The sequence below is a fragment of the Rattus rattus genome, chromosome 14, assembly GCF_011064425.1.
Source record: "Rattus rattus isolate New Zealand chromosome 14, Rrattus_CSIRO_v1, whole genome shotgun sequence".
Lineage (NCBI taxonomy): Eukaryota > Metazoa > Chordata > Mammalia > Rodentia > Muridae > Rattus > Rattus rattus.
Genome location: NC_046167.1, coordinates 17,731,437 through 17,873,552, shown reverse-complemented (window position 1 = coordinate 17,873,552; position 142,116 = coordinate 17,731,437). Strand labels below are relative to the sequence as shown.

The 142,116-nt window shown below is 46.4% G+C and overlaps 3 protein-coding genes across 9 annotated transcripts; 1 reads left to right on the top strand and 2 right to left on the bottom strand.

Annotated features, from left to right (window-relative positions):
• Window positions 1-42,990: 42,990 nt before the first annotated feature.
• On the bottom strand, window positions 42,991-55,184 carry Ankrd16 (ankyrin repeat domain 16). Of its 2 annotated transcripts, XM_032884894.1 has the most exons (7): window positions 54,096-55,184; window positions 52,784-53,004; window positions 50,889-50,931; window positions 48,379-48,487; window positions 47,683-47,844; window positions 45,511-45,589; window positions 42,991-43,209 (listed from the first exon to the last, which is right to left on the bottom strand). In XM_032884894.1, the coding sequence occupies exons 1-7, from the start codon at window positions 54,434-54,436 to the stop codon at window positions 43,052-43,054; spliced, it is 1,113 nt and encodes a 370-aa protein (XP_032740785.1). In that variant the 5' UTR covers window positions 54,437-55,184; the 3' UTR covers window positions 42,991-43,051. The 2 variants fall into 2 exon arrangements, with proteins under 2 accessions (XP_032740785.1, XP_032740786.1); XM_032884895.1 differs by lacking the exon at window positions 54,096-55,184 and having other exon boundaries at window positions 52,858-52,948.
• Window positions 55,185-55,490: 306 nt separating this feature from the next.
• Fbh1 (F-box DNA helicase 1) lies at window positions 55,491-94,625 on the top strand. 4 transcript variants are annotated; one of them, XM_032919621.1, is made up of 22 exons: window positions 55,491-55,620; window positions 65,620-65,660; window positions 66,558-66,713; window positions 68,802-69,391; window positions 72,241-72,371; window positions 72,477-72,612; window positions 73,437-73,627; window positions 75,910-76,002; window positions 77,809-77,903; window positions 79,511-79,679; window positions 80,296-80,518; window positions 81,192-81,279; window positions 81,377-81,463; window positions 82,089-82,225; window positions 84,368-84,467; window positions 84,558-84,679; window positions 86,093-86,168; window positions 86,556-86,753; window positions 87,236-87,361; window positions 88,540-88,646; window positions 93,455-93,586; window positions 94,170-94,625. In XM_032919621.1, exons 4-22 carry the CDS (start codon window positions 68,867-68,869, stop codon window positions 94,338-94,340), a joined length of 2,907 nt encoding a protein of 968 aa, XP_032775512.1. In that variant the 5' UTR covers window positions 55,491-55,620; window positions 65,620-65,660; window positions 66,558-66,713; window positions 68,802-68,866; the 3' UTR covers window positions 94,341-94,625. The 4 variants fall into 4 exon arrangements, with proteins under 4 accessions (XP_032775512.1, XP_032775511.1, XP_032775514.1 ...); XM_032919620.1 differs by lacking the exon at window positions 65,620-65,660; XM_032919623.1 differs by lacking the exons at window positions 55,491-55,620; window positions 65,620-65,660 and adding an exon at window positions 60,257-60,330.
• A 13,858-nt stretch (window positions 94,626-108,483) lies between these two features.
• On the bottom strand, window positions 108,484-138,920 carry Il15ra (interleukin 15 receptor subunit alpha). Of its 3 annotated transcripts, XM_032884848.1 has the most exons (7): window positions 138,569-138,920; window positions 125,190-125,384; window positions 122,976-123,068; window positions 119,747-119,944; window positions 119,244-119,276; window positions 111,442-111,517; window positions 108,484-109,334 (listed from the first exon to the last, which is right to left on the bottom strand). In XM_032884848.1, the coding sequence occupies exons 1-7, from the start codon at window positions 138,669-138,671 to the stop codon at window positions 109,199-109,201; spliced, it is 834 nt and encodes a 277-aa protein (XP_032740739.1). In that variant the 5' UTR covers window positions 138,672-138,920; the 3' UTR covers window positions 108,484-109,198. The 3 variants fall into 3 exon arrangements, with proteins under 3 accessions (XP_032740739.1, XP_032740740.1, XP_032740741.1); XM_032884849.1 differs by lacking the exon at window positions 111,442-111,517; XM_032884850.1 differs by lacking the exon at window positions 119,747-119,944.
• Window positions 138,921-142,116: the final 3,196 nt, after the last annotated feature.

Here is a 142,116-nt window from a genome sequence, read left to right as displayed (position 1 = left end):
CCTGGCTGAGACTGGGTTTCTGGAAGGCCCTCTCCACGCAGTAAGAGACTAACTGTAATAAGCATGAATTGATGAGGGAGTTCTGGGAAGGTGGCAGTTTGGATCATAACCAGGACAGTAGTTGTAGTTGTCGGGGCACAGGAAAGTCAATCGGATTCACATTCACAAGGAAGGGATGGTGGATCTGTAAGTTTGAGGTTAAATGTAAAATCCATAATTTGTCAAAATGACTGACATCCCCCTCCCCATCTAAACCATTAGATGGCTGGCCTCTCAGAGGAGCTCTCTAAGGGGGCACGGACTCCACCATTTAGGAGGTGTGGAAGTGCAGATTACTTCCTGCTAGGACAGGCTGGAAAAGGAGGCCGCTAAGCTGGCTGTGCTTCGAAGGATGTAAATTAGGGTCAGGAGAACCCTTCCTTTTTTTCAGTCCTGTCACTTCAAAGAAGCTATTTACCTGAAAAGCTGCCCTTCACTTTATCTGCGTGAGGGTGGCTAGGCTGACAGGTATGGCCTGACTGGCTGGTGCGCTTTCCTGATTATCTTATTGGCTGGCACAGTCAGAAAGCAGCCAAGACAGAAGCTAAATGTGTAGGTTAAAAATGGAAATAGAAGCTCCACCTTTAAAACCAAAAGCCGGGTGTGGTGGTGCATACCTATAATCCTAGCATGGGAAGCTTAGGCAGGAGGATGACCATGAATGCTTGGCCAGACTGGACTACCTAGGGTATGGAGACTGTCTTAAAAAGCAGAAAAAGAATGTCCTTTGACAAAACAGCTTCTGTTTCGTTGGTTTTAATATTGGGGTTCAGGCCTAGGGCCTCAAGGATGCTCTGCAAGAGCCCCTTGGCTAAACATCACGCCCCCAGAATTCTCTCATTTCAGCCCATGCTTCACTTCTAACATGAGTGTTTAAGCAGCAGTAACTAGAGGAGAAATGGCCAGTGGGTCACTGTCTTTTTTTTTTTTTTTTTTAAACTTAAAGCGATCGAAATTGCATATGTTTTAGTTCCCTTTTCAAAATCTCTTTTCATATATGCATTTGCAAATGGTACAGTAATTATTATTTTTTCTTTTTTCTTTTTTTTTCGGAGCTGGGGACCAAACCCAGGGCCTTGAGCTTGCTAGGCAAGCGCTCTGCTCTACCACTGAGCTAAATCCCTATAGTAATTATTTTAAGTTTTCTGTTTGTTTGCTTGTTTGTTTGTCTCACTGTGTAGTCCTGGCTATCTTAGGATTCTCTATGTAGACCAGGCTGGGCTCGAACTCACAGAGATCAACCTGCCTCTCCCTGCTGAGTGCTGAGTGTAAAGGCTTGCGTCACCGTGCCAACTTGGTGCGGTGCAGTGAAAAGACATTTTCATACATACCTGTGTCCTCTCCCCTTCTCATCTCTCCAGTTTCTCTCCATTTTATTTGTCCCCTTTGTTTCACTAGAAAGTTTTGGTTTTACTTTTCATTAGTTTCAGAAATAAATTTCATTTTAAGCTTTATTATTAAAAACACATTGCAAAATTTAAAACCACGTTACTTGTGCTTTCACACATGCATGAAATCTAGGATCCTCGTAAGAGAAAACACAATATTCATCTTTTTTTTTTTTGAGGTGGCTTTGTTCGTGGCACCTGGTTCATGGCACACAGTTCACCCATTTCTTTTTTTTTTTTTTTTTTTTTCCTTTTCTTTTTTTTTTTTTTTTTTTTTTTCAGAGCTGGGGACCTTCTGGTTCTAAATCCCAACCCCAGTTCACCCATTTCTTGAAGATGGCCCTGGATTGTGAAGGTAACCTCACCTATTTCTCTCACTCCTTATTCTCATCTCTCCTATTTATCGTGTCCTTTTGCTCCCCCTTTCCCTTAGGTCTTCCTCCAATAGAGCCTGCCAACCATACTCTCTCTCCTGCTTCCTAACCCCGCTGTCACGAGAAGCTATTTCTTTGGAAAGATGTTGCAGCCTACCTTCCACTTGCCTGATGTGGTCTAAGGCGCCCCACCCTCCAGTTGATACAACTGCATGTTCCACCCCAGTTCATCAAGTGTCGGGCTTTTCATGGCTCTAAGGACAATTGTATTGCACGTTCCAGTACTAACAGATCTGACTGGAGTGTAGAGTCAAAGGGTCCCACATGGGCTTTGCCTGGTTTGCCTCTCTGTATAGAAGTCAGGCCTCTATTTAACTGGGTATCCAAGTGCTTCCTGGGAACACTGCAGTAAAGATTAGAATCTGGCTGGCCAGCTCTATTTGCTGTTCAGTAGGAAGATCGCACGCTGTAGGAGGACTTTCTCCCCTGGTTGTGATACCAGGAAACGCCCTGAGTAACTCTGGAACTTAGCTTAATTGACAGGAGAGGGCTCCGCCTACTTACACCCTAGCATTGCCACAGCGTCAAACAGTTTACCTTGCGAATTTAGCCTTAAGATGTCAATATTATATGCATCTATTACTTTGATGGGGGCAGGGGGAGGCTAGAGGACAACCTCAGATATTATCCTCGGAAACCCCACCTTCCTCCTTTCTGACTGGCCTTGGGTTTGGTTCTGTTGGCAGGCCGGGAAGGGAGGCCCAGGATCCTCCTGTCTCTGCCTCCCCCCCTGCCTCCCCTGCTGGGCTTCCAAGCAGATGCCATGACCCTGGGCATCCCCCACCCCCAACCCCTACCCCACCCCCAACCCCACCCCCGAGTTGAGGGTATACAGCTCATCTCCTCCTGCTTGCAAGGCAAGTTCTTTACTGACTGAGCTATTTCTCTGGCCCTCTTTTGCTTTGCTTTTGGCTTAAAAATTATATACAGTATTTTGAAAATCAAACAATGCTTAAGACAACATGCTGGTTAATTTTCCCGTTGCCCTGACAAAACATCTAACAGAAATGAGAGGATGGATTTAGTCTGACTCCGAGTTCAGGAGATAAAGTACATCAGGCAGGAAGGCACAGTGTCAAGAGCAGTTCATGTCTGTGGCAGAGGAAACATGAGGGCGATAGTTAGTGAGGCCACCTGAGCAGTCCGGAAGAGCTATAACTCACCCTGGCCCTACAAATGCTAGCTAGGCCTCGGGGCCCAAAGGTTTCACAATCCTCCCAAACATAACTACCTGAAGACCAGGTGTTAAACCATAGAGGAGTCTGGGGTGTGTGTGTGTGGGGGGCGTCACTTATGTTTAAATTATAGCAGGCACAAAGAGAAAAGCAGGGTGTGTTTGTTACTTATAGCAAGACCTCTAGTATCTTTGCTATTATTTTCATAGTTTCCTTGTACCATTTCGTGTGTGTGTGTGTGTGTGTGTGTGTGTGTGTGTGTGAACATTATTAACATAATGGGCAGAATACCTTTTTTATTCACTTAATATGTTTGACAGATCATTTCATTTATCCTCACGCAGAGCTCACTCTATATACTTTTGGTTGTGAATTTAGCCTTTGAGATTTTTTTTTTAAAGATTTATTTATTTATTATATATTAGTCCACCGTAGCTGTCTTCAGACACACCAGAAGAGGACGTCAGATCTCATTACGGCTGGTTGTAAGCCACCATGTGGTTGCTGGGATTTGGACTCAGGACCTCAGGAAGAGCAGTTGGTGCTCTTAACCACTGAGCCATCTCTCCAGCCCGAGATCTTATATTCTTTAACAGCTGTACGACAACTATGGCTATAGTACATATAAAAAACACATATAATGACGCTAAGGTGGCAAGACTGCTCAGTAGTTAAGAACACTGGCTACTCTTCCAGAAGACCAACGTCCAATTCCTAGCATCCATATACTGACCCAACTTCAGGGGATAAGATATCCTGGTCTGAACTCTGCTGGTTCTGCACGCATCTTGTGTATATGCATACATGCAGGCAAAACGCTTGTATACATTAAAATAAACAAATAACATCAAAAAGACATAGGGTGGCAAGCCACTTGGAACTGCCCTGAAAACACCCACTTTCTGTAACTGTAACTTGCACTTTCTTGGCAAAGCACCGCATTTATGGCAGGACAGGGTGAGGTTTTCCTCAGGGAACATGTGTTAAATGGTAGCCCCTAGGGAGTCCTGTCTCTGACCTTTGACACCTGCAATGTAACAACATTTGCAAAACTGCCCACAGATTTGGGGAGGACCTAAATTACTATAAACCATTATAACATAAACCTGAGGGAGATTTTTAAAAGAGACACACAGCAGGAGCCACTGTGGCAATAGAAACAGGGGTGGTGTCACTCTATCCAGAGAAGGCTTGGGACCACCAAAGCCAGAAGTGGCAAGGAGTGACCCGGATCTACAGATTCCAAAGGGGGTGTGGCCTCGTCAACACCTGGACTCCAGATCTCTCATCCTTAGAGCTATGAGGGTGCACACTTCTCATAGTGCATGGTGAAAACCACGTAGTGCTGTATTCGTTACCACAGCCCTAGAAAACCAATTCAGGTTACCCAGTCACGTACCAGGAGGCATTAATATCTGTGGCCCAAGCCAAGTTATCCAACTCATTCAAGACTTAGTTTTCTTTCTCTTAAAAGATGAGAGAGGGAGCAAAATAATCTTTATGTGCCTTTCCTTTCCAAATGTACCCTTAGGAACTTGAAGAGTAACTAATGTTAACCATTGGGATTTTACACCATGGGCTGAGGGTGATAGATCCACGAACAGAACTCCTATATGAGTCCAGACAAGAGGACATTCTCTTTAGACGTGGTGTTTAGTGAATGCTCACAGAAAGCAGGTTGGGAGAGAGGGAGAAGAGACCCTTGTTGGGTGCTGAGAAATGAAGAAGTATGAAAAGTATGGGCCATGGTCTAGAGAGGACTAGAATCAGAAGAACACGAGCTGAATTGAGAATTCATCACAAAGGAAGTAACTGTCTCCCTTCGGGGCTTTTGTTTTCTGTCTGTCTGTCTGACAGGGTCTTACTGCATAGCCCTTGCTGATGATAGATCTTAAGCAGAATTCCATCGTGAGGCGATGCGCTCTGACTTTAGTGGGAACACAGAGCTCTTGTCAAGGAGGATGGAAAACTACGGGGAGAGTAAATGTTTGGTTTGCAAACTAGTAGTAACTAGCTGTGATAGACACAGGGATGAGGGCACCTTCAAAATCATACACAGAGGTTCACACCTTTCATCCCAGAACACGGGAGGCAGAGGCAGGTGGATCTCTGTGAGTTTGGAGGCTAGCCTGGTCTACATAGTGAGTTCCAGGACAACCAGGACTATATAGTGAGAACCTGTCTCCATAAAAAAAAAATACATAATATAAATCACACCCATATCTTGATTATTGGGAACAAGGCAAGCGGACCCTGGGAGATGGCTCTTGTGATGTCTCTTCCTGGTTGTCAGCGTGACACTGTCCAGAATGAACTACAATCCAGAAACGGAGGACACACCTGGGATCCAGATCTTGAGGCTGGAAGACACGGGCTTCTGACTAGGGTCTTGACCCGGAAATCTTGAGGTATTGTGGCCATGAAAAGTTTAGGCTCAGGCAAGGTAGTACATATCTTTAATCCCAGGAGATTTAAGGCAAGCAGATCTCTAAATTCAAGACCAGTCTGGGACAAAGCAAGTTCCAGATCCAGGCATGGTGGTACACACCTTTAATCTGGGCAATACCTTCTGCCAGAGGCCTATATAAGGACACTGGAAGGAGGAGGGCTCACTCACGCTTCTTTGCCGGCTTGCACTTACTCGCAAGCACATCTGTTGGGACCTCCTCCTTCAGATTGCAGCTTACACAGAAGACTACCTGAAACTACTAGCCTGTGGGACTGAGAAACTACTAGACACTTGGATTTCCCATTCACAGCTGCCCATTGTTGGGTTAATGGACTACAGACTGTAAATCATTACAATAAATGTCCCTTAATATATAGAGACATTCCATAAGTTCTGTGACTTTAGAGAACCCTGATTAATACACTGGGTGGATGCACTTGCTTCTACAAGTCTAGCAACCTGAATTCAATCCCCAGAACCCACGTGAAGGTTGAAGGAGAGAAGAACTCCATAGAGTTGTCCTCTAACCTTTACAAGTGCACAGTGGCATGCACACCTCACACACGATGTGCACACACTCACAATGAGAGAGAGAGAGAGAGAGAGAGAGAGAGAGAGAGAGAGAGAGAGAGAGAGAGAGAGGATGTACCTCTAGCAGAGTACTTGCACAAGGCCCCAAGCTCCACCAGAGATGGGGTGGGGAGGGTCTAATAATGAGCCATTGAGTTGAGAAAATTAATCTTTTCAAAATGGAGAACTAAATTAACTCTGGCTACAGGCTTTTCAGTGGTATGAAAAGCACTAGGACCCTTTGTGACCACTGTGTCAAACAGAATAGCTTAGGAAAGGGGAAGGTATGTTGGACACACAGCCCAGACCTCCATCTGTTAGTGAGAAACTTTTTACCTAAATGCTTACGGATGCACAGCTAAAGAGAGGCATTTGCCCGAGGCCAGGTCCTTCCCTGGGGCTGTGTCCAGTGACTGATAGCCACAGAGTCAGATTTCTTATCCCCAGGACTCAGAACTCTTGCATACTCATAAAGCTCCCACTAGACTGGCTAACCCTGGTCTTAGGGTTATTAACACTGTGATAAAACGCCAGGCACCAAAGCGACTTGAGGAGGAGAGGGTTTATTTGGCTTACGTATCCTGAGTCACTGAGGGAAGCTAAGGCAGGGAACCTGGTGGCAGGAGCTGATCAGAGGCCAAGAGGAGAGCTGGCTACCCAAGACCACCGACCCAGCAGAGGTGGCATTGCCCATGATGGGCTGAACATCAACCACTAATTAAAAAAATGCCCTACAGGCTTGCCTTATAACTTGATCTTATAGAGGTGATTTCCCAATTGAGGTTTCCTCATTCAGATGACTCCAGCTTCTGTCAAATTGACATAGAAACTTGCCAGCAGTAGTGGTGCACGCCTTTATTCCCAGCACTCAGGAGGCGAAAGCAGGCTGATCTCTATGCGTTCGGGGCCAGCCTGGTCTAAGAGCTGGTTTCAGGACAACCAAGGCTACAGGAAGAAACCTTTTCTTGGAGAAAACAACACCAAGAACAACCACAGAAACTAGCCTGCATACTCTCTCGAACCTGTTAAACCCATCCTGTTCTCACCCTGGGGCAAGCCCCATTGGCTTCTGTAACCAAGCACAAGGGTCTAGCAAAGGCAGCCTCGGGAGTCAGAGTGCCTACCCTGAACTGTCTGGTGCTGCAGGCCTTGGCTTCCACCACCAGACAAACCAGACTTCATTCTGTCTCTGTGCCCAGGTCATTATGCTAAGAAGGTCTCTCTGATTGGTCTAGTTTGGGTCTGGAGAGCCTAGCCTGGTCTAGTTTGGGTCTGGAGAGCCTAGCCTGGTCTAGTTTGGGTCTGGAGAGCCTAGCCTGGTCTAGTTTGGGTCTGGAGAGCCTAGCCTGGTCTAGTTTGGGTCTGGAGAGCCTAGCCTGGTCTAGTTTGGGTCTGGAGAGCCTAGCCTGGTCTAGTTTGGGTCTGGAGAGCCTAACCTGGTCTAGTTTGGGTCTGGAGAGCCTAGCCTGGTCTAGTTTGGGTCTGGAGAGTCTAGCCTAAGGCCACTACGGATAAACTGATGAATGTGAGCATCTTAATGTTAGGGTTCGACTCTGATGAGGCCACTGAACCATTTTCTGCAAGGCAGTACTGACACCAGCCTCCTCAAATGGATGAAGCTCCTTGAGGTCAGCATCTGTGCAGTGTAAACTGCATTCCACACTGGGTTGAAGGAAGTGCATTTAGTCAGCGCTGGCTGATGAACTAGTGGATGAAGGGACTCCCGGAGGACTTCCACATGGACAGGGCAGATGCCTTTTGAGCTCCTGATCACCTTCACTCCCCTCCTTGTCCCATTATCCCCACATCAGGAGTCAAGACCAAGAACTTCAGCCACTGCAAACCAGTGAATTTGGAATCAAGTGTCAAAGGGTGGTCTACCAGGTGCTTAGCTGGGTGAGTAGTGGTGTATGGCTGGGTGTGACTGTGAAGTCCAGGGGCCAAGAGCACAAGGTACAGAAAGAGAAGGCTAGCAAGGTGGCAGGGGCCTCTGGGACTGATGTCAGTAAACCTAGGGTATGTGGAGCCTCATTTTCCTGAGCGATTGGTCCTGGCATCTTGGTCCTGAGTTAAAAGCACCCTCCAGCCAGGATCCAATCCTTTAATCTTTGAATATGCATGGCTGACAGGTAAAGCATTTCCTTGGGCATCAGCATTTTGATAGAGATCAGTGTCTTAAATCAAAAAATTAAATTCTAAGGAAAGAATTCCAGACTTCTGCTGGGCCGATACTTTGCAAATACTATAGAAACCCGAATGGACCTGCCATTATCCTAAGGGGCAGCCTCCACGGAAGACTAAGAGGTGTGAATCTGCTTCAAGTATCCGTAAAACGTAGAGCTGGGCTTCCAGGTCACTTATGTCTGCAGACATTTATATTAGAATATCCCCTCCCACACCCCACCCATGCTGACCTCAGAGTGGGCACTTAGCATGGGTGCTAGCATGGGCCGGCAACCCTTGAGACCTCTCTAAGGACAAATTCCTGCCCTCCCCAACTCCAAGATGTTCAAGAGGGAGAAACTTAGAGATTATGCAAATCTACAATGAGATTTACATTTTTGCTTTTTGTTCTTCCAGGAAAAAAAATTGGGGGACATCAAGACTATTCTGGGACTAGTAGCTGGTAGATTTTCATTGGACAGAATGCAGGAAAAACAGACCTACTGTATGTAAGACACTTTAAGATACCCCTTATGTAAGGGTCCATGATTCGAGGAAGAATGACATCTTGTACTCAAATAGTATGTAAACGCAAAGAGTGTTTTATTCTGAAGAAGTCAGCATGCTGGGGCCTCCCATTACAAGACAGAGAGACAATCAAGTGAGTTCACAGGCTGGATTTAAAGCACACTGGAGTTCTAGGGTAGATGAACTTTATCTTACTCTATCTCTAGGCATTCAGGAACCATGGAAGCTGGAGCCTGGGGTTTTTTCTATTGGTAGTTGACTGGCCTGGACTTGCCCACTTCTTAGGTCTAGTCTCCTGAACTGCCAATTTGAAGCCTGTCATGGAGTCAGCCTGGCCTTCTCACTTATAGGCAGATGGGGGTCACCAGAGGATTAGATTCAAGTGGGAGAAAGTAATTTGGTATGTTCATCCAATCAAGTAGAGACAAAGTCAGCCATTCGGCAGATACAACAAGGCAACAAGCATAGCAGATGCTGTGATGAGGACGGGCACAAAGGAGGGAATGCTACAGTTGTACTTCCTGTTCTTCCGAGGGTCTAGCATTAAGGGGTCGAGTTGCTCCTCTGAGCAGAAAAAACAAACAAACAAACAAAACAAAACAAAACAAAACCCCGGTGTTTCACAGGACAGGAGTGGGGTGCGGCAAAGCCTTAGAGGAAAAGTATAGAGATGGGAGAGGAGGGAAAAGGAACCGGGAGCAGGGGAGGAAGGGGAAGAGACTGGGAGGAGGAGATGGGAGGGAAAGCGAAAGGAGAGGAATGGAATGTTAATCCCACTGGAGGAGAATAAAATCATGACCACAATTTGAGACAATTCAAAGCAAGCTTGATTTTATTGGGGTGCATCCAAAAGCTGGCCAACCACTGTCCGCGGAGTTGAGAAAAGAGAGCAGCCCAGAATCTATTTCTTGGGCCCCCTTTAAGGAGGATAAGTATAAGTACTTGCAAAGCGGGTTTACAGAAGACAGCGAGGCAATAAGGAAATACTGAAAAAATCTCAAAAACTGTACTTGCCAGGTAATTAGGGAGGGCTTTAGGGAGGGGTCACAGTGGGTCGGGGAGCATAAGGGTATCCTCAAAAACAAGTCAAGGTCATGGATTAGGGCAGGTCAAGCTCCAGGAAACAGACTAAAAAGCAGTCAGTCACTCGGAAACATATCTTTAATAAGACAGCATAATGGCTCCTGTCTTCAAAAATGGAGTTAGGTTAGTTCCTCAGGAGGAGGGGAGGGGATAGAAGAGAGGAGAGAGGAGTCACGCTAATGGCTTCAGTGGATAGTTTGGTTCTCTGTGATTCTCTGATGGAGACTTCATCTCCACTCCACAGATAAGGAAACTGGAGTCTTGTGATCTTAGACACCTCACCCCCGGGCCATACCACCAACAAATGGCAAAAGTGGGATGCAAGACTCTGTCTCAAAGTCAACGTTTTCTTTACAGAAATCCAACTCAAACCATCTTAACAGGAAGAGAAGTTCAAAGGCCTCAGAGCTTCAAGTGCTTACTTAGTCTCTGTTCCTGGCTGAATCCAACACCTGAAATAACGGGGCTGGGGCTCGGTTCTCTTCAAATACTGTTCAGCTGAGGGCTTTCATTATTCTCATTCAGAATTATATTGCTCTGACATCAATGGGTCTTCCCACTGATAAGTCACTGCACAGAATTAAGAGATTAATAAAGGAAAAAGCTCTTTAATAGAGCACAGATACGGCTCTGGCTAATACCCATAGAGGGGCTAGCCTCTAACAGAAGATTTTACTAATTTACAAACAGCTTAGATCTATGCATTCCTCAGACACTGGCATCCTTAAATCTCTTCCAGGTCCAGGCCCAAGGTTATATGTTGAACAATTTAAACAGAGACAGAACACTACAGGCCTGGCTCCTTGGGCGTATGGAAAATTTACACAGCAAAGGTATTATCAGGGGCTGGAGAGATGGCTCAGTGGTTAAGAGCACTGACTGCTCTTCCAGGAGTCCTGAGTTCAAATCCCAGCAACCACATGGTAGCTCACAACCACCTGTCATGTGATCTGATGCCCTCTTCTGGTGTGTCTGAAGACAGCTACAATGTACTTATAATAAATACATAAATCTTTAAAACAAAGTATTGTCAGAATTTTTTTTTCTCTTTTTTCTTTTTTTCAGAGCTGGGGACCAAACCCAGGGCCTTGCGCTTGCTAGGCAAGCACTCTACCACTGAGCTAAATCCCCAACCCCGTCAGAATTTTTTTTTAAAGGTTCTGCTTTTATTTTACAGACATGTGTTCTCTCTAGTCCTATTGACTATAGAAGTTTGATCATGAAGTCACATTGATTTTATTTTATTTTTTTCTTTCTTTTTTTGGAGCTGGGGACCGAACCCAGGGCCTTGTGCTTGCTAGGCAAGCACTCTACCACTGAGCTAAATCCCCAACCCCCACATTGATTTTATTACAGAGTATATTTGTGTGTGTGTTTTTTTTAAACTTCAAACATATTTTATATTGTTTATTTATTTTATGAGTACACTGTCACTGTCTTCAACACACAAGGAGAGGATTCCATTACAGATGGTTGTGAGCCACCATGTGGTTGCTGGGATTTGAACTCAGGATCTCTGGAAGAGCAGTCAGTGCTCTTAACCACTGAGCTATCTCTCCAGCCCCAGAATTTCTTAACTATACCGGGTCGTTCTTTTTAACAATCCTGTTACCCAGGATCATTTTACCCACCTGGCAGGATTATGTTTTTCCTGATAAGAACACAGAAGACTTAATGACAGATCAGGACTTAATGACCGTTGTCACTCTGCAAGGCCAGTTGTAACAGGCTTATCTCCTTCTGTTATGGGAATGGAGCTTCTGGAGGTCAATCTTGGGTGAATAAATATTAACAGGAGCTTTCTCAGTGACCCTGAACTAGTACAAAAATCTCCCATCATGCACTTAATAACAAGCCTGGTTAGTAGTCTACGTATCTTCAAGGACTGGAGGCAGTGCTCTCTTGTGTAAATTCTGCATGGTGTAACTTAGTATTTCCTAAGCAGGTGCTAGTCAGTAAATCCTTTGTAGTACCAACTTTACTACTTCAGGTTTCTCCTTGAGTGACGTGCCCGTCGTTTATCAATGCAGAACATGGTTCTTACTCCAGAAGAGTGAGAGACAGTTCATCTGAATTAAATATGAGTGACTTGGCTGGGAAGATTAATTCATGAATGAAATATTCTACCATGGAAGAGGTTAAGTGGATTTTTTTTTATATTTGCAGAATAGAAAGAAGCCATAAAATGACAGAGGAAAAAAAAAAACCCATGTTGGTGAGACATCAGGTAGGCGGCTAGACATCAGCAGAGTTAGGAATATCCTCTATAGGTTTCAGATGTTATTTTGTCTTTTTTTTTTTTTTTTTTTCCGGAGCTGAGGACTGAACCCAGGGCCTTGTGCTTGCTAGGCAAGCGCTCTACCACTGAGCTAAATCCCCAACCCCTAGGTTTCAGATGTTATAACATCCTTAGCTATAGGTTTAGTGGTCTGCTAAGATGAACAATGAATTCCAAGAGTCTTACCTAGCAGTCATGAGTCTCAGACTTAGAGGTTGGTAGTAAATGGTTATCACAGAGACTAAGGATAGCGTGACATAATATGGGGGTCTTGATCTGCAATATTCCCTCGACACACAGTCACGGAGTTCTTTCTAGTCAGTCAATCAGGAGGCAAGATCTCTGACACAGATACATCTTTGGAAACTTCAGTTCACACAGGTCTAACCTGTGACTGGTGGGCAGCATGAGTATCCCCAGCTATATGGAAGAGAAATAGGTCTTCTCAAGAAAGAGGGATCCTGTCTCCAGAAGGGGAAGGGAAGTGAGCAGTCAAGGGAACAGACCCAGAACGGCTGGGAGCCATCATACAGAGCACCACACTGCCTTTCCAGTATATTTAGGCTGCATTCTTTTCTAGAATTCAAAGTGTCCAGTGCCTTATGTGTGCAGGAGGGAATGCTGTGTGATGGTTTGTACATGCTCGATCTGGGTAGCAGCACAATTAGAAGGTGTGGCTTTGTCGGAGTGGGTGTGGCCTCATTGGAGTGGGTGTGGCCTCGTTGGAGTGGGTGTGGCCTCGTTGGAGTGGGTGTGGCCTTGTGGGTGTGAGTGGGTGTGTCACTGGGTGTGGGCTTTAAGGCCCTCATCCTAGCTGCCTGGAAGCCAGTGTTCTGCTAGCAGCCTTCTGATGAAGATGTAGAACTCTCAGCTCCTGCTGCACCATGCCTGTCTGGATGCTGCCATGTTCCCACCTTGATGATAATGGACTGAACCTCTGAACCTGTAACAACCCCAATGAAATGTTGTCCTTATAAGAGTTGGCTTGGGGAGTTGGGGATTTAGCTCAGTGGTAGAGCGCTTGCCTAGCAAGCACAAGGCCCTGGGTTTGGTCCCCAGCTCCAAAAAAAAAAGAACCAAAAAAAAAAAAAAAAAAAGAGTTGGCTTGGTCATGGTGTCTGTGCACAGCAGTAAAACCCTAACTAAAGACACGGTGGGTTCTAAGGATGAGTTCCATTCTTCATAAGCTCATCTAGCATTTTATTCATTTACTTTACATTTTTCGTGCACATAACCCCCCCCCCTTGGGACTTTCATGCCTGGGAGATTAAAGATCATTTATTACCACCCCTTCAGACACACCAGAAGAGGGCATCGGATCTCTTTACAGATGGTCCACCATGGGACTATTCCAGGACCTGGGACAGTGCTCTAAAGTTTGCCCGAAAGTTTTGTTTTTAATGCATAGCTTCTGCTCATGAGGAGCTGTGTATCGAACAGAGAAGAGGGAGAATGTAAGAAATTGGAATACGGGGCGGGTGAGCCTAGGGGGTGAAGAGCATTTGCTGCACAAGCGTGAAGATCTGTGTCCTAGAACTCCAGCACCTATGTAAAAAGCATGTGCAGCTGCCTCTGCCTATAACTCCAGCAATGTGTGGGCAGAGATGGAAGGATTGCTGGGACTTGCTGGCATCGGCCTATGAGAGACCCTGTTTCTAAGGAAAAGAGAGAGTGATAGCACAGGACACCTACCATCTTTCTTTGGCCGCCGTGCATTAGCAAGGTACCTACACTACGCATATTCTCTCTCCCTCCTGCCCCATTTTTAGCATAGAAGGAATTGACCCTTTTTTCCCTAAGATTTATTATGTGTAGAATTCCTCCTGTGTGTACACTTGCACACCAGAAGAGGGCATCGGATCCCATTACAGATGGTTGTGAGCCACCACGTGGTTACTGGGAATTGAACTCAGGACCTTTGGAGGAGCAGCCAGTGCTCATAATCTCTGAGCCATCTCTCCAGCCCCAGGAATTGACTCTTGATAAGGCCACAACGGGTAATATCAACAAGTGAATGAAGACAGGACAAAGGTCACACACTCACACACCACGTGACATGATAAGAAGGAAATATTTAGAATAAGGAAATCCATGAAAAGGAGACTGGCTGTTGTGAGAGCTGACGGGGAAAGAGGGTGGCAAAGGACAGCTGAGAGATACAGGATTCTATCCTGGGATAAGGAACCTACTGTGTGACTGTTTCTTGGAAAGACATGGACAAAATGTTTATTCCTCTCTGAGGTGGCATCAAGCTCGGAGCAGAGAACCATTCCTCCCAAGTCTAGCTTAGTGAACTGACGACTTTATTGTGTCTCTTAACAGGAGTGTCAGTGCATGCTTACTTACAGGGGGCAAGGGTGACCCCACCCCCACCCCCAGACAGTGACATCAGTGAACACTCACCCCTGCATGGTGATTTCCTCCATCCCCCTTCAGTCAGCTTTCCACAGTGACACCAAATGATTCGTGTGGATGATTATTTTTGTTACGTGAATTGCACCAGGGAAGACATGCTTATCTGCCTCTACTGGAGTTGTGAAAAACCTTCTGCCCAGTCCAGATTTCCCCCACCAATAGATGTCTGTCCGAGCTCCTGGGGCAAGTACGGTTATTTATAAGATTCAAAGCGTCTATTTCTTGCGAATGCACCAAGATGGCTGGTGCTTCTGCCCGGGAGGTGGGTCTTCGTTTCAGGGTCAGACCTCAAAGCACGGGTTGTATTTGCCGGAGTCGTTGTCAGCGTGTTTGTTACTTTGATTGAGATGCTGGCATAAAGAGCCACTATCAAAGGACTGCGTGTTCTCTGCCTGGTCACTGCAGGCCTGCTCCGCATCCCTGGAGGGAGGTTGCTGGTGGGGAACAAAGGTACCATTGTTGTGTGTACCAAGCAGTTAGAAAGTAGATTCTTCTTTGCTGGCCCCGTGAGGCAGGACGGTCTATTCCCATTCTCTGGTGCATTTAAATCAAGCCTTGGGGGTCTGTAGGCAACAGTGTCCACTCAAGCCCACCGCTGTTTGCTACAGAAAGCAGGAAAAGGGGGGGATGCTCAAAGGCTCCTGTGTAGGCATATAGGCTTATCTAAGGAATACAAGGCTGCTCTCCTGGAAACCCTGTGGTGACTGCAAGAGGCAATCAGGCAAAGCCCGACAGGACCTGCAATGTATTCATAAAAAGATAAAGGGAGGATATCTCACGGGTTTCAGCACCAATACTGTTAATAAAAGGTTAAGGAGAAGCGGGATGTGTTCTATGGAGGTCTGGGGAAAGGGGCCATGCTGAGACATCCCTTCCCCCTAAGGGACCAGCCCTATGCGATAATATAGTATAGAACCGAGTTCATTCAGGGCATGGGGAGGGGAGTTAAGAGGGTAGTTAGTAGGGCAGAGAAAGAGAGAGAAAGAGAATAGAGAAATAGAAGAGAAGAGGAGAGGAGAGGAGAGGAGTAGAGGCCGGCCATAAGCACGTGGACAGAAGGGGGTAGGGAAATGGGGAGAGAGGGTACAAAGGGGGAAGAAGTTAGGAGGGATCCAGAGCAAGAGAGACTGAGGAGAGGACAAGCAGCTCCCTTTTACAGTATCAGACATGCCTGTCTGTTGCCAGGTAACTGTGGGGTGGAGCATATCTGGCTGTTGCTAGGTAACTGTGGGGGTGGAGCCTAAACAGAATGCTAACAATGTGGCCTTCCCAGAGGCAGTGCGGTGAGGTCTCAGAAAATCTTGTCCACTGCGGTTGACTTAGAAATACCTTAGCATAGCATAGCGAGCCGTCAGCTCAGGGCTGTCCATAATTGGGAGCCACTTAGGCTTAGAAAGTCAGGCTCATTTCTCTTTGGCCCTTAAACTTTCTCCACCCCTTTATTTCTGGCATTTACTTCCTTTTGGGGAGCTCCACCCCTCCTCCCCATTCTGAAGTCCTTTAATAAACACCAGCTCTCTCCAAGCGTCCTGCGTTCTTGCAGACACATGGTCCACTGCTTTTTGTTTGTGAGCATGCTGTTGCTGACACACCAGAAGAGGGCATCCAATCATAAATGGTTGTGAGCTACTATGTGGTTGCTGGGAATTGAACTCATGGCTCCACATTCTCTAAAATGGCTAGACTCCCAAGTCAGATAAGGGTGGAGAGGCTGTGGAGAAACTGGAACCCTTGCACACTGTTGGTGTTGGCGGAAGTGAAAAATGGTGTAATTGGGTTTGGTTTTTTTTTGGGGGGGGGTAGGGGGACAGGCCGGCAGATTCTCAAATGATTCAACAAGCACTCAAAGAATGTTTAACAATAGAAACAATACCGGAGTAGGGGAATGCTAGGGCGGGGAGGCTGGAAGGAGTGGGTGGGTAGGGGAGCACCCTCATAGAAGCAGGGGGAGGGAGGATGGGATAGGGATTTCTGGAGAGGAAATCAGGAACGAGGATAACATTTGAAATATAAATGAAGAAAAAATCCAATAAAAGAAAAGAAAAGAAAAGAAAAAAAAAGGAACAATAGCCCTAAGCTAAGGCTGAAGTAGCAGTGCACCCCTACAATTCAGTCTCAGAATTTAGGAGGCTAAGGCAGGAGGAGTGTGAGTGTGACCTTGGGCTAATTACCAAGACCAGAGACAGCTCAGTGGTTAAGAGCATGGGCCGTTCTTCCAGAGGATCTGAATTCAAGCCCCAACACCACAGGATGGCTTACAATAGCTTGGAACTCCAGGCCCAGGCAGAACCTCTACAGGCACTGCGTATCCACGGGGCATAGACGTGTGCAGGCCAGACACCCACATGCATAACATAAAGATGAAAATGTTAAATAATCTAACAATAGAAACAACCCACTGTCAAACACTTACGCGTCTGGAATCTCAGTGCCTAGAAGCAGCGGCAGAGAAGTTACTGCTAACACTCAAGCCAGTTTGGGCTACATAGTAGTAACTTCAAGACAGCCAGGGCTACTTAGTAAGACCACCATCTCAAAACAAAACAAATGAACCTACATCCAGTCAGCTGATAGATAAACAAGGCACAATGAACCGGTAACATTGATTGCCATTTATCTGTCTATAAAAAGGGTGAAGCAAGGACTGGCTGAAGTATGGATCTCAAAAATTAGCTCAAATAAAACAGGCTCACAAGATTGTATTTTGAATCTGCTAATATGAAATGCTCAGAATATGCAAATCTAGGTAGAAAACAAAAATTGTAGCTAGGTAAAGAGGCAGGCCTAGAAGGGGAAGTAACTACAAGAATAGGAGGGGTCGGGGACTAGAGAGATGGCTCAGCGGTTAAGAGCACTGGCTGCTCTTCCAGAGGTCCTGAGTTCAATTCCCAGCAACCACATGGAGGCTCACAACCATCTGTAAAGGGATCAGAGGCCTCTTCTGGTTTACATAAAATAAATAATTAGATATTAAATAAATAAATAAATAAATCTTATTTAAAAAGAATTTAAAGGGCTGGAGAGATGGCTCAGCGGTTGGGAGCACTGGCTGCTCTTCCAGAGGTCCTGAGTTCAATTCCCAGCAACCACATGGTGGCTCACAACTATCTGTAATGGGATCTGATGCCCTCTTCTGGTGAGTCTGAAGACAGTGATGATAGTATACACACACACACACACACACACACACGCACGCACACACACACACATGCATGTATATATAATTAAAACAAAAGAATCGGAGGGGTCTTTGAAGTAGAGAAAAATTCTAAAGTTGATTTGATGAAGGTTGTGTTGATCTCTGAATACAGTAAAAAAAAACCCAAAACTCCCTGACTTGTATCTCTTACAGATCGTCCTCACTAGGTAGGCCATGCAGGCCTGGGATTTTTGCATAGCCTAGACTGGCCTCGGACTCACTCTCCCTGCCCCACCTCCCCTGTGCCAGAATTACAAGCACGAACCAGCTTACCCCGCTCAGTTTCATTCTGTAAACAGACGAACTCTGTGATAGTGGACTATATCTCAATCAAGCTGATATTAAACAGAGGTTTGGGGTTGGCAGGACTTGCTTCACAAGTCTGACAGGCCAAGTTCCACCCCCAGGACATGTGTAAAGGTGGGCGAAAGCAACACCTCCTTCACAGAGGCGCTTTTGGCTCCAGGTGCACTCCGCGGCACGCACGCACGCACGCACGCACGCACGCACGCACGCACGCACGCACGCACGCACGCACAGACTCGTACAGAAATAATGAATAAAACATTTGAGCTGGTGAAACAGCTCGGTAGATAGAGGTGCTAGCCACACAGACTGATGATCTGAGTTCAAGCCCCGGAGCCCACATGATAGAAGAAGAGAACCGACTTCCCAAAGGCTATCCTCTGACTTCCACATGCCTGCTGTGACCATGCTATGACCACACTTGTACCCCGCCCCCCCAGTAAAAGTAAAATGTATGAGCACATGAAAGGTTAAGGTAGTAATAGGGGTGGTAGGATTGCTCAGTGAGTATAGGGAGGTGCCTGTTGCTAAGCCTCAGGACCCGAGTTCCGTTCCCAGAATGCACATGGTGGAAGGAGAAAAAACAGACCCCATGCATGCCCAGTCATTCACATCATTTGCACCACACACCACACATACTAAATAAATAAGAAATAAAAATAATAGCAAGAAATACTTTTAAAAGTTTCACAACCCTGTACCCCTTGCTCTAATTCCTCTTCGTTCATATTAAATTTAATTACTTGAATTTTGGCTGATATAAAACGTTTTCATACTTTATGAACATTTTAATGAATACTAACATTATGTTTAATGTCTCTTGATTTCCTTTTTTAAAGATTTATCTATTTTTATTTATATGAGTACACTGCATTTTTAAAGATTTATTTACTTATTATGTAAGTACACTGTCGCTGTCCTCAGACACACCAGAAAAGGGTATCAGATCCCATTACAGATGGTTGTGAGCCACCATGTGGTTGCTGGGAATTGAACTCAGGACCTCTGGAAGAGCAGTCAGTGCTCTTAACCACTGAGCCATCTCTCTTGAGTTTCACGAGTATGGTTTATGTACCTGAAATAGAAACCATCGGGGTTGGGGATTTAGCTCAGTGGTAGAGCGCTTGCCTAGCAAGTGCAAGGCCCTGGGTTCGGTTCCCAGCTCTGGAAAAAAAAAAAAAAGAAAAAAAAAGAAACCATCTAATATCAACATCGGACACATTGCTTTTTTTCCCCATGAAAGAATAAGAGTCTTAGCGCTCACAAGGAATTAACACCTCATTCCCCTAGTAGCCCAGGGCTCTGTTTCTGTCTCTAACTTTAGTGTCAGAGAGGAGTGATGTGCTCATAGCATCCATCCTTGCTCTATCTCCAGAATAGAAATGGTCCCCAAACCAGTCTACCTCCTGCCATGCCCGGAAGGAATTGAGCATCAGTGAAGAGGATGACCATGGAGACCAAAGCAGAAACTCATCAAGGGATGCTGAAGGGAGCCTAGGCAGGAAGAGTGGGAATGGACGTCCTCTGGGGCCCTGGCTGAGCTACAAGACACCAGCTTCCTCTGAGACAGATGGCATGACTGAAGTCAAGAGCAGCCCAGTAGATGAGGGATGTAAAGACTTTAAAAAAGGAGACAAATTTCAAGCTCACAAGGGAGTGATCTCCATCTCCTTCTAACTCATTTTCAAGAGCTCGCCTTCCTAGGCCTGATTAAATATCAGCCAGCGCTGGCCTTCTGGTGAGGGATGAAGATCCTTGGGCTGTTTGTTAACTAATGGCAAGGTTAAAGATGAACCAGCTTTAGCTGATCACTGAGGACAGACTCAGGCCAGTAAATGAAGCAGCAAGCTTTTCCTTCCTGGCTCCAGCTAGCTCATCTAGAAGAAGGCAAACCAAGGACAAGAAATACTTAGGAGTTCTTCCTCCCTTACGCACACCCTGAGTTCTGTGTCACTTTGTTCCCTGACCACGGGGCTAAAGCAAATAAGAAGGACACTAAGTATGTGGGGGGTGGGACGGGGGTTGCCACAAAGAATAGAGCCCTGCTTTCATGCTAAAGGCACATGTCTTCCCAAGGGAAGCCCGTTAGTTTCGCAATACTTCAAGCAAAACTACAGGGAGTGATGCTCAGTGGTTAAAAACACACTGCCTGCTCTTTCATAGGACCAGGGTTCAATTCACAGCACTCACGTGGCAGCTCAACGCCATCTGTAACTCCATTTCCAGGGGATCTGGGACTCCCTCTTCTGGTCTCCTGAGGGACCAGGTACACGGACATACGTGCACAAATATCCACACACGTAAACTTGACTGTTTTCAGCTGCAGAAGGAACAGTTGTTCTTCCTACCAGTCCACCTTCTTTCTCATTCTCTCTTTTTTAATTTCTTCTGTGAGAGTGGGAAGCATCTGTGTTCTCTCCTATTTGCTGTAGTCTGAAAGAAAAGTGACTTCAGAATAGAGAATGCAAGAGTAGGTGCATGTGGCTTAGTTTCACATCTTTGCTAGAAGCTACTTCCCGTTGGGTGGGTCACCAAGATGGCTCCTCGAGTAAAGCACTTGAAGGCCTGAGGACCTGAGTTTGGCTTCTCGGAACCCATAGAGAACAGCCAGACACAGGAGCACATATCTGCAATCCCAGCACCCATAGGGTGAGGTGGGAGACAAGAGACCTGCAGGAAGTTTCCGGGGTAGGTAGCCTGCAGTTCAGAGCACAACAGTGATAGGGACAGGAAGAGAAATCTTGCCTCCAACAAGGTGGAAAGTGGGAAATGCCTTCTGACAACTGTCCCCTGACGTCTACAATCAGGCTGCAACAACACACACACACACACACACACACACACACACACACACACACACACACACAGAGAGAGAGAGAGAGAGAGAGAGAGAGAGAGAGAGAGAGAGAGAGAGTTACCTATGAGGTTTTGTTTGTTTTGGTTTGTTTTTTGGTTTGCTTTTGTTTGTTTGCTTGTTTTGTTTTGTTTTTAAGACAGAATTTTTCTGTGGAACTTTGGCTATCCTGGAACTCACTCTGTAGACCAGGCTGGCCTCAAACTCAGAGATCTGCCTACTTCTTCCTCTGAGTGCTGGGGCATGCACCACCATTGGCCAGCTGAGAAATTCTTAAAACATAAAAAATAGTCAAATGCGATCTTTTGATTTTGAAGCCTGGAAAGTGACTTCGTGAGTCCCTTGATTTTCTCATCTAGGGCATCGCTTAACTCAAGAGAAGCCATATCATAGGATATGTATTTTTTCTCTTTGGAGACAGAGCAAACGAAAGGTAACCGTGGCATCTTTTTCTTGGAGAGAACACCCTTTCAAATTATTAACTTTAAATGCAACTACAACCAGATGTGTCCAACGTTTTGATATCGAAACAAAACTGCGGTCCACAAAGTTCATGCCTCAGAACCAAACAATTGAATACAAAAACAAACAGTGCTACCCGATCTCATAATATTTTAAGTAAACTTAAAGTTTTGTATTGGGTAGTGTTCATAATGGATCTAACCCTACAGGCTATGGGTTGCACATGCTTGCTAATAAACCATAAACTTCATCGTAACTCATTCAAAGATATATTTGAGCCTCCGTATAAAATGCACTTTTTCATTTTCAAGATAGAAATAGTGAAAATATTTACTTGCCAATCTCCCCAGGAGTACAATCTCTGCTAACCTGACCTGTGTAAATGCAGGAATTGTGATGGTTAATCTTTGTGGTCAACTTGATTTGGGATCACCTAGGAGACACACTTCTGAGTGTGCCTTTGAGAGAATTACCAGAGAGGTTTAACAGAGGGAGGAAGGCCCACCCTGAATATGGGTGGCATTGACCGATAAAAAAGGAAGCCAACCAAAGCCCAGCATTCATCTTCCTGTGTTTCCTGACTGGGAGCACGATGCGACCCGCACTCTTGCCATGTATCTTCCTTAAATCATGAGCTAAAAAACACCCTTCTTTCCTTCAGCTTCTGTCAAGTCTCTTGTCACAGCGTTAAGAAAAACAACCCCTGTAGAGAGCTTGGGATCTGCAGATGGAAATGACAGGAAAACCAAGGGTTATTTAAAGTTGGGGCCTCACCCCTGCTAGGCAAGCATTCTACCACTGCCCCCCAAGCCCCAGCCCCAAATGGGACTTTGCTGCTTGCTGAAAAACATTTTGAGGAGGGCCGGTTGCAGATGTATGTGATTGGTCGTTTCCAAGGAGATCTCACCGCTAAGCTGTCTGCCCATCAAATATCCCACCGCATCCGCATCCGGGTTCAAAGGAAAGCAGGAACTGCCATCTGCCTTCAAGATCTTGGATACATTTTCCCCTTAAATGTATCTGCTTGTTTGGATGCTGGCAATGGGGTAGGCCGACAGCTGTTACAACAGGACACAACGCTAAGAAGGTCTGGTAAATTCATGTTGTGGTCAACTGATTCACTCTCCCTGACTCTACTTTTTCACTGAACTTGTGAAAAAGAGACAGCGACTGTAAATCCTTGCCAGCAGTACAGATGATCAGCCTCCTGAGGAAGGTCTGCTGGCGTGGCAAAGTGAAACTAGGTTGAAAACCAAGCAACAAAGCAGAAAGAAGATGTGGTCGAAGCTGTCTTGTCTGTTGCCATTAGCAACTCACTGTTGACCCTGATTGACAGCAGTACAGTGAAGAAGAGTTTGGTATTATAGGTGGTACTCTGTCTGCTGTAAGACTCGTCACAGGGAAACTCAGACCCTCAAGGACAAGCTCACGGCTCAAACCAATGAGAGAAAGTAGGCTTGTCGTGTTTTCTTTTACTGAGTGGTGGTCAGGCAACTGGATGAAGGAACCAGAATTTACAGCTTGGGCCAAACTGTCATTTATACGAGAAATAAAAATTTTCTGAAGTGTTTGAAGAATGGGGCAAATATAGCTGTCTATATTTATGTAGCAAGTCTGGGTGTGGACATTTGGCAAAAATTACATCATTTACTCTGAGGTCAGCGAGCCAGATGTATTTTGAGATCCTTAACTATGAGATCTCATCCAAGCTGAGGAACTGAACTCAGCTGAACCTTGACTAGAATGGGTGAAGAGTATTCGTATATTTATATATGTATATAATCGACACTGTCGGTCTGAGTTACGATCGGATAAACCAACCCCAGGCAGCAAGTCACAAATACTTTTAATAGTGGCTGCAGAGATGGCTCAGCAGTTAAGGCTTCTCTTGCAGACAACCCAGGATTGGTTCCCAGCACCCAGGCAGTGGCTTCTATAACTTCAGGTCCAGGAGATCTGAGCCCTTTCTCTGGTCTCCACAGGCGTTGCACATACATACATGCAGACACCCAAACACAGAATGCCACTAAATATTTCTTTTAAAAAAAATGCTTTTTAAAGGGCAGCCAATAAATATATACTCACCTGTTTATTAAATGCTTTCCGTGTGTCAGCACTGTGCTCTCCCAGCAATACTGCAGGGCGAGCACTGGGATATATTCACAAATGGGTCAACAGTAGCTCACTAAATAAACTGACTTTATCCGGAATCTCATGGTAGCGAAAAGTTAGGCTATGGTGTAAATTTAGAACTCTGGTACCAGAGCCTAGGTCCGTCTACTAATCTGTCCTCAACAGCAAAGAACTCTGGGGTTCATGGTGAGATGCCATTTCTAGTTCTTTCTGGTGTGTAGGTGGAGACACATGTCTATTGTTGTTCATGGCATGTGGCTGGAGTGGACTTAGCCCATACAAGGGTCACGTGACCTCTCACCCTGTCTTTTTTACGGCAGGAACCAAGGATTCTGAGGTGGCGGCACCACAGGTGTCCTGTAGTTTACTGCTTTAGCAAACTTTCCAGGAGAGCTACCAACCCAACACCCTACCAACTGCTTCACCAATGAGAAGCAGGCCTAGGGCCTCCTAAGCTCCTGAGACTTTGACCCTGAGGATTCTAGCAGCTGTTGAGATAATGGAGTCCACATTCAGTTAAGTTTTCTTTTCATACTTTGTTAAGAAATCAAGTTCATATCTGCCATTTTGAAAAGAATCTCACAGGAATGGAGAGATGGCTCGGAGATTAAGTGTATGTCTCTCCCAGAGGAGCTGCGTCCAGCTGCCAGCACCCACATGGGGCAGCTTGCAATTGCTTGGATTCCGGTTCAGTGAGATCTGATGCTCCAACCCTCTGCCTCTGAGGACCCCTGCACACACACATCGCATACATACAAGCACGTACCACAAACGTGCAAACAGAAAAACATTTTCAAAAGAACCCAAGTTGCCATGTGAGTCAACATTTCATAAAAAGTCATCAAATTCGGTGAATAAAAATAAGAGATTACTACTTGAATTTGAATTTGTTTAATAAACACAGTAAACATGTTTTCTGTAAAATGTTTGGGACAGTCTTATACCAAAAATCATTACTGTAAGCCAGGCGGTGGTGGTGCACACCTTTAATCCCAGCACTCAGGAGGCAGAGGCCAATGGATCTCTGAGTTCTATGCCAGCCTGGTCGACAGGGTGAGGGAGTTCTGAGACAGCCAGGGCTACACAGAAAAACCCTGTCTTAAAAAACAAAACAAAAATCATTAACAGTAAAAAAAAAAAAAAAAAAAAATCAATCGTTTATTTCAAGTTCTAATTAAATGACTCAAGTGCAAACTGGATGGCCTGCTTCCATTGCTTTGAAACGGTTTTATTGGAGTATGACAGATGCACCGAAACTGTACAGGTTCAGTGTCCACAACTGGGTGAACTGGGGGCTAATTCACAACATCACCCCTTTAATCTACGTGGTAAACATGTCCAGCACTCCAAACACTTCTATATCCTCTTATTATTTTCATAGCTGTTATGCTGCTCCGGTTGAAATGTCTATAAACTGTCCCCAAGGGGATGGCACTGAGAGCTGGGGCCTTTGGGAGGTGGCTGGGTCGTGAGAGTGGAGCCTTTGAGAACTGGGATTGCTGTGCACATAGAGCCTCTCATGAGATCCCCACTTGTGAGCCAGAAAGTGGCCCTCAGCACAGGCTGGACCGGGGCCAGCGCCTTGTTCTTGCACATCTTATGCTCCAGTACTGAGAAAGATTTGCTGTTTAAAAGCTGCTCTGTTTCCTGTGTTTCCCCAAAGCAATCCAAGCGAGCTAACACATAACACTTAACAGCAGATTCAACACTTAGCCCAGAGTTAGGCTTATGTTCCTGGTGGTAATTGCAGGCACCATGCTGTGCCGTACTTTCTGGCCAGCATCCTCCCTTTCTCTGAATCCTCCCTCAGCCTCCCTAAGTAAACATTTACCCTCTGCCACTATGACCTTTAAAAATCCCATAAGCAAGAGCTGGGAGAGAGGTCAGTGGTTAAGAGCACTGACTGCTCTTCCAGAAGTCCTGAGTTCAATTCCCAGCAAACACATGGTAGCTACAACCGTCCGTAATGGGATCTGACGCCCTCTTCTGGTGTGTATTAAGACAGCTGCAGTGTACTTAAATAAATAAATAAATCTTAAAAAAATAGAGATGTAATGAACCCTTAAAAAAAGTTAGAACAGTTGGGGATTTAGCTCAGTGGTAGAGCAAAGGCCCTGGGTTCGGTCCCCAGCTCCAGAAAAAAAGAAAAAAAAAAAAGTTAGAACATCTTCTTGGCTTGCTCACCTTGTTGCAAATGACAGGATTTAAGGACGGGCTTTTAAAGGGATTAGGGACAATGGCCCTTGAGGAGTGGTGTTTATTAGGCTAGGAACAGAAGGCAACAGAAAGCACATGGTGTGTCAAGAGAAGACATTTCCCAGAAGATACTGAGGGGAAGAAGATTCAGTGTGTTCCGTTTGAGGAAGTGAAAAACCTGTGCTTTGTTAATGAGGTTTGAGGAGGGGGATTTTCTTTCCTTTTCTCTCTGTCTCTCTCTCCCTCCCTCCCTTTCTCTCTCCTTCTTTTGTTCTTTCTTTTTCTGGTGTTTTGAGACAAGATTTCTCTGTGCAGCCCTGGCCATCCTGGAACTTGCTCTGTAGACCAGGCTGGTCTCAAACTCAAAGAGATCGACCTGCCTCTGCCTACACAGTGCTGGGATTAAAGGTGTGCACCACCATCACCACTGCCTTGTCAGATTGGGGGATTTTCTGCAGGAGCACATTTTCCCAAGTGAAAGAGTCTGTGTAAGGGAAGGACATTCATGACCTGTTGTTAGACGCTTCCCTAGGGCCGAGGAGATGTCTCAGTGGGCAAAAATGTTTGCCACACAAATGCAGGGATCTGAGTTTGGGTCCACAGAACCCTTGTAACAGTGTGGTAGAACGCATGCGTCTGTCATCCCAGCGTGCCTACAGTGGGATAGAAAGGGAAACAGAGCACATCTCCAGGCTCGAGAGCCAGACAGACTCAAGCACTCAGACAAGAGACCTTGTCTCCAACAAGATGGAGGGCAAGGACCAACACCCAGGGCTGTTCGCTCATCTCTGTATGAATGCCAGCATTCACAGATGAAGATGAGTTTGCCCAGAGAGAGAGAGAGAGAGAGAGAGAGAGAGAGAGAGAGAGAGAGAGAACTTAAAAACCAATGAAATAAAATTTCCCAGGCTGCCTGAAGGGAAGCTCGAAAGCAGAAGTAGCTAGACCACTCTGGAAGTCGCCGCTTGGGCCAGAACAACACCTCTTCTCATCAAGAGGTGGAGTCTTTCCCACCCCTTGAACTTGGGTGAAGTTCTCAATGGCTTTTACGATTGAGATTTGAGGAAGTGACACTGCGTTGCTGTCAAAGCTAGGTTATGAAAGACAATGTGGCTTTCGTCTGGCTTCTTCTGCACCTTGCACCGGGGAGAGGCTCTGGAAACACCATCACTTGAAAAGGAACTGAGGTTGCCCGGACAACTGCTAATGTTGCTTGCCAGATTGCCTGTGTGAAGTCAGCTTTCGGATCCAGCTGAGGCCCCAGTCACTGGGGAGCAGAGGCAAATATCCCTGTTGTCTGAGTTCCCTACCCCATAATATCCAAGATGGTGACAAACAGCTGTCAGATTCGAACAAGGAATTGGCATAGCAGACAGACACTTGGACCTATCAGAGAAGTTGCTGGTGTGGACAAGATGTCCTGGCAGGGACCTAGAATATCTTGATTATAATGATGCCAGGGAAGGAAAGGATAGAGTGTTTTAATTTAATATATTTTTAAATTTATGTGTATGCCTGGTTGTTTATATGTGCATCGTGTGTGCAATACCTATGCAGGCCAGAAGAGGGCATCAGATCTCCCGAGACAGGAGTGGCAGGTAAGTTGGTGCTGCCCTGTGTGAGCACTGGAAATAGCACTCTGGTTCTCTGTAAGGACAGCAAGTGCTCTCAACCACTGAGCCATCTCTCCAGCCCTAGAATACATTTTTCTTCTATTTTTAATTAATTTGCTTTTTTCTTTTGAGAGATTCATTCATTTAAAAAAAAAAAAGAAGCAATTGATCTTTTCTTCACTCATTTTCTTTTTGTGCCTTAACACCCTAGAGTGGATTTTAAAATGAAATCAGAATTTTTCTTCTCAAGGGAGTTCAACGACAGAGAGTTTGTCTAACAAGTATGAGTTCCCAGCTGGAGAGAAAGCTCGACTGCTGATTTCTTATGACCCTCGGCATAAAAACCCTTCAATGGGGCGCCTAGAGAGAAAGCTCAGCGGTGATGAGTTCTGTCGCTCTTCCAGAGGACTGGGGTTTGATTCCCAGGACCCACGTGGCAGCTCACAACTGTTTGTAACTCCCGCCTCAAGGGATCTGACACCCTCACACAGACATACAGGTAAAACACCAATACTCATGAAATGAAAAAAAGTACAAGTTCCCATATTTGATCCTCTCTCCCCCCAAAGACAGAAGGAAAGAAGAAAGCTAATGGCATATCCTCCAAAAGAGAAAGGCAAATTAGAACACGAAGTACAAATGGTGTCGTCCTAGCCACTTCCTGTAGTTGAGCACTTGCTCCTGATTTGGAGCTACTGTTAACCACAATGGTTTTGTTGAGAACGTACGTTATCCACTGAGCCTCTACTGTTGCTGTTGGGATCCACCATGGGCAACAGGCATGCACGTTGGGCGCTTGCTACACGCCAGCGTCACACATGTCAGCTCAGCTAATCTTTGTAACGAATCGAGGAAGGAAGCCCCATTGTCACTCTGTTCTTAAGCAGGAAACAGCGGCAGGAAGTGTAACTTGCATAAGGTCCCCAGCTGGACAGTAGTAGTGCGGAGATCAACATGACCTTATGCAAGTAGTGTGGGGTTCATGAAATCTTTCTCAGTCCCTGATACTGTCTTCAGAGGACGATTCTGATATTCCTTACACGTCTATAAACAAATGGATTGCTTTCTGCTCTCCTAGACTTTAAAAGTGCTACAAGGGAAGAGAGGAAAGGGGGCAAAGGTAATCTCACCCAAATAATCCTTCTTTAAGGCAGCACGGATAAAGGCTTGTTCTCAGAGAGTCCTATTATGGCCTGAATTCCAGTTCTCTTCCCGTGATCACCTGATACGGCTACCACCACTAGAAAGTGCCGTTTGGAAGTTACAGATGTGCAAAGGTACAGATGTGTACGTGACCTCTCTTTTGCTCATGCTCCCATTCCTGGCTTACCACAGAAGCAGGCAGCCTCAGTACTCAGACCCACCCCAGAAAGAAAAGAATGCAGAACCCCCACAGGAATTCTCTTTTCCCTTTTCTGTTCAGTCTGAGCCAGGCCCTGAGATGCTGTCATCCACATTCAGGGCGGGTCTCCCATTTCCCCAGTTAATCTTCTCAGAGACACGCGAGAAGACTGTCTCACCCTTCTCCTGGGTGATTCGAAAGCCAATCAAACCAGCAATGAGGATTAACCAACACAGGGAAGGAGACCCACAAGTGGAAACTGTTCCTATGACTGTTGTGTTCATTTACATCCTGGTTAGTACGTCTTCCACAAAACTACCCAAAATTAGGACCAGGCATCCCACCGGCTTAACACCGATGGCTGTATTTGGTGCCATTCACTGTAACCAGAAGAGAGACGTTGCCTAAGAAATGTGTTACCCAAGAAATCTGTGCACTTCATCCAAGTAACCCAAGCGCCTTAGTTAGCTTCTGTGTATGTCTGCTATCTATTTGAGCTGCTGCTTTGTTTTTAAGATTTTTTTTACATGGATGAGTGCTTTGCCCGCATGTCTGTGTGTCTGGTGCCCAAGGAGGTCAGAAGAGGATTTGGATCTCCTGGACCTGAAGCTATAGACAGTGGTCAAGTACCACGGAGGTGTTGGGAACCAAGCATCTTAACTATCTTAACTATCTCCCCACTGTTTGCTTTGTTTTGCTTGAGATAGGGTCTGACTCTACAACATAGGCTAGCCTCAGACTCATGGTAATTCTCCTGCTTCTGCCTCCCAAATGCTGCTGAGGTTATAGGTGGTGTGTGTGTGTATGTGTGTGTGTGTGTCTGTCTGCCTGTCTGTCTGCCTGTCCATCCATCCATCCATCCATCCATCCATCCATCCATCCATCCATCCATCCATCCATCCATCTATCTATCTATCTATCTATCTATCTATCTATCTATCTATCTATCTATCTATCTATCGATATATATGCCAGATGAGGGTTTTGTTGTTGGCCTGGAAGAAGTATCTGAGTCTCTCCTTTATGTGTTCAGTCTCTATGTCTGGAACCCTGACAGAGGAGTCCCCTATGAGCAGAGTCAAGTATGACCAGGCAACACCATCCTACAACCTTAGCTGACTGAAGACGCCCCTGGCTCAGCCTATCTGAGATCATCCACATGACTTATAAAAATCATGTTATAATCTGCTGCATTGTTTTTTTTTTTTGTAACTTTAATCTTTTTTCAATGTCTACTTTTAATGATGGCGAAGATCAGAGAAGACTCGAGACTAACAAGCGCTGCACAGCTAGCTCTATAAGCAAGCTGAGCTCAGCCCCAGCCACTATCTCTCTGTATCTTTCAAATACCATGTGTCCTCCATGGGTCTTGCCTCAGCTGACATTACTCTGCCAATGAGCCTGAGTCTGAGGAAGTGGCAGGAGGCTGCAGCAGACCACCATTTTTTTTAAATGCATTTCTCTCTATTGAGTCCCAACAAATGGAGCTCAACTACACAATGTAAGGTGGACCAGTACATTCGTGTCATTAGCAAAGAATCCTTCATCACTCGTCCTTTCACCTGCTTGCTTTAGCAGAACACCTTTTCTCCTATGTCTGCTTCAGAGGAAAGCTCCTTCATGAGTCTTACAGTCTTTCATCTGTGTCCCCTTCAGGTAAACATTCCTTGACGCGTTTGTCCCAACAAAACGACATCCAACCAACTTTCCAAAGACCCTTTAAGTTTCCAATTCGTTTTTTTTTTTTTTTTTAATTTGTTGATTTTTGTTTTTGTTTTCTTTCGTTCAGAGAAGCCCTGTCTGTCCTGCACTTGCTCTGTAGACCAGGCTGGCTTCAAACTCACATAGCTCTGCCTGTCTCTGACTCAAAAGTGCTGGGATCAATGGTGTGTACGATCACTGCCCCACAATGGGTTGAGTTTTGAGGCAGTCTGTCACTTAGGAATTCCAGTACAGATAGAAAAAAAGAAAGAAAGAAAGAAAGAAAGAAAGAGAAGAAAATGAAATAAGACCAAGCCAAGCAAAAATCTTCAGTCTGATTCAGAATCTAAAAAAATCCCCACAAAACTCTTCTCCTGCCAGACGAGAAGGTGTTACTCTTGGCAGTGGTGCAGAGGAATCAAACACTCTGACACACTGTGCGAAGTTTAGCAGGGGGCACTGGCGCATTCCAGCGTGGTGGATCCTGAGGTATGCTGTTCCAAACTCCTCTCTGTATGACTTATACTGCAGATGTCAGAGCACCAGGATGAGCATCCGTCAGGCTCCCACAGAGCTCAACTCCTAGACCTGAGTTGGATTTTGCTAACCAACCCAGTTTTAGAAGACAGAAGAGGAAGCCATATTTCTGAGTTTCGGCCAGCAGAGGCTGTCTTGTAAGCGACTGGTTTTTTTCCCCATGGAGCATTCCTGATGATTGCCTTTTTCTGACTGAAGCAGAGACAGCGGACTTGTGGAGCTGAGAGTTCAAGGCAGTGAGCTCCCTGGCTTGGGAAGGGTTTTCCTGATCGAAAGAGGCAACTTCCCGAGAATTGCAATCTGATTTTTGAAGTCTCCCCTTAAAAGTTCAACCTAGATCTGTTCTTGAGCCCTCTGGGTGACTATGAATGCATTCCATCTAGGACCTGCTGAGATCGACTGGAACATCCGCTGTTTCTGCCAACTGAACTGTAACAGATGCAGATCCAGTGACTGACACTTAAAACAACAGTGAGACGATGGCGGCAGTGGCAGCGGTGGTGGCGGCGGCGGCCGACAAAAGCATACATACCTTCCGCTTCCGGGAATTTTACCTTCCAGTTGTTCAGAGCACACGGAGATGTGTTCACTCCAGCTTACAACGATATCTTGAAGAACCCCACACACATTCTCAGTGTTCACAGAGGCTAACACTTCAGGTAAAACTGTGGTGCACCTGAGTCATGGAACCCTACAGACTAGAGTTAAAAATGGGGGGCTGACTCAGTGGATGAAGTACTTGCCAGGCAAGTATGAAGACCAGAATCGGCATCTCCAAACTCTGCCAGGTAACCAAAATAATTGCAGGTAGGTGTGGGAGCCTCGTGTAATCGAGGTATTTGGAAGGCAAAGGTAGGGGACCCTGTGGGGGAGAATGCAGGCCAGTGGACTTCAGCTAATTCTTGAGATCTACAACCCCCTCCCCGATACCATTGTTTTGGAAAGTGTGGGCTACCTACTGGGAGCATCCGTGTCCACATGGCCAGGGAACTTGGAAGACATAGACACTTCCAGAGGAGAGCAGTGGAAAGGTTTAGCTGTGTGACAGGAAGAGGGTCCAGAGATCTGTGTGCAGCAGAATGCCCACAGCTAAGAACACTATACCATGCACTAAATGGCGTGGGGAAAGTTGTGTGTGTGTGTGCGTGTGTCCCATATGGAATATTTGCCCCACACATACAAATCAAACCAAGCGAAACCAGCAGGGTTGGGGGTGTAGTTCCATAGCAGTGGCCTTGCCCAGCATGAACAAGGGTTCCAAATGAGAAAACAAAAGAATGAATGAATGAATGAATGAACAAAAATACTCAAAAGGGCACAAAACATCTAGAAGTTTATTACCTTTCGGTGTAGGGATGGTTCCATGAGGGTATGCACTTATCCGAACTTACATACAGTACTCGTGCATGGTTTGTTTTTTTTTTGTTTTTTTTTTTTGCTTTTGTTTTTTTTTTTTTTTTTTTTTTTTTTGGTTTTCCAGTTTGCTTCAGTAAAGCTGCTGAAAAGGACGAGAGCTGCTGGAGAGATGACTCCTCTGTGGTGAGAGCATTCACTGCTATTCCAGAGGACCCAAGTTCAGTTCCCAGCATCCGCATCAGGTGGCTCACAATGCCTCCATCTTCAGCTCCAGAGTCAGATACCCTACCCTTCTCTGGTTTCTTTGGGAACTCACATGCACCTGCACCTGCCTCATGTACGCACAAGCGTGTGCACATATGTGCACGCAGGTATACACACACTCACACACAGGTACAGACGTAGACTGTAGATTGTATTAGTCAGGGTTTTCTCTGGAGTCACAGAACTTACGCAATGTCTCCCTATATTGAGGGAATTTATTGTGGTGACTTACTGTCTGCAGTCCAACTAACCCAACAGTGGGCAGCAGTGAATGGGACGTTCAGGAATCTAGCAGTTGCTCAGTCCCTGTTTGAGCTGGTCTTCTGTTGTAGGTTCCAACAGAGGTGCTGGCAGGTAAATGCAAGAAGGTGAAGAAGAGTGAATCTTCTTTCTTCCAATGTCCTTACGTGGGTCTCGGGCAGAAGGTGTGGCCCAGATTAAAGGTGTGTACCACCACGCCTAGATCTGGGATTTGGCCTTGTCCCAGGCTGACCTGGAACTCGGAGATCTCCTCCCCTCAGTCCCCTGGGATTAAAGGTGTGTACTACCTCACCTGGGCCTAAGCTTTTCATGGTCACTGTGCCTCAAGAACTCCATGCCAAGATCCAGAAACTTGTGTCTCCCAGCCTCAAGATCTGGATCACGGGTGAGCCCTCTAATTCTGAATTGTCATTTGTTCCAGATCTAGTCAAGTTAACAACCAGGAATAGCCATCACAGATACCCTACCCTTTTCTGGCTTCTTTGGGTACTCATAGGCACGGGCACCTGCTTCACACAGGCACGCACACGCACGCAGGCACGCAGGCACGCAGGCACGCAGGCACGCAGGCGCACGCCCAGACAGACATAAATGAAATAAGCAAGGAGCGAAAGAATTGCAAGTTCTTCCACTCCATCCCAGGCCTGATGCTATGCTGCCTGAAAGGCTCCCAGTGGGCATCTGCAAACCTCTATGGATGTTTCAGCTTTGCTAGTACCTCACTTCCTTCTCCTTCTATGTCCACGGTGAGCCCTCAGTCTCTACTTGTTGCCGAGAAGTAAACAGAAGCAACTGGAAGACCCCCTTCTATTTCCTCCAGCAACTTCCCCTCTCTTTACTGGGCAGAAGCCCTTGGTGCTGACATCAACTTCCCCCTCCTTCTGTCAGCAAGATACTCCACGCAGTGTCTGGGGAACAGTCCGCAAGGGTGGTGGCTTCTCTTGGGAACCTGCTGGAAATTAGACTCTTGGGGGCCCTCAAATTAGATTTATATTTAACAAGACCAATGCCTCATGAGTACAGATCCTGCTTGGGATCTCACACCACCACAATGACACTTTTTTTTTTCCAACATATTTCTACCTTTTCTCACCATTTGAATTGTAAATGCAAGCTCCTCTAATTAAAGAAAATGTGCCTGCACAGTTGTTCATTTTATTCATTCATTTATGGGTCCCAGGTCTCCTTTCCCCTTTGTGTGTGTGCATGCATGTGCATGTGTGCACATGTGCACAGGTGTGCATGGTTGTGAGTGTGCATTTAGAGGGAAGACAACTGTTTTCCTCTCCACCTATTTTAGACAGGGTCTCTCGTGGAACCTGAAGTTCGCTGTTTTAGCTAAGCCAGCTCCTGGGATCTGCCCGCCTCTTCCCACAATGCTGGGGTCATAGGCATGTACAGGCGTGCTTGGATAGTATGTGGGTGCTGGAGATTTGAACCCAGGTCCTCTTGTTTCAGAGCAAGTACTCTTACTTCCTGAACTTCCCCATCCTGCACAGCTCCTAGGACTAGAGCAGACTGAGGCAGAGAAGGAGTGAGGACACAGGGATGGAAAGACTGGGTTCTCACAGAAATGCAGCCTGGTTATTATATCAACTTGAACATCGAGGTGGGTTATTTATTGCATACAGCTAAACAAGGAGGCGGGGTTGGCATACGGTGCTTAGCTGGATCAAGGAGAAAGGTTCGACTAATCTCAGTAGGGCAGTCTCTGTGGGGAAGCAGTCTTCAGACTGGAAACATCTGAGAAGCTACGGTGGACATTTTCTGCACACACTCACACACACCCCCACCCCAGGAAGGCCTTGCCGTTTCCCTGAGGCGTGTGTGTGTGTGTGTGTGTGAGTGTGTGTGTGTGTGTGTGTGTTGTGGTTTTCCCATAGGTTTGAGGCTATGGAATCCTTGACATGGCTACACCCATGTAAACACTATGCATTTCACTCAGGACCAACTCAGGGCTTTCTCTGATGCCCATCCTGGAGCATCTGCCCATCCCCAATCAATTGTTCCTGAAGCTCTTCACAATTTTTGGTTGCCATTTCAGTAAAACCACCCTCTGGGGCCCCCCCTGCACTGGGCCTCAGCCTACCAGTCACTGATCCATACAGCATCAGTCTAACCAGATACTTTTTAAGGATGAAGCCCAGTTCCAGCTTCTCCCGGTTGTCTGCTGGCTCCCTGCTACCTCCTAGGTCTCTGCTGGGTTTTTTGTCCCCTTCCAGCCTGTGTCCTCTGGTGCCCAGGGCTTATTCTGGGGCTGCTTCTCTTTATGTGGCCTCTGGCGACCTCATCATTCCCTAGCACCTGTGTGCTGCCCCTGCTCCCAGGTCATCCCTGGGCTGCCTTCTTGATTCCTCCACATGGGCAGTGCACAGCGGATACAGATCCAACATCCACTGCCACCCCCTGCCACGCCCTGCCACCCTCCATTCTTCCCTGAGTAGGGAGTGGCAGTTGTGCCCTCTCATCTGTGCAACCCAAAACCTTAACCCTTCTATCTTTCCTTCCACATCCAGCTGACAGCTAAACCAGCAGCTTCTACTTTTAAGACATGGCAGAGACATAGAACTTCTGATGCTTCACCCATCACCGTGGCCTACATTTCTACCCTGTCTCTCAAGCGTTACCGCATGGCCTTCTGCCCAATGTTCAGAACCACCCTGCTAAAAATCAGGTCAGATTTAATCAGTCTTCTGCTGAGAACCGCCATGGCTTCCTCCTCCACCTCACCAGAGATGGTGCTGCACAGGGACCTCTGTGACTAGCTCTGACCTCATCTTCTTCTCTCTGCCTTTTTACTCATTTCTGACACCCTGGTTTCCTGTCCTGTCCTCTGACACAGCAGCCCGCAGCTTCCTCAGGACCGAGGCAGGCACAGCTGGCTCTGCTTAGAATGTTGTCACGGATTGAACCAACACATTTACCCCTTGACACTTCCGGTCCCCTTCACTATTTTATTTTCTTTGGGAAACTTTGACCCACCTGATATAATCCAGATTTCACAGGCTTTTGGTTAACGGACTGTCTCCCCTAACTAGCATGTGTCTAAAATGTTCGTCTGGGAGCTGGGCCTAGCACACAGGCCTGTTTCCCTAGCTGTTAGGATAGCCGAGAAAGCAGGGTAGCCAAGTTTAAGGCCCATCTGGCAACTCTGTGAGAGATAAAAAGTAAAAGGTATTCATAGAGGTAGGGGGATGTCATGCACACACGTACACACACCGCCACCAATGCCACCAATGCCACCGCCTCCCACCCCCACCCCCACATATATGGGAGGGAGGAGGCATAGTCACAGGTAGAGTACTTGCCTAGCAATATTTGAGGTTCTGGATTTTATCCCCAGCAGTGCAAGAAAAACAAACAAACAAACAAACCAAAACAACAACCAGAAATGCTCATCTTGGCCATGTGGTGCTAAATATGCCCGACACATACTGAATTGTTCCTGTTCACAATAGCCAGGAGTGGCAGTCCACACCTTTAATCCCAGCACTTGGGAGGGAGAGGCAGGAGATTTGTTGTGAGTTCAAGTCTAGCCTGATCTACAACCCCCCCCTCCCAAATAAATAAGAGAAATGCCCAGTATGCTTGCTGACTAACTGAACACTAATGATCCCTTTCTGTCCTTATGGTAGGCAGTGCTATTTCTCTGCATGCAGTTTGTGGGCATTTGTTATGTAGTCCAGGAAACGGACTTAGAAACGGGGCCCCTCCTGGGCTCTGCGATCAGATGTGTGTCCAGAAGACCTCTTACTGAATTTTTATTCTTGAGATAAGGAAGCCGAGGCTTAGGAACCTGGGGTACATTTCTCAAGGCCACACACTTAACCCGTGAAAAAGCTGGGATTTAAATCCAGTAACTTGGTTAAATTGGCTAACCGGTTAAATCTGGTAACTAAGCTGTGAAACCCTTAAAAACCTCCCAAACAGTCAAAACCTTGTTAAGCTCAATTATCATTGCTGTTTTGTAAACTTTGTTTCAAACGCCTGGAGGATGTTCTGGGCCTTTAACACAGCAGAGGGGGAGATGAACTCCGAGAAAGCTTGGCCGCCCAAGTTGGCAGGCTGATGTGTTCAGGCAAGAAAGCCTGAAAAGGCGTAAGCTGAGGGACTCATAGGTGTGATTATCCCCTACTGCTTTCTCAGGGATGCCACGGAGCAGCCAGTTACCTTCCTCAGAACTGGTGTCAGGAGTTAGGAGTCTGGAATTGCCTAGTGGCCGGCACCCAACTCTCACTGCCTCTTTGCTACCCTAGCTAAGGCTTGCTTTGCGTAGAAGCCCCCACCTTTTGGATTTTGACCTCTGGCACAGTTCTGGGTTATGAAAACAATGTCGTTTTGGGAGCTGCTATGGAGTCTACTGCTTTGTTCATGCTTAGCGAGTCCTTTACCCTGTTATGTTCTGAGCCCGCCCTTGTGTTTCGCTTTTTGAAAAGAAGGAGACAAGGCTGCACCTGTTACTTCTCACTGCTGTGACAAAGTATCAGACAGAACTTAAGAAAGGCTTGTTTGACTCACATTTCAGGGGTCCATTATGACGGAGAAGACAGGGTAGCTGGCTGGAGCAGTGTGGTGACAGGGGCAGGAGGAAGGCCGTTCACACTGCCTCAGCTGTCAGGAACAAGGAGGATGCTTATCCTGTTGTCTCCAATTTATTCAGCTCAGGACCCTAGCTCCTAAGATGGTGCCACACGTTCTTGGAGGGTCTTCCCCACTTAGTCAAACCTGCCTGTGAACACCTTCGTAGATGGCAACCATGAAAATCTAAATCCCATCAGGTTGCTAATAAAGTTAACCATCACATGGAGTCTAAGTCCCCAGGCTGTCCTGGCACACGCTGCATCCATCCTCAGGCCTTGAACGCTGTCTTTGTGGCCCTGGCAGGCTTTGAACTTGGAATTCTCCTGCCTCAGCAATTTGAGTAGATGGGATTACAGGCCTGTGTCCCCAGGCCTGACCGAAAGTCACTTTTATAAATTTATTTTTTTTTAAAGATTTTATTTTATTGTATGAGTACACTGTAGCTGCCTTCAGACACACCAGAAGAGGGCATCAGATCTCATTACAGATGGTTGTGAGCCACCATGGGGTTGCTGGGATTTGAACTCAGGACCTCAGGAAGAGCAGTCGGTGCTCTTAACCACTGAGCCATCTCTCCAGCCCCGAAAGTCACTTTTAAAAGTATAAAGACTATTGCATGTGACTTCACATTCGCTGATATTGTAGAGTATATAAACATCATTCATTGTCCTTAACCCCCCACCCAACACGTCTCCCCATCTCCCAAGGCACTGACACATCGATAAACTGTGGCTACACATTCTGCTAAATTGGACAAAGTTTACAGGTTATCAAGTCTTCACCAATGCCCAGGATGTATCTCGGTGATGGAGTGGTTGTCTAATATGCGCAAGACTTTGAGTTCGATCCTTAATGCAGCAAATGAATGGACCTTTCTGTAAAATATAATTACAGACAGTACCGTGATAGATGGAGTACTTGACAGATTGAAAAGCAGAGTGCCCAAAGTTCTCAGTATAAAGTTAGGGGCAAACTTTGTGGGGGGTTGGGGATTTAGCTCAGTGGTAGAGCGCTTGCCTAGTGGCGAGGCCCTGGGTTCGGTCCCCAGCTCGAAAAAAAAAAAAAAAAAAAAAACAAACTTTGTGTACTGCACTGCCTTGACCACACTTACTTTGATAGGCTGGGAGGAATCAGAGTGGGGCACTGTGCTGTGGGATGGTTCAGTGGGTATAAGCGCCTGGTACATCATAGTTAGCTTCAGTTGTCAACTTGATACAAACCTGCAGTCACCTGAGAAAAGTGAAGATCTGCGTAGATCGGATGCGCCTGCGACCATATCTGTGGGAGCATTTTACTGATTGCTAATTGATATGTGTGTGGGGTGTCCAGCAAACGTGGGTGACGCCATCCTGAGGGAGGTAGGCCTGGGCTGTAGCTCAGCGTGAACCTGGGAGCAACAGTGAACCTCCGTGGTTTCTGCGTCAAGCCTCTGGAAAGATGTGAAGTAAGGTGAACTAAATCCTTTCCTCTCCAGGTTGCTTTGGTCTCTCTCACAGCAACAGGAAAGCCATGTACACACTGTGCGCGCCTGAGGATCCGAGTCAGATCCCCTGCATCCCGACACTGAAAGGAAAATGCAGCTCCTCAAAGTTCTTCTATGACCTTCACTCAGAAGTGCCTGTACGCACACGCTTCATACACACAACAACAACAATAAGATATTTATTCTAAGAAGAGACTAACTGTAACTGAGCAGTGGAATTACTGGTGATTTTGGTTTCCTCCTTTAGCATTTTCTATGTTTTAAAGTCTACACCTTAAGTTTTGTGAGAATAAAAGACTTTTTTCTGGTCTGCCACCTGCTGGTGAACTGCAGGGTAAATTACATCCAGTGGTGGCTTTCCTTTTATCCCCAGCCCCTCTCTCTCTGCAAGCTTCTCTCATTTCTTCAGCCAGAGTTCTATTCCTTCCCCATCTTGCCGTTGATTTTCCTTTCATTTTGTAAATATTGGCTCATAGATTTCCCTTTGTATGGGAAGCAATGTATCGGATCTGTTTTCAAGTGACTGCAGTTTTTATCTATTTCTATCCCTGACAACTTCTGTCCTGACTGAGCTTTCCAGACGGACAGATGGCTCATGTGGAAGCAGGTCTTAGGACAAGGGTCAGAAGCCCCAGTTAGCCAGGCAAAGTGGTAATCCCAGCACTCAAGAGGGTGAAGCAGGAGGATCACAAATTTGAGGCCAGCCTGGGCTATATGGCAAGTTGGGCTAGCCTCAGCTCTGCAGTGAGACCTTGTGCCATCAATGTATTAGCTACTTTTCTTGTTGCTGGAATGAAATACCCGGGGGTACAGACCGTCATGGCAGGAAAGGCAAGGCGGCAGGAACTGGAGACAATCCATCACCCCATACCCTCAGTCAGGACACAGAAGATGAACACAGCCGCTCAGCTCAGTCCATCTCTCATTTTCTCCTTTTAATTCAGACCAGGGCGAGAGAGAGACAGAGAGAGAGAGAGAAAGAGAAGAGAGAGAGAGAGAGAGAGAGAGAGAGAGAGAGAGAGAGACAGACAGAGACAGACAGACAGAGAGAGAGACAGAGAGAGAGACAGAGACAGAGAGAGACAGAGACAGAGAGAGACAGAGAAAGAGAGAGAGAGACAGAGAGAGACTGGCTGCAGGGTGTATTAAGGCTTCCTGGCAGCAAGTGGAACAGCTCTGATGAACGGAACACCTTGCAGCTTTGACGAAACCTTTTGATTGTCACATAAAAGTCAATTCCCGAATACCAAAACCTCTTATCAGATGAGATCGAGGAGTCGTCTAGGGAACCATTACCTAAGCAAACATAGTCACTGTAGGAATTCCAGGTTTGCCAGGAGTGCCTTGTGACTGAGGTTATGCTAAGGTTCTGAAATTCCCAAGAAAGAGCAACCCCATAAATTACAGATAACTATCATCGATTATTCCCTAAGAGATTACCACAAGGCCTAAGGAGCCATCACTCCAGAGTAAACATCAAGTACAATGGCTCATCTAAAATTCAAGTACAATTGTGGGCCTGTCACGGCAATTAACTGAATCTAAAAATTCCCTTACTTGTGTGCCCAGAGGTGTGTCTCAGGTGATTCTAGGTCCTTGACAGGTGATAATCAATGGTAGGGAACACATCTTGCAAGAAGGGACCTCTTTTTTTTCTCTCCAAGATTTATTTATTTTATTTATATGAGTACACTGTCATGTTGTCGCTGTCTTCAGACACATCGGAAGAGGGTATCGGATCCCCATTACAGATGGTTGTGAGCCACCATGTGGTTGCTGGGAACTGAACTCCATCAGGACCTCTGGAAGAGCAGTCAGTGCTCTTAACCCCTGAGCCATCTCTCCAACCCAAGAAAGGACCTCTTAACAAAGTCTTTGGTCTACTTTCTGGGAGGACAGGGGCTCAGCTATCATTGACAATGGATGTGAATTAGTGAGGGCTCTCGGGCAGCCACATGGAAGGTGGACTTGAGAACACAGGTAGAGGCAGGAGTGGTCGTTACGGGGCTGCCGCACTCCATAAACATACATCACTACTCTCGAGTACTCACTAACCATACCGTAACAAACCTTCTCTGTGCCAGGACTGTTCTAGGCCTCGCTCCTGACCCAAGCAGGTTAAATACCAATGGAAGAAAGAGATAATAAAAAAGTTACTTATACTTTGTATGGTATAATTGCTAGTGGTAAATACCAAGAAGAAAAAACAACAAGGGTGTGTGTGTGTGTGTGTGTGTGTGTGTGTCTAGTTCTATTTTTTTGTTGCTGTGATAAAATAAATACTCTGAAAAAAAAAAAGGCAACCCGGGAGAAAGGTTTATTTCACTTACAAATGCCAAGTCACAGCACAGTTCCATAACTGTGTGGCAGTCCAGGCGGGGATTTCAAACAGCTACTGCAGCACATCTGGAGTTAAAAGCAGAGAGAAATGAACGTATCATGCCCACCTGTCTGCTTGCTGATGCTCAGCTCAATCTCTCCCCTCCCATACAGTTCAGGACTGCCCCACCACCACACCCCATAGGGAATGGTGCCGCCCACAGTGGGCAATCAATTAAGGAGGCGGTAGCAAATGCTGCAAAAGAGGGATAAAATTTCAGGCAGGGAGTCCTGGGAAAGTAACTTACTGAGAAACCCAAAGGAAATGGAGAAAGTAATTATAATTTGGGGAGGGTAAAGGGGGTAAATTATTACCATCTGCACTGCTATTAGTATCTCTAATATAGTATTATGGCCAAAGTGTATTGTTATCGTATATTATTATTACTTTCTCTGCTACAATTAATGTTGTGATAACCACTACCACCTCTGGCTGCTGAGTAATTTAAGCAGTGGCTTGTAGTAGTCAACATTTACAGTCTAGTACTGGGAAGGGCAGAAGCGACGGGATTCGTGAGAATTAGTTATGAGTGAAGATTAGCAAACAAGATAGCAGGCAATGAGGCTCAGGCCTTGAATCTCAGCACGCAGAGCTTAGAAATATTACGAATCTGAGGCACACAGAGAGGCTCGTGCTGGGGAGGGAAGGAGGGAGGGTGAGGGGAGAGAGAGAATATGAATGGGAACAGAGAGAATGCTTATGTGTGTGCTAAGGATGACCTTTTGGCCCCAACATATCACACACCAGTATCATCCTCAGACCCCAAAGGCATCGAAACAGAGAGCCCTCTGACACAAGGGAGAATGGTAATCACGTCTGGGAAGAGCACGGGTGTAAAGTGTAGGACAAAGGGATTACCAGGTAGGATCGTGTTTCTACTTAATATCTATCTGGTGGTTAGAAACGGGGTGGGGCAGGGGTGGTGGGGGTATGAACTCCGTAGGAGACTAATTAAGAGGAGCTGGAGGTCTTTGCTGTTCTGCAAGGTAAGAACAACACAGAGTGAGGGAGGAATGTCGTAGTACTAAACTAATGGGTCAAATCCTGCTCGTGACAGAACTTGTCTACTCGAACAAACAGAAACTCCTTCACGTTTAAGATCTTCTGCCTGGGGTTGGAGAGATGGCTCAGCTTAGTGGTTAAGAGCACTGACTGTTCTCTCAGAAGACCTGGGGTTTGAGTCCCAGCATCCACATGGAGGCTCGCGGCTCTAACTCCAGTCCCAGGGACTCTGATGCCCTCTCTGGCCTCCAAGGGCACCAGGCATGCAAGTGACACACTGACATCCATGCAGGCAAACTGTCCACTCATATGTAAGAAAAGTATCTGTCCGTTAAGCGTCCTTATAAATGTTGTTGTAAACGGCAAAAACACGTCCTTCCTGGCTATGAAGCCGCGGGGCCACGTGCAAGTTATAAAGGGAAAAACTGAATAGGTCAACTACGTTTTATAGCTCAAGTAAATAGCAGTTTATATTTTGCTTTATTAGATTTTCATATATTTAAAGACAGATCTGTCACCTTCACTTCCCTGAGGATGCACATGCCTCATTTAATCTCATTCTTCCTGGAAGGGGAGAAAAGCCAAGATCTGGGGCTGGTGCTGTCCTTTAGCCACACTGCCCTTGCGTGGCACAGGCAAGGCTCTGAGTTCAATCCTCATTACGGTTTGAAAAAAGAAAACTGAACCGCGGCTAAGGTCACATGACATGCCCGGCATCCGGACTCCTGGCTATTCAGTCAAAGAACATGCAGAAGGAAGACAGGAGGAGGTGGAAACGCGGGCTGAGGAGTAACTCACGCAACTGAAGAAGCATGGCGTGAATGACCACGCACTCCGCAGCCTCCGTCTCCAAGCATCCTCATGAATTCACGCCGGGGTCAAAGTCCTGAAGGATAGCCACGCCCCTCGTGGGTTGCTGGGCCAAGGCGCCTGTTAGGTCTGCGGAATCCTTCAGCCCTGACTGTCGGAGGAAACTGGCGCAAGCCGCGTGCTGACCCGCACAGGCCAGATGCAGGGCTAAAGGGAGACACGGGTGATCGACGCTGAGAACATGCTCTGCACTCGGAAACAAATGTTGGATTATTCGGTTCTACACAGCTTACGTCTGTGCACTCTGGGCGTGTGTGTGTGTGTGTGTGTGTGTGTGTGTGTGTGTGTGTGTACCTGCCGCAGTACCTGTGGAGAGAGGAGTGAGAGGACAACATGCAGGAACTGCCTCTCTCCCACCGTGCAGGCCCTGGCGGATCAAATGCAGGCTACCAGGCTCGGCTGCAAGTGCTTTCACTGACTGTGTCCTCTTGCCAGCTCTCCAGTTACACACATTTCACATCGCCATACCCACCCATGGTGGCCCATGTTGGACTGCAGTTTTTTTTTTCCTTTTCTTTTTTCTTTTTCTTTTTTTTTTTTCCAAAGCTGGGGACCGAACCCAGGGCCTTGCACTTGCTAGGCAAGCGCTTTACCACTGAGCTAAATCCCCAACCCCTGGATTGCAGTTTTAACCTGACTGGGTTACAATTTTTACTAAAGAAAACAAACCTGCTGAGTGTGGTGGTACACGCCTTTGATCCCGGCAAATGGGAGGCAGATTTCAGTGAGCTCTGGGTGTCTACCTATTTTATGTACTGAGTTCCAGGACAGCCAGAGCTACATAGAGAAAATCTGTCTCAACAACCAAAAAAACAAACAAACAAACAAACAAAAAACCAAAAAAAAACAAAAAACAAAAAACAAAAAAATAAATCAGAAAATCTAAGATGCTTTCCCAGTTAGTGGCGAGCAGGAGGAGACGGTTTCTCCCTAGGTTCACTCTTGGGTGCTATTTAATCATGGTTTTAACGGGAGATAAAAGCTCCTTAATATTTTGCTGAATTACCATGACTTAGTGTTAAAACTCTGTTGACCAATCTTTCTACTCCATGTGCAGAAATCAGCACTAAAAGGTCCGGGCATGCTAAGAGTCCAAAGGCTTTCTGGTCTCTGGGAGCAGGTCCCAATGCCTGCTCTAACTAGCAGCAGCTATCCTGTATGCCCTGCAAGTGAGATCGGTCGTCTGTGAGTCTCTGCAGCCTGATCCCATTGAACCGGGAAGATGGTCCTTGGCTGGAAGAATCATGCTAATTGAGCGCTTTCTTCTAACATCAGCTATAAAGGATCAGCTCTGCACAGCGGTGGGGATGCAGCTCAAGGCTAGATCATGTCTACTGGCCCTGGGCTTGGTCCCTAGTACACATAGAAAGAAAAACACTGGGACTCTATCTCTCTTTTTTTTTTTTTTTTTGGTTCTTTTTTTGGAGCTGGGGACGAACCCAGGGCCTTGTGCTTGCTCGGCAAGCGCTCTACCACTTAGCTAAATCCCCAACCCCGGACTCTATCTCTTTAAATCTATTTAAAGTCCTCATAGAGGAGGTAGGAAATGCTTTCACCTTACGCACATTGTTATGGCTTCAAATAACAGTCTCAGGGGTTGGAGAGAGGCCTCAGCAGTGAAGAATACTTGCTGCCCTTAGAGAGGACCTGAGTTCAGTTCCCGGCACCTCCAGTTCTAACCGGTGCCTTCTTCTGGCCTCGGGGCATCTGCACGTATGTGGCACTTGTTCATAAAAAATACGTCTGGGTTCGGTCCCCAGCTCCGAAAAAAAAAAGAACCAAAAAAAAAAAAAATACGTGCACGTAAGAATAAATAAATAAATCTGGAGGTAAAAAAATCCACAGAAACCAACCAACCACAGTCGCAGGATGGTGGTTAGTGTTCCCCACCACGGTCACGATGCCAAATATTTGTGGTAGCCTTTAGTTCTGGCATTGAGGCCAGCCAGGTCTACATAGGTTCTTTTTTTGAGATCTCGTCTCAGAAACAAAGAATAAGGGAGAGAGGGTTCAATAGTTAAGAGCATTGGCTGCTCTTTTAGAGGACCCAGGGGTCGAATTCCCTGCAACCTCATGGTAATTAACAACATTCTGGAACCAGTTCAAAGTAACCCAGCACCCTCTTCTGGCCTCCACAGGCACCAGGCGTGCACACAGTACACTTATATACATGCAGGCAAAGCACCAACACACACACACACACACACACACACACACACACACACACACACACACACACACTAACATTTTCAACACCAAAAAGGCAAAACCAAAAATCATGACATCAATACCAACAGCTCTAATAGTATTTACAAATGAAAAGCTATTTTAAGGAAGAGACTTTTTTTTTCAGGGGTAGGGACTGAATGTAGGGCTGTGTGTAATTTGGGTGTGTAGCCCACATCAGTGCTTCAAAGGGAAACGTCCATGAATCATCTGTATTCCTACCTGAGCGATTTCGTTCATCTGTGGAGTTGATGTCGGCACCCAAGGACAACAGAGTTTGAACTGTGCTCGTCTGTCCTTCCTGAGTATTGAAACAAGTTCATTACCACTGTGACGAGGACAAAGCCAAAGCTTTAAAGACATCCTCTAGCACGTACCGGGAACTCTTCCTGACACAGCCACTGCGAATGCTCAGTCTTCCTGTTTTAAGGAAGGTTTATATCCCCCGTGATTCTAGCATGAATCACTCGACAATGGTAACGCTCAGTTGTCAGGGTGGATCATACAACTGAATTTCCATCAAGGTCAGCAGAACAAAACCTTGTGGTTTATAGGGAAATCACAATTCCAAAATTTCCCGATCATATGAACTTTTTGTTTAAAACTGTAAAGGCAGAGGGGAGTTGAAAGACTGAGGCTCTCAGAAGAGAGATCCTACTACACACAGAGCCACTCACACAGTAACTCATACGCACCGTCGCGCCTGTCAGTGGGAGACTAAAACAAGATTTCTAGAGGAAATGTTAGCTTTTCTTCCCATGTTTATATGATGGCACTCAGGCCATTCAGGGACCTATCCCTTGTATTCAGAAGTGTGTGTGTGTGTGTGTGTGTGGGGGGGGGTTGTTGGTCAGAAAGTGTGTGCCTTTGCTTCTAAATAAAGGCACATAACTTCTCAATAGTGTATAGTAAGCAAGGTTCTAAAAAAATAGCTTTTTCTCTAGGAAAATATTTATGCACATCCTTAATGTTTTATACATTGGAGAGATCAATAGATGCAATTCCTTTGTGTCACTTAAAGAGATTTTTAACTTCTGAACTCAATACAAGAAAGACCTACAGATTGCATATAACGAATCTTTGCTTGTTTGTAAATTCTTAGCAAATTATTTTACTTTCACGTGTGTGTGTGTGTGTGTGTGAGAGAGAGAGAGAGAGAGAGAGAGAGATGTGTCTGTTGAGGCTAGAAGATCTAAAATATCTAAAGAAATAAAGGAATAAGCAAAACTACTTGTGTTTTCCAAGGATATTTCCAAGCTATGCTAACATGGCTGAACTGAGTTATACCACGAAGGTCGTGACATCACAGACTCCCCTGGAGCTGGGGTTACAGACAGTTGTGATTTGCCTGCTGTGGGTGCTGGGAACAAGAGCAGCAAGCACCATGACCACTGGGCTCTCTCCCCAGCCTCCTACTCACTTATTTTTAATAGTTTCGGCATGGCTATACTGACGTGGAATTTTGCAGTTTGCAAATGCTTAGAGACAACTGAGAAAGCCTCCATCACCCTTCAACATCTTTATGGTTTTAAATAACATTATTCCTGGAAACAAGAGGGGGAAGGGTACATAAAGCCCAAGCATGAGATAGATTTAAGAGTTCCCTTGGGAGGCAGAGGCAGACAGGATCTCTGCGTCCAGTATGGTCTACAGAGTGGTTCCTGAACCACCAGGGCTACAGAGAGAAACCCTGTATTGAAAAGCAAGCAAGCAGACAAACATGCAAACAAAAAAGTTATCTCTCTTTTAAAATGTTTTATTTATTCAGTATACAGTATTTTACATGCACGTATGCCAGCACACCAGAAAAGAGTACCGTGGGCTACCATGTGGTTGTTGGGAATTGAACTCAAGACCTCTGGAAGAACAGATACTGCTTTTAACCTCTGAGCCATTTCTCCAGCCCCTATCTCTCCATTTTTTTTTTTCTAAAATAAAAAAAGTCAGGTTTCTATTTGAAAACATAAGGGCTGGAGAGATGGCTCAGTGGTTAAGAGAACTGACTGTTCTTCCAGAGGTCCTGAGTTCAAATCCCAGCAACCACATGGTGGCTCACAGCCATCTGTAATGAGATCTGATGCCCTCTTCTGCTGTGTCTGAAGACAGCTACAGTGTACTTATACTTATAAATAAATAAATCTTTAAAAAAAAAGGGGGGTTGGGGATTTAGCTCAGTGGTAGAGCGCTTGCCTAGCAAGCGCAAGGCCCTGGGTTCGGTCCCCAGCTCCAAAAAAAAAAGAAAAAAAAAAAAAAAAAGAAAAGATAAAAGACTTGGAATCACCAACATCTCAGGAATGTAGAATACACACGGAGCCAAAGATGCCAGGACTACAGAGCTGTCCGTCACTGGAGCAAAGCAAGCCTAAAGGAGTGCTGACGGGAGAAGCAACTGACCTTCGCTGCATAAAGAAGTGCTGTGAGCTGGCTTGACTTCGCTCTCACATCGACATCAATGCCAAGACCGCACACCAGGAATCGGATGGCTTCATCCTGCCCAGTGACAGCTGCTCGGTGTAGAGCCTGGGCCCCCAGACTATCTGTAGCTGAAGAGCAAGCCTAGTAGGTAGGAAAGAGGAGCAGTGTCAAATGCAGAGGAATCTGGGCCCATGGTCTGTCCTGTAGATGTTTTGGGGAAGCTTAGCTTTCTCGGTGGTTCTTCTGGACAGAGCATATGATTTCTGCCTGATTAGCAAAGGACTTGAAGTTTGTTGCTATTACTATTAAAGGACAACATTTACTTAATCCTTAGTTCCTTAACTGCATTCTGTATGTTGGACTATTGGATTCTCCCTGGAACATGTCCAGGGTCCTGAGCGTGCTATGCTATGCTATGTCAGCACTTTACTTTGAGCCCCAAACCCAGCGTCACTTAACCCTTGTAGGAGCCTTCTGAAGAAAGTACATTTTGTCACCATCTTAGAGATGGGAACAGTAATGCACTGATATGTACAAAGGCCAAAGGTCCTCCCACTAGGGAAACTCAGAGGAGCCAGAATTTGAAGCCAGCAGATGAATGATGACATATTGTTTATTCCCCAGATCTAAAACTTCTACAGAAGAAATAAAGGAATAAGCAAAGCCCCTTTATACCTCGTGGTTTTCAAGGAGCAGCTTGGCTATGCTGACATGGCCGCACTGAATTGCATCCATGAAGGGTGTGACACCACAGTTGTCTCTACAGTCTGGTTCATAGTGACATCTATAGCCAAATCCAGAAAATGGCAGAGCTGTGAATAATCACCACTTCAAACCCAAGAGAGGTGACATGATAGTCTACGGGCGGGCTGTGTGCCTCACTGATAATCCGTGACAGCCTCTGAACCGAGCTCTAGGACTTGGGGGACTTCCCTCTTTAAGCCCTACCATGTCTGTGAGACCCTTCCTTTTGTCAGCTGCTCAGCTGCTGCTTCTGTAGTCACCCTGAGTACTGTCTTTCTCTTTTCTCTCCCAACCCATTACATACATAATGTAATTAATTCTGAATCCAGGCTAGTTACAACTCCTCCCCCTCTCTGCTTTCACACTCATGCACAAGTCTACTGACAACAGCCTCCTGACATTCTTCTCATCACTACCTTCTCCTCATGATCCCCACCCCCGTCCATCCCTCCATCCTTCTGCCCTCGCCCCCTGGAACAACCATAGACATCCTGCTGTGCAGTCCAGCCTGGCCTGGGATTCATGCTTTTCTTGCCTCAGTCTCTGGAGGGCTAGAATTACAGATGTGCAACACTGCATGCAGCTTTTTAATTCTGGGGTTCCGTGGGACTATTATTTACCCACAGTCGTCCTCATTGGCCTACGAAGGCCACTGGAGGGGAGCTATGCTTAGCTCATTACCCAGACCTAACCCACAAAGGCGCTCGAGGAGTGTTTCTTCAGTGAAGAGTATTTACAAATGTGCAGAAAGGCAGAGCTGTGGCTCTAGGTGTTTGGCACATGCTTTTAGGACGCAGGGACGCTCTTTGCTTTGACCGAGTTATCTTTCCCACTTCGGACCTCACGCCAGCACGCGTAGGTTACAAAGCCCCCATTTGTACCTGGCCCATCTTGTCTCTGCTTATCTGAACTCTTTGCTTTGATCTCTCACAGAGATGGAACTACTCCGCTTGTCCCAAGGTAGAATTTTTATGCTTCCCCCAAACCTGTTCCTCTTCCAGTGTTCAACATCTCAGCAAGTAGCACAGGCCCCACACTGTAAGTCACCCCTGGTGTTCCCTTGCCTCTCCTCTATCTATTTTTGATGGTGCTGGGGATGGAATTCAAGGCCTTAAATATGCCAAGCAAGCACTCTCCCAGTGAGCTACCTCCCCAGGCCCTCTCAGATCCCACTATCAAATTATTCAGCTTTTGTTACTGATTCGACTTCTAAGAGAAACCCTCAACCCACCTCTTCTTCATTGCCTTAGTCACTGTTCTACTGCTGTAAAGGTAACTCTTTATGAAAAAAAAACCATTTAGTTTGGAGCTGGCTTACGGTTTCAGAGGCTTGACCCGTTATCATCGCAGAGCATGGTGGCATACAGGCAGGCACTTGGGCAGTAGCTGAGAGTTATATCCTGATCCATTGACAAAGAGAGCCTAGGCTTGGCATGGGCTTTCAAAACCTCAAAACCCACTCCCCAGTGATGCAATTCCTCCAGCAGGGCCGCTAATCTTAATCCTTCTAATCCTTTCAAATAGCGCTACTCCCTGGTGGCTAAGCATTCAAATATATGGGGCCATTCTTATCGGAACCACCACACTATTCTATTCTCATCTCTTCAACCCTGCTACCACTATTACTTTCCTGTTTCACTCTGTCAACCTAAGAGACAATCTCACAGAAACCTGTTCCTATCCCAGGTCCATTTACATTTTATAACCAGGTGATCCCAGAAAACTGATTTCTCACAACCCTTGGCTTAAAAACCATTCAACAAAGGGCTAGGAGAGAGAGCTCAGAGGTGATAGTATTGTTCTCCCAGAGGACTGGGGTTTGAGTCCTTCTGACACCCTCTTCTGGCCTCCACAGGCACCCGGCATGCACGCGAGCTAAACATTCATACACAGAAAATGAAAATAAGTAAATCTAAAAAACAAAGCAAAAGAGGAAAACCCAACCTTTCAACAAGGTTGGGCATGGTGGTGCATACCTTTAATATCAGAAATCTCAAAACCAACCAACTCAACTTCTCAATGTTACCTCACATGCTTGGAATAAGATGCAAACTTTTCACAATGGTCCACAGCATCCGTATTCTCTGTTTAGACTTCAGCATACTGTGAACCATTCCAGTCTCTCAAACGCATTCTACTTTTTCTGGGTGCAAACAGCTTCCTGGCTCCTCACGTGCAGCTGTTGTTCTCAGGTGAACAGCTTTTGTTTGGCTGGTGCTGAGACATTTACTTTTTCAGGGTCTTTATTAATATATACTTTATTATTATATACTTCATTAATGTATCTTACCACATGCTCCTATGGGGACAATGAACTCCCTGCAATGCTCGTTGGTACGTAGGCCTTGCCGTTTGCGGACTCTGAGCTCTCTGTAAAAGGAGGACTAGCTCCTTGTCATACCTGAGAGATACTTTCCGCCAACTTCCCGTTTTGTGCTTACCTCTCAAGAAGCTCCTGGACTGCTTCGAAACAGCCGTGCATTGCTGGGGGGGGGGGTGAAGAATGGAGACAATTGGAACATTTTAGCACGTACTTGAAACTTTGACAGGGGAGGCAGCACATTGTCTAAACACTGACTGAGCATGTGCAAAACCCTGGGTTTTCTCCCAGCACAATGAGGAAATAATTAAAAACAAGCACAATTCGTATTCCCCTAACTTGTTCTGCCCATCATTTCTTTTAACTTTGCTGTTTTTATTCTATTTTCTGTACGTAACTATTTTGCCTACACGTTTGTAGGTGTGTCACATGTATGAATCCTACCCACAGAGGTCAGAGGAGGGTGACGGATCCCTTGAAGCTTGGGATCTAGACATGGGTTTGAGCCACCCCTTGAGTGTGGGGAACTGAACCCGGGTCCCCTGCTAGAGTGATAAGTGCTTTTAACCGCTGAGTCTTGTCCTCAGCCACGTCTGCCCTGGTTTTCTCACAGAGGCAAACCTAAAGCAGGTACAATTGCTGTCCCAACAAGGAAAAATTCAACTAAATATATGGTAGAGAATGATGGTTTCACTTTACACGCCTGGTATTTCATCTCTAGGAGCCCTTGCACGGCAAACTTTTAATTTTAAACTTATTATTTCCTCCCTTTAGCACTGTGAGGTTCAAAGGGCAGTGTGGTCTCCCGCCAGAAAACTGCAAAAAACATTTTGACTGTAATCTACTTTATAGGACTCTATGAAAATTATCCAGAAAGTTACTCCTCCTATTGAAGATGCCTACACTCAACAGGAACGATTCTGACTCTCTGCCCTCCGTTTCCTTTATTTTGGTGATAAGTTGCTGACTGGTTCTCCAAGGGAATCTCGTGTGTGTGTGTGTGTGTGTGTGTGTGTGTGTGTGTGGTGGGGGTGGGGTGATAGGAGAGCTGGCTAAGTAATTTATGAACTGTGTGGAGGATTTTTTTCCTACTTATTCAAAAAGTTTCAAAAAGAATTTCTTGATCCCTGAGGGTCAGCTGTGGCTGGAGAACCACTGGCTGCTTGCTTTTTTTTTTTTTTTTTTTCTAAAGATTTATTCATTTATTATATATGAGTACACTGTAGCTGTTGTCAGACACACCAGAAGAGGGCATCCGATCCCATTACAGAGGGCTGCGAGCCACCATGTGGGTGCTGGGAATTGAACTCAGGACCTCTAGAAGAGCAGTCAGTGCTCTTAACCGCTGAGCCATCTCTCCAGCCCACGCTGGTTGCTTGTTATGCAGACTGTCTCAGGGATTGGTCTAGAGAAGTAAGAGCTCAGGATTCTGAGTCAATGAACTGCCTCTTACACTAATTAGTTCCCAAGTTTCTCTCTTTGGGAGGTGGGGTATTAGGAGTTATGACACAGGGTCCCCCAACATTGCCCTGCTGGCCTTAATCCTGCTGCCTCAGCTCCCCGAGTGCAAAAATTACAGGCATGCACTATGCCGCCTGTGACTGCCTGTGATTAGACTCGTGAGACTATTACCCACACATTCCACTCTAATTTTGCTTTTCCCTAGGACTCGACAGCATGGTATCATTACCACTATTAAAAGCTAAAGAGGACATTTGCCCCAATACAGGCCAAGACCCAGGGTCACGGACTTTAGAAGGAACAGAGCAGATTACCATATGACTAACCAGGAAGGGTAAGACAGATACCCAGGAAAACTGGACTGACATAAGGACCTATTAGCCGCAGGTTTTGTCACTTTAGAAACTTTTGGTTTGCCAAGAGGGCACAAGATGTCCTGCTGCCTTGACTTCTGTTTTCCCAAATCCTCCACTCCCCTGCAGGTGGCTTGAACTACAAACTGGAGACAGTGCTTGGGCAGAGCCAGCTGCAGACTACAGAGCTTGCAGGGTGTACCTGCAGTGTGTAAAGGAGTTCTTCTGATTTTGCTCTCTGTTTTCCAAACGTCTGGGCAGACAGTGAGCAAGTACCGGAGGATCACAGGGTCGCCTTCCCTGCTGGCAATGTGGAAACTGTTCCAGCCATCCTTGTTCTTCAGGAGTGGGTTGGCACCGTGTTCTACAAGGTCCTGGATCACCTCAAGGTTCTTCCTTGTGCAAGCCATCATCAGAGGAGTCCTAAGGCCAACCAGGAATGGAAAGGAGCTGAGGTATTTGTCTTCACATTATGGATGTCTTTGGTACAGGGGGAAATCCTAGAGGAGTCTGGTGGGGGGCGTGGCGGGAAAACACCTTAGATGGTCGGTCTCTGACTTCTCTGAGGACCACGGAGGAATAACAAGGGGAAACTGATTCTGAATGTACATACACAGTAGTAGGTTGTCCTAGAAGGTTGTCTGAGAGGCAAAGTCCATTTATGAACCAAGCAGAAGACTGATAAAAATCCACAGATAACCCTCAAGATATAACGGAACTACATCTTTACAAAAGACACACTTTCAATTATATGGTTCTCTCATGTCCTTAATGTGCTGAGGTCAAACTTAAGAAGCTCACGGATGCTAGGAGGGTGCACCGCCTCTGATCTATGTCCCAGCCCGTATGTTGTGACAGACTTGAAATAACTTAAAGGCAGGAACTTCATGAGCCTAAAGAAGTTTACAGCCTCTCAGGAACGAGACACGGAACTAAAAATAAGAGATGCCAATGTAGCAAGAAATGAAATTGTTTTGTGTGGTGGAGGAGTATCCACCAACATTCTTTTTTTTTTTCTTTTCTTTTTTTTCGGAGCTGGGGACCGAACCCAGGGCCTTGCGCTTACTAGGCAAGCGCTCTACCACTGAGCTAAATCCCCAACCCATCCACCAACATTCTTGCTGGTGGCTCTGAAAGGCTCTTCGTGACAAAAAATATTCGGTGCATGGCCAACTGAATTTTGTCAACAGTACTTATTTGCACTGTGGCCATGCAAATTAAAATACTGTAATCGTGAATAGGTAATTTAGCGAAATGTCTTCAGAAAAAAAAAAAACGCATCTTGGGCACACTAGCAGCCGTTACACTCCACTTGATTACATTTCAACATACTCTTTCAACGGGAAGGGATTGTCTCAACTGAAGAATCAAACACACAAGAAAAGAAGGTCGGGAAGAGGATTAGAAGCTGAGAAGATTATACATCTAACGAACACACTGAAACATACATGAAAATCTGCGATTCTTCAGGGAGTGTCGATATAGCTGTTCTGGACCCTAGGCTGGGCACCTACCAGTCCGCCTTCTTCAAGGAGTCCACCACTGCACCTCGGCCCAGGAGGTAGCGCACGCAGTCCCGGTGGCCCATTGAGGCAGCTTCATGCAGAGGCCGCTTGTAGTCTCGGTTGGCGGCCTCGATGTCCATACTCCAAGCCTCCACTAGGTACGCTAGGATGTCCTGGCGCCCGTGGCGTGATGCGAAGTGGAGAAGGGTGTCCCCAGCTGGCCCTTGGCTGCCTCGGAACATCTCTGGATCCCAGCAACCTCCGGCTACCTCCAGCTCTTCCCGCAGGGCGCGCAGCTGGCCCTCCTGCACCAGCCTGCAGAGACGCTTCGGATCCCCAGGAGGAGCCATCGCCCTGGACCAGGGTGGACAAAAGTAAGAGGAAGACCCACGTCCAGTCTTCCTAGATGCAGACCCGTGCTATGATAGGTTGGGAGAAGCTTAGAGAAGGTTGGCACTTGCGCTTCCGCTTCCTGCACGTGACGGTTTCCCTAGACTCTCCGCCCCGCCCCCCAGCCGGATCTGTCCGCCAGCTTCTTTTTTATGCCTCTTGCCCTGGTTTGGAAGTCACAATTTCCATTGTAGAATGGCGTCTCCTCAGGCGACAACATGCACACTCGTAGGTCACTTTGGTTACCGCGCTCCAAACATGCCGACTAGCCAGGGTGGGGCCTCGGGCAGCTTGGGGTAAGGAGGTGCACCTGACATCCTGGAGCTGTCCCTTGTACCCAAGTGATCTAGGGACGGAAGACCTATCAGAATGGAGTGTGTCGGCGTACCGCGATGCCCTGAAATGGGGCAGAAGGGCTTTGCAGCCTGACATCGCACCCCAGATGTGGTCTGCTCTCCACCATACAGCCTATGGGGATGTTTGCTGGCCTGCTCCGGTGGTAGCTGCACAGGCAGCCGAGCTGCAGTGTGGCCAGCTCTCCGCAGCCGGGCGCACCCTGCCCACCACCCTGGAGCATAGCTGGCCCACGTCTGCTGCAAGGATGTCTGCAGGGCTGCACAGCCGCATCCTTCGGCTGACCCAGCTCCCAACAGCAAGGGTTTCTGGGGCCTCTCAGAGCCCGGCCGTGTCCTTGTGCTCCGCCCGATCCTCACTCAATCCACAGCCGACCCCAGCCCCCTCCCCACCCGCTGCTGCCTCCTCAGCCCCCGCGGGAACCAAGGGAGCTCGAAGGAACTCTGGGAAAGTTTCCTTCGCCTCCTCCGCGGTAGCGGAAGCAAGACGGGGCGTGGCTCAAGAAACTGAGCCACGCCCCTTCCCGCTTCGCGTGCGGATTGGCATTAGAGTCTGTCTCTCCGCGCGACCCTTCCAGTTCGGAGTTCCCATTGGTTCACGTGTCCGTCCGTCGTCTCCGGTTGGAGGTTGAGTCTTGGCAGCGAAGAGGCGGAGCTCGCGGAGGAAGTCTGCAGTCGTCTCTGCTCGCTGTCTGGGCCGAAGGAGGGGCTTGCTGGTCGGGGAAAGGCTGGATGTCCAGCGGCGTCGGCCGGGTGGTGTCGGCGGCGGGGACCAGGGCCGGGCCGCCATAGTGCGTGAGACCGTGGATTTGGAGTGGGGTGCGAGCCGGGCAAACTTCATATTGTGGGGGCCCCGCGCAGGGGTCTTGGCCTCGGGGGGTGGGGCCCTAGCTGAGGGTGGGTGTAGGAGCTGGCCGCGCCCGCGGTGGTCAGGAGTGGGCCTGCAGGAGGAGGCCGGAAGCTCTCTGCAGACCCGCATCCCTTAGCCGCTCCCTGAGGCGCCGGAAGGGGCAGCACCTGAGAAGAAATAGCCTTAGCTGCTGGCAAACCTGGCTTGTCTCCACTGTAATGTTTTTGACCTTGGGCGAGTCATTGTATGCTGCTCCTGACGTTTGTGTTTGCCTTGGTAGTCTCCCACCCCCTCACCTGAAAAGGTGATAGTGATTTAGGGGACGCGAGAAGGCCTGGGGGCGGCTTTTGGAGGGCTCTTTGAGATCCGAGCAACCTTTATTGGCTTCCTTTCGAAGAACTAGGCATTTAACCTGACGGTGTTTCTGTTTGGGGAGTAAAATGGAAGTCGCCACTGCCAGGCTGAAAACAATTTCTTTGCATTTGGCACTGTATTGTGGTTCACTGAGCGCCTGACATTGTCTATTCCATAAACGATCTATAGGTAGCATTCAGGTTTTAGAGGCGAGGGCATTGAGGCCTAATGAAGTTAGTGATTTTTTTTTTTAACCAGGTATTGGAAAGTTGAGGCGTCTGATAGTTTAAAACTTTTTGCTACTTTGTATGGTTTAAGTCTCAACGTTCGAGAGACTGAAGCAAGAGGGTCTCGAGTTCGAGGCTAGTCTGGGCTACCTACTTCTCCCTTAGAAATGATTTCACGTTTTCTTACTTTATATCTCTTAAGTTTCCCGTCCTTTAAACAAAACTGAGAATCCTGGTTCACAAGAGGATGAAGTTGGTTATTTAATTGGTATTCCAAATAAGATTCTGCCTCTCCTCTGCTTTATGAATTTACTTTGGTCTGTGTTTCCCTTTGAGAAACTATATATTTTCTGTGAATCTATATTTTCTGTGAACCTATAGCCCTAGTGATTTTTCTGGAGAGGGGTAGGTATTTATGTTTTAAATTTATGAATAGGGCTATTGCTTCTCTCACTGCCTATTTCTTCAGTGAAGGTCCTCGGAGTTTGAGGCCTTTACTGCCTCAATTGCCTTGTAACTGTCATTGGGATTGGGATTTTTCAATCTGACTTTTGTTGTGTTTCGTGGATCTTTGGTACTTGGGTGTCGCTGTTGAGGGATCAGTCCTTAACTGTTTTCTTGATTTGTGAATACATAAAACTATTTGAATTCTATTTTTTTTATCTTTTTTTAAAGATTTATCTTTTTATTTGCTTACTTATTTACTTATTATCTGTAAGTACACTGCAGCTGTCTTCAGACACACCAGAAGAGGGTGTCAGATCTCATTACAGATGGTTATGAGCTACCATGTGGTTGCTGGGATTTGAACTCAGGATCTTTGGTAGAGCAGTCAGTGCTCCTAACCACTGAGCCATCTCTCCAGCCCTGAATTCTAATTTCAAATGTGTTTCTAACACACACACACACACACACACACACACACACACACACACACACACACACACACGCTTCTTATATTTCTCTGTCCCCTCCCAGGCTGACTTTTAGACAAATGTAGCTTTTGTCTTTGCTGTTCTGGATTTGACAAAACTTCTACAAATTATCACCAAAGCCAGCTCTTACATTGTCAGAGCTGTCATTTACAAGCTCTTTGAAGACTCTTCTTAGGTTTCACAGAACTCCCTGGAGCTTTAACTGGGTATTCTACAGAACCTCTAAAAACAAAATAATCTGGACTTGGTGGCACACACTTGATCAGCCCAGCATTTAGTTAGCTTAAGACGCTACCTCAGCAAAGCAAGGCAGACCAGCCACCAACCAAAACATCAAAACCACAAGAAGAAACCCTGAAAAATTATTTCTAAAATGGAGACTTTAGGCCTTCCACTGTTTGAAAAGTGATGAAAGCAGCCATTTCTTCCTTTGCTTTCTAACATAGCTAATGCTGTCGGCTCTCTTCACGGTCCACAAGCAGAGTCAGTTGTCCTCCATTTTTCTTTGGTCTTCACACCTTGTGGATGCTCACGTGTCCTCACTACCCCACTTTTGCTCTCAGGCCTTCTTCAGTTCTTGTCTAGCTTGGTCCCACGACTTTCTGATTTGTTTTGCTGGCAATCTCCATGTCTGTCTAAACTTGGCTGTGTGATGGCCTTGCTTTTAAATGACAGCATGTTATTCTGAGTTGCCTGTGCAATAAAGGCCAATGTCTTTAGCAGTATGTAAGAGGACCCTTGTAGTCTCTGGCCCAAGTTCATTCTCCCGCCTTGTTATTTTTTCATTGCCCATGAGTTAGCTTTTTGTTGTGAAGAAATGGAACTTTTCTGTCACACATTTTGCCATTCCTTTGGCTTTTATTCATATAGGTTTTTTTGTTTGTTTTTTGTTTTTGTTTTTTTGTTTTGTTTTGTTTTGTTTTTGTGTGTGCCTAACTGAATCCCATTCATCATTTAAGGCTCATCTCTTTATGGAGATTCTTCTAACAGTCCTAATTATATTTACTACCGTAGGCCCTTATGTGTATATTTATGTAGCGCTTGGATTGCTGTATGTTTAGCAATTTGTGTTTGTTTTGGTAGCTGCCTTATGGTCAGGCTTACTTATTTTTGTATGCTCTCCAATGTCTAAAATAGCGTTAGCAACAAGGATACCATAAGGAAAGCCCTCATGGAGTTCATAGTAAATCTGGGATATGGTAGAAAAAAAGAAGAGGTTGAGGAATGAATAGATAAATAATAGAAAATAGAAATAAATATAATTTTCAAATACATAAAGATACATTGTGGACAGTATATAGTGATTTGTGTTCTGCTGTTCCTAACGAGGCACACAGAATGAGCAGCCTAGCCCTTCTGTCCTTGCAGTAATAATAAATGGGTGCTGAGCTTAAGGAAGTAGCCAGTGTTTCAGGGCATGAGGTGACCGCAAGAGATTGAGGCCGCTGGGCTGAGAAAACCGACTCAGTTGGTCAAGTGCTTGCCAGTCAGGTATGAGGACCTGCCTTGGATCCATTAAAAGCAAAAAACCCTGCAAGGCATGAGATTGCATGCCTTGTAATCTCAGCGCTGGGAGACAAGGCAGGTACCAGAGCTTACCGGCCAGCTAGTCTAACTGAATCAGGGGAGTGCTGGGTTTCAGCTAGAGAAATAGGACAGATTCTGAGAACTGACACCTGAGCTTGACCTGGCCTCCCGATTCATACACACCAGCATCCTTCCCCCACCCCAGTCCTCACAGCAAAGATTGGGCCACCTGATGTGGACCTTTGGGCTTAGAGAAGCAGGAAGTGGCTGCTAGGTTTACATGAATCCTGAATGACAGAAAGAGGAATGAGAACGGGGTGTCCACTCCTGTGTTTGGTGTTTGTTTGTTTTCCTAGAGTTAAATAGAGCAAAGTATTTAGAAGTTTTTCCCATTTTGAGTGTGTACAATAGACTGTATAGTGACATTTCTTTACAGTTAAGTGCTTCTGAATATTTGTTGTTAACTGTCTTTGGTTGTGACATAGAACAATGTTTTTAAAATTATAGAAGAATTCAACTTAAGGGTGTTTGTTTCGTTTTTAGTAAAGTTTTGCCTCCAAGCCGGCCCACAATCCCTGAGTACTGGGATTAGTTATATATCTTTATGATCCACTAATGTGAGATATTTTTTTCCAACCTCCTGTAAAATTTTTTAGACCTAGAAAGGGAGAATGTTAGAGTCAAAAACACACTAGGCCAAGCAGTCAGACAAGCCAAGTTCTTCTGTGGTATTATTAGTTAAAAAAATAAAACAAAGGTTGAAATTTATGTATGTGGACAGCAGAGTGTAGAGTGTGCAAATGCCTACAGGGGCAGAAGAATCATTGATCCCTGGAGCTGCCCACACATGGATGCTGGGAGCTGAATTCTAGTCATCTCCTTGGGCAGCAAGGGCTCGCACCACTGACCTCTCCTCCCAGCCCTTGGTGCTATTGCTTAAGAGCTGCATTGTGGCTTGAAGCAGGTCTTTTCTAAGCCCCAGTTTAACTGAACCATATTTTGCTGATGAACCGAGAACGTAGGGAAGGCACTGCAAACACTAAAGCAGGCTGTGGGCTGTAAGGAGCTTAAGGAGCTGTGAGATAGCTGAAGCCACCTCAGCCCAACTGTAGAAGGCAGTCCCATAGCTGTGCAGCTTTTCACTTAAGTAGCAGTTAGTTATGAGGTCATAAACAAAGGATGCTGGGTAGAAATGCATCCTTCACTTGTCTTCCCTACATACCTTACAGAAAACAGCCTCAGAGTGAAAACAAATTGTCATTATAAAAATAATTGCTTTTAATAATATAACACAACAAATATTAAGACAATAATCTATATAAAGCCTACTTTAGTAGACATTCATGAAAGCATTACAAGTGTCTCAGGAGTGTTGGATCACCACTAAGTACTTCCCAGCTTGAGTGGCAGCCTTAGAATTCTGGAATTGAGGGATAACACAGTTGGCCATATTTATTTGGATTCTCAGGCTCACTGGCTGTCACTGGACGTTTCGAATACCAGAGTCACAGTAATAATGGACTGTCACACAGTACCTCACCTGTCTACCTGTGCGTCTTCAAAGCCCATCTGTCAGAGAATTGTTTGGCGCTTGTAGGGAAGCTACAGGTGAGGTCGGGGGCACGTTATCTAATTAGCAAAGTTAAATTTGGGGTTTGGAGCAGCATTCTCTCCAGTGAGGAACCCTTGTACTAGGAAGTTGGCTTGCTTTTTTTGTTTGTTTGTTTGTTTTCTAAGAACAGTTATTTAATAATAATCAGCTTCTCCAGGAGTTCTAAGAAATTACTGTCTTCCTCTTGTCTATGTAGGTCTATAAACTCTAAGTTCTAGAGGATTTTTTAGCATGAATTCTATTTAATATAGAGGGACAAAGATTACTTGATGTCAATTTCAAGTAATCCTGAATCACTAGCATAACCTTTATTGTAATAACCAATACCTCCAAACATAGAAGGACCGAATGGTAGAACTTTATTTTTTTAAAATTGCATAACAATCTAAAAAGGTTCCAGGTGGCGGTAGCTCATGGGTGTTTGTGTGTGCACATGGGTGTTTGGTGGAGAAGGTTGTTTTTAAAGCAGCAATTTCAAGTACTCGGGCTGCTAGGAGAATTCTTCCCCAGGGTGTCCTTAGAACACATCATGGTCTAGAGTGTTCTATCAGCATCCACGGGAATCAGCTGCCTGTTTGACTTGGTGTGGGGAAAATGGGAGCACACAAGATACACATCCTTCTATGGACTCTGCATTGGTAAGGGCCCAGGCCCGGAGCAAGACCGATCGCAGCAGAACCAAGAAGTGCAGAGGGGCTGTGCTGAGGAGGAGGAATGATCAATAGCCTGTGCCACAGAACCCTCATTTTTAATAAAAAGTAAAAATGAGTCAAGGCAAATGAAGCCCAGCTGGCAGTTAGAGTCAAGAATTTCTGTTGAACAGCTAAGTAAATGTCTGCCATTGTAGTGCTGCGTGTGCTAAGCACTGGGGTAGATGATAGTGAGACGAGTCTCTGGGTTCAGTGACCAGTAGCAGAGGCTTTGTAATGAGTATAGTCCAAGGTAAGCTGACAAGGGTGTGGTCTCCACCGGAGGACTTGGAAGTCGGTCAGAGTGGGCTGGGATGCCTTAGGGCAGTGTTGTAGTTGTTTTACCATAGCTGTGATAAACGCATGGCCCAAAGGAAAGGGCTTGTTTCACTTTACACTTCAGAGGTTTCCATCAGTGCCAGGGCCGGAGCTTGAGGCAGGAACTGAAGTAGAGACTAGAGGAATGCCTGCTTGTTGACTGCTCAATGACAGCTACCTTTCTTATGCTGAAGACGACACTCACAGTGTGCTGTGGGTCCTTCCATATCTATAGCAGTCAGAAATGACCCACAGATGAGCCCACAAGCCAGTCTGCTAGAGGTAGTTTTCCAGTTCTGGAGCCTGTTCTAGGGGACTCTAGTTTGTGTCAGCTCGAGAATAAAAACTCAGCAGGACAGCCTTGGTCACAGGACAGCCATGGTCACAGGGCGGAGCTTCTTGCCGGTCCTTCGCCTTTGCAGTGGTGTACACTGTCAATCCATTTAGTTTCCATAACAAAGGCCACAAACTAGCTAGTTTATAAATGACACATTTCTTACAGTCCGGAAGCTGGGAAGTCCAAGATCAAAACACCTGTCTGGTGTCTGGTCAAGGATTGCTTCCTGGTTCTCTGATGGCTGTCTTCACTCTTGTGACTGAAGTGGCAGGGGAGCACTCTGGATTGCTGTTTGCTTCTGTTTTTGTGCTTGGAGACTGAGCCCAAGGCTTTGCACATGGAGACAGCTCTTTTACTTTACTTTTAAGTTGCACCTCGGACCCCTGGATTTCCTTTCCTAAAATCTTAATCCATTTATGGGCTCCCTTATGACCTAGTCACCCAGATGTACTCTCATTTTCTCCTTCTCTCTCTTCCCCTCCCTCTCCCTGGAGAGAGTCTCATGTAGCCTAAGACAAACTTGAACTGGCTTTGAGGCCAAGGCTGGCTTCCTGCCCCTGCCTCCCCAGTGCAGGGGCTACAGGCACCACTACACCTGGTTAGGTCTGATTCTTAGTAGCATCACATTGGGGTTAGGATCGCAACAGAAGAGTTTGGAGACCACACAAGCACTCAGTCCCCTACAATACACTATATTCCCGCCACAGGGCTGCATGCAGAGGGCACAGCAGTGAAAGGACATGAGCTGCTTACCTTGAAGCACACTTACATGTGTTTTGATTCCTAGGCATATGATTAGGACATATGTCCAGTTTATAGTCATTATCAGCGCCTTAGCTTTCTCTTTTAATTAGGGCATTGTTAATTGGTTGGTTGGGATGAAGTCATTCGTCCATGCTTTACCGAAATGTCCCAAGGTTGCTATTAGACATGCATGTATACAGAGGTAGAGGAATCCATTGGCCTGTTTTCTGTTGCCTAAGTCATAGAAATCAGAGACTGTGTTGCAGATTTGGTAGGCATCAGAATTCTAAACAGAGCTGAGTGTGATAATTGGTTGTTTCTCTTCGCCGGTTCTCAGAAGCCTTCTATTATTCAACTTATTCCTTTCAGATAAGCATTTGGCACCCAGATCCGAGATTTATATAAATTGAGTACTGCCTATCTTCTTGGTGATATTATCCATAGAAGTATATCCTGTGCAGGCCAGTTTGTGTGACGTATCTTTAGACTAGTGATAACTGATCTCTGATACGTCAGTCAGTTCTGGGCAGTCTCTGTGCATGTCAGTGTTGAAGCACTTAGATGTATTGAGACTTAAGCAGAGAGACTCCTGGTGGTTTGGACCTCAGGGTTGGTCAGTTGCCTTGCAGGTTACAAGCCAGCACTGTCCCTGAAGATGTGTCTGTACTTGGGAACGGCCCTCATATCATTCCTTTTGCTGCCAAAATTTGAGCTGGGCTTTGTGTATTATATGCAAGGGTCTGACAGGAGAGGTAAAATATCAAGTCTCATTTTAAAAAGAAGTTATTTCATTGTGTATGTTTGTGTAAATGTGGATGTGTACATGCCATGCCATGAATATTCAGAGTGCAGACTGAGGTAAAAGGACAAGCTCTTCTTCCACCATGGGTTATGGGAATAGAACTTGGTTTGTCAGGCCTGCTTGGCAAGTGGTTTTTTACCCACCTGTGTAAAGTCTCATTTGTTAAGATAACAATCAGAATCTACATTTATTGTTATCCTCAAGTTTATAGAAAAATTCAAGGTTTTTTTGTTGTTTGTTTTTTGGTTTTTGAGACAGGGTTTCTCTATGTAACAGTCCTGGCTAATGTGGATCTCACTCTGTAGATCAGGCTGGCCTTGAACTCTTAGGGATCTTCCTGTCTCTGCCTCCCAAGTGCTGGGATTAAAGGCGTGTGCCACCACCGCGCAGCCTAACTTTTTTTTTTCATTAATTTATTTATTCACTTTATATCTCAATATCTCCTCTTCTCCCAGTCCCTCCCATAATTCCTTCCCCCTGCTCCTCCTCTTCACATCTGAGAGGGAGGAGTCCCTTTCTGGGTGTCACTCTACCTTGGCATGTCAAGTCTCTGCAGGAGTAGGCACATCCAGACAAGCCAGCCAATTAGGGGACCAGGACCCACGGACAGGTAAGAGAGTCAGGGACAGCCCCCGCTCCAGCTGTTGGAGGACCTACACGAAGATCAAGGTGCACATCTACTACATATGTGCGGGGTCTAGGTCTTTGGTTGGTGATTCAGTCTCTGGGAACTTCCAAGGGTACAGGTTAGTTGACTCTGTTGGTCTTCATGTGGAGTCCTTATCTTCTTTGGGTCCCTCAATCATTCCCTGACTCTTCCACAAGACTCCTTGAGCTCCATCCAATGTTTGGCGGTGGGTCTCTGCATCTCTTTCAGTCAGCTCCTGGGTGGAGTCTCTAAGAGGACAGTTATGCCAGGATCTGGGCAGAAAGTTTTCTTTTAGTCTTGATGATGGTGGCGGGGCGACGCCGGGATTCCCACAGGGCCTTTCTGGGGTCGCCCACGAGAGTCGAGTTGACCCACACGGCTCTGATGGCCCAACGCTCCGGTCCTCAGTAATGCCACAAGGCCGCAGCCCACGAGGGGCTCGGGCGCGCCAGGAGCAACTTTTTTAATCTAGAAAAATTCATTTCTTCCTTATAGGCGCATTCAGCTTCATGTTTAGCGAGCAGAGGTTTCAACAAAAGCAGAGGGTATTAATAAAACTGGAAGTTTAAAGGATACTTGATTTGGTTTTGTTTGTTTTTTTGAGACAGGGTTTCACTATGTAACCCTGGCTAACCTGGGCTCATACGTAGACTAGGTTGATTTTGAATTCATCAAACCCCACCAGCCTCTTGTTCCCAAGAGTGGGCGGGGATTAAGTGTTTGATTTTTCCATTCTAAGTATGTGACTGAGATTTACTGCCTGCTATGGTTAAAGGTATTCCTAGGAACACAGGATTGGCTGCAGTTGGCCTGCCACGTACTTCCTGTCTTTATATTTCCGTGTTTTATTCAGTTCAATAAGCTTTGCTAAATGGAGAAGTAGGTAGGTAACTGCATATGATTTAACATTCGTGTTTTCTCATTAATCAATGACACATCTTAGATAAAATTGACTGACCTAAGTCAGAGCTACCCAGCGCTTCCTTCATTGGAGCTCTGTACATTCTGTTGTACCTCACACAGTAGTCCTGCGTCTTCTGAATTGAGATGGCCATAAGGTCTCCAGCATCCTCCTGGACATTAGTGTGTATGGAATTAATATTTTTAGAAATGTTACAGTGTTCATGGATTTTAGGTTTTAAAAACTTATATTAAAACTTCAACGAATTAGCCAAAAGTAGGAAGGGTTATTTCTCAACTGGGTACTAAGCAGAAATAGTCACAGGAAGCATGGTCTGTATTATACTCAATATTATGTATTGATACTAACCCAGGGCTTTAATACCTCTCCTGAACCTGGAGTATCATGACTTGTGCATGCTAGGCAAAGTGCTTTACCACTCTCTGCCCTGTATTTCAGTGCCATGCATGTGTGTGTGTGTGTGTGTGTGTGTGTGTGTGTGCATGTGTGTTGCACACATGTAATCACATAAACCAGAGGTTGATGTCAGTATCTCACTCCTCACTTTCTTCCATACTCTGTGGGACATTCTTCATGGAACCCAGAGTTTGCTGATTGGATAGACAGGCTGGCCAGCAAGCCCCAGGAACCTTCCTGTCTTAGCGTCCTCAGATTGGGACCACAGACCTAAGCTGCTGTGCTCCACCCTACCTCCCTTAACGTGGGTTCTGGGGATCTGAACTCAGATCCTCAGGCCTGTCTTTTTTTTAAAGTTGTGATATAAAAGAAGTAGTTAAATCATTCCATTGATAGAAAGTAAACTGTCCAAATTTTCATTTTGGCAGACAGGAGGATGTCTGAGCTGAGGCCAGCCAAGGCAGCATTGGTAAGGTTCTCTCTCCACACAGAAAGTTTTTATTCCTAGAGTGAAGTTATAGCCAGCTCTTAATTTTCTGATTATTGTATAAACGTGGCTTGAATGAAGGCTGGAAAGTTCTAAGTCTGTTATCCATTGATTAATGGTGATTTTCTTACTGGTGATTAACCGCCAATAATTAGTGGTGAATTCTTTTGTATCACATTCCTTCACCCCTTAAGGTCTCTTCCCTGTTCCCTCTCTTGGGCCATTTCTGTTTCCTGACTTGTACAGACTCTAAATTAGAGACATAAATCTGAAGGTTCAAGTCCAGGGTCCACATATGACAGCCAGTGTGCAGTGTTTGTCTTTACAGTCTGGACAACTTCTTTTGATTATTTCATGGTCAGAGCTTTTATAAAGTATAAATTTAAATATTTTGAATAGGTAAATAAAAGAAAAAGTCATTTTTGGATCTTAAAATGTCACCTGGGAGGGCTGCTTTAAACTCTCCTATGTAGCCGGGGTGTAGTGGCACATACCTTAAATTCCAGCACTCAGGAGGCAGAGGCAGATGGATTTCTGTGAGTTTGAGGCCAGCCTAGTCTACAGAGTGAGTTCTAGGACAGCCAGAGCTACACAGAGAAACTTTCAAAACACCCAAACCAAAAATACCCAACAACAACAGAAATTCTCCTAAGTATTAGACACGCTCAGCAACTGGGTGTGTTCAAGAGATGGTAGCCATGGATGTTCTTAAATTCTGAGAGATGTGCGTAGACATTGGACTGACGCAGTCATTCCACAGGGGAAAGGACGGCGGTTGTGGTGATCGTCAATTCAGTCTGTAACTGGAGTGCAGTTCACTGGCTGCCTCTGTGTTTGGGAAGAACTAACGCGCTCCCATTTCTTCTCCCTACAAAACAGTGAGACGGTTTAAGCGGAAGCATCTTACAGTGGTCGACTGCCAGCAACTAGCCCGGAGTCATTTGGCTGCGACTCAGCCCTTCAGTCAGAGATGGACAAACAGAGACCCTAACCATGGTCTCTATCCTAGAGCCAGAACAAAAGGACGGAATAGGGGTACGGCTTCTGTTTCAAAATCTGTGCTTAGTGTGCCTTTGAATGTCTTCTGGTTTCATAAAAGTGTTTGCAAATGTCCCGGCTTGATTTTTTCCTGCCCTGTTGGCACTTGTATTCATTATTTGTATGTTTTCCATTGAAATTCTTTCTCTAATGTTAGAGCTCAAGCAAGCCTGTCATCAGCAGAGCTAATTATGAAGTAATGAAAGACACGGAGGCCGTCATCCAGGCTACAGGTGTCACGATTTACTAGTTTCTCAGGAGATCCGCAGGGTCATTATTTCCCTTTAAAATGTTCCCTCCTGCGGTGTTCCTCTTCTGGTTGTTGTACTGAATACTGTGAATTGCACCCTGGTTCTTTGTGCCATCCTGAAATGGTGCTCTTCACGAAGCTTCTGAGGCAGGCCGTAAACTTGTGATCCTCCTGCCTCAGCCTCCAGAGTGTCTGTGATTACAAGTCTGGGCTTTCCCAGTGCCTCACCAGTTGTGCCCCTCACTCCCTGATGCCTACACTGTCTCAGTTAACCTTCTCCATATCCAGGCTCTCGTTCTCCAACAAAATATGTATTATTGAGCTAATATTCTTCAACATGGCGATCTTCGATCTTGTCACAGCTATTTCTCAGAGCCTATTACAGTGTCTCCCTGTTACTGTAAAGAATTGACTGGCACACAGTATTTGTCCTTATTAATGGAGTTTTTTGCGATAATTTTATAGTATACAATGTGTAATGATTAAATACAGGTTATTAATTAATTTCTTCAATTTTGATATCATTAATACATGAAAGTCGGCTTCTAGCAGTTTGATTTTTTTTTCTTGTCATCCCTCTTTATGTCAGACAAATTTCTTGTGTAAATACATATTTTAGATGGGCCTTTTCCTCTTAGTACACCTAATTTCCTAATCCAATCTAGTTTAAGTAATCCATATTTCTCAATTTGGGGACTGCCGTAACCATTCTGTGAGGCCGTTTCAGATTAATTACAAACTCTGGTGCTTAGCTTGTCTTGTGGGTAAGCCAGCCTCTCACCTGCCTTCTTAGTTCCTCAGGCCTCTGGAGCTGAGCCTGTTGCACTGTTTCACTGTGGTATGACTGGTCTGGCTCTGCCATCTAGGAACTATCCAAACTCTGGTCTCTTAAATTGCCCTGGAAGCAATCACAGTTGCTATTTCTTCTCCCCAGTGTGACATTATTTTCATGTTCATTAATTCATCTAACGGCTAATTCTGGTTTCTGCCACTCTTTCTTTTCAAAGTAAGTATTTGGCTTTACCATTTAGAAAGGAACTGTACACATTGTTGTATATTGATACTTTCTTAAGAAAATCCTACAGTGATGTTTGAGATCACTGTTGTTTGGGCCCTGTCCTCAAGGTGGTGAGGTCAGGGAGTGTCATTTCATAGTCTTCTTAAAAGTAAATGTCTGGGGTTGGGGATTTAGCTCAGTGGTAGAGCACTTGCCTAGCAAGCGCAAGGCTCTGGGTTCGGTTCCCAGCTCCGAAAGAAAGAAAAGAAAAAAAAAAAAAAAAAAAGTAAATGTCCTTAGAAAATGCTGATGAAGTTCATATGAAGAAGAGAAGGGATTATGCAAATAAAGTGAGAAAATTTCAGCTCTTTGTTTTAAAAACGACAGATTCACCATAGGAAATAAAAGTAAAATAAACTTATGTGCAGGGTCAGATGCAGAATAGATCCTCCTGGACCGGATAGAGCATGTTTCTTTCTGCTCATGCAAACTGAGCATTGCTGTTATGGACCGAGCCCATTGTGGGAGCTGCATTGTGTCTGCTATGTGAACATGAGCCGCCATTTCTTGTCTGTCTGCCCACTCTGGTGTCCGGTGTGCAGCGTCTGACCTTATACATACCTGTGCTTACAGGCTAGAGTGTTGACCACACACAGCAGTTGTCTCTTGCTGAGTATGACTGATTATTTTACACGAGCTATTTATATGGCCACGTGACCCATGAGGACAGGCACTCCTCTCTGTTGGCATAGATACTTAGATCGTATTACTCCGGGCTACAGTGGGTCGGCGGCCACTGAATTTTTTCCTTCTGTTCTGTTTTGGGTTCTCTCTACAGGTCGAGGATGTCAGAGATACATTTCTGAGTTCTTCCTAGCTAGCCACCAGCATTGTACCAATGACATGGCCAAAAGCAATTCTGTTGGCCAGGACAGCTGTCAGGACTCTGAGGATGATATGATTTTTCCTGCCGAGAGCGATTGTTCTCTGCCTCAGGTGGAAAATGGAGAAGTGAGGCTGGGCTCACCAGGATCTGCTCAGCCTGCCAGGAAGCGGCCTCGCTCCTTGGAGGAAGCCACAGAGAGCGGCCAGTGGGATGGGGTTACTAAGAAGACGCCACGCCATCGTTTGTTCCCATCGTGTGCAAGGCTTAGGGAGGTCAGGCAAGAAGCAGAAGATGGTTTGTCACAGTGCTCTCCAGTGCATGGAGAAGCTGCCCAAGACATTGAGGACATTGGTCCTGATCCCTTGCCTGATTCATACTATGGGCTTCTTGGAACGTTGCCTTGCCAGGAAGTGCCCAGCCACATCTGCAGGCTGCCAAGTGAAGTCCTGAGGCACATCTTTGCTTTCCTGCCAGTGGAGGACCTCTACTGGAACCTCAGCCTGGTGTGCCACCTGTGGAGGGAGATAGTCAATGACCCGCTGGTAAGCTAAGTGCTCAGTCCTCACGGCCTGCCATAGCCTCACTTAATGCAGACTCCTGGGAGAGGGCCTTTGCAAAGGGTGGCTTCCGTTTGCTTCATGAATAAAGTACAGACTTCCCAGGCATCTGGGGCCATCCAGGCTTCCCTACCAAGTCTTCCAGAACCCTTCCTTCCTTCCTTCCTTCTCACATCTCTGCTTTTATCTGGAGCACGTGATTTGCCGTGCCCCGACCATAGACTGCATGTGTTTGGCACCAAGTGGTGTAATCACTTAGATTAAGGTCACTGTACACACATTACCATCTTACCTGTTCTTCAAGACTTCTTACTGTACAACCATGCCTTCCCATCCTGTCCCGTCGAGGTCCATCACTTCCTCTCTGCATTTCAGCGTCTTATGCCTCCCCCCCTTAGAGTAATTGTGTCACTGCATTTGGTTTAGTAACCCGTTCTCTCCCATGCCTTTCGTTTCCCTGTTTGACTAACTTAATACGTGCGTTTTCTGTGCACAGACCGTGCAGAGTGACTGCCTGTTCTCCTGCCTTCTCCGTTTTTGCCTAATCATGCTAGAAAAGTACTTTTGCTCAGACTCTGTCTGTCGGGGAGGCAGGTGTCTGCTCCCTGTAGAATTACCGTATTCTCTTATTTTGTCTGGGTCTTGATAATCGTCATAGTTTGTGCCTTCTCGGCATGATGCTGTTTATGGGAAGCTTAGTCTTGAGACCATCCTTTGGGCATTTCTTGGCACATTCATGACTCTTGAATTTCCTTTCTCTTTTTCGTGTGGTGACCCGAACATATCAGTAGTATTTGTGGTACAGTTGCTGTGTTATTTTGCAGCATAGTGGCAGCTGCCAGCTGCTAAGTACAGGTTTCACGCTAACCTCCCTCAGATCTCAGGCACCCATACCCTGAGCTTCATACAGCCTGAAAGAGGAAAGCTAAGTTTTCTTCTGAGTACAAAAGAGGTCGGGAGAAATGTGCCTAGCTTTCCATTGTGGCGTCTAATTCCTGATTTCAGAACAGTGTCTTTATGAGTTTAGGTGTGAGCCCTGCTTCCTTACACTATGTCTGTCAATGGCAAACTCTTGTATGGGCTGAGCGTGGTGGGGTGGGGAGAAGGAAGGGTTTGCTTACAAAGATTTCTTGGGACCATATCCAAGCTTGGTGTCGTAGTGATGTCATTCTGGTCATCGGCTACAGCAGGGTATTTTCAGTAGTCCGCCACAGTCCACGGCCTGCAGGTTCTGTAGCGTCTGTGTCTCACTGTCTCACTCTCATGTTATGGCAGTGCTGGCCTCACTACCATAACATTCTTCACAAAGGAATTTGGCAGTTTTCCCTCCTCTGCAGTCTTTTGGCAGAGTCTGAGGCACGCTGGTGTTGATTGTTCGTTAAACGTTCTGTAGGATTCCCCGCTGAAGCCATCTGGTCCCGGGCTTCTCTCTGATGCAGGTTTTGAGCTTAGATTCTGTTCCTTCACTCAATGTCTTTCTGACACTCTGCTTCCATTGCTGAGGCTTGTAGGATGTGTGTTTCTAGGACTTCATCCATCTTTGCCATTCATAGTTCTTTCACTTCTGTGACATTCATTTTAATGTCCTTTTGTTTTTCTTAGTTGGTCTAGCTGAGGGTAGTTTGAGATCGTCCATCCTCCTGCCTTTGCCTGCCCAGCCTGATTACAGAGATGCACTTTTGTGCCCATGTCTGCTCTGGTCTTTGTAATTTCCTTTCTTCTTCTGATTTTGACTTTAGTTCCTTTTTTTCTTCTTTTTTCTCTTTAAGGTATGAAAGTAGTCTGTTCTTTTCAGGTCTTTTCTTTAAGTGCTAGGGATTGAACCTGTGTCTTGCACATTCTAGGCAAATGCTCGACCACAATACTCTACTGAGTGCTCTATTCCTTTCTGTTTTAAAAAGAAGCATCTTAGCTGAGCTTGCTGGTAACTGTTTTTTACAGTGTCTTGTAAGCTTTGCTATGTTGTGTCTTTGTTTTTACTTGTCTTAAGGTGCTTGATGATTTCCTCTTTGACCGTGGCTATTCTAAGAGTCCACTGTGTAGGCAGATGCACTGATACATGCCTGTATCCCAGTACCGGGGAGGTGGTGGTAGAAGGATTCTGAGTTCAAACCCAGCCTAGGCTACATGGCGACACCTTTCCTTTAGAGCAGAGTGCCTGATTTAAGTTGTGGTAGCTCAGCTTTCCTGCTGCCTTGATGTGTAGTGTCCTCCTGTTGTTACTGCAAAGATTCATGGTAAACTTGAGCCATCATTGAGTGACTGCTTCACGACCCAATAAATGATCCAGTGTACTGTGGCTTGGGATGAGTATGGGTTTGCGGCTGTTGGACGGCGCATCCATATGGTCTGTTAGGCTCATTAGTTTGTAGTGCTGGTTAAATGCAACATCTCCTTACACATCTGCTCTCTTTCTTCTTCCTTGTGTAACTGCGTTCGTAGATGAATGCTGTTACTTGCTCTGGTATCAATCTTGGTGAAAATGTCACTGTGAAGCACTATCATTCCATAATGCCTTCCTTTGTGTCATGTGACCATTGTTGACTTACGGTCGGCACAGCTTTTGGAACTTGCTCACCCGGTGCTGCAGATAAGGAACTGAAGCACTAGCTTTCCCCAGCTCCTGGGACATTTTGTTAGAGCCAAGACCAAGGCCCAGTTGTCCTGTTTTCCAGCTGAGGTTCCCGCCATGTTTCTCCTGGGTCTGTCCAGATTTGGATGGGGAGGATTAAGTACTCCTGTGCTTGGGTTAGAAGGTGTTGTACTTGTGGTAGAAGGTTCTCTGTGTTGGCAGTCCAGTCTCGGTGAGAATCATGGCATGTATGTTATTTTAGTTCATTCCTTGGAAGAAGCTGTATCATCGGTACTTGATCAACGAAGAGCAGGCTGTCAGCAAGGTGGACGGCATTCTCTCCAGCCACGGCATAGAAAAGGATTCGGACTTGTGTGTGCTGAACCTCATCCGGTGAGTGTTGTCCTCTCATCTGGGAAACAGTTTTCAGAGTCCTTTCTCAGACATCTTTGCTCACGGTTGTCTTCCTTCTGGACTCATCTCTTGAGTATTTTACAGATACACAGCCACCACCAAATGCTCCCCAAGCGTGGACCCTGAGAGGGTGCTATGGAGCCTGAGGGATCACCCTCTACTTTTGGAGGCTGAGGCGTGCATGCGTCAACAACTACCTGACCTCTATGCAGCTGCTGGGGTATGTGAACTGAGACGTGGTGAGGAGTGCTCTGGGAAATGGCGCCATCATTTTTCACTGTGTTAGTGATTAAAATTAGTTAAAGATTATTTTCAAGTTTTTTGATTGAATCTCTTATGGAGAAATGAGGCCTTATTTGTAGCTTCATTCATTTGGAAGGAATTTTAAGAAACATTTAGTCCATTCTGTTGAGGAACCTCTGAAATTTTCCTGAACACTACTTATCTAGCCTCTGATCACTTTGAGTGATAGGTTTACTTTATAAGAAACCTGTTTAGAAAACAATATAAAGGTCTGGTAGCTCACACCTTCAGTGCCAGCACTGAAGAGGCGGAGGCAGGGCCAGTCGGTCTCTGAGTCAAGGCCAGCCTCCAGATCGAGTTTTAGGATAGCCAGAGCTACACAGAGAAACCCTGTCTCTATAGCAACAAAAACATCACTCCCAACCCCAACCAATGTATACTTATATATTTTAATGTGGATGTGTATCTAAGAATCCATTTGTGTACCACATGCATGTGGGAGTTTGTGAAATTTAGAAGAGATCCCATGGAACTGAAGTTACAGGCCATTGTGAGCTGCCATGTTGGTGCTGGGAACTAAACCAGGGTCTTTTACATGAACAGCAAGTGCCATCTCTCTAGCCCTCAAGGTGGCACTACTTTTACTGACATATTGGGTAATTTGAAAGGGGCAGAGAGATTAAAGGTTTTACTACAGATACACAGTAAAATGAGCTGGGAATGTTGATTGGTTTCCTTCATAGTCCTGATTGTGGCTGCTGGGTTTGGGCTTGTCCTCCTATGCTGTACCTCTCTTTGAAGGGCATTAACGTCTGGGCCTTGGTGGCAGCCATGGTGCTCCTCTCCAGCTGTGTGAACGACATCCAGCATCTGCTCTTCTGCCTCAGGAGACCCAGCTCCACAGTGACCATGCCAGACGTCACTGAGACCTTATACTGCATAGCTGTGCTCCTCTATGCCATGAGGGAGAAGGGGATTAACATCAGCAATAGGTAACATCCTGGAGGAAGGAGATGCCACAGTAACCTGACAAGGCCTAGGCTTCTCCTTTCTCCCACAGGGACTGGGCTGTGGAAATGCAGTTCCAAGCGCTTTGTGAATATTATGCCAGTCAACTAAGATTTCTTCACCTAGCTTCTGTGTTCTCGGATCAGTGTTGAAGCCATAGGTGAAGGGGAAATGCTTTCCTTTTTCACACCTGGCTGCATCTTCCTCAGAAAGCATCAGCATGTCCTTTCTTCCTTGCCTACTTTTGGAGCAGACTATAGGATTATGGGAATCTGACCGACTATCTTAATGTGATAAGGTCTAGAGTGTTGGTTGCTAATTCAGAGTTATACTGACATTGATAACATATGCGGAGGTCAGTTTTCAGAGGGATGCATGTTTAGCACTGAATGAGCTGGGAATTGTCCAGGCACAAGAGAGTCCGCTATGGAAATACTAATCAAGGAACTTACCTAGTGCAAGAAAACAGTACTAAGCAAGCATGGGAGGGAGCACTTAGGGAATGATGTGTGCAGTAGTGGACGTGGAGTAGAGCACTGGGCAGGATGTGGGGGACAGTGTTTGGATGGCATGAACAAAGAGTTTGCAGAAGTCTGAATGTCAAGGAGGAGCCTCCATTCGGAGTTATGGGAAGAAGCATTTTAAGAGAAGGAGTAGATAATGTAAGGACCCAGAGTTGTAAGGAATTTGATAAGTGCCAGGAAAGAGCCCAGTGTGGCAGGCATTCATTGAATATGGGAGAGACGAGTGCAAGATTATGAGCTCTGTCTGGGGACCAGGGGAGGATCTTTAAAGTCCCAAGTGTGGGTAGTATGTGTGGAATGGCCTGCCCTCTCCTCTGAAGTGCTGAGACAGGCAGTTGTCCTGCAGCCAGTCCTAGAGAGAGAAGCACAAACCCAGGAGAAGACTGGCCCCCGGGGTTAGTGAGCCCTGAGAGTAACATGGCAGTGACCCTGTCCTCCTTGGTAAGGTAGTGCAGAGCCCTCCCTGTTCTCCAGCAATGGCTATTGCTTTATCCCAAGATTTTTTTAGGTTCTTAGCTGGTTTATGTTGTAGCCTTCTCTGTGGCATTGAGGCCCTGGGCAAGAAGCTCCAGGTAAGATTCCACCAAGACAGTGGTCACATGAAGAACAGTGCCATCATAAGCAAATGTATACACCGTAAAAGTACCACAGGCCACGTGGCTTAAGCTACGGGGGCATTTATTTTCTTGTCCTTTTGGAGGCTGGAGATCCAAGAACAAGGTAGGGAAGATTGGGTTCTGGTGAGTTACCTTCTCCTCCTAACAAGAGAGAGATGGGGCGGGGATGCAGAGCACCTGGTGATGTCTCTTCTCCTAAAGTCAGGAGTTCTAGTGGGTCACACCCATGGCCTTGTCACTGCTGAATCTTCATTCTCTCCTTCCTTCCTTTCTTCCAACAGTCATGCTTGGAGTTAGGGATTCAGCCTTTGAATTTTAAGGGGACCCAGTTCAGTTCATAGTAGTGTGGTATGTTGACCTGGTTGCTCGTCCAGACCCTGATGTTACTAAATGCATCTTTTTTCATCAAAAAGAGCAATGCTTTGAGGTCAGCCCTCCCCGCTCTGGAGTGCAGCAGAACACTTGTTTGGGGATTAGTGTTCTCAGTGCTGAGGGTGAACTCAGAATGCACACGAGTGGTTTGCAGTTGGTGGTGGACTGGGCTTATATCTTGTGCCTCTATTGACTGGGTTTCACCATCTTTGTCCCCCTTTGGCTGTTCTTGTCTTTGGTGTTCTTTTCTTAATAGCCAGGGTTTCCTTTGGAACCTTTAAAGGGGAATTTTATTCATGCTTCGAAACCAATGCCACAGCATAAGAACTCTGTAGGAGAGCAGCTGAGGTTCAGACAAATGGCTTAGTTTGGCAGAAAGGGTGTGTTGTTTAGGCAGGGTTCAAATGCCCAGAAGTGGTATTGGTGCCTGCTTTCCAGCAGCTTCTGCTGTTTTGATTGCTTGTCTTCGTGGTCACAGATAGTACCCTTGTTCCCTCAAAAGCATGTCCTGGTCTCCTTTGTGTGGCATTATGTATAGTGATGGTGCATGTTTCTCTGAACTGGAACTCTCAGAAGTGCTTTTCGCAGCTGTAGAGACTGAAATTTTTTCCTTTCCATTTTTTTTTCAATGAATTGTAATAGGAATATTCTTTGTTGGAAATGGTAAGGAGTTGAAATGCATCGAGGGAAAATGAGATGGATGATGACTTAAATTTGGAAGTCTCTAAATCTGCTTTTTTTTTCCCCCATTAGGATTCACTACAACATTTTCTATTGCCTATATCTTCAGGAGAATTCCTGTACTCAGGCCACCAAAGTTACAGAGGAGCCATCTGTCTGGCCAGGGTACGTATCTGCTGTGTGTGCCGTGTGTGGTTGTGTGCTGCGTGGGTGTGTGCTGTGTGTGGTGTGTTCTGTGTGTAGTGTGTGCTGTGTGTGCTGTGTGGGGTGTGTGCTGTGTGTGTGTGTGCTGTGTGTGGTTGTGTGCTGGGGGTGTGTGCTGTGTGTGTGTGTGGTGTGTGTGCTGTGTGTGTGTGTGCTGTGTGTGTGTGTGTGTGTGCTGTGTGCTGTGTGTGTGTGCTGTGTGTGTGCTGTGTGCTGTGTGTGGTGTGTGCTGTGTGGGGTGTGTGCTGTGTGGGTGTGTGCTATGTGGGTGTGTGCTGTGTGGGGTGTGTTCTGTGTGTGTGTGTGTGTGTGGTGTGTGCTGTGTGTGTGGTGTGTGCTGTGTGTGTGGTGTGTGCTGTGTGTGTGGTGTGTGTATATGGTATGTGTGCTGTGTGTGTGTGTGTGTGCTGTGTGTGTGGTGTGTGTGTGTGTGTGTGTGTGTATGTTGTGTGTGTGTGCTGTGTGGTGTGTGTGTGTGTGTGTGCTGTGTGTGGGTGTGTGTGTGTGGTGTGTTTGTGTGTGTGTGGGTGTGTGTGTGTGTGTGTGTGTGTGTGTGTGTGTGTGTGTGTGTGTGTGTGTGTGTGTGTGTGTGTGTGTGGGTGTGTGTGTGTGGGTGTGTGCTGTGTGTGTGTGTGCTGTGTGTGTGCTGTGTGTGTGAATGTGTGTGTGTGTGTGCTGTGTGTGTGCTGTGTGTGTGTGTATGTGTGTGCATGTGTGTGTGTGCTGGGTGTGTGTGTGTGGTTGTGTGTGTGTTGTGTGTGTGTGTGTGTGTGTGTGTGTGTGTGTGTGTGTGTGTGTGTGTGTGTGTGTGTGTGTGTGTGTGTGTGCTGTGTGTGTGTGTGTGTGCTGTGTGTGTGTGTGTGGTGTGTGCGGGTGGTGTGTGTGTGTGCTGTGTGCGGTGTGTGCTGTGTGGGTGTGTGCTGTGTGTGGTGTGTGCTGTGTGCTGTGTGTGGTTGTGTGCTGTGTGCTGTGTGTGCTGTGTGGTGTGTGGGTGTGTGCTGTGTGTGGTGTGTGCTGTGTGTGGTGTGTGCTGTGTGTGCTGTGTGTGGTGTGTGCTGTGTGTGGGTGTGGGGTGTGTGGGGGGGTGGGGGGGGTGGGGGTTGCTATGTGGGTGTGTGCTGTGTGGGTGTGTGCTGTGTGGGTGTGTGCTGTGTGGGTGTGTGCTGTGTGGGTGTGTGCTGTGTGGGTGTGTGCTGTGTGGGGTGTGTGCTGTGTGTGTGTGTGCTGTGTGTGGTGTGTGCTGTGTGGGTGTGTGCTGTGTGTGGTGTGTGCTGTGTGGGTGTGTGCTGTGTGTGGTGTGTGCTGTGTGTGGTTGTGTGCTGTGTGCTGTGTGTGGTGTGTGCTTGCCCTTCTGTTCCTTTTTGAGACAAGACTCAGTGTGTGGCCCAAGCTGGTCTTGAACTCAAAAACTTTGTACTCCTCCTGCCTCGACCTCCTGAGTGTTGGGATTACAGACACGAACACACTGGCTTCACTTCCTTTCTTGACTCCTTGTGTGAAGACAAGAGGTGTTTGCTTTGATCACTTTCCTGAGGCACGGTTTATATTGTGCAAATTTCACCCATTTGGAGTCTGGTGGTTTCAGTAGATGTACTGAGCTGTACAGTAGCATCTTAATCTAGTTTCAGAACATTCAGCCCACTCAGGAGGGCGTATTGGGGGTCTACTGTTGTGTATCCAGTTTGCTTGTTTGGTATTTGGACTGGCCATCCCTTGGTTTTTTAATTCCTCTCTATTTTTCTAATTTTTCTTCTGTAATGATTATAGCAAGAAAACATCTATCCAACTAACACATGAACAGCAGCTGATTCTGAACCATAAGATGGAGCCTCTCCAGGTGGTAAAAATTATGGCATTTGCAGGTAAGGGAGATCCTGTCAGGTTCATGATGTAGCTGTTTCTTCCTGCTCTGCTGTATGTCCCCGTCCCTCCTCCTTCTATAGCACTCTGACCTTGATCTGTCATGGAATGGCTTTACTCAGTCTCCAAAGCAGCCAGCCATTAGCACTGCCTGTCTGCACTAGATTACTATGTAGGCAGGTCGTTTCTAGACATTGTTTTATGGAGTCTGTCGGGGAGGGTGAGTCCCTCATTTACCGTTGTACGTCCTCATTCAGCAGTGTCTTCTGAAGAGGCAGGTTGTTTTCCTCTGCTTAACTGGGTTCGGTATTCCTTAGTTTATAGGGGATATCTTGGAGGTCTCTTTTTGGTTTAGCCTGCTTTCCTAAACATGGAGTCACTTGTGTCCTCCCTGATCTTGGAGTGTGCAGAAATAATTTAGAGTCTTCTCTGAACTTCTGCTTGTGGTACTTTCTCTAGCTATAACCCCGTCCTGCTGTTTTTCTACTTCAGTGTCTGGCTAGCAACATGTATTAAACACCTACAGTGGCCCACAATGGTGCAGTGTTCTGCGAGGTTGCTTAGATGGCCGTATCTTTTAAGACATTGACATTCAGACAGATTTACTTTAGATTAAATAAGCAAGTGGCAGACCAGAATCAAAGGATGCTGTCTCTCCAGGATGCCTCCTTCCCCTCCCTGCTCCATTTCTCCTCCTTTCTTTCTGTCCCATGCTGTGTTGATTCTCAGCATTTCTGTCTCTCTGATGAAGGCGTTTTAAACACTTGAATCCCAAACAGATTGCTGAATTCTTAATGTGGCTAATCTGTTAGTTGACTGTACCTGTTAACCGTACAGTAACAGTAGCCAGCACATGTCCTTTTCTGTAATACCTGTTCATGGGGATCTTCAAGCAGCCCTGTTAGACTAGGAAGGAGGAGGAGTCAAGGTCTCAGAGTCTCACTTACACATGAGAGTGTTTTGTTTTTGGTTCCTACTCCTCCTCTTCCTCTCCCTCCTCCTCCTCTTCTTCTTCTAATACTCTGTGCTATCTTTATACTGTCACTTTCTTGCCTGGTTTTACCCTGCATTGGTGTTTATTTCTAACTAGATTGTAATCTGTTTATTATTTCTCAATGCTTGGCACATTGGTGACCATGAAAAGTACTCAGGAGATATTTATTAGAGAAATACAAGTAGATTAGCTGAGTGATCAGATGGGCGGTGGAAAGGTAGAACGGGTGGAGCTCAGAGTGGATCAGAACAATCCTTGAGTCCCCAGTGCATGACGTTGTTGCTTCAGGGGCATGCTTACCATGAGTGTAGCAACATCCAGCTGTAGCTGAGTACTTGCTCCTGGGAACCTTGGTTACTTTGTCCTTACAAACTAACAGAACAAGGCAGTGAGATCAAGTGGCTAGTCCTTTCCTGCCTGGCCAGAGCCAGGATCCCAGCCCACCTTAATCTCACGTGAGGTCTCCCATTCCTTTCAAGACAGGACTTTAATCAATATTGAAATCAGTCCTACTCTTCAGTCAGAGGAAGGATGTGCCCGGAAAGACCTGACTGGGGGTCCTGGTGCATGTTTACCTAATCAGAGGGTCACGTTCTTTTCTCTTGGCTTTCGCAGGCACCGGGAAGACTTCTACCCTGGTCAAGTATGCTGAGAAGTGGTCTCAGAGCAGGTTTCTGTATGTCACCTTCAACAAGAGCATCGCCAAGCAGGCAGAGCTTGTCTTCCCCAGCAACGTCATCTGCAAAACCTTCCACTCCATGGCCTACAGTCACGTCGGGCGGAAGTGAGCATCGCAAGTGCTGGTGTCATGTCACGTGGTTACTGTTTTCATGTGACGTCATTGGGCTCATACTTCCTGCACAACATGAGAAAGTGTCCTGCTGTTCTCTCCATGTACAAGCAGGAGATAGAAGAAGAGCTTAGAGGACCCACGCTTCTCACTGTAAAAGCACTTGTTCACACATAGCTATCTCACTGAGGAGGCATTCTTGTTTCTCTGGAATGAGGCATGGAGATTTAATATTGTCAAAATTGTGAAGATTTTAGGCATTCCTAGGGAGGGTGAATGGGGAAACCACCATGTAGCTGAGTCTTTATGGACATGAAGGTAGAAAGAACTGTGCGTATCTTATCGGGTGGGGGAGGGACTGTTTGGAGCATGAACCGTAGCATAACCAATAGCATCCGTTGTGACTGATCGTATACTAGTTATATACTCTGGGCTGTCGCTTGTGAGTGCATGCAGGTTTAGGGCAGGCCATCCCAGTTCAGATGTGACTTGTGAAAGCATGTCTCCTGGTATGATGCCTGGAGTCGCCCTGTGGTAAGGAGGAGGGATGTGGTGCATAGCACAGTGCCTGCGAGGGCCCGTCACTCACTGGGGTGTGCTTCCATGGCAGGTACCAGCTGAAGAAGAAGCTCAATCTCTTCAAGCTGACACCCTTCATGGTCAGCTCTGTCCTTGCTGAAGGAAAAGGTGGATTCATAAGGGCCAAGTTAGTGTGTAAGACATTAGAGAACTTCTTTGCATCAGCTGATGAAGAGCTTACTATCGATCATGTGCCCATTTGGTGCAAGAACAGCCAAGGACAGAGAGTCATGGTTGAACAGAGTGAGAAGCTGGTGAGTCTCCAGTGTATTCAGAATGAGGGCCCTGTTGTGATCCTTGTCTTTCATTTCCTCAGAACCACGTCTAGAAGTCACAGGTGGGCGAGACAAGTGTCTTTCATGACAACTGGGGATCATGTGGCATCCGCTCCTGAAGGAGCGCTTGCAGCCATCTCCCTTAACTCTCATAACAGCCCCGCTGGGTTTCTGACTCTGTCTCCTGCGTCAGCAGCCTCCCTTGTGCTCCGATACAGACAAGTGTATACTGTATCATGCACCTTAGTTTTCCCGTTACCAGGTGAGAAGGCAGACAGGACTCGCCCATAGGTTGTAAGAGCTCAGATCTTCAGTGATTGGAAATCCCTTTTCAGTTTTTTTGGTTATGGTTCTATACAGATTTTGCTCGTGAAAGAAAATCTCTTCCTTAACTTAGGGATTTCAGTAGTAAGTCTATAAATACAGTTGGGTCTTTGCTCTGCTGTGCCTGCTGGGGCCTCAGCCTCTCACCCTCTGAGCACTCGAGATCTCAGGGTTGAAACTCTAGAGAGCACAGAAAGGGGTGGGCCTCTCTGTGTTCGAGGGTGATGTCTTTGCTCCCACCTCACTGTGTGGAAGCAGAAGTGTGATCTTAGGGTACTGTCTCTTCCAGGGTCTTAAACTTTGGGTTCCTGTGTCACTTGCTTTTTAGAATGGTGTTCTTGAAGCAAGCCGACTCTGGGACAACATGAGGAAGCTGGGGGAATGCAAAGAAGAGGCATACCAAATGACACATGACGGTAGGCAGTTCCCCGTGTGTGTCTCCTAGACACTTCCCTTGTCTGTGGGGGACTGCTTTGCTTATGGATTGTGACTCTTGGTTACGACTTCTTCCAGGCTATTTGAAACTCTGGCAGCTGAGCAAACCTTTGCTTGCCTCTTTTGACGCCATCTTTGTGGATGAGGCCCAGGACTGTACCCCAGGTGATAAACTATTCAGGACATCAGTAGTCTCAAATGCATAGAAACAGCATCATGATTATGTAAGAGGACATATACATGAAATAAGTTATTCTTATTTGTGATACAGAAGAGGAGCAAATGATCCTCAGTCTCTCAGAAATCAGACCCAAAATTCCAAAGGCTGTCTGTTCCCGCCCTGAGGTAGATTTACATTCTTCCTCCAGGGCTTACCGAGGTCGCTCTTACGATGCTGAGTGTCTAGCTCATCAGAGCCGGTACCAGCCTCGTGCCGAGTGAGAAAGGGTGGTCCACGTGGACTGATAGAGAATATAGACAGTATTCAAAATTTAACTTTCTAGGTATTTTGGAGATGTTATAATATTAGAACGGAAAGTTTTATTTGCTTGTATATTTTCTTATAATCAATCACCCAGGAATAAAAGTAATCTGCATCCCTAGGACCAGATACTTACTATGCCCATGATAAAATTTGTCCTTTTATAGAAAGCCTGCCATGTAGGAAAAGAAAATTTTATTGTCTGCCCTGGGCTGGCTTAGTTGAAGTTTGTTTCGTTTCTTTAGTGTGGTATCTGCTGTGTGGATTGTTGCCTGACAGAGTTCTCACGTTTCCTCCTATTGGTTGCAGCTATCATGAACATAGTTCTATCTCAGCCATGCGGGAAGATCTTTGTAGGAGACCCCCACCAACAGATCTATACCTTCCGAGGTGCAGTGAATGCCCTGTTCACAGTCCCCCACACTCACGTCTTCTATCTCACACAGGTAAGAGCTCCTACTGCTCCTCAGGCCCCAGAGCGATAGGCAAGTATTCTGTTTCCCTTCCTGGTCTGACTGTGTCAGACTGGAAGGCATATCTCATTTGCCACAAACAAGTGAATAGTATTTGTCACAGCTAGAGCCGTAGGTCATCTATATCCCTGTAGCTTCTGCCGCCTTACCTCAGATTGTGTGATCAGACAGAGGAGTTTCAGAAGTCCTGGTCAAGTAGGTCTAGTCTGTCTATGCGCTGAGACTCGTCGAGTTCTTTTCCTCAGGTTTAGGCAGGGCATGGACGGTTTCCAGGATATGCCTTATCAATACGTGATGAGACTGGGTGCACTCAGATGCCTCTGCTGCAACGGCCACACAGAGATGTGTGATGTAGAGCGATTTGTTTCTCCCATTGCGTTACATAGGAGCGAGCATAAGGCTGCTGCTTTTCCAGTCATATATGGATATTTGTTTTACAGATAGCTTGATCAGAGTTCACTCTGAGTAGGTTATGGCAGCAAAGTCCTGTTGAAAGTCGCATTCTCCTCCTGTTGGTTGGCTGTGTGGCATGGTTCATGCTGTAGATGTAGGCTTGTTGATGAAGTAGGCAGCATTGCTGCCATGCACTAAGGTACACCCTGCTTTATATTATGCACGCTTGGGAAGAGAAATGGGTAATGGAATTTGGGAAAATTGGAATCTTTCCAGCAGAAGGAAAATGTGATCTTGGGCTGAGTGTTGAAGAATAGGAGCAAGTGTAGGTGAGAGAGATAGGGGCACCATGGGCAAGGCAAGAAATGTGGCAGCTGTCCACGGTGGCTTTTGTTTTCAAAGAGGACCTGTGTGTGTGTGTGTGTGTGTGTGTGTGTGTGTGTGTGTGTGTGTGTGTTGTGTGTGTGTGTGTGTGTTTTAGGCACGTATGTATGTCTCCCTCCCAAATTGGCCTTGAACCCACAGTCCTCCAGCCTCAACCTCTCGAGTGCTAAGGATTATGGGCATGCACCACCACACCTGACTTCAAGTGCTTTGATTTTTCTTTTTGTGGTATTGGGGAATGAAACCAAGGCCTATGCTTGTCAAACAGGCACTGTGTGTGCTCTGTATCCACAGCCTAAAAATCCTCATGTAACAAGCAGAGGTGATAAATTGATTTTGGAAGAGGACTTGGAGACAAGGACAAAAATCTGTCCTCTCTTCACCTTTGCATAATTTAAAACTCACAAGATGTGCCTTGAGAAGGCATTTTCTTTCTTTTTCTTTTTGTTACAGATTTCTTTAACATGGTTTGTCACTGTCTTCAGACACACCAGAAGAGGACATCAGATCTCATTACAGATAGTTGTGAGCCACCTGGGATTTGAACTCAGGACCTCTGAAAAAGCAATCAGTTCTCTTGACCACTGAGCCATCTCTCCAGCAAGGGGAGATTTTCTTAAATGAAGTTAGCAGCTGCTGTTAGAGGATCACTGCAGAGAAACGTTGTCCAGAGAGTAGATGATCCTTGGAGCAGGGCATTTCCTTGTCTCTGTATTACATTTCTCTTCACCGCAAGAAAATAGTTAAAGTGTTTGGGCAAGGTTAATCTGACAGAGGGAGACAGAATTGAGTGTGAGAACAGAAGTCAGGGGTCACATAGGTGAGACAAGAAGTTCAGTGTCAAGTGAAGCAGAAGACAGTGGTAAGGAACGGAAATGCTGATTGTGTGTGGGTGTCGGTGTGGATGTGGGCTGTGGTGGTAGATGATAAACCGATCCAGGGTTCCTAGGTAGAAAATCATGACAGCTGGGCTCAAAAGATGGCTCAGAGGTGAAGAGCGCTTGGTGCTCTTGCAGGGAACCCCAGTTCCAATTCCAGTGCCCATGTTAGGTCACAGCCACCTGTAACGCCAGCTCCTGGAGGGTCTACTGCCCTTGTGGTTTAACACACACACACACACACACACACACACACACACACACACACCTCATTAACAATAATAGAAGTCTTTAAAAGGAGAAGCTGCTGCTGCTGATGGAGGCAGCAGCTTTCACTCATTAGGCTCCTGCCTATCCGGTTCCCCGTCTTTCTCCCGGGCGCTGTTGGCAGTGACAGAAGTGTGCTCACTTATCTCTGGGCAGGTGGCTAACTGCTTTTGTTGTGTCATCTCTCCAACAGAGCTTTAGGTTTGGTGTGGAAATAGCCTATGTGGGAGCTACCATTTTGGATGTCTGCAAGAGAGTCAGGAAAAAGACGCTGGTTGGAGGGAACCATCAGAGTAAGGCTCTGTTGCTCTTCTGCCTTTCCCCACCAAAGCTACTTGTGGTCTACACATTGATTTGCATGGACTCTGTGCTTTCTCCTCCAGGTGTCATAAGAGGTGATGTAAAGGGACAAGTGGCTCTGCTGTCCCGGACCAATGCCAATGTGTTTGACGAGGCTGTCCGGGTGACAGAAGGAGAATCACCTGCACGGATACATTTGATCGGCGTGAGTACATTTGTTGGTAATGTAAATGAATGCCGTGCACAGGAACAGTAGAGGCCAGGCCAGGAAAGAGCTAACCTCAGTAGGGTCGCCTGCAGAGGAAACCCTTTGGGTTTTAGATTCTTCTCTGAGCCACACTGACCGGACACTCTGTGCTATTGAAATAGTCCTGTGGGTGCCCCAGGCAATGAAAGAGAACTCTCCTTATATTTGACTGTGCAAGGGAGGCTTCTGGCCCCGGGGGTCTTCTGACTGTGTTGACCGTCAGTGTAAACACAGTTGGGCAGCACCAGTTACCTGAGAACACAGAGTCGCTGCCTGGGCTCTCACTCTGGCTCTGTAGCTAACATGAATGCCAGGGGCAGCCACCTCTGTGTGCCTCACCTTCATCTCCAGATAAATAGTGCCATGCCCTTGCCCGTCTCACGGACAGCTAAAATTAAATGACGTTTGTGCTGTGTTTAACTTGGAAGTTACATGAGTAAAGGATGTTTCTGGAAAAATTTTTGAGGGCCTACTATGTGTTAGGTACTCAGGTAAAATATCTTTTTCTTTTGTTTTGAAGTAAATATTGCATAGAAATTTTGGCACCAAAAGAGGAACCTAAAAATATTTTTGCTAGTTATTTTTGTCTTTGCCCTTATAAGAATGTATGTTTAAATTATTGCTGTTATGGTACACATAAAAATACTTTTCTTTTCACTCAGCATGTCAGTTTATTTGTTCACTGTACTGACGCCTCTCATTTCAGCTAGTAGTCACAGTTCAGCCATTTTCATGGTTGAAAGATGTAGTGATTTTGGAACATCATCCTTGTTGGAAATGGAGTGTGTCGTTCTTCCTCTTCTACTTCCACTTCCACCTATGACACGTGTCACGGTGCTAAACCACACACGTGGTGTAAATTACATATATACTGTTAGCGTGAGATTCGTGACCTTCACCAAAGGTGAGACCTCGTTAGGACAGGAGCCCTTGTCACAGCTGTCTCCTGTGCTGGGCATGGGTGTCCGAGTGCTAGACACAGTCAGCACCCAGCAGGAGGTCCTTAGGTAGGACAGGGACAGACGCGGCTCAGTCAGGAAGTGGTTTTAGATTACAGAAGAGCTAGGCCAGTAGACACCCTGCTGCTCATCGTAAGGCACAGCGATGAGTGTCTGCCTGCCAGCCCTGCTGTCAGTGCGTCTGTTCTAGACGCTGTGAGCCTGCCTCTGCATTGATGAGCAAACAGCACACAGCTTGGCTCCTAAAGCAGTGGTAGAGTTTGAGGCAACGGCTGCTCGTGCTCTCTCTCTGTGCTGTGGCCATATTTGAGATCTGTTTCCTAGAAATCGTCCCACAAGATCTCATCTCTGGATTTGTCTTATTTTAATGAAAAGCAAACAAAACAACAATTCCACTGGAAACTTTTTTCAGGGGATTAAATCATTTGGATTGGACAGAATCATTGACATTTGGACTCTTCTTCAACCAGAGGAAGAACGGAGGAAACGTGAGTCGGGGTAGGCGGGGCCTGAGTCAGGGTCTTCTTCCACTGAGGGTCTGGGTTTGCTCTCCTCCCTTCAGGGGACACTTGGGGCCTGTGTTTAGAAGTACTGACAGGTTTTTCCCACTCCTCCTCAGTGGCCTCATTAACTGCCGATGTTGGTTCGCTCAGCCTCTTCCCCTGCATTCTTTTGCCTGTCTGGGCAGCCATACACGCTGTCACTTCTGTGGTGCTTCTCCTGCTTGGACTGCACTGTTTCTAATCTCTGTGAAATTGATGAGATTCTGGAGCATGTGGCTTGTGATGCCTAACCAGGGACAGAGGGGCCACTGTACTGACTTGATTGTGGGCACACAGTGAGTGATCATTTCACCTGATGTGTCTCCTCCTTAGGAGACCTCATCATTAAAGACAGGTTCATCAGAAGATGGGTGCACAAAGAAGGCTTCAGTGGCTTCAAGAGGTATGTGACCGCTGCAGAGGACAAGGAGCTGGAAGCGAAGATCGCAGTAGTTGAAAAATACAATGTCAGGATCCCAGAACTGGTAGAAAGGATAGAGAGATGCCACATAGAAGATTTGGACTTTGCAGGTAAGGAGAGCGGCCGTTGCCTTCCCTCCAAGAGGAGGAGTAGATGGTCTTGAAGTATGTCTGCGTCTGTGGCTGCCAGTGGCTGTGCTTTAAGAGAAAGGCAGGCAGGAGGAGAAAGGCGGTCTTGGTCCCCAGCGCCACATTGAGTAATGAGTAACTAAGGAAGCAGGAGACTTGTTTTCCCACCAGCTCTTTTTATTTCTATTCGACTTCCAAGGAGTAGAATTTCCTAGACCTGACACAGCCATGTGTACCTTTGGACAAGCTGCGCTGTCTTCTATGTGCAGAGTGAGTGTGGGGCATGGTAAAGCTACTTTGGCCTCTCCAGTGCATACTTCTAGGTGTTCCTGTGACTAAGTTTTTACTTCTCAGCCCTCCTCTTCTCCCTGTTCCTTTTTCTAGGGACACACCTGCCAGGAGGCTTTGTCTCTAGTTTCTTTCCCTGAGGAGCCCTCATCTAACTTACCACGTTTGTTTTTTAGAGTACATTTTGGGCACCGTGCACAAAGCCAAAGGGTTAGAGTTTGACACGGTGCATGTTTTGGATGATTTCGTGAAAGTGCCTTGTGCCAGGCATAACCTTGCTCAGCTTCCTCACTTCAGAGTTGGTAAGGACACGGGTGGGCGCTCAGCTCCTGGGATGCTCCTGTTTGTAGCTGGGAGGTGACTGCTTTGGTTTGGACAGGATAGATGGTGGTCTATTCTAGAACAAATGAATGCCTTGTCCTAAACTTCTGATTTTTAATGCCGTGGGTTTAGGGAATTCAGGCTTCCACAGGGCCTTTCTTTCAGGTAGCTGAAAGGTATTAAGTCGGGGTGTCCCTGTGAACACAAATGCCCATCAGCTTTGGATTTGAATCATCACATACCAAGTGTCCTCCTCACACAAACTCAAAACTATCGTTTACTACCAAGACAAAAACCCCTGTGTGTGTTACTATTTGCAATGCTAGGCATTCACAGGCGAGTCCTGCATGGACTGGTGCTGCATCCCAGCCTGCAGAGGGCCTGCTTATCAATCTCTAGTTTGAGTGAATTCTTGACGCTCTTTGTTAAAGTCTGTAGTGCAGTGCTTTTGTTTTGATTTTAAATCTCAGAATAAAAGCATTTGAAGTTTCCAAACCAAAAAGCTCTCTCAATATTTATGTACTTTTTTGGACACCTGCTGTGTTCAGATTATGACTTCTACATTGCAAAGCCCATCCATTCAGAGTACATACAGCTTAGGAACTTCTAGTCTGTCCACAGGTTGACTCACCCAGTTTGCTAGGTACTGAGGCTCAGAGCTGATAGGTGGGAGGTGGACTTATAAGTGATGATGTTTGGCAGTTCCAGACAAGAGTGAACTCGTCCAGATAGACACTGTAGGACAGTGGGAGGAGCACAGACCTCAAGTCAGCTCCAGCCTGTGAGTAGTAGTGGGGTCATGGTGGGTGACATATCCTCTGTGAACACCATCTGCCTCACAGACCACAGGAAAGGGGGACAATAGTATTCATTGGTTCCATTGCACACATTAGTATCCCGTGGATTTATTGCAGGTATTGAGCAGTTAACACAGCTCTAAGATTTGCTGTAGCAAGACTAAAAAGAAACAAGTATTTTGTGTAATGCGTTATTGAGGGTTTTACTTGGTATTTTCAATTCGGCATTTATAGGAAAACTTTGTATACACAGTTAGCAAATGTTGAGAGGTTTGTAAGGAAACTAGTGGGGAGTTGTAAGCATTTAGATGACAAATGAGTTTTGCAGGCAGGTTTTTGATTGTTTGTTCTCCTTTCTTTAGAGTCGTTTTCTGAGGATGAATGGAATTTACTCTATGTTGCTGTTACTCGTGCCAAGAAGCGGCTTATAATGACCAAATCACTGGAGAACATTCTGACTCTGGCTGGGGTAAGAGGACTGGGGACAAATCACTGGAGAACATTCTGACTCTGGCTGGGGTAAGAGGACTGGGGACAAATCACTGGAGAACATTCTGACTCTGGCTGGGGTAAGAGGACTGGGGACAAATCACTGGAGAACATTCTGACTCTGGCTGGGGTAAGAGGACTGGGGACAAATCACTGGAGAACATTCTGACTCTGGCTGGGGTAAGAGGACTGGGGACAAATCACTGGAGAACATTCTGGCTCTGGCTGGGGTAAGAGGACTGGGGACAGGAGTTGCTTCCCTCGTGTTTGAGCCACTCGTGGTTTGAGGGATCAACACTAGGTCTAAAGAGTCCATCCAGACAGTCCAGACAGTGCATGCCTTTAATCCCGGGCACTCGGGTCAGAGGCAGACTGATCTCTATAAATTCGAGGCCAGCCCAGTCCACAAAGAGAGTTCCAGGACAGCCAGCGCTTGTTTTTTTTTTTTTAATAAAGATTTATTTATTTATATGAGTACACTGTCGCTGTCTTCAGACACACCAGAAGAGGGCATCAGATCTCATTACAGATGGTTGTGAGCCACCATGTGGTTGCTGGGAATTGAACTCAGGACCTCTGGAAGAGCAGTCAGTGCTCTTAACCCCTGAGCCATCTCTCCAGCCCCAGCCAGCACTTGTTACACAAAGAAACCCTGTCTCACAAAATCAAAAAGGTGCTGGCTTTTTAAATGTAGAGACAAGGTCACCAGAGCAGGTAAGGCTCTAACAAGTGATAGGAGAATTTGAGTTTGTGCCAGACTGTTAGAGGTCTGTTTAAAATGTCAATGGTTTTCATATATTTCTCAACTGTGCATTTGCTCAGCTAATTCACACGCCCTGTGGGAAAACTGGCAAGTTTGTTTTCTGTAACTACACATCTCCCTTCTGCTCCTTTTGAAATGGCAGCTGCTTCTAGCAGTAGACTTTCCAAAAAGAATTCACCCTTCTGGGGAACACGGGTGTTCCGGCAGTGGGGCCAAGTCCCTTGTGGAGACTGAAGAAAGTGAGCTGGTTCAGACCAGTCTTTTATGTAATTCTCAACCTTTACCCTCCACAGACTACTTCCTCTCCTCGCCCCCTTATCTCCGTCTCTGTCCTGCTTTTCACAGGCATAAGTATAAAGAGTTCAGTCTTCCCAAGCGTGAATTTGTGTTAACAGTTACTGGCGTGCAGCTTTCCCAGAACCAAAGATATTTAAGTTGGAAGTTTAAACTGAGGTGAAAGCCGGCAGGGTGCTTTCTCCTTTCGTGTCTCTGCCAGGTGATAAACACACGGCCAAGTCCAACCTAGGGTGGAGCAGGTCTCTTCAGCTTGTACTTCCACACCGTAGCCCATCACTGCGGGAAGTCAGGGCAGGAGCATGGAGCAGGGGCTAATGCAGAGCCTGCGGAGGAGTGCTGGCTTCCTCCATGAGGCCTCCTGTGTCTACTCTCACACAGTACCCAGGACCACCAGCCCAGGGATGACACCGCCCACAGTGAACCGTGTCTTCCTGCGTCCATCATCAGTCAAGGCACTGAGCCACAGGCCCAGCTAGTGAAGGCATTTCTCAACTGTCCGAGGTTCTGTCTTCCAGAACGACTCAGACTGTGTCAAGTTTACACAGAGCTAGCCCGGGCGCTTTTGGTCCCACAGTGTGACTGCACAGGGAGGCCGTTCACCTGCACTGCACCTTCTTTCAAGTACTCAGCGTAGTGTGTGCTCCACAGTCTAAGACCTTGGAGCGCTGATCCTCACCAGTGCGTACATGAGACGGCTACCATCGTTACTGAGGGACACTCGAAGTCTCAGTTCCTAATAATGTAGAAAAGTCCCCTGATACCATTGGGTGTTCACTGGATCTCTTAGGTGCGCCAGTCACCTTCTAGGCACGAGAATTACATTGGAGGAAAAGAGAAACCCCTGTCCCATAAACTGTGTCTAGATTAAAAGGTAGACAAAAGGAATTCCTTTCCTGTGTTCGGGAAAGATAATGTCAGCTCTTAGAGAGAGAGCCTTTGCAGGTGCTTCCTTTATATGACTTAGCACAGCACAGTTAAGCTGGACATAGTCATGTGTGTCTAGTTTCTGTGCAAAGAAAACTAAGGTAGGAGGATGGCTTGGTTCCAGTGTGCCGAATACAGAAACAACAGAACAGGGGCTGGAGAGATGGTTCAGTAGTTAAGAGCACTGTCATTCGATCCCCAGGAACCACATGGTGGCTCATAACCATCTATAGTATAATCTGATGCCCTCTTCTGGCATGTACATGTACATGCCGATAGGGCATTCATATACATAAAATAAATATATAAATTTTAAAAAGTTAGTTCTTGCCCTAAAATAACAACAGGGCAAAAGCCTTTGGCACAGGGCCGGTTAGCTTGCATTTCAGTCAGACTTTTACCTTCTATTGCCATTGTCTTTTCCTTGTCCCTGAGATAGGTTTATTTGGCCAAGAGTCTTTGTGTGGAGTTTGAATCAGCTGTAGATTTCTAAGCCAGCCTTGACCTGTCTCACTGCGTATGGCCGCCGTCTCATCAGAATTTAGAACCTGAGCCTTTTTCTTAGTTCGTATCTCCTGTGGTGCTGGGTCACCTGAGCACATACTTTACTTCTGTAGAGCACCAGACGGTAAATCATTTATGTTCTGCTGGCCACATGTGCTTTGAGAAGCAGCTTAGCGCTGCTGAGAGCCATAAGAGCAGCCATGGGTCAGCCACTGCATGCATATGTGTGTCTGTCTTCTCATGAACTTCATTTACAGGACAGGCCTAGGTCTGGGGTTTGCCCACCTACAGTTTGCTGACTCCAACCCAGTACCCCACAGGATTGCACAGTAGCAATCTCATTGGCAAGAAGTTCCTGTCACACAATGCTTCATTTGTGTGTGCTAGTGTGGGTGCATGTGCGGGCCTTCAGGTGCCTGTCCCATGTGCAGAGGTCAAAAGAGGGCATTGGATCCCTCAGTGTTGGAGTTACAGGGGTTTGCAGGATCCCCATCTTGTTATGTGGCTGCTGGAATCTTGACAAGTTCTTAAATGATCACACAGCAAGGGCTTAACCACCAAGTCCTCTCCAGCCTCTTCTGTAACTTGCCATGTGTTTTTTCTCACAGAAGTACTGTGCATTAGTGGTTGGACCTTTAACAAACCATTCTGGCATATGACAGCATCCCAAGAGAAGTATTAGAGAGCAAACTAATCATTTCACACTGAGAATTAGATAGGATTTTGCCTTGTGGACATCTTGAGACAGTAAAGCTGAGAAAAGAATACGTGAAGGTGGAGAGGAAGCTCAGGGGGTAAGAGAGGCTGGCCCTGGGAGGATTGGATAGCTAAGAAGGGGACCAAAAGTGTCAGCAGATACCCTCCTCATAACGTTGCCTAATGCTCTTGTGTGTGTGTGGACTCATTACGAGTTGAGAAGACACGGCGCGTGCGTGCTGCTCTGGGAGGTCTTCTCGAGAATCTAACTTCAGGAGTTTAGGTTGTCAGTTGCTGGGGCTCAGCTGGAACTGAGTGTTTGTGTCACTATTGTTGCTTGCGTGCAATGCTCAACGCACACTAAGTAAAGAAAGTCAGTTGTGTCGCTCAGTTTCAGACGGTTCATCACAGTGGGACCAGTGTATTGCCTCAGAGCAGCTCACCCTTGTTACTGAGGTGGCAGAGAAAGAGCTATACAGGGAAGGTCAGGGGAAGGTCAAGCCCCACATGTGACCTGCTTGCTCCAGCTGGTTCCCACCTCTTCCTTTATATCACCCCAGGAATGCCATACTATGGATCCAGCTGTTGGATCTGAGTGTCTCTAGCATTACCCTCACAGACACCCAGCAGCATGCTTCACTAATCTCTACCAGTCAGCCTGACAGGGAGGAATATCACAGGGCCGCCACCTCTTCTGGTTTTCTGTAACACGTAGAAAAGTCCCGCAAGGGAGAGAACCAAATGAATCAAAATAGGGGTCACAGATAGTGAAAAGCTCAGTAAGCAGTTAGTTGTTCCCAGAGAATGTGGAGTCACACTTTAGTAGTCAGAAAACACGTGCAGTCTGCAGTCTGTCTACCCGCATAGAGCTCCTCTGGAGCCACGCAGCCTGAGAGGGAGGGCCCTGGCCCGCTGGCACCTGTACCTGAGATGGTTAATGTTCCGTCGGGTGCTTGCTCCTGTGTGCCAGGCTCTACCCTTCCCGTGTGCTGCGGTGTTTCTATGGAGACAACGTGCAGATAAAAAAGCTGCAAGAACCTTCCCTGCTAGGCAGCTGGGCGCTGCGGAGACAGGAGGGGCTGGGCTGGTCTTCACTTGGGTGCTGGGGACTGAACCAGGCCTTGGACCCCATCGGAGAGTGCTGAGCTGAACTGTTTCTTACAGTCCTGAGCATCAGCCCTCCTGCTTTCTAATTTGTGCAGATGAATCTCTGGGTCGCACATAAATGTGCCTGCGCCTTCAGCCCTTGGAATGGGGAGAGGCAGGAGGATTTAGAGTTCAACCCCACCCTGGACTGTACAGTGAGATTCTACCTCAAAATAATAATGATGTAGCTGGGGATAGGCACTGTGAAGTCAAAATTAGTCCCGAAATGTTATTATAAATGGTACTTGCTTTATCATATCTTATCAGTCTGTTTTTTAAAAACCTAGCAATGTCTCCAGAAAGCCAGCTGGAGTCTTGAGTTTTTAGCAGTAGCACTGGGTTGGGAGCATCAGAAAATGAGGAATTATACAGTGGCTCTCTGGGGTCTGCAGGTGCGGAGGGCCCCTAGCTGCTGGAGCTGGTGTTGCCGGTCTTCTCATTCTCTCTCTCCTTCACAGGAGTATTTCTTGCAGGCAGAGCTGACAAGTAACGTCTTGAAAACAGGAGTGGTCCACTGCTGTGTGGGGCAGTGCAACAACACCATCCCTGTGGACACCATCCTTACCATGAGGAAGCTGCCTATCACCTATGTGCGTTCACTATAGGGTCTGATTCACTCCACCCGTTTTATTGCTTGTGAGATTTGTGGCTGTCTAGGTTCTGGATGAGAAGGTAATGGAGTAATTTGTATAATGCTTCCCTAAGAGTTTTTTTATATGGAAGCATGGCAGATGTGAGGTCTGCCTTTTTGTCAGAGATGGATTCAGGTTGAATGACAGGTACTTCCTGGGTGTGTAAAGACTTACAGCATGGGAGGAGCAGGTTCGCCGAGACACTTAGAGGGGGGCTGTTACCTGGAGGGCCTGGTTCGGTCTTTCTGTGTTCTCTATCCCTTTCTTATTCTCGGTGCTAGAGATGAGCGTGCTAGTCCTCAGCAGTAGCTCCCATCCCGCGGTCTTTAGCTCAGCCTGGAAGATCTGTTCCTCTCTAAAGGACTGGGACAGAGTTGAGTCCAGGTGATAGTGCTGTGACCAGTGGTTTGCACAGAGTGCGAGGGTCACAGCCACAATGCATCAGCATCTTGGCAGACGTGATAGTAATTCGCTCTTTTTGGTGGAAAATCTTTATCCTTAGGTTGGCCCCTTACCTCTTTTTTCTTATCCATCCTTGTAGAGCAACAGGAAGGAAAACAAAGGTGGCTACCTGTGCCACTCCTGCGCGGAACAGCGGATCGGGCCTTTGGCCTTCCTGACCGCCTCCCCAGAGCAGGTGCGCGCCATGGAACGCACAGTGGAAGACCTCGTGCTGCCCAGGCACGAGGCCCTGCTCTTCCTCGTCTTCTGAAGCTGTGACTCCCGTGCCGAAGGAGCCATTCCAGGCTGCATTCCTGCTCATGGGAGGCTCTCGGTTCAATCAGCCTCTCTGAGGAGGAAGATACCAGCCAGAGTTGGTCCTGCCATTTCTCCGTTCCTTACAGATAGCCAGTTCCCACTCGCCTGTCCTCCACATGCATCAGGTCAGGGAAGTGGAAGAAGTTCTTTTGATAAAAAATCATTTTATGTATTTAAACTTTTATTACATGGTTTCAATTAAACAGGCATCGCCCAGTGGCGTGCCACTGTGAAGTCTAGCTTCAGCGTTGTCCTTCCTATGCTTTCTCTTCCTGTTTCTGTTTCCTGTTTTCTATTGCAGCATGTGTCACTGTTCACGTGGTTTTCATGCTGAGGAGTGACACATGAGCGAGCCATAGTGGGTCTTTGTTATTTAGGGTCACAGTATAAACAGGAAAGAGCATCATGTCCAGAAGACGTGGATAAAGTGACAGTAGCTGGCTTCCTGAGTTTCCCGCTGAGACGGCTGGAGACTAAACGCACTGCAGGTCAGTGAGACAAGGACAGGGAGTCACTAACAGGCAGATGGAAAGTTGGTTCCTTGATTACTGTACCCATAGGGGTAAGTTCTTACAGAACCACCCGGATGTTCATGTCGGTATACGTTGTTCTGCTCTTTGACATGTTTGCCAGTGAGCAGTTCTCTGATGCTGGTGCCTGGTGGGCGAAAGCACATGGCATCACCCAGAGAACTGACCGTGTTAGCCTCAAGTCCAGCCAAGCAGTGTCCAAGGTCTTCAGCCTCGGGTCTCAGGTCATTCCAGTTACAGTTTAGATGGGATTTTAAGGAAGTCAGAGAAGTTAAAGGCTAGAGTTAGAATGTCAGCAGGATCTGACGGCTGAGGGGCTGGCCTATGGTATCATAGTGGGCCAGGTATCACGGCACAGATGGTTCTCAGATGACCACCACTGGCATCACGTAGTTTCTAAGCCACTCCAGATCTCCAGAGTCAGAAATCTGAGCTCACATCCTAGCAGGCAGCGTTTAGCAAGTCCTACAAATAACCCTGAGCTATACTAGATTTTGAGAACTTCTTTTGCAGTTAAGAAGGTAGAGCCAGTTGTTAGCGCTTAGGTGGCCGTGAGGACTGTGATAGAATCTCAACATGACCCCTATTCTCAGGCTGGACTTCCGGGTGTGACGGCAGCTTTCCTGGGAAACACCTATGAGCAGTGCTGGATGGGATTGGGCTCACAGCAATCCAAGGAGAATCACCCAGGAAGCATTTGTGTGAGGCTCTACATTGTTAAGAGCCCCGAGCTAGAAATGCAGGATGGGGTTTGCAGTGTGTAGGTGGTGGGTGGGGCAGGTAAATCGAGGGGCTTCAGTGAACTCAACAGGAGTGAGGAGTAAGAAGAGCAGAAGTCTAAAGCAACGTGGAGGGTGAAGGACTTGGAGTAAGAATGGAGAAGGGCTTTACAGAGGTGGGCGACAGCAGATTTCAGGGAATGGCCATGACAGTGGGGTTGTCACTGTGTTCAAGAGAGGAAAAGTGGGCATCAGCCTCTTAAAAGAGACGCATGAAATAAAAGCAAAAAGAGGCCCCCTGACTGGGCATCACTGGTTACATCAGGTGAGACTGGGTTCGTGTCTCCCTGTAATCCCAGCCTTCAGGAGGTGGAGGCCAGCCTGGGCTACTTGGGAAGGCTCTTTTCACGTTAGAAGCTAAGCTGCATGAAGTGAACGTCCCCTCTTCGCACTCCTCACACTCCCGTTGGATGAGTTCACCGAAGCCCGTCGGTTTACCTACCTCATCTACCACCTACACACCGCACCCCATAGCACTGGAGTCTGAGTGACACGAGAAGGGGACAAGCCAGGGTTCGGAGGGTGTCCCCAAGGAAACTGCAGTGCAGGAGGAGGATGGGGCACCAAGGCAATACCAGATATTCCCCAACAGTCCAGAAGGAGATTGCTGGAATGTATGGAAATTCCATTTAAAAAGGCAAGTCCCAGAGTAGAGAATAGGGGCTACTTTATTACTTTTTATAGTCGTGATAAAACACCATGACCTATAATAGCTGCTGGCAGAAGGACGTTCGTTGGCTTACAGCTCAGAGGAGGGGCCCTAATGGCAGGGAAGGCATGGCTGCAGGCAGCTGTGACAGAAGACGGTGCTCGAATTCCCATCTACACTGAGGGAAGGGAGAGCAAGAGGTGGAGGCAGGTTCTGGGCTCTCAAAGTCCGGTGGATGACTTCCCCCGGCAGTCATAGTCTCCCTCAATAGTGCCACCAGCTCAGGACCAAGTGTCCAAATACCTGAGCCTCCGGGGGAGCTGCCGTTTAAACCTCCATAGCCACCAAAGGTCCTCAGTTGGTGGCACTGTTTGGGGAGATTATGGAACTTTTTTTAAGAGATGGAGCCTTCGAGCGTTTATAACCTTCATCGACCAAAGGTGGCAAACGCTATCTTGATTAGGGTCATATCGCTGTGACAAAACACCACGACCCAAAAGCAAGTTAGAGAGGAACGAGTGTATTTGCCTTACATGTCTCTATTACGCTTCATCATGGACGTCAAGCAGGAACAGAGGCGGCTGAGGAAGAGGCATGACAGGACGCTGCTTACTGGCGTGCTCCGTTTGTTCTCTTTTTTGTTTTTTTTGAGGCAGGATTTCTCTGTAGCCCTGGCTGTCTAGGACACCCTGGCTCACAGAGACCTGCTTACCTCTGCCTCCGAGTGCTGGTATTGAAGGCCCATGTGATTGCTGCTGGGCTTGCTCAGCCTGCTTCCTTACAGAACCCAGGACCACCAGCTCAGGGATGGCACCGTTTGCAGTGAACGCTTCCTTTAGGGAGGCATTTTCTCCATTGAAGTACTTTTCTTCCAGATAACTCTAGCCTGGGTCACGTTGAGTGAGACTAGCCAGCATAGTGCTGTGAGACCAAAGAAGGGCAAACAAATCAAGGAGTGCAAAAAGATCAGTTTGCTGGTCACTTAAAAACAGAAGCAGTTCTTGAGCACCAGAAGACAAGTGGCTATGTGCTCAAGCAGCAGGAAATGGTTTATATGCTAAGACAGACTAAGGTAGGTGATGGCCAACTGGAAACTGGCCCTTCTTTTTTTTTTTTTTTTTGGTTCTTTTTTTTTGGAGCTGGGGATCGAACCCAGGGCCTTGCGCTTCCTAGGCAAGCGCTCTACCACTGAGCTAAATCCCCAACCCCGAAACTGGCCCTTCTTATAAATAAGTATTTCAAACATTAGCTAGGAAGCAGCCTGGGCACCAGTGGCCTAGATAAACACTAATATTTTGACAACTTGGTGGCCAGTGGGGTTTAGGAAGCATGCCAGGGGTCAGCTGGTCAACAAAGTGGCTGTAATTATATCCATTTGGAGCTCCGGTGTGTTTCTTAATACCTGGGAAGACATCAGTTCATGTAGAAGAGAAGTGACCGTGTTTTATTACTAAACGAGGTTCTATGGGCTATTTCCGTCTGTGTGACAGGATCTCTTGAATCACAGTCTGGGCTTGAACTCAGCTGATGATGACCTTGTATTCCTGAGCCTCCAGCCTCCATTTCTGAAATCTGCAGCTGGGATTATAGGCAAACCACCTGTCCCCCTCCCCCAGGGTTTCTGGAACCTTAACAGTGTCTTCCCATGTGTTGGCAGTAGGGAACATGTGAACTTGGGCGAGAACGAACTGAATCAGCTCCCACAGACGGTCAGTTACAGTGTCTGGGAAAAATGGATGTAGAAGTCAGTATAAGTTTACATAGATGTCAGGAGAAACAGCTTCCGGCCAGCAAAAAGCCTTTTAAATATTCTCTTCAGAAACCAGACATGGTGATGCATAGTTAAACTCCCAAAGCTTGGCAGGTGGAGGCAGGAGAATCTGGAGATTCAGGATAGCCTCAGCTATACAAGTTTGAAGCCACCAGCCTGGACTACACAAAACCCTGCCATAGAAAACAAAAGCGACAAAACTCCAAAGATAAAGAAAAAGATAAAGATAGGAAGGTAGGTAGGGTGATACTGTTTTGGCAAGGGGCCTTAGTTACATATGTTAAAACCTGAGTGTGAGAATGAAACAGACGGTGCCTCTGCACCCCATGAAGCAAGGCTGAGGAGAGCCTAGCAAACAGGCTGGGTTCAACCTGAACGGTCGGGAGTGCTGGAAGGACACTGCAGCAGCAAGCTCGTGGGGGAGAACTTCCTCATAGCTGGAGGAGGGTCCAGGTGCACAGCTCCTCCTGAGGACTGTGAGGAGGACTCATTTGAGGCTGCTGTGTGCTCTGTGCTCTGGAGCCAGGTCAGAATTCTCAAAATGGAGAACAGAGGGACAGAGTTGTCCCAGTTCTGAGTAGGCGTGGTTTTATAGTTTTCACTGTGAAGGTTGGCTGTTTAGTTTGAGGAGTCTATAGAGCCTTGCTGGCCTGTCTGTAGCTCCGTTGACAGTTCCAGGAGCTCTTCTGTCCGCTTTAGGGAAGGCTGGTGGAGACTGAACGTCCTGTCTACTTGGGACACCAAAGCGCCTGCAATTTCCCCTCTTAAGGCCTTGACCCGGAACCCCACTTCCACCCCATCCTTAGGAGCCTGGCTGTCCATTAACCATGTCCACAAAGATCAGAATAGCTATCCCAGATTACGCCTCAAAGCAAGACTCACCCAAGGCTTCACCTAGTAATTTTCGTTTTTCTGGTGAAGTCAGAAATAAGATCATCTAGAGAGAGAGTTGAAGTTTGGGGCAGATGTTGGAACAGAAACTGACGGAAGCTCATTATACCCAGGCAGCGTTACCGTAGTCGTGGTTAACACCGTCCTTAGATGTGTGGTTTTTCATCTTGATGCTTCCGTGTAGCAGTCCTGATCACACGATGGGATGGAAGCAGCTTAGTAAGTGTGGAGGTATAAAGCCCCCTATGGATTATCCAGTGTATAGTCACTGCTGGTTTCTACCCCTGCTTCTTACCTATGTTGGTCAGCATCTGGTCTTTCTCTGGGAACAACTAACGGGATTACAGGGGACTTTGAATATTTTTCCTCAAGCCTGATTCATCGGTTCTTCCCTAGTCACCACCCACCCATGAGTTTTAGGGACGTTTGCATTGAGACTGGAACCCGATGGCTTCGGTGTTTTACTGAATGGGTACAGGTAAAGCTGGCCACAGAGGAAGCACGCACAGGCAGGGTTCCTACAGCTCACTTCCTCCAGACCTCACTACGTGAGTACCCCTTTCTGGGGTCTTTCCAAACATCATAGGATGCAATGATGTCCTTAGCAGTCAGAGGGACTCGCTTTTTCTCTGTGATATTTTAATTACAGAGATTGTCCCTGAATTCGTCTCCAGCACTTTTGGATGTAAGGTGATTGGGGAGGGATAGTGCTTCAGGTCGAGAGGTAGCCAATGTGTCTTCAGTGGCTGTGAGTCAAAACCATCACTTCCGTTTCTTCCTCTCTCCCCTTCCTCTCTCTTCCTGTGCTCTTGTTCTCTCTTCCCCCCCCTTCCGTCCTCTTCCCTCCTCTCTTAACACCTCTGTCCCACAGGGCCTCCCTGTGTAGTCCAGGCCGCCCTTGAAGTTCTGTTCCCCTGCATCGGCTTTACAAGTGCTGGGCTTACAGATATGGCCTCTACGCTTGGCTTTGTTTTTCATTTGCCTTTTGAAGTCATATTTTTCAGTGGTTCTAGTTTTGTTGTTTTTTAAAGATTGTTTTCTAATGTATACTTTCCTACTCTGGATCCTGACACAGGGGCCTAACACAAAGCTCTCTGTCCTGCCTCCCCTGTTCGGATGGTCCCACCTTTTAGGATCTGTTCTAACACCCCTACTTTGCAATTCCAAATTCAGCATCAGAGCATTGTGTGCTGTGATTCACCCAAAAGCAAGCGCAAGAGTGTTAGACAGGAAAGTGACAGTTTTTCTCGGGAGTGCAGAGGACAGTGGGGAGCAGCTGGAGGACATCTGGCTGTTAGCATCACAGGTGGACACCTGGCTGTGAGCATCACGGGTGGACGTCTGGCTGTTAGCATCACTGGGCCGAGTCCTGAGGGTTCCCCTGTCACTGTTCACATCTGCTTTCTTTCAGGCTGTGACCCCAGCAGCATTGTGTTCAATGAGGCACTGTGGTCAGACATGGCCATGTCCAGGAAATAAAACCTGAAGCTTCTCTCAGCTGACTTTGCATCTCGTTGGTCAGATCTAGGCCACCTGCCAATTACTGAACACTGGCAAGGTGTTTCATGGCCTTCTTCTCTGGGACTGGTGATTTCAGGCATGTTCAATGCACTGCAATTCACAGGCAAATGACTAGAATAGACAGTTATTAAAGTACAGATTGTTGACATCTTTAGCTCTCCAGGAAATGAAAGATAAAACCTGCGTTGAACGTCCGTCTCACCCCAGTGAGAGTGGCTACTGTCATTGAGAGTGTAATGAATACTGCTGAGGGTACAGGTGGCGGAGGGCAAAGCCCTTGTGTGCCTTTCTCACTAATTGTCTCTTCACTGTGATAAATACCCGGCCCGCACAAGTCTAGAAAGATTTATTCTGGCTAACAATTTGAGGGCACAGTCCATCCTGGAGGGGAACCCAGAGTGGGGGGACCTATAAGCAGCCAGGAAGAAGAAGGCACTGAATACTTAATCATGCTGGGCTTGCTCCAAGACCAGGGAGTGGTGAGTCTTAGTTTCACCTCACTTTAATCAAAACAATCTCTCACAGGCTGCACCAGAGGCTAGCCTAATCTAGATAATCCCCCACAGACAGGACCAGAGGCTAGCCTAATCTAGATAATCCCCCACAGACAGGAGCAGAGGCTAGCCTAACCTAGATGATCCCCCACAGGCAGGAGCAGAGGCTAGCCTAATCTAGATAATCCCTTACAAATGTGCTCAGTGACTAATCTCCTAGATGACTGCAGATCCTTTCAAATTCACATTAATCATCACAGTCTGGATGACGCCAATGTAATCTAGTGCAGCCACTATCGAAATCAGAATTTTTGCCTCTATAATTGCCAAGACTTCATAGAACACTGAAAGCAGCAGCAGCCATGTGCAGGAAACACTTTGTCCTGGAAAAATTAAGTGTCCATGGAGATCCTTTTAGAGGATTTGTCTTGTAATTAGTGCTTTTGGCCGTTGGCCCAGAAGCAGCCACATTCATTGTGAGGCGATGTACCAGAGGGAGCAGCTGGTCTCTGAGGCCAGAGAAGAGGAGCTGAGATCCCAGGGTTCTGCTGATTGTGCAGAGTTCTTGCGAAACCTTTGCCCTCTAAGATTTTGTTTCAGTTTTATTTAACAGTTATTGAGCAATCCTTCTAGTAACCTCCTAAAGAGATTAAGCCACACAGACTTCTGCTTTACAATTTCCTGATCAAATGGATGTGTGACACAGGTCTCCCTTTGTAGCCTCTAGAGCTGGGAGCCCGGGTGTGTAACACTCCCAGCACTCTTCTGTTTTTCCTTACAGCATTTTTTAAAACATCGTTTTAATTAAGTAAAACGGGATTTTAAATTAGCTTTTTATTGATTCTTTGTGAATTTCACAATGTATACCTCAATCCCACTCTTATGCCTCCATACCTGCCCTCTGCCCCTGCAACCTTCCCCCAAAAGAAAACAGAAAATAAAAATAAAAATTTAATCAAAGAACAAAAGACCCATCTCGCTGTGGAAGCTGCAGTGTGTCGCTGTGTCTCACACAGTGACCCCTTTGCCCAGCTTGGCAAATGTTCATTGCAATGAGTCATTCATTGGTCTGGTTCGAGACCTCTGGCTTCTGCTACATTATCAATACTGGATCCTCACCGGGACTCCTCTCAGATGTCCTGTTGTTGCCCTGTGTCATGGAGACCCTGCAGCTTTGGGTCTGAGCCCCCTTTCAACACTCCCGCAGTTCTCCCTAGTGCTATAGCTGGTGAGTGTTGGGGCCAGCTCACCCGTCCTTACCCCATCGGGACCAGCTCTAGGATGGAACGTTTTAAATATAACTCAGTAGCGGATTCTTCTTATCAGGTAACAGCCATAAATAGAAGATCGAATGAGTTTGAACTGCACCAGGTCGGCTCCAGGCTGGGTCGTTAGTTGTTGGTGCCCAAGCCTCAGTGTTGAGAAGCTCTGACAGTTACCTCTGCCGAGTAATAGCAACAGTTCTAAGACAAAATCTTGCCACTCTGACACTGAATGTGCCGAACTCCTGGAGAATCCCAGAAAACGGTGACAATCGGACTGGCCGTACTAAGGGAATCTGAAACCTGGGTGACATGTGAGTTTACAAATGCCTCTCTGGTGTGACCTAACACATTCCTTTGTTACAATTCCAGGTTTATTTACAATTCTAGGTATATTAGATGGTGTTCCACACTCACCAGACGCTCAAGTTTTTAATTCTACCAAGTGTTTGCATAATTTCAAAGCAAATTTTTTTTCCTTACATGCTGTCTTAGGGCTTTATTGCTGTGAAGAGACACCATGACGCAGGCAACTCTTACAAAGGAAAATATTTAATTGGGGGTGACTTGCAGTTTCAGAGGTTTAATCCGTTATTGTCATGGCAGAAAGTATGGCAGCATCCAGACAGACATGGTGCTGGGGACAGAGCCAAGAGTTCTACATCCTGGTCTACAGGCAGCAAGGAAAGACTGTGCAACACTGGGCCTTGATTGAGCATATATAACATCTCAAAGCCCACGTCCACAGTGACTCACTTCCTTCAACAAGGCCACGCCCACTCCCATAAGACCACACCTCCTAATAGTGCCACGCCCTATGGGCCAAGCATTCAAACACATGAGTCTATGGGGGCCATTTGGATTCACGCACCACACATGCGTTTCTTATTATGGCCTGATAATCCATGAGGTGAAAGGTACTCGGGGTAAGATGCAAATGATGTATGAGCTCATATGCCACACAAATGATCACTTTTCTTGTTTGTTTATTCCCTTTACATCCCCATCACAGCCCTCCCAGTCCCCCTCGCACAGCCCACCCTCCATCCCCTGCTCTGAGAAGAGAGAAGCCTCCACTAGATACCAATATACCCTGCCATATCAAGTAACTGCAGGAATAGGCATACTGTCTCCCAGTGAGGCCAGACAAGGCAGTCCAGGTAGGAGGACAGGACCCACAGGCAGGCAAGAATTGTCTGCTACATATGTGCAGGGGACCTAGGTCCAACCATACATGCTCTTTGGTTGGTGGTCCCCAGAGTGCATTTTTGTGCAAGGGGATATATGTTAGGTTTTCAATATTGAAGACAAGTATTCAAGTATAGTCACGAACCCAGAATGAATTTGCAGTAACTAGTGGATAATTCACTTGTGTGTGTGCCTGAGGTCCGGGGCTCCGAGCCTGTTGGTTGGGTCCTAGTTAACTGCCTATCAGGCTTGACAGCCGATATCCCAACCAGTTTGTCCTTTTAGTCTTGAATGTGGTCATTTCTTCCCTGTTCGTCTTTACCTCTATCACTGCTACTCCGTTTAGGATGATTCCCACTGACAGGATGTGTGTCCTGGTCACTGGAAGTGCTCTAGAGGCCTTAAGAGCTAAGGGCCTCAGAAACTTCCTTCCTAGATGTTGCAAAAGGCTGGGGATCCTGGCACCACAGACCTGAGAGTTCTAACGTTTGTTGCTGAAGGGCTGAGGGTCCCAGCATTAGAGACCTGGATAAGAGCTATAACTCTCGAAGGTCCCACCCACTGTCTGCCGCCACCACCCACTGCTGTTGAAAGGCAAAGATTAAACAGCTACCTCACGCAGGGCACTGGTGGTTAACTCGGAACAATAAGCTTCCGCCTTGAGAACTCAAACCGTGATACTTCTGGAGCCCCGAGCTGGACGCTTGTATGCACGGACCATTCCCTAGGTTTTGGACACTCAAGAGCTCAGGACTCCAAATGCTGGAAGTTTCTCCTCATCTAGCCATGATCTCTACCTTGACTGAGGCAACTTATAGAAAAAAGAGCGTACTGGGGGCTTACAGTTTCAGAGAGTGAGACCATGAACATAATGGTGGGGAGGGAGCATGGCAGTAGGTGGTGGAGCAGTGTCTGAGGGTCACTGTCACATCTGATCCACAAACACGAGAGAGAACTAACTGGGAATAGGCTGGCGTCTTGGTCAGTGTTCTAGTGCCGTGAGGAGACACCGTGACCATGGCAATTCCAGAAAAGCATTTAACTGGAGTGAGCATAGAGTTCAGAGGTTAGTCCATTACCACCGTGTGGGAAATGGCACACGGGTAGAATGGTGCTGGAGAGTAGCTGAGCGTTCCACACCCCATTGGTCAGATAGTAGGAAGAGCGTGACACTGAAGCCAGTTTGAGCGTTTGAAACCTCAAAGCTCATTCCTAGAGACACACCTCCTCCAACAAGGTCACTGTACAAGCTGCTTCTGTGTGTCAACTTGACACAAGCTGGGGTTATCACAGAGAAAGGAGCCTCCCTTGAGGAAATGCCTCCATGAGATCCAGCTGTAAGGCATTTTCTCCATTAGTGATCCAGGTGGGAGGGCCCAGCCCATTGTGGGTGGAGCCATCCCTGGGCTGGTGGTCCTGGGTTCTACAAGAAAGCAAGCTGAGCAAGCCAGGGGAAGCAAGCCAGGAAGTAACATCCCTCCATGGCCTCTGCATCAGCTCCTGCTTCCTGACCTGCTTGAGTTCCAGTCCTGACTTCCTTTGTGATGAACAGCAATGTGGAAGTGTAAGCTGAATAAACTCTTTCCTCCCCAACTTGCTTCTTGGTCAGGATGTTTGTGCAGGAATAGAAACCCTGACTAAGACAGCCATACCTCCTAAATCTTCCGAAGTAGTTCCACCAACTGGGGACCGAGCATTCAAATACATGGACCTTTGGAGGCCATTCTCATTCAAGCCACCAAATCCCACTCGTTAGTCCCCATAAGACTGTAGCCATGTTATAATGCAAAGTGTGCCAAGTCCAACTTTGAAAGTTCCCATAGCCCTTTATACCCAGCATAGTTTTGAAGTCCAGAGTCCCTTCTGAGTCTAGGGGCAATCCCTCACTTGTAACCCCTGTTAAAAATCAAAAAGCAAATAGTTTTCTTCCAACATAGAGTGGCACAGAATGTACATTACTGTTCCAAAGGGGAGGAATGAGGGCACGGTAATGAAATACTGGACCAAAGCAAGACCCCAACCTATCAGGGCAAACTCCTAGTCCTGCCATCTCTGATGCTAAAGGGCTTAGTTGACACCACCTTCCCACCTTTGCTACCAACAACACACTTCTCTCTCCTAGGCTGGTTCCACTCCTGCCTGCTGCTCTCCTTAGCAGGCATTCCACAGCCCCGCCACTTCCAACAGCTTGAGGCTCTCTCACACAATTCAGGTTTCACAGTTTCCTGAAATGGCCTCTCTGGGCTTCCGTACCTGGCTCAGTAGTTTTCCTTTACCTCAGAAGAAGATTCTACAACCCATTTCCTCCTGCATCCTTCACGACGTAAAAGCTGGAACACCGTCCAAACTGCCAAGTTCTGCTGCCTGGGTGGGATGGAGCCCAGCCCTATCCTTGATGACATTTGCATAAGCTTGGTTTTTGCTCATCAAGAGCGTTAGGCCTTTCTTTTCATAAGTTGCAGGATTAGCTGACGACACCATTATCTCATTTTTTTTCTTATCTCTTCATGCACAAGTCATGGCTCCAACATCAACATCCCTGGTACTCTTATTTTTTTTTCCTCCTCAAACTGTATGTTTTGGTTTTCCCCTGCTTGCTCCTTTTGCTTGTAGATCTGCGTAAGAGTGACTACTAATAACCAAGTGACAAACTCGGTATTTGGCTGTCTTGAAATCTCCTCTGACGAAATTAGTTCAAAGCTTCAACTCAGCCTCAAACAGATTAACAGGACAAGGGCAGAAAGCAGCTACATTCTTTGTCAAAATGCTCCAAGCATGGGTTTTAGCCCACTTGCTAATATTGTTAACCTCTGATACCTCTTGAGCTGGACCTCCACAGGTCACACTTTCCAGCACTGCTCTCTTCCAATATCCTACTAGAAAGACCCGTTAAGGCCCAGGGATTCCTTTCAACTACTTTCCTAGTCCAAAGTCCTAAAGTCTCTCACATTCCTCAACAATAAAAATCAATGCAACAACAACAACAACAAACAACATGGTCAGCTGTGTCCCAGCAAATGCCCCACTCCTGGTACTACCTTCAAATATAGAACCTTATGGGGGCCACTGTCATTCAAACCACCACATCTGACAGAGACAAACAACCCCAGCCAGTTCACCGATAGCAAGGCCATCGCAGGGCACATCCGGCTGTATTTCATTCATTCCATATTCAGTAGCCCAGAGTGCTAGGTGAGATGCCCTGATAGGCCTACCCCAGGTATTAGTGGACAGTGAGGTATGCCAACAATGTGGAGGTTCCAGTGTTGGGTTTAAAAGGAAGTCCAATTCTCCAAACTCCGGAAGGTAGTACAGATATTCAGAAATGAACTTAACCTGGAATACAGTTACCTAAAAACCAGCATTCTTCGGGAATGGGGCAATCTTAGGTAATAGGAAAAGTAAAAGACCCTTAATGGAAGAGCAGAGTGGGGAATTAGGACCTTGGGGATTCTTACATGTATTTTTTTTTTATTCGTTTGGGTTTTTATTGTTGCTGTTGTTCTTCCGCCACTGCTGTGGGGCCGGTGACGTGGCTCAGCAGGAGAAGCACTGGATGCTCTTGCAGAAGATATGGGTTAAATTCCTGGCTCACAACTGCCAGTAACTCCAGTTCAGGAACCGGACTCCCTCTTCTGGCCTCTGTCACCAGGTACACGGGTAGCGCCCAGATAGACATGCAGACAAAACGCTCATGAACAGGAAGTGGAAATCAGATCTGTAACCCGTGAAGGTCACCTTGGGTGAAGGTTTGACAGCTGCAGAATTTTCCAGTCCTTCATAGTTTTGTGTACCTTTGCATTTCAGACTCAATATAGAAAACGGACTTCTTAGTGCCTAGCAGGTTCTGACCTCCAGATCATAATATTCGTCCACTCATTTCATATTCATTGTCATTGACTGAGAGCTGAGAATTAAAAGGAAATTATACTTTCCTGTTTCAAAAACAAATACAGCAGCTGGTACCAAAGATAACTTCTGTGAATTCCCTCTTTCCCTTTTGTTCCCTCTCGTCTTTGAATCTGGTCTGCCTTGTGACTTGCTGTGACCAATCAGTACATGGCAAAGGTTATATGGGTCCATTTCTGGCCCAGCTGCTTGAAGGAGACTGAACGTTTCTATTGTGTTTCGGTCACCATGTAAACAACCTAATTAGATGGAGACCACCATGTTGTGAGGAAGCCCATGACCTATGTGGATAGGCTTCATTTAGTTTTGAGGAAAGAAACCACATACACGATGACTGGCAGAAGCCAGCGAGGAATGGTAGCTTGTGAACGAGGTGTTTGACCCACCTCACAAATTCTTATGGCGGCTCCCCTTTACCCAGGGATGCAGGAGGTCCACTGGCAGCTGACTCCTCTCCTACCTAACTTCCCACCCCAGTTTTGTCATGTGGGAGTGTTGGTTGAGCCATGTGACTTTGGGCTGCTCCAGGCGACTCCAACTTCTCCACACAATTTTTTTTATCTGTACATTTTGGAAGTAGGAGACTGGGGATATGATTTAGCGGTGGGATGATTGCCTACGAGGGGTGAGGCCCTCTGTTATCTGTGACTCTCCAATAGATAAATAATAATGCTAAATGGAACAAAGATGTGGAATGTGTCCTATGATTTTATAAATCATTGTGATAAACAGGAGATGGGCAGGAAGGGGAGAGATGAGGACGGCAGGAGGGAAGGGAGAGAGAGATGTATGTATGTATATATGTATGTATGTATGTATGTATGTATGTATGTATGTATGTATGTATGTGTGTAATGCTAGCTGGGCTCAGACTTGTCGTTGTTTAGTTTCCGTTGCTTCTACTCACTGGGAAATTTGGTTAACAATGCCACCAAAGCTGTGGTCTGTCTGTGCTACCTCTAAGCTCGGGCCTTTCCCACGCCTCCTTTTTTTTTTTTTTTTTTTGAAAGAAAACTGAGTTCAATGACATTAGACACCTTTTCACCCCCTCTTTTCTCCTTTTTTTCCTTTGAGGAACATTTTTCTTTGTTGATGATTTTAATGCTTTCCATACTGAAAATAGATACTTTATTTTGTCTATACAAGGCACTTTCAAATATAAATCGTATACAATATGTAGATATAATAGAAAAGAAAGTATAAATATAAATGTATATGCACATATACACTTTTACACACACACACACACACACACACACACACACACACTCACACACTCTCTCACACACACACGGTCACTGAGTTCACTTTTTGTCATGAATCCTATACAAAAGGGTTCATTGGCTCAATATCTCTTCTGCCTTTCTCTGCTCTCTTCCAATAGGTGCAAAGCAGCCAATAGCCAAGCCTTCAGGAGCTCGAGTGCTGCTCTGTCTTCTCTACAGACACCTCCTGTGCCACAGGGGCCTTGGAAGACTTGCTAATCTCTGTAAACTGTAAATCAGAGTAGGGTATAGAAAGGAGAGTGCAGAACAGAAGTGAGTTGCTGTCTGAGTGGACTTAGAGGCTTTTTATAGAGAGCATGCGACTCCCAGGGGAGCTCCGACTGCGTGTACTCTGCGAAGTTAGCCTCGGTGATGCACCAGGAGGAAGGGTAGTGTCCTTCCGGATACTGGGGACCCAAGTGTGCATATGGGAGGCACTGAGGCTCAGTAAAACAGATCACACCAGAGGTTTCTACTATGACAACAGTCACTCTCCTGGTGCCAGCTCCTGTGTCCAGGCGCAGCTGGACTAACTGCCTTTGTGTCTTCCCTTCAGACTCCGCGCGTGGGCTGGTCTCCCTGAGTTTCTGAAGTCGTGTGGTCTTCGTCCTCCGTGCTGCGGGCCCTCACAGTCATTGGTACTGTTTCCGTGGTTTCCACCTCAACACGACGCGGCTGAGAAGCTTGCCTATAAAATAGTTAATTCACAGGTTTTGAAAAGAGAACGGGACCACTCTTCAGTCAACGTATCTCTCACTGAACACGTGTGCCCACTACTGTCTGGGTTACATTAGCAAACATCAGCCCTGCTCTCAGAGATCTGTGCTGTTCAGAGATTAGGAAAACCTAGACTATCCGATTGTGCAGATAGAAGAGTTTTAATCCTATTTAGATATTTTCAACCTTGCAGCCCATCCACCAGGGTTTACCAATGATGCTGGAACAGACCATGCCACCCCACCCTCCCTCCAACTCTGCCGCTCCTCTGCTAGAAACCAGCATGGGTAGAAGGGACGGAGAGGGGAGACAGGACCGTGGCTACACCAGGCTTGATGACATGGGTGGAGGTTGCTGGGCATCCACAAGGCTTTAAAAACAGTTCTTAGCATTTAGCATTAAATATAGAGAAAGGCCTCTGCTAGCAAGAGCAGGGGAGGCTCTGTATTCTGTCTGTGTCTGTGTGTCTGCCTGTCATGGAGTTCCCTTGACTTTTAGACCCTAAGTATCTTGGTTAGTGATACCATGGCTCATAGAATGTCTTCTTAAGGATAAACACATTTTCAAGCCATGATTGAGTAAAGAGTTTTGTGTGAGACAGAAACCAGAAATCTAGGTGAGCACACCAAAAGCCAGTCTGTGGAATGGTAAGTCTACCCATCAACCAATTTGTTTAAAAAAAAAAAAGAAAAATCAGTTAATGGAAAGAATTGATTCACCAGATGACCAAGACATTACAATTGCTGCTTTAAAAATGCACTGAGATGCATTTTGAAATATTCTTAATATTATTTTAATATGATGTTTATTGGCTGTATTATGAAATTTACCAATTAATTAAAGAATGTAATATATTATTCATTAAGAAGATATAATATATCTAAATGTATTAAGTAATTTTTATATTTCAAACTATAACTCTAAATTCAGGATATTAGATAAAAAACCACTCTGTTATAAAAAAATTTTGAAAATCCTTTAAAATCACTCTCTATGCTTGTTGGCATGTAACATTTTTTGATTTTTAAGAAAATTCTTGGCTATATACTAATCTTAGTTTAATTAGTTATTATTTCTGGGATTTGTGACATTTGTATCAATTGATCTTGCATTAATAATTGTCAATTCTTTTTTTTTTTTTTGGTTCTTTTTTTCGGAGCTGGGGACCGAACCCAGGGCCTTGCGCTTCCTAGGCAAGATAATTGTCAATTCTTATGAGGAGTTTTGATTAATAGCATTTTGTCAGGATCCATCACCGTGTTTCAGAGTCTTCATTTAATCAAAACCAGGCTCAGTCATATAATTTTTTTTTTTTTTAAGTTCTGGGGGCAAACCCAGGGCCTCATACACATACACGCTTGGCAAGTATTTTGCCAACTGATGACCTCTCCAGATGAAGTCCTATAATTTTATATTGATATGTTAGTTATTTATTCCTAGTGACTTCATGCTCCGGTTCAAGAATGCTAATGTCCCTCAAGCAAGAATCCGGAAGCAGGATCTAGAGACGTTTACTGTATGGAATTACCAACTCCTTCAGTTTGTTACTAAATAAAAGTGCAAGGTAAAGCCAATATGCCATGTGAGGACTATTTTTTTAAGGAAGGAATGAAAAATATACTTAGAGAAAAATGAAAGGTATAAACTGAAATGTCAGGAAGCGGAGGGAACTCGTGACGGAGCACGTGTGTAATTTCTGTATTAGAAATGCAGAATTAAGGCTGACAGGAACATGTCTATTAGCAGGTGTACCATGTGTGATGAGTACATGGAGAATATATTCATGAGTGTGTCACGAAAGGAGCTGATACACATGGCCTTTGGTAAGACCCCCTGTATCACAGGACTCAGTTCCTGCCGGCACCATTTTGAACACGTGGTCTGAGAACTGTGGGAAAAGTGAATGGCTATTGGCTCAGTCTCGCAGGGCTCCTCCTCCCTGCTACAGAAGCGACTGAATGGGAGTGTTTATAGTCGGGAGAGGGACTCCTCTTTCGGGAGGGCCTCTCGGAATCATTAAGATCAAGCTTCTTTTAGCAGAAAGGAAGAATTAGGTCCCGCAGTTCTGGGCAGCTCACCTTGATTTGATGTACCGGGTCAGGAAAACCAACCCAATTACTGCAGCAACCAAGAGAACCGATGTGGGGATGGCCACTGAAAAAGAACAGAACTAAGCTAAAGCCACTTGACTCCCACGAAGGAGTTCATGGCCAAGAATTGGTAAATTATTGGTGATTTCAAGCTCAGCTATTAAGAGCACATACTGTTTCCTATTACACACACAGAGTACAACCATCTGTAATCCCAGCTCTAGGGAATAGGGTACCCTCTTCTGGCTTCTGTAGGTATCTGCACTCCCACGCACATATTCCTCTCTCCCCCACCCCATCCCGGTGTAATTTAAAACAATACAAATAAATCTAAACACCATAAACAAAAAAAATGAAAGCTAGACTGGCAAAGGAGCCCTCCGTGAGATCTAATCTGACACTGCGTGGTTATTGCATCTTTATTGTTAGGATGCTCAACCACGCAGTCCAACAAATCCTAGCCCAAAGTCGTTTGTCCCTTTTTGACACCATTCTGCAGGCAGATAAAATTATGGCATTTCCAGTGGTTGGCAACTCCACGTGTAGGTAGAGATGGTCATCACCTTCTTTGAAGTGGAATGTGGGTACTGTTTGCATCCCTTCTAAGTTCCACAACATAGTTACCCGTCAACAGCCAGGTCTGCCTGGCTCAGTAAAATAGGGACTCTGTGCCCCCTCTTCGCCCTCTTCCCCTCTTTCTTCTCTGTCCCTTCTCTCCCCATTCCTCTCCCCCATCGCCAGGGGCTCATAGGCAGCCTCTACTCCTCTTCCCCCAACTCCCTGCCTTTCTCTGTCTCTACTCCCTCAACTCCCCTCCACATATCCTAAATAAACTCTATTTCATTCTATATCCTTCGTATGGCTGGTATATAACGCGCCTCTACCAGACAGATATGTGTTTCTTTTCTTTCCTTTTTATAAAACACAACCGGCACTGTCAGGAGCAGACTTGTCTCATAGTCACAGGATCTTATAATAAACGCAATGTTCTGTGACTCTCTGACACTTTTGGAGACCATCTGTCTACATACAGTATGCTGGATTGTTAAACATTGATTATTCTTAACTATTTGCTATTTGAATAACCTTAAAAACGTGTTATTGTAATAAACTAAATGAGAATCTATTGAAAAAAATGAAAGCTAGCTGAAAACACACTTAAGAAATTTCCAACAAGTCATAACTATATGCACAGAAAATTCTTCGGTCTGATAGGTGTTGGGTACAAAGTATTAAGTCATGATGAGACCGTAGAAACTCTTTACCTTCACCAAGAGGATTTGCCCTCAGAGGTTTGTAATGACACTGTATCAGAAGCAGTAAAATCACAGAAAGAAGACGTTGTTTCAGAGAGACAGTAAACTCAGCATGGCAACGTTGTTACCAAAAATACTAGGAAACAATAAATTAATGAAAGGTGTTTTGAGGTCTCAGGTTGATTTTTATTTTCTTTCAGATTGGTTGCATGTAATCTGTCCCCACACTGGATGTCAGGCTGAGCAGCCATTACTGGTGGGGAGTGACTTATTGGAAAAGAGGAATTACCAGCAGTAAGTGGACATTGTACTTTCACTATGCTTTCCCTGTGGCTTTTCAACAAGAGTCATTGTCAGGAAATAAGTCTCCTGGGCCAGTGATAATCACAAAACCATTTGAATTCTGAGATCTAACCCCAGTCTCTTTCCAATTAATCCACACAGTGTTGGACAAAAAATTAAAACCAGACTTCCGGAGACAATGGATTAACAGATCATATGTCAAGTTCTCCACCCTTTTGTGCTTCTGGGGGAGGGGGAAGGAAGAAATATAAGTTTGATATAAGAAAGGAGAAGGAAGGAGATGGTGGAGAACAGATGGCTATGGTGCAGGGGGCCATGAGAGCCACTCTCCCACCTCCACAGCAGCCCACAATATAGGTTGGGACTAAGATGGAGAAGCCAGGGCCAGCATTCCAGGAGGATGACGTAATCGCTGTGTGTGAATGGGAGGGAGCAGAGCCCTCAGCAGATCAAAGCAAACCAGGCCATTGTGGGAACACAGGACTGTGAGTCTGCACCAGAGGAAGGTGCTGAAGGGAGAGCAGCCACTCGTTCATCATGGGCTGAGGGTTTTGCTTTCCTCCCTTACTGTCCTAGATTCTTAAGAAGAGTTGAGCTCAGGACTTGCGGATGTTGTTAGAGTACGTGTCTACCATGCAATGAGGCCCTAGGTCCTATCCTTAGGAGTCAAAAACAAATACATTAAAGAGATGTTAGATTCGGGCTGGAGGGATGGCTCAGTGGTGAAGAGCACTGACTGCTCTTCCAAAGGTCCTGAGTTCAAATGGATTGCTATAGCTCAGGCTTTAAAATTTTGTAAATGTAAGATTGTGCGTGTGTGTGTTCTTTTGCACGAGTATGGGCATGCCTGCTCCACAGTGATTACATGGAGGTCAGAGACATTGTGAATGTCAGCCTGGCTGGCCCAAGACCTTCTAGGGGGTCCCCATCTCTGCCTCCAATCCCCCCTTAGAAACCCCGGGATCACAGACATGAGCTACCAGTGTTGCATGGCTTTTGAGAGTTGAACTGGGATCCTCATGCTTGCACCGGTGATTGCTTTTTACCAACTGAGCCATCCCCCCAACCTCAATATCATTTAAAATCAGTATTTCGTGGCAACTTAGGACCATCCCTGGTAAAGAGTTCAATATTCACTGGACAGTAGCTGATGACAGGTGCAGTTGCCACCAATGCAGAGCACATGGACTTTAGCAAACCTGTGTCAAGGGATGGCATCATTCAGGAAAAATGACCTTCTCACCCCTAGTAAGCTGAGGAGAGCAGCAGAAGCGCTATCCAGCTGGTGTGCTGGACTTGCAATCTGTAATCAAGAGTCTTGGGCTAGTGAGTTAGCTCAGTGGGTGAAGACACCTGTCACCAAGCCAAGCTCGACATCCTGAGATCCTGAGTTCGATACCTGGGAACTGGGGAAAGGTGAGAACCAACTCCCACAAACTGTCTTCTGAGTATTCTCTCTCTCTCTCTCTCTCTCTCTCTCTCTCTCTCTCTCTCTCTCTCTCTCTCTCTCTCTCTTTCCCTCTCCCCCTCCCCTCCTCCTCTCCCCTCTGTCTGTGTGTGTGTATGTATGTATGTGTGTGCACAAATGTAATTATAAAGATTTTTAAAATAAAATCAGGAGTCTTCAATAACAACAGAGGTGAAGCTCAGAGATATTAGAATAACTGAATAAACGAGAAAGGCTGTCAGATGAACCAGTTGATAATTAAGACAATGCAAATGTAAACCACATTTTCTTATGATTTATTAAAATGTTAACATCTTTTGAGTCCTGGTATTCGTTTGCTAATTCGTTCAGTATTTACTGAGCACCAGCTTTGGGCTGCTTTCTGTTGAATTAAAAGAAACAACTTTTAAAAATCGTGGTAACTGGGGCTGGAGAGGTGGTTGAGTGTGTAAGATCACACACTGCTCCTGCCAAGGACCCAGGTTCAGTTCTTTTTTTTTTTTTTTTTCTTTTTCTTTTTTCTTTTTTTCGGAGCTGGGGACCGAACCCAGGGCCTTGCGTTTGCTAGGCAAGCGCTCTACCACTGAGCTAAATCCCCAACCCCCAGGTTCAGTTCTTAATACCCACAGTAGTTCACAACTGCCTGTGACTCCAACTCTAGGGGATCTACGTGATGCCTTCCTCTGACCCCTGCAGGTTCCTGTATTCATGCAGGTATAGTATACATAACATAAAAATAAAACTTTTAAAGAGCAGTGAGAACCGTCTGTATAACCTGTATTAAACACTATAGGCTGGGGACACACTTCAGTGTGGAGCACTTGTTTAGCGTGCTTTTGGGTCCATCTTTATCACAAAACAATAAGACAAATACCAGGAGGTTATCAGTTAATCAACTAAGCAACAACCGCGGTCAAACCTTGCTGCTACTGCCTTACAGAGATGTGCTCAGCTGACTGCTTACAGGTGGAGGAAACCTCCTTACCCTGTGTCTAAGTGGGGCAGTGAGCATCTGCAGCGTGTAACCAATGACCAGGTACTCACAGGTCTCGGTGGGCTGCGATGGATGACACTTAAATGTCAAACGTTAAATGCACGGTCCCAGATGCTTTTACAAATCTAGTGTGATTTTTTTTTTCTTTTTTTTTTTTCGGAGCTGGGGACCGAACCCAGGGCCTTGCGCTTCCTAGGCAAGCGCTCTACCACTGAGCTAAATCCCCAACCCCTATCTAGTGTGATTTTAATGTCAACATTCACTTTATGAGCAGACGATAGAAAACTCAATATCACCCATTTCTTTGCTAAAAATTTGGCTTCTCTTGCAGTTAGGCGTTCCCAGGACTGCATTTAAGGAAGGAAACCTTATGTATAAATGAAGCCAAGTTTAAAATTTAAAAATCGTAGTATTGCCCGCAATCCCTTGCACAGAATTATATGACCTTTGTAGGGGTTTAGATACTGTTGGTTGATTTGCATTTCAGAAGGGAGGAGAATAATTTTTGATCTTTGCATAAATGGGAGAAATAAGTGTTAGCTCGTAAATTGCTTGAAACTCTCTATAAAAAATTGTACATGTAGATTTTCTCATCCAAATATACACGTATCTAAATATACTTGTATCTGTGTCTTCGGTCACCGTTGGTAAGATAGCTGAAGACAGTAAGTAAGTACACGTCCAAAATGGAGGGTGGCTAAACAAACTGTGCTCAGGTCTATAGGAGACAGACTGTTCTGTAGCCATTAAAGAGAGCAAGATGGGGCTGGAGAGATGGCTCAGCGGTTAAGAGCACTGACTGCTCTTCCAGAGGTCCTGAGTTCAAATCCCAGCAACCACATGGTGGCTCACAACCATCTGTAATGGGATCTGGTGCCCTCTTCTGGTGCATCTCAAAACAGCTACACTGTACTCATATAAATAAAAATTAATTAAAAAAAAAAAGAGAGAGCAAGATGTCTTTTATGTTTGGGTATAGAGGATTTCTAAGACATGCTAAAGTATCCTCATATTCATTGCTAACTTGATACAGCCTGGAGTCAGCCAAGAGGAGAAGCTTTAATGGAGGAATTGCCTAGATCAGGTTGGCCTGTGCGCGTGTCTATGGGGGACTTCTTTGATCGTTCGTTGATGTAGAAGGTCCAGCCCCACTGTCTTAAGCACTGTTCCCCAGCTGTGGTCCTGGTTGTATAAGAAAGCTAGCTAACGGGGCTGGAGAGAAAGTTCATCATTAAGAACACACGAGGCCCTGGTGGAGGATCTGAGGTTTCCCAGCATCTACCTCGCCAGCTCACTATCGCCAGGAGGTTTGGATGCCTCTGGACTTCCGGAGCACTTGCTCACCCAGGTGCGCAACAATAAAGTAATAAAAGCAATAAGATAAATAAATAATATAATATTAAAAAATAAAATAATAAAAAATTAATCTTTCAGAAAAACAAATTATTTGAAAAAAATTTAAGGAAGCTACCTAAGCACGAGCCAGAAGGTGGGGGAGCAAGCAGCGGTCCTCTATGGCTTCCGCTTCAAGCTCCTGCCTGAGCTTCTGACTTCCCTCAGCGATGCTTGGTGAGCTGGAAGCGTCAGCCAGATAAGCCCTTTCCTACGCAAGCTGACTTTGGTTAGAGTGTTTTATCACAGTGACAACCAGGAAATCAGGACAGCAGGTAAGTGGAGAGACGTGAAATGACAAGCCCTCTGTCCTTACACTCTGGCTGTATGTGCTTGGTTTTACACTGCCTGGCCAGAAGGAGGCACGGAAGCCAGCTCCTATCTCCTGAAATGCTTTGAGTCAGAGGCGAAAGCTTTCACTGTTCATTCTGTGCCAGATTTTGACCTTTTTTTATTTTAATTTTTTGAGCTGTGGTATTGTTACGCAGCCACGATGGCCGTGGTACTCACTATGTAACCAGGTTGATCTTAAACGCACAGCCATCCTCCTGCTTGGCCTTCTGAGTGCTGGGATCACAGACATATGCTTAGCTTAGCTATTTTATTTTTCAGACCATGTGCAAATTATTAAGAATTTGAAAAACGAATAAAGGAATTCTAAACCACATGGGAAGAGCAATGTGCTGTGTTTCGTAGGGGGAAATTCGTCTGGCTAATTCTCGTATGTGTTCTTAAATCATGAATGTGTTTTTATTTACATGTCCTTGTCATTAAGTGAATTTTTCCATGAAAATATTCTTCAAAGCGCCTCTCTAAATTGTCTTCCTTTTATCCATCCATCTATCTTATCTGTCTGTCTGTCCATCTGTTGCCCACCCACCTGTCTACCTACACACCCACCCATCTCTATTTATCTACTATCTATCTATCCATCCATCCATCCATCTGTCTGTCTGTCATCTAGCCATCCACCTGCCTGTCTATCTACTGTTTCCCCCAGTGCTGAGGATTAACCAACTACCCTACAACTGAGTTGCATCCCCAGTCCTCTTTATACTTTTAATTGTGATATAGGGTTTCACCAAGTTGTCCAGGCTGGTCTTGGGCTTGCAATCCTCCTGCCTCAGCCTCCTAAGTAGCTGAGAGAACAGACCTTCACCTCTAGGCCTGGCTTTGCATTTTATCATTTACACAAGCAACAAACTGCTAATATATCTAAAGCTACATTTGACTTTCAGATGTTACTCAGTGCAGGTAAAAGCAGGACCACAAAAGTCAGTGAGCCGGGGTTGAGGATTTAGCTCAGCGGTAGAGCGCTTGCCTAGCAAGCGCAAGGCCCTGGATTCGGTGCCCAGCTCCGAAAAAAAAAAAAAAAGTCAGTGAGCCATTCTTAGGCAGGAAAACTTAGGAACAGAAGGTAAAAAGAATTTTGTCCATGTTAAATTATAATCATTTTATATTATCTGCTTTAAAAATATTTATTTGTGGGGTGTGTGTGTGTGTGTGTGTGTGTGTGTGTGTGTGTGTGTGTGTGTGTATTCAGGTGCCCCCAGAAAAGGCTATTGTATCTCCTGGAGCTGGAGATACGAGTGGTTGTACTCTATCTCTCTGGAGTAGTAGGAACTGAACTCTGGTCCTCTGCAAGAGCAATAAATACTCTTTGCCGCTGAAGCATCTCTGCAGTGCTTTTCGTTGCTTTTAAAGCTCGTCGGTGTTAGGGTCGTACTCTCTGCACCCCGGACCCTTTCTTATGGCACTGGAGACCGAGCTCGAGCCTTAGACTTGTTGAGGAAGCTCACCGGCACTGAGCTGCACCCCAGCCCTCCCTTCTTTCCTGCTCTTCTCCAAGATCTCCGTCCACCCTTTCACAAGCACTGTCTGTTTTCCTCCTGCCTGGCTTCCGCATGGCTGTCCTTTTCTTCTTTCGTGTCTTCTTTTCAACAGAAACCATTTAGATGGCGTCATCTGGGCTATCTCTCCGTACGGTGCGCACAGTGCTCCAGCCTGGGTGAGGTCCGCGCAGCTTCTGACTGAACGCTGTTATCTTAGCAGCGGCAGGCTCCTGTGGTTTCCTTATATGCCTGGATGTGGGTGGAGCCTAATGGGGCTTAACTATGAGTAGCTGAATCATCACGCTCTTTTAAGGTGTACTAACTCCCTGCTTTGAACGCTGCCAGTATGACAATAAGAAGCTACCAATCTTAAGTGACAGCGTCTAATAACAAATTCAGTATCTAGGGTATTCTACAAGTTACTCTCTAACGGAAACATTTCGGCGAGGCAAAGGGCATACTGCTGGCGACTGTGCTAGAGTGGCCTGGACCAGGCTGATGAGCATGCTGGGTCGGCTTTGTAGTGCCCTGGTTATAAACACATCAAACAAAAAGAAAATACTCACCTTTTGTCATTTCGGAACTGTGCGGAGAAATCTCTGCAGAGGAGAGAGGAGAGCTGAGTCAGGGCTGGACTCCCAAGATCATCGGGGTCTCATGAAGCTAGAGAGATTAGCTAGTATCTTAGAACCATAAAAGACTTGGATCTGACATAACCAAACTGGTCTTAGCAAAACAAACAGATTAATTGGCTGAGGTATTTGGTCACATCTAAGCATTGGCCATGCCTTAGAAAAGAACAATACTTTTGCCACTGTCTACCATTCACATCAATAAGCCACATCATATTTGAGAGGAGGGGTCTCCTTTCTGGCTATCCTTACAGTGGAGATGGCAAAAACCAGTTAACTGTGATGGCAGCCAACAGGCGACAGGACCACTCTGTCAGTCCCAAATTGAGCACAAGTGGTCCAAAGCTAATACAGACATCTTCCTGTAAGATCCCAACCCAGGTCTCAGAAGCAGTATGTGGGAAACTGGCCTGTCCTCATGCAAAACTCAAGCTAACCTGTTATCCTGAGGGAGGTGGAGGCTGTAGGCTCCAAGGTCATTGTTGTTGCAAGAGATGGGGCTGGGGAGGACTTGTGTCTGTCCGTCCCTGTAGTTCCTGCAGAAGCTGCTTGGGATGGTGTCAGCCTGGAGCCAGGCACAATAGCTGTCTCTGTGGCCACTGTGGTATCTGATTTGGGAGATAAAGCTTCTGGCTCTGCAGGAAATTCCAAGACAGAGACATAAAAACTCAGACTAGGGCCTGGTGGGACCCAAGGACTCATTTTAATGAGCCTGTCCTGGCTAACACCCTTTCAGAAAATGGTTCCCTAAGTAGATGGCATAGCTATCCACTGGGCAATAGTACTTGTGATAACTCCAAATAATATAGTCATTTATTTGTGGAGAGAGAGAGAGAGAAGAAGAAGAAGAAGAAGAAGAAGAAGAAGAAGGAGGGGGGAGAAGAAGAAGAAGAAGAAGAAGAAGAAGAAGAAGAAGAAGAAGAAGAAGAAGAAGAAGAAGAAGAAGAAGAAGAAGAAGAAGAAGAAGAAGAAGAAGAGAAGAAGAAGAGGAGCGAGAGAAGACGAGGAGAAGAGGGAGAAGAAGGGGGAGCAGCAGAAGAAGAAGAAGAAGAAAAGAAGAAGAAGAAGAAGAAGAAGAAGAAGAAGAAGAAGAATAAGAAGAAGAAGAAGAAGAAGAAGAAGAGGAGGAGGAGGAGGAGGAGGAGGAGGAGGAGCGGATATGCTTGTTCTCTGATGAAGAAGGTATACTAAATTCTCAAAGACTTGATGCCAAGACACAAGTGGAACTGTACTTGGAAAAGGCAGATGGAATGCTGGTTTCCCTTCAGTTCTGTTGTTTCTTGAAACAGGGTCTATTCAGTACCCCTGGCTGACATGGAACTTGTTATGTAGACCAGGATGTCTTCGAACTCATAGGGATCTACCTGTCTCTCTGTCTCCTGAGAGCTGAGATCAAAGGTGAGCACCATCACACCTGACTGTTCACACGCTGGCATGACGTTTTGAAATAAGAAGCTTTATTCCAGCTTCCCCAAATGCCCTAGACGTTCTCTGAGGAGGCTCTTCTGATTTAGTTCCCGCTGCCAGGGAGGGTACCCAGTACCTGGGTTTAGGTTTCTGTCTTCCTCGTTCATCACTGACAGACAGATGCCCCTAAACTGAAGTTTAGGGTTCTGTCGGTTCCCTATTCTCCTTTCCCTTCCTGTTGAAAACAAATCTTCCACTATGGCAAACTCTAGCTTGGGAAATTCAGCCTGAGTAAATCGGTAAGTATCCTGGTGCTCCAGAGGCAGGGTGTGTCCTGTTCCCACACTCCCTTAGTCATTCGCCGCGTAAGAAGTGCTCACACCCTTCAGTCCATTGGTACTACTTGTTCGTATCTCTCCGTCCCTAAACTACGGACCCTGCAGAGCGCTCACATCCAAGCACCCGCAGGCGGTCACACCAGTTAGTGTCCAAGATTATGATTGTACATGTTTGTCTCTGTGAGGAACATGTGAACAAATATTTGGGACACAGAGGAAAGGCTGAGAGAGACGAATTGATCATTTTTGTCTCTTGAGTAAACATGGCGTGATTCAGACTAAAGACACTTGGGGACTGCTCCCATCTTAAATAAGTCAAGTTTCTACCACTTTCTTCTGTTTACATGTAACATATTCACCAGAATCATCATCATCATCATTATTGTTATTATTATTATTTTCCTAATAGTACTAGAAGTTGAGCCTAGAACCTTATGCATGCTAGGGGAAACATTCTACCAAAGAACTATAGTGCCAGCCCTATTTTGTTACTATTAATTTTTGAGCTAGAGCCTTCTATGTTGCAGTGGCATGAGATTTGGAAACCTCTCCATCCTCCTTAGAACAAAAGTCCCCACCCTGGGATTCCTCAGGACCATCTGGGAAACCACCAGTGCTGTTGATTCTCAGACCTTACCCCAGACCAACTGGAGTTTTCCAGTAAGTTCCTTGTGAATTGAAGACTGAGTTCCGGCCTATGGGAAGGTCTGGCCAGTTGAATGAGTCAGAATGATTGAAAACAGAGGTTTCCATATTTGGGGAATGGAAGGAAGAAGCGAGAAGAAACCACAAAGGGGATAATGGGACAACAAAGAGAGCAAAGCGCTTCGTGGGAAGCGAGAGCATCACAGGGCGGAGAGCACAGGGTTCACATGTCAGTACTGAGACAAGTGCTGAAGACATTGGGGTGGCCTACGTCACACCCGAGAGAAGTACGAAACATGGAGCTGGGTTCAGTGGCACATATAATCTGAGTACTCTGGAGGGTGAGCTTGAAGCTAGCCTTGGGTCTAGAGTGAGACCCTGACAGAAAGGAAGCAAAGAAGGAAGGCAGGGACTGAGAGAGAGAGCTGATGTTCATGCAGTATTTCTATATCTCGATCCTTCAAATTGTCTACACTGGCCCGTGCACTTGTCTGTGGGGGGGGGGTTGTCTTGACTAAGTTAATTGATGTGGGAAGAGGGGTCCCACTGTCAGTATCTCCATTCTGTAGGCAGCATAGTGCTCCTGGACTCTTTTATGAGTGAGAACTTGACCAGAGCACGATTATGCAAAGGAGTGTGCTGGCTTTTGTTTCTTTCTGCTCTTGACTGTGGGAGTGACGAGACTGACTGCTTAAGCTCCTGCCGCTGTGACTTTCTCTGGCACAGTTCAGCCCACCATACATGCAGGGCTTGCATTCTGGCGCATCCTGCTGCCTGGTGGCTGGAACTGATGCACACGTGCTCCTGGGCCATGTGGGAAAGCCCCCCACGGGGGAGGTAAGCATAATGAGAGCAAATCTCAGATGCTTCTCAGTTCTCCATACAGGTCAGTATCTACAGCTAACTGTGGTCTGACATGTTAGTGGTCGACTCTAAGCCATTATGAATTATGGACATACGAATTCTAGATACCAAATAACTTTTGATTAAAAAGAAAAGCTAAGACACTATCAGGTCTGAATCTTTCTGTTTTGGTTCCGTTTTGAGTTTTGGAGACGGGGTCTCTCTGGGTAGCGCTGTTTGCCCTAGAACTCATTCTGTAGACCAGGCTGACCTCAAACTCCCAAGTGCCGGGATTAAAGGGGTGTGCCACTGCCACCCAGCTATAAGCTCTGACTCTTACAAAGTTCTGTTGCCTGGGTTGCAATGGGCTATGGCATCTATGTTAGGGGATTGAGTTAGGTAATAGCTCTTAATATTTTCCCAGGGTTCCTACCTTTTTCAGGAGGGGAGAGGCTCTCTGGTTGTGAGGTCACCTTTGGCGTCACTACCGTTGGTACTGGACTGTAGTGAGCTAGGGAGGGGTCTCCTAGAGAGAGAATAGTCACACGGCATTTACGGTTTCTGAGGGAAGAATCTGGGGCAGTCTCAGAACTAGCTACAAATACAAATAATGAATGAATCAATGCACATTTATTTCTGGCTTCCTGGGACCAGGCTAGAAAGCACAGGAAGTGAATATTGGTTTCCCAACTCAAACGTAAACTTTTGAGTCTATAAACTGCTTTTCTAGTATCTTCCACAGGTCAGTCATCAAATATTTTTGTACGGAATGATACACGTGACGTTAGTTTTATCATACTGGTTTTTCATGGGGGAAAACAGAGTATCGCTCAACAGAGTTCATTTATTTAGGGAAAATACTCATCTCACAAGAGCTAGGGGGAAACAGTGAAGGGAGCTGGTGGTAGTAAAATGACCGTGGAGCAAAACCTTTGGATCAGATGAGACTTACTTAAAGATCCTTCCAGTCTTTGGGTTCTGAGATTCCAATTACAGGGTTGGAGCGACGGCTGTGCTACAAGCATAAGGATCTGGGTTCTAATCCCCAGTACCTTGTAAAACTCTGACTATGATTGTCCAAGTCTGTAACCTTAGTGCTGGTGGCAGGGAGTGGAGGCAGGCCACTCTGCACAGCCCACTACCCAGTCAATCAGTAAGTTCAGAGAGAGACGGTGTGTCAGAAAACAAGATGGAGAGAGGGACAGCAGAGGACATCCTTTGTGCTCACATATGTGGGCACATCCTCACATACATGCGATTCCTGCTTGAGCATTACTCTCCTGGAAGACTCTGGGACACTTTCTTTCTCTAGGGAGCAGAATGGGGGTTAGTGTTCCTGGAAGCACCACCAAGCAGCTTCCATCCCAAGAACGTTGGCCTTCCTCCAGCCGTGGGTGATTTTTTTTTTTTTTCCTTTTTTTTTTTTGGAGCTGGGGACCAACCCAGGGTTTTCCCTTGCGCTTTTTGCTAGGCAAGCGCCTACCACTGAGCCAAATCCCAACCCCTGATTTTTTTTTTTTTAAAGTTGATTCTCACAACCTTCATTGTTTTGTTGTTCTTTATCGTTCAGACTAGGCCTTGACCTTGGAGATCCAGCCATCTGCCTCCTGAGATGAAAGGCAGGCACCACCACCACCCCCCAGAGTTTTTATTATTATCGTTGTTCTTTAGCATTAATTGGACATGGCAGGGGTGGGTAATCGAGGAGTATTTTGCTTGTTAGGTTTACCCAACTTCCTGATTTCCAGCAACAAGAACACTGTATGTTCTCCCACAGACTTCTGCCTTGCTAGAGATCCAATAAGTTCTCAGGGTGGTAAGACTGAGCACACCCCCTCATCCAAAACCTCCTGCTACTCTCATGCCAAAACAAACATCGATGGTTGTAATAGTTGACATTCACCAGGTTCCACTTAATTCTTTTTTTTTTTCTTTTTCTTTTTTCTTTTTTTCAGAGCTAGGGACCGAACCCAGGGCCTTGCGCTTGCTAGGCAAGCGCTCTACCACTGAGCTAAATCCCCAACCCCTCCACTTAATTATTTTTTTATTTTTTAAATTTATTTATTTATTTATTTATTTATTTATTTATTTATTTATTTTTCAGAGCTGGGGACCGAACCAGGGCCTTGCAATTGCTAGGCAAGCGCTCTACCACTGAGCTAAATCCCCAACCCCAAAGATTTATTTATTTATTATACACTGTAGCTGTCTTCAGACACACCAGAAGAGGGCATCCGATCCCATTACAGATGGTTGTGAGCCACCATGTGGTTGCTGGGAATTGAACTCAGGACCTCTGAAGAGCAGTCAGTGCTCTTAACCACTCAGCCATCTCTCCAGCCCCTCCACATAATTCTTAAACCACTGTTGGCATCAGGACCATTTTCTAGGTGACCAGAGTTCCGAGAGGCTGAGGGGTTTGCCTGAGGACACAAAATGTTACCCATTTTGTGTAAATATCAGAGATAGGAGATGAACCAAGGTGAAGAACCCATTGCCCATGTATTCCTGTCACCGGAGGGGCTGTCCTCCTGGTTTGGTTTAGCTCCAGATCTCAGAACGGATCTCTCTGGCTCCCACAGCTCCCACACTTTGACTCTCCTCGCCTCGGTTGGAGACGGACAGTGTGGAGACGGCTACTACTTACTGATACACTTGAGGTTGGGAGTTGTCCAGTGGGCCACATTCGTGTTCTTGTTGATCACGCACTCGGTCAGGGTGGATGTGCCTGCTTTCCGCTTGAAGCCAGAGTTACAGACATACCGTTCCCTGGAGTTCACACTGTAATTCTTGACCCGGATGTCTGCGTGTTCAATAGATATGGGCGTTGGGCACGTGATGCCTACAGAGCGCGTGAGAAGGGAGAGATGAGAAGACCGGGTTTACTCATGGATATCCTCATGAGAGCCCAAGAAATAGCTCTGTAGCTAGGGTTGAGCATATCCCAGGGGCCCCACAGTATAGAAGCCAGGCACAAACACTTGAGTATGGTGAGAAAGGACACTCACCATCCAAAAGTCTTCTAGGAGTTTCCTTTAAATTCCATCCCTTTAGTGCAGCTGGACACCCAAGAGCCATCAGCAAACCCTCCCTTGACCCCCCTTTTCCCGTCCGTCTCTAAGCTCATGATCTCTGGAAGCTATTCATTCATTTTTCTCCATTTGGGTCAAGCTTGTTTGAGGGATGTCCCACGGTGGTTTTGGATTAATAGCGAGAGTCTCCACATCAGTGTCCTTGTTCCACCAGCAACCAGCATCACTATTAGCCAAGTATACTTGACTTTACTCTTCCTTGGGAGTCTGCTACTCTCACAGGAAAAAGAAAAAACCAAAATGCATCAAGAAACCTACAAGGCTTTTGTCAGAATCTACCCTTCTCGATGTCTTCCCTGTTGGGTCCCCATAATTTCCACGATTCTCCGTGATTCTCCATGACCCTCCTTCTTCATGACCCACCACACTTTCAGCAGACTGCCTTCCACCAACCGTCTTTGCAGACTGCCATGTTTGACTTCTAAGAAAATCTGTATCTGCTCAGCTGGTAACCTGGGTCCTAAGGTTCTGTGATCTTTGCCCTCTATATCTGGCCAAGTCTACTTGGCTTAGCATTGTATTCTTGATCTTAGAGCGCCTGGAAATACTAGACACTCAGATATGTATGGAAAGAATTATAGTTAGGCTTGGTGCAGAGGCTCAAGCCTTTAATCTCAGCACTCGGGAGGCAGAGGCAGGCAGAGCCCTGTGAGTTTGAGGCCAGCCTGGTCTACTTAATGAGTTCCAACCCATCTAAGTCTACATAGTGAGGCATTGTTTAAAACAATGGAATTGAAGGATGGATAAACACTTTCCTGCAACTACAAGCTGGAGGTTGGCCCCTCTGGGGTGATTTGGTCTGGCTTGTTTTATTTCTTCTATCTAGTCAGTTTCTCTGATTATTTCACGTTATCAGAAGAAATAGGAACAAGACCAACTGTCCCAAAGATGAACCTGCCCCAGACAGGTCATCTCTCGTGGTAGCCGGAATTGGACCTGCACCATAAAACTCCAGCTAAAACTGGCTCTGTGTTGTAGAAATGACGTCTGAGGGTTCTAGAAATAGATGAGGAGTCCAAAAAGTTAGCTATTTCTACTGGGGAACACCATAGTTGTTTGACTTCTTTTTAATCCTAGCACTCGGAAGGCAGAGGCAGGAGGATTTCTGTGAGTTAGAAGCCAGCCTGGTCTACATAGCAAGCTCTGGGACAGCCAGGACCACATAGAGAGGCCCTGTCTCAAAACAACAACAAAACAAACAAAACCCAAACCTTTATGTGTATGGGTGTTTTGCCTGAATATGTGAACTGCATGTATCCTGGGTGCCCAGGGACTCCAAAAGGGGTTGCTATGTGGGTGCTGGGAATCAAACCCATATCCTTGGTGTTCTTAACCACTGAGCCATTTCTCTACCCAGGCATTCCTTTTGGATTTTACTTTATTTTATTTTATGTATTAAGTATTAATTAAGTATTGTGTATTAAGTATGTATTAAGTGTTATTAAGTATTATGTATTAAGTGTTTTACCTGATCATTTGTGTGTGTGCTGCATGTGTGCATTATGCCCAGTGAAGATTAGAAGAGGGTGTTGGAGCCTCTGGAACTTGGCATCTGGAGTTACAGATGCTTGTGAGCCACCATGTGGATGCTAGGAACCGAGCCTGGGTCCTCTGTGAGAGCAGCAAGTGCTGTTACCTGCTGAGCCATCGCTCCAACCCCATCTTCCCTCTTTGTCTCCAATTGCACGGAGCTTGCCTGACCTCCTTTTAGAACATTTTGACTTAAAGTTCAACGGCTTTTGAATTTGAAATGGTTTAACTGTGAATCCACCCACGTTTTCAGGACCGCTTTTTCGTCTCCACTGCTTTCTCTTTTGCTTTCAGACTTGGGGATTTTTATCAACAAGTCATTTCACATCTCCTAGGTTTTGAAGTGTTCTCCTCCAGGATTCTTTCAACTCAGCATTCATTACATAGGTCAAGGTTTAAAAAAAAAAAAAACATTCAGGACTTATCACTGGAGAGGTTTCAAACTAGAGAGCGTGTTAGCAATAATTCAGCGTAGTCATCAACGGCTGCCTCCTGAGAGAGAGGTAGTTGTTCAGTCCATGAGAGACCGGACGTCTCAGCATCCCCACCTAGTACTAGAGTCCCAGGGAAGTCCTGGAGCGGTGCTGGCCCTCAGTCTACAACCGAACCCTGAAGATACCAGCAAAGGAATGTCTCAGAAACACGATAAGTGAACTTGCCAGCCAGAGCGAGGTCAGGCAGACAAATGGCAAACACTCCCTTTGTCATGTTCTTTTATGTAGGCTGCCACCAGAGGTGTGGCTCAGAAGAGCCAACCAAGGAACTCCCTCACAGGTGTGCCCAGCGTCTTGGGTTTTAGTTGATCTCAGATGTCATCAAGTTGACAACCTGGAGTATCCATCACAAGTCCCCGTCTTGTCAACTTGACATACAGTTCACATTCTCCTATGCCACACTGGATTTCTGAAGGAAAGCGATAACCAGGTCGTAGTTCCACTTAACATTGTATAATTACCCCACATATAACTGCAAAAACATTATATAATTTAGACTACGTGGAGACTGGCCCATGCCAGGATCTCCCAGGTTGTAGCAGCAAAAGCTAAGTACATTTTGACTCTCCATGAACCCAGAGTCTTAGGTATTCTGTTATTGCAACAGAAAATTAACTATTCTTGGACCTCTTCCTCTTCCTCCTCCTCCTTCTCCTCCTCCTCTTTCTTTTCTTCCTCCTCATTTCCTCCTCCTTCTCCTCCTTCTCTTCTCCTTCCTCCTTTTCCTCCACCTTTTCCTCCTTCTCTTCCTCCTCCTTTTCCTCCTCCTCTTCCTCCTCCCCCTCCTCTTTCTTTTCTTCCTCCTCCTTTTCCTCCTCCTTCTTTCTCTTCTTCCTTCGCCTTTTCCTCCTCTCCCTCCTCTTCCTCCTCCTCCTCTTCTCCCTTCTCCTTCTCCTTCTCCTCTTCCTCCTCCTCTTCAGTGCTATCCATCAATCTTAGGGCCTTGCACATGCTAAACAAGTGCTCTACCAGGATTCTGCTCCAAGGAACCTCTAAGAAGCCCTGACAGTTCAGCCAAGATTGTGAGCTGCAGAGGAGATTTTCCTTTGGTTACTTCTCCAGGCGTGGTTTTCGAGTGCTGACTTGTCACCAGCCCCTCTTTTTATCAACCACCTATTCACGACCTTTAGACCTCCATGACCAGGGTCCCATGCTGTTAGCTCCACTTCTGTAATGTGGAGGCTTAGCTGTAGCTTTGTTTCCCAGGGTGAGCTCATCACTGTCCTGGGGAATCCTTGCTCTGCTGCCACCGCCACTGCTGCCACCTCCGATCGCTTCCTCCGCCGCTGGACTCCCGCCCCCTCAGGTCCATTCTGTCACTGATGCTCAGGAGTTCTGTGCACATCCATCTGACAAGCTTGTTAGAACTAGCTGGCTCCAGCCCAGAGCTACTGAGCTGGGGGAGCTGAGGCAGAGCCCAGGAACCTGTATTTCCGAGTCCCAGCCAGTACAGGCCCTGCAGGTCCAGCCCTGTGCTTTGGGAACAGCTTCGGTCTACAAGTCCCGTAGAGCAAATGGTGCTTTGTTTACGACACAGTAATGGCAGCCTGTCCGTGTCATCTTCCAGGTCATGGCATTGATCCTATAAACAGAGAGTTCTTTTACACAGTCCTCTTCATATGACCTCCTAAACTACTTCTACTCTAGGACTTTAACTTTAAAAAAATACATTTATTTATTTACGTGTGTGTGTGTGTGTGTGTGTGTGTGTGTGTGTGTGTGTGTGTGTGTAGCTTGTCAGTTCCCTGTGCTCAGCTCCGTGTTTCCAAACTTTGAAATCTGTATTTGGGGGTGCTTAGCTGTATGTTACCTTGCTTGGGAAATACTTAGGGAGGTTGTAATGGTGTGGGGCGGGAAGGAACCATGGTAAAAACTGTTCAAATAACCTTAAGAACATTGGCGGCAGAGCAGAATGGAGAATCCAGTGAAACAACCTAGGCCTGCTCTTTAACAAAATGTTCCCTCCTCCGAGAAAGCCTGAACTGTGAATGCCTGGACCTTTGGACCTGTGGCAGGGCTATTACGTTATTTGTGGCTGGACCTTTGCCAGCTATGGATTAGTATCTCCAGAGGCGTGTGAGCTCCGCAGGGAAAAGGCTAGAGGACCTACTCTTTTTCTCCTCTGCTCTAAGCCTGTTTCTTAATGCCTTTTCTTGGGCCAGCAGGGATCCTGTGAGATCATGGTTTGTTTTGCTCCCCCAAAGAACTGGCAGGCCCTGCCATGGGTCGTTTTGAAAGCTTGGAGTCTAAGAACCCCTTCCTCGCACAGGGCATTTCCCATCTCTGTAATTGCAGAGGCAACGCGCTCTGCACAGAACATCGTCTTCCCGATGGCTGACATTGCTATAAACTCTGCTTGGTCCTTCCCCACATGTGGTGCGCTCCTGGAACATGGTGTACGGGGTGTAGAAGATGAAGCAGATGGACCCAGCTGGGAGCGATAAGACACCGTCCAACTGCAATGCCTGAAAAAGCTCAAGGATGCGCAAGAATTAGCCAGGCGGCTTATAAGGGAAAAGCAGGGCGAGCCGTCCCGTCTGGTCAACAAGAGTCGATACATTTCCAGAATGTTTCCGGGAAAGGACTCAGTCACTGTGGCCCTGCAGAACACGCTCACTGCTGGCCAGTAGAGGATCTTCTTTTATCAGAAACTTGTGAAAAGACTGCCTGATAGGATGGGAATTAAAAAAAAAAAAAAAAAACAAGTTGGGGCTGAAAAGATGGCTGTCTCAGTGGTTCAGAGCAAAGGCCGCTCTTCCAGAGGTCCTGAATATATATTCTCTAGGTGGCTCATGACTACCTAGAACTTCAGCTCCAGAGAACCTAACATTGTCTCTGACTCCCTTGGGAATGTATGTACACAGCCCATGGCAGACACGCACACAGACATGTACCTACAGACAGATAAAATGTGAAATAAATAAATCTTGAAGAGAGTAACGAAACGAGTGGATGGCGGAAACAGAAGAGCTGACAGGAAGAGAAGTGAACACGACCTAGATTCTACTCCGTGCACAGTCCATTGATGCTCCTGTGTCCTCTGTCCTCAGCATGGCCTGCATTTACGTCCTGGCCCAACACCTCCCTGCAGTCCTTCCCTTTTGCTACCCCAGACTTCATCCATCTCCTGAGTGCTTGGCAAACATGCACAGAGCCCTAGGTTTGATCGCCACCGCTGTATTAAAGTCAGGTATGTTTTGTTTCCTTTTGTTTTTGAGACAGGGTCTTTCTGTGTAGCTTTGTCCATCCTGGAACTCATTATGTAGACCAGGCTGGCAGCTAACTAACAGAGATCTGCCTACCTCTGCTGGGAGATTAAAGGTGTTCGCCACCACTGCCTGGCCTTAAAGTCAGGTATGGTGATGTATGCCTGTGGTCCTAGCACTCAGGAGATAGAAGCAAGAGGACCAGAAGTCCAAAGGTATCTTGAGTTGCATAGCCAAATGGAGTCTAGCCTTGGCTACCCAAGACCATCTCAATTTCCCCTTCCAAGAAGTCACTACTGTAGTTTCCTAAGGAGGTGCTGTATTAACTTCTCAGCATATTCTTCCCTAAGTCTAAATTGACATTTCCAACCCTTCCTTTTTTGTTAAGTTTTTTCAACCTCTTTTTTTTTTTATTTATTTGTTTTGCATGTGTGTATCCAAGCTGTGGCTTTTGTGTGGTAATCACTTGCAGAAATCAGATTTCTCCTTCTATCATGTGGGCCCTAAGGATCACAGTCAGGTGAGCTTTGTCATTTCAATCTTTCCTTCCTTGGTAGCTGAGCTCCCCTATGCTGGGCTTGCACTCCTCTCTCCAGGATCCTGAGCCAGGCAGGACCAAGCACGTGCTTGTGTACGTCCCACATGTTACTCTATTACTTCAACGTAAGAGTTTAATCAACTTGCCATTCTCTCCTCCTAACAAGTCTTGAAGCTGGTGTGTGTGTGCGTGTGCCTGTGTGTGCCTGTGTGTGTGCGTGTGTGTGTGCGTGCGTGTGTGTGTGTGTGATTTCTGTTAATTGCTTTCAAGGTTGACTCTTTGATTCTGTACCTTTTACTGAACTGTAGACCCAGAACATCAACTTCATGCTGAGACCCACAGCAACACTGCTAAAATTACAGGTCAGCTCAGGGAAAAACCGATACCTTAGTAACAGTACGTCTCTCAAAACCCAAAGTATCTGCCTTGATTTAAGTCTTTCATGGTTTTCTATAAAAAGTGTTTTATGCTATTTAAATTTTGTATTGTATTTAGTGCTTATGGGTGTGTGCCTGTGTGTGTGTGAGTGTGTTTGTGTGTGCCTGTGTGTGTGCCTGTGTGTGTGCGTGTGTGTGTGTGCCTGTGTGTGTGTGTGCCTGTGTGTGCCTGTGTGTGTGTGTGTGTGTGTGTGTGTGTGTGTGTGTGTGTGTGTGTGTGTGTGTGTGTGTGTGTGTGTGTGTGTGTGTGTGCGTGAGCTCGATGCGCATGTGTGTAAGTCAGAGGACAGCTTGCAGGAGTTACTTCTCTCCACCCGAGGGATTTCAGGATTCAAGCGCAGGTCCTCAGACTTAGCAGCAAGCACCCTTTCCAGCTGAGCCCTCTCTCCTTGAGCTTTCAGCACGCCAGTCTTCTATACCTTTTCTCAGATGTGCTAAGGGTTTAATGTTTTAAAATATTTTTGATTTATCCTTTGACAGGGCCAGGTATGTATATAACGTGTTTTGATACTATTCACTCTCCAAGGACTTCCTCCTTTCACCTGGAGATTTGCTCTAATTCCCTTCTTCTTTTAAATAAGGCCTTCATTCACTACACATCTTTTAATAATATATATTGTGCTCAATGTTTTATGTCAACTCAACACAAGCCAAAGTCAGCTGAGAAGAGGTAACCTCTCAGCTCAGAAAATACCTCCGTAAGATGAGTTGTAGGCAGACTAGTAAGGTATTTTATTTTTCTTCTCGTCTCTTCTCTCTCTCTCTCTCTCTCTCTCTCTCTCTCTCTCTCTCTCTCTCTCTCTCTTCCTTCCTTCCTTTCTTTTTTGCCAGTCTAAAAGTTTATTATAAGTGCATGGTGGGGCAGATATCTCATGAACACCCAGGTACCTACTGTGCCCTACTGTGTCCACCAACTCCTTGGTGCATCCTCCCCTGCCTCCAGACTTAATTATTACCCTCAATTGAATGAGTCCTGGGTTATTTAGAGTCTTTTTTAAAAAAAAAAAGCCAACATCAAAATTACCCAAAGCTAGAGGAAAACAAGTCAATTCTCATATAGTGAGCTCAGTGCAGATCTTTCTGCCCATTGGGCAGCAGTTGGTATGTCCAGGCACACCCAGAAGCTGGTATTGGTATGCCCAGGCACACCCAGATGAGTGTAACCATATACTGCTTTTACCGAGTAGAGGACATCAGAACCCACACTGGTGACTCACACACAGTCCAGGTTGTACAGTCCCACACATTTGTCCCTTTTCCATGCTAACAGCTGTGGCCTGTCTGCCCGAATGGCACAGCTCAGTCAGGGAGTGGTCACACAGTAGTGCACAAGGTCAGTTCTTAGGCAGTTCAAAAGGTCAAGGTGGAGCACATGGTGGCTCAGAAAATATCAGACAACAGATCTTGGTGACTTCTTCAGCAATCACAGCCAACACTGGGGGAACTTGTGGGGGGAAAGGGTTATCGTGTGCCACATGGGGCTGTCGTGTTGCTGGGAAAAAGGGGTGAAGCCACAAGCTTACTAGACATTGAACCAGGAGGATGACACATTGCCACCATGGGTAAGGCATTTACTTAATTAGTGATTGATGGGGGAGGACTCAGCCCATTGTGGACGGTGCCATGTCTGGGCTGGTGGTCTTGGGTTCTATAAGAAAGCAGACCGAGCTTGTAAGTAATTCGTCCGCCTTCGTGGTCTCTGCTCAGCTCCTGCCTCCGGTTCCTGCCCCCATTTGAGTTCCTGCCCTGACTTCCTCTGATAATGAATTGTGGTGTGGAAGTGAAAGCTGAATAAACCCTTTCATCCTTGACTTGCATTTTGCCTGTAGCATTTCATCACAGCAGGTGAAACCCCCGACTAAGAAATTTCAGTTAAAAACAAAATTTTTAATGTATATGGTATTTTGCCACAACAAATATCTATCCGCCATATACATACACAGTGCCTGCAGTTGCAGCAGAGGGCACTGGGTGCCTTGAACTGGAGGTACAGATGGCAGTGAACCTAAGTCTTCTGGCAGAATATACTGTGTTTTTACCTGCTGAGCCATGACACATAGAGTTTTAATACAGTTGCTTGCATGAGCATGGGCTACACCAATAAATAGAAATAACTACACAGCCACCAGGGGTCACATTTGCTGACATTACAGGCTTGAGCCTCCATACCCGGCTTCGTTATTGTGTTATTTTAAAGGTCGATTAATAAGGTATCACTGTTTACCACCAAGTGATATCATATTACCTCACGCCTACAGCATAAGAACCTTAAACAGGGCTGGAGAGATGGCTTGGCCAATAGGAGCTCTTGCTGTCCAAGTGTGAAGATCTCAAAGAGTTCAAATCCTCTGCACTCGTGTAAAAATGTTAGATGTGGTTGTGTGCATCTGTAACCCCAGAACTGGGGGTGGGGAGACAAGAGGATCTCTGGTAGCCTAGCTCCAGGTTCAGCAAGGGACCCTATGACAAAAGAATAAGGCGGGGAGTTATTGAGCAGGACACTAAACGTTCTCCCTTGGGCAATGCATGCACAAACACACGTGCACACACACATCCTTAACAACTCTGTATATCCTTTCCCAGCCTTTGGGTTGTTACTGTTATCACTCGTTTCCCTTTTAAATACACTGTAATACACCAATGAAGGAATTGTTATTATTTTTGGCTTGAACAGCAAGATTATCTTTTACCACCCATCAATGTAAAGAGGTATTTATGCCACTGATCATTTCCCTAGCATTTTGTACTAAGAGGGTTTTGCATTGTCTACTTTGTATTTCTGCTAAAAAAGGAAGCCCATATTAGGTCTTTCAATAGTGAATGGCCCTCAAGGTAAACATAGGAACAGTTGATATTTAGATGCACAGAGTTATCAAAATCCTGCAGCCAACCCAAACAGCGAGTGGTGGCGAGCTATTTAATTTACAAAGCTGGTTTCACAATGACATTAGAAGCGATATATTTCATTGCAACGGTAACTTTCCATTTCCTTCAGCCTTAAGTACAACTTTTAACCTACCATCTAAGGATAGATATCTCCTTAGACATCCAATGCAAGTCTACAGCTATACCATACTAAACTCGATAGGGCTTGTCTGGTCTTGGAAGCTAAGCGAGGCCGAGTCTGGTTTGTACTTGGATTGGGAGATATCTAATGTAAGCAAGTTTCATCTTGTCTGGGAGATTTCAAGCACCATGAAGATGGTTAGTGTATTTCACAGTTCCCTAGTACTCCTTACACAATTCTAAGTCTCGTAACTACAGGTATTTCTAAGTTGGGAGTTTATGAATATATATATATATATATTATATGTATATGGAAACTGGGACTAACTTAGAGTTATGCCACTTTCAAAGTTCTCACATAGCCAGTCCTAACGAGCATTAGCATGAAGCATGAGGCTACACCTCTTTCTGTTTCCCAGAACCTGTGGATCAGGCTTCTTTATCAAGGTGGTTTAGAGTCTAAGATGGGCAAGGATCCCTGGCCTCCTCACGTCTGGAGGTCAAGAGTGGTCAGGTTAGCATGCCCCTCCCTTCCTTTCATGAGGTCGGCATTCATTCCAGCACTGTCTTTCCCTGAGCCTCCCACTTGAAAGGGGATAGATGCTAAGACACCGGGAAGAGAAAATGTGGCTCTTGCCTTCCCAAGGCTCACTCGAATCCGACGTGCCCAAACAGCCAGGGCACCTAGGCTTCCAGTGACCTATATTTCTTCCAGGCTGAAGCTCCAGCCAACTCATCACACTTCCTCATGGTGCAGTGAATACAGGCTGTACTCACTCAGCTCACTGCCCCGAGAACTCAGCCATTCCTCCTTCCCCAAGTTCCTTCACTAGGTCTCCTAATCAGCTTCAAGGGTCAGATGGCTGGGTGGCCACAATTGTAGAATGGAACCGTTCCATACTGTGTGAACTCAGCAGGACTTTGCTTGCCGGTTTCCCGGAGACACCAGCTCTGCTTCAGGACTTCCTTGTCACTCACTGAACTATTGCAGAAGCTGCAGTCTCACTTGCAGTCTCAGTCTCCCCTGTCTTGTTTGTTCCCTACATGCCCAGAGCACATGTCCACCGTGCAGCCTAGCACTGCACTTCCTCCACAGACCCAAAAGTCCCCACGGCATTGCCCAGAAGAGTATCAAGGCTCCCAAGGAGAAAGCCTTCCAGTAACATCTACTACCATTATGTGACAAATAACACTAATGTCATTCCTAGAACACAGGTGAAGGGATTCTATAGGAAAGAGAACCACCAGGGCCAGGCATAGTGGTATACACTTGGGAGACAGATCTCTGTCATGGACAGCCTGGTCTACATAGAGAGTTTTAGCTAGCCAGTGCTACACAGTAAAACCCTATCTCAAGGGAAGGAGGAGGAGGAGGAGGAGGAGGAGGAGGAGGAGGAGGAGGAGGAGGAGGAGGAGGAGGAGGAGGAGGAGGGAGGGAGCAGAAGGAGAAGGAGGGAGCAGGAGGAGGAGGGAGGAGGAGGAGGGAGGAGGAGAAGGAGGGAGGAGGAGAAGAAGGAGGAGGAGGAGGAGGAGGGGAGCAGGAGGAGGAGGAGGAGAAAAGAGAATACAGTTTCCCAAAATGTTGCCTCTTAAATACTGCTATGCTGCGACAACCTAAATACCCAGCAGTCAGGAGGCAACCAATGCTGAATCATTGCTCTAATAATAAGTAATAGTTTAGTTGGGTATGGTGTGCACACATTCCTCTAATCCCAGCACTGAGGAGGCTGAGGTAAGGGAACAGGGAGTCATTCTTCACCTGCCATATTGTTTGAGCCTCTCTCTCTCTCTCTCTCTCTGTCTCTCTCTCTGTCTCTCTCTCTGATCTTCTCATCTGGAATTCTCCTGTCTTTGCACCACCTCTCAACCCACCAAACTGTGTTGTACATCCACTCCTATGGGTTCAGGTCCTCAAATCTGGGTGGCAAGTATTTTTACCCACTAAGCCATCTCCTCAGTAGCCAGCCACGCCTTTATTTATTTGTTCATTTATGCTTTTCGGTCTTAGTGTGTAGCCCAGACTAGCTTTGAACTAGAGATCCTCCTGCATCAGCCTTCAGAGCTGATAAAAAAAAAAAAAAAACCCATTACATTCGGTGCTAATTTACTGTTGACACAAGTTACAACACAAAGACTAATGACTAAAGACAGAGCTAAATAAGCCATACAAGAAAGAGCAACATGTGGTATAACTCCATTTATATAAAATACTAGAAAGTGCAACAAGTCCAAAGAAAAAGGATAAACTGTTGCAGACTTGGGCAGGAGAGAAGGATTTTGGAGGACACAGGGAACTTCTTAGTATCCCTGGCTTGGTTTGCCGATAGTTCCAAGAGTATACACTTTCATCCTGAAACGCCACGAACTGCACAGCTTAAATACATGCAACTTTACTGGAGTCAGTTGTGACCCAGTAAGGCTGTTCTTAAAACCAAGATTCGGGTGCCAGCTCATGGTGTCAGTGGAACCTGAGCTGCAGGGAGACCTTCCTCAGGCAATAGGGAGGTGCTTCCTCTAGGCTGAGCTGGACTAAAACTACATTCACTTTCAGATTATTTGAAATATCTGCAGGCGATTTCTGGCATCTTGGGACCATTCTCAGCTTGCTCTCCAGCGAAGAGGAATTTACCAACAAAACCCAGCTTTACAGATGCAGGGTGGGGACCCAAGAATCACAGCCTTGGGAAAAATGAAACTCCTGAGCCAACCCCTGGCACAAGTCTGAGTGGGATAACTATGACCAAGTCCCAAGGAGACTTGGGAATCAGATGCCCATCACCAGGAAATCTTGCTCAAAAACACTCAGGGCTAAGGAATTGCTGTCTCCCAGGGAAGTCCATGGATGACTTCATTGTCCTGGGTCCCCAAGCCATGTGCACATTTGCAATCATGTTCTTTCACGCACATTTCTGCACACTGAGTACGTAGATTTTTATCAGACTGAAGAATTTCATGATTATAAAAAGATGCAACGTCCCGGGTCGGGATGTTGCTAGACCCATCTGTTCTTTCTCTTTTCTTCTGGACCCAGGAGAACAAAACTAGGAGTCTCACTCGTTCTTATCGAGATTAGAGCTAGGCGACACACTCTGAAACATATAACACCCCCTCTTCCCTAGGAACACAGTCCCTCCTCCTCTCCAACAGTCCGAACCCTGAGGCGCACTTGAGAACCTGGGACTTGTTTCCCACCGCTCAGATGCGCAACCTGCCTGCCCCACACATTTTTTTTCTCCCGGGGGACCCCAGTCCATCTAATTTACTTGGACTTGAAAGTCATGAGGGGTGGTTTTTCCTCGGGCCCCTCCTGGAACCCCACACGGCGGCGCGACACCCCACAGCTGCGCGAGTGGGCTGGCAGAGGCACGGGCGCACATTTCTCTTAAGTCCCTTAAGTCTTGCCGAGCTTGTCAGACCTGCTCTCCCTAAGTCACCGAAACGCCGGTGGGGTCGCTCGACTCCCTTGCACGCCTGACCCGGGAGCCAGCCTAGAGCAGGGCCAGGGGCCACTCTCTTATTTGCGCTCTCCCAGGTTCCCTCCACGTGTTCCCCCTCCCCCGCCTCCTCTATCCCCCCAGACCCGCCACGATCCTCTCCAGCCCGACTCCTGGCTCAACTCCGGGAAGATATGACGCCCCCCCGCACCCCCCCAACACGGATCAAGTTCAGCTGGGCGTAGGGGCCCCCCACTGCTCCCCTGTTCCGGCGCAAGACGCTCCCTACCCGGCGTCACCCGCAGCGGGAGCAACAGCAGTAGCAGCAGCAGCGGCGGCAGTAACCTCGGGAGGGCGTGGACTCCATAGCCCCGGAGCTGCGGCGAGGCCATAGCCGATCGTCCCTCACAGTGACCCACCGGGACGCAAGGCTGGGGTCCCTAGGAGGTGGCGAGCTCAGCTCAAGGACCAGCTGGCTTGCCAGAAGTATTCGCTTTCGCTTTTGCTTTAGCCCCCGGGATAGCAGAGAGGTGCGAAGTGGTGACAGATCTGTGACTCAGCATCCCCACCCCTACTTTGGAAGAAGCCCCGGCAGCCTGGAGTGACGCCCCCTCCCCACTGAGGCTGCTCCTATCCCCCGAAGCTTGGAGCTCTCACCCGTTCTAGCCGGTGATCTTCCCTTTCATTCCTCAATGCTGTCTTCACTGCAGAGGCGAACTCCTTTGGGTTCACTTTGCCGCTGCGCGCCCACACCTGACAATAGCCTCCTTCACTTGTGATCTGTCCTGGCTTTTGACCTTCAGTAGTTCAGCTCGCAACTTTCAGAGTTTCCCTCTAGGTAGCCCTGAGATTGACTGTCCGCGCTCTGCGTCCCTGGGTGATTGAGTAGGTGTCGCCCCAGGGCAGCCAATGGGCAGTCTACACCCAGGTCACTTTCCTGTTGCAGTCTGACTCCAAGAAACTGCTCCTGGCTTCTGGCTTCTACACAGCTGCTCCTGGCTGCCTGCCTGCAGTGGCTCTGGCAGTGGCCCAGGTCACTTTGACTTTTTCCTGCTGTACCTTTCCAACTCAAGGAAAATGCCAAATGTTTGAGATGGGAAAAGGGGTCTAGGGGAAAGCGAGGAGAAGGGATAGGAAAAGAAGGAGGAGGAAAGGTGGGGGAAGAGGAAGGAGGAGGAGAAGAAAAAGGTATAGAGAAGGGAAAGGAGAGGGGGAAGAGGAAGGAGGAGAGGGGGAAAGGAGAGAAGGAGGAAGAAGGAAGGAAGGTAAGTTATTCGTCTCCGTACCTCACATTTAATTTCTTTAGGAAGTAGACAACTTTTCAGAGTTTAAGAAAGAAATCCCCTTCTAAATGTGTGGGTTTATTTACTTTATTTTTTTTTTAAACTTTATTGGAATTTTAAGTTAAGTCCCACGCTGTGGAGGACCAAATCTGGCCCTGGGAAAACTCTGAGTGCACAGTCAGAAATGCCTGCATATATGTAGTTGTGCATTAGGAAGACAGACACACCTCAGTCTGTAGCTTCCCTAAATAAAATTTAGCGCCATGATGAAGCTACTGAGAGACCGAGTGCTGATTCTGTTTGGAAAGAATGTAGTGATATGTGACTGAAGTCGCCCATTCCCTAGGGCATGGTAGGAAAAGGTGAGCATTATACTTGCCCCTCTTCCCTAAGAACTTTTCAGATTGGCGCAATAAATATGAAATACTCACAATCAAAAATTCAGAGAGAGGGTCAGAAACCGCACATTCCAGTCTCTTATAGTCAATGAAAAACCTGGAGAGACGGTAACTCAGAGGTTACCCTCTCTAAGTTATCAAAACCAAGAAATAGCCAGGTTACCATCTCTGAGTTATCAAAACCAAGAAATAGCCAGGCATGGTGGTGCGCGTACCTGGAGTACCAGCCCATGGCAGGCAGAAGCAAGAGGACCAGAAGCCAGACTCACTACAGAGTAACTTCATTGCCAGCTCTGGTCACATGAGGTTGTGTGTGTGACATGTTACTGGGACAGTAACCTAGTTTCCAGTGTCACCCTCACCAACCCAGTAAGTGTCCTTAATCTTTTGGAGCCTAAGTGGGATTTGTGGCCTCAAGGTAGACAAAGTGCCAGGACTGGACAATGTGGTACAGAGTCGGGTGTAATAAAGGTGTTTTAGATTCAGGGTTCAGGGAAGGAGGAGCTCAGGAAGTTCAAGCGAACTAGAACAGGGAGGGCTGTGGGGTTCTCTAAGAGGGAGTCACTCGCACTGCCTTTACAATAGTCACATAGAGAGTTATGTTGAAGCTATTTTCTTCCAAGAGAGGTTGTGGACCCTATTGATAAATATGGTTTGGACCATAGGAAGGCAAGACACCTTGACTACGCAAAGCTAACAGTCTTTTTGAGATTCTCCCACAACGTCCAAGGGAGGAATGGGGCTCCATCCCGAGTCACACACACCCAAGCCCTAAGCCAGGGCCATTGTCACTGTATTAGAATGTATCCACACACGGACAGAATGATATTTCTGTCGGCAACATTTACAGCAAATGCCAATTGGGTTGGAAGTCTTGCTTCCTAGATAGAAACGCTTTAACCAGATTCCAGAGTGAGGGGCTCCTTCTCCTTCTCGAGTTCCCTTAAGTTTTCTTGTCTTTCTAGCCTGTCTCTAGCTCTGTCTAAAAATCTCAAATAAAAAAAGACTGTGGAGGTAGCCCAGTTGGCAGAATGTTTGCCCAGCATGCATGTGTTCCTGAATTCTCATCCTTCATACTGCCTAAACCTGGCATGGTAGCACGTGCCCATGATTTTAGTACTGGGGAACCAGAGGAGTTCGAGGTTAGCTTCAACTAAACGTGTATGTAGGGGTGATATATTAAAATGAAAAAAATAATAACAATATTTCTTAGTACCATCAAATGTCTCCAATAAAACTAATCAAATTATTGATCACATAAGAAAACTATATAGTGACTCCTAGCTGAGTGTTGTGATATATGCCTGCAATTCTATCACTTGGGGGGCGGAGGCAGGGGAATCCAGAGTTCAAAGTCACCCTCACCTATCTCACTGCCAAAAGACTTTTTTCCACAGTCGATGAAGTAGAGTTTTCCCTGTTACTGCTTTCAGGATCCCGTGACCCTTATGGAATGGATTCAGAGGAGAGCAGAAATCAGTGAGAATTAGTGTAGAGTAGTGTGAGTGACCGTCAAGGACTGAGAATGGACAGTGACCAAAGACACTGTTTCCAGAGAAGCACTCTCACAGGGCCAAAGAGGCCATTGAAGAGGAAAACTCCCTCACAGGGTGACCATGAGCAATGGCCAGAGACCGAGCTGATGACGTGTAGGCTTTATAGCACACAAACTTTCTGGAACACATAGCTTACTGAGGGGTGGTCTCCTGCCTGGGTGATTTAAGAGTTAAGCCCATTTCAGCTTAATTCTTTTTTTTTTTTTTTTGGTTCTTTTTTTCGGAGCTGGGGACCGAACCCAGGGCCAAGCGCTCTACCACTGAGCTAAATCCCCAACCCCTCAGCTTAATTCTTAAAGGAGAGGATGAAGGGTATATTTTTATCCTTTGCAAGTAATATTATGGTGTCTCGGGCAGTTTAAAACATCATGTTCCCATCCAAGGCTAAAAAGAGGACTCAGATTCCATTCTTCCGACCAGTAATTAAGAGGCTGAAACTTCACTTCCTAGTTTTGTTATTTTCTCCCCGTGCTCCATCCCGCTCCTGAAGCTGATGACCGAACCTAGGGCCTTGTGCTTGCTAGGCAAGCACTACACTACTGAGCTAACTTCCTAGTTTTCAAGATGATGATTGTGAGGGAGAAGTCCACCGTCAGTGGC

Excerpts from the sequence above, each read along its gene's own strand:
- Ankrd16 (XM_032884894.1), bottom strand. The coding sequence starts at position 54,436 with ATGGCTCCTCCTGGGGATCCGAAGCGTCTCTGCAGGCTGGTGCAGGAG. Across the intron at positions 48,488-50,888 it reads GTCCAGGAGCTTCTTGAGAG|ATGTCACTATGAACCAGACT; the intron begins GTAAGCACAAAA and ends ATTTGGCTATAG. Across the intron at positions 43,210-45,510 it reads AGATGAACGAAATCGCTCAG|CCCTGCATCTGGCCTGTGCG; the intron begins GTAGGAATACAG and ends GTCTCCCTTTAG.
- Fbh1 (XM_032919620.1), top strand. Across the intron at positions 72,372-72,476 it reads TGTGTGCTGAACCTCATCCG|ATACACAGCCACCACCAAAT; the intron begins GTGAGTGTTGTC and ends AGTATTTTACAG. Across the intron at positions 86,169-86,555 it reads AGAGGAAGAACGGAGGAAAC|GAGACCTCATCATTAAAGAC; the intron begins GTGAGTCGGGGT and ends TCTCCTCCTTAG.
- Il15ra (XM_032884848.1), bottom strand. The coding sequence starts at position 138,671 with ATGGCCTCGCCGCAGCTCCGGGGCTATGGAGTCCACGCCCTCCCGAGG. Across the intron at positions 119,277-119,746 it reads CACCTCCCTCAGGATAACAG|AGATTTCTCCGCACAGTTCC; the intron begins GTTAGCTTGAGT and ends TCTCCTCTGCAG. Across the intron at positions 109,335-111,441 it reads ACCCGGTACATCAAATCAAG|GCAAGCTTCTCAGCCGCGTC; the intron begins GTGAGCTGCCCA and ends ACTATTTTATAG.